The following is a 111,746-nucleotide window of genomic DNA, read 5'->3' on the forward strand; positions in this document are numbered from 1 at the left end:
CTGGGACAGAAGAGAGGAAACCATGGGGAATAAGGAAGACCACTGTCTCCCCTCTTTTCCTGCTGGTCTGAGGAATGGGAAGAGTAGGATTTCCCTCTTTATGCATATCCCTCCCTCATTTTCCCATCCCAGGATAGATATATAATTTCTTTGATATTTATAATATATATATATTTATATATATATGTACACACACACCTGGTAACGCAGAAGAGGAAAAAAATAGAATCCGTAACAATAATAAAAAAAATTATTTCTGGTTTAAAAATGATCTGGTTCCCTCCAGGGCGAGCAATTGCACAAATGTCCACTGAGTCTGGTCCAGGGGTCAAGGAAGGGTAGGTCTTAAAAGGTGGAAAGGGGGCTGCTACCCCAGTCTCAGGGCCCCAATTCTCCGACTCCCCAACCCCACTGCATTTTGTAAAAGCTCCTCATCCTCTTGGAATCGGTAGTTTAGAAATGTCCTTGCAGGGGAAGGGAGCCCCTTGAGGGAAGGAAGGTGGCCACCTGGGGCCCTTTGGTGTAGGCGCAGAGGCGTTGGAGGAAGGCCGCCGAAGGCTCACACCGAAATCTCATAGGTGGTACCACCCACGCCCGACACTTTCTTGACTCCTCCTCTTGTGGGGCTACTGAGAGGTGGCTGGCCTGGGCCAGGGGAGGCTGAGCCTAAGCTCTTGGGCTGCCCATTAGATTTGCTGTAGGCAGTCTTGAGCTGTACTTCATCTCTGGGAAGAAAAGAAGAAATAGGTGTCAGGAAATGGGACACATAACACAGAAAAAGGAGAGTTTAAAAAGTTAGACAAAAAAAAGGTGTACTGTTCTCCAAACATGCTTTTTTACCTAAACCTAAACACTCCTCTTTGTTGTACACCTTCCTTAAAACAAGCCCGATTCCCTATCTCCCCCATTAAAAAAAAAACCAACCCCGTTGCCGTTGAGTCAATTCTGACTCATGGCAACCCTACAGGACAGAGAACTGCCCCATAGGGTTTCCAAGGAGCGCCTGGTGGATTCAAACTGAAGAACTCTGGTTAGCAGCCGAGCTCTTAACCACTATGCCACCAGGGTTTCTAATCTCCCCCACTTACTCCTCTCTAATAGCAGCTATCTCATATGCTTATATACTTTCAGGCAATTAGATACTTTTTAGGAAAATGGGATTAAGGGAAAAGTGTTCATCTTCAGTGTCTTCACAGGAATGGCCCATGAGGGCAGCTGGAGTGAGACAATGAAAATGAAGAGGTACCTACAGCAGGATACCTCTGGGTCCACCTGTGCTAGCATGTTCACCTGAAGCCCTGACACCTTCTGCAGGGCGGTATGCTGATTTTAAGCCTGCTGAGGAGCAGGATGATAGATACTTACTTGGGTGTCAGTAATGGCTGCAAGGCCACTTCTTCCGTCTCAGACACACCAGTTGCGACTTTTTGGCTGCTGTACGACATAGATCGGCCCAGGTATGGGGCAGGTGGGCCTGGCTCAGGGGACCCTAGTCCCCGGCCCCTTAGCCCATCTGGCTTGCCAAAACGAGGGGCAGCTGGGCGTCCCAGTGGAGTCTTGCCCAAGGGTGATCGCTTCGAATCATCCGAGGAGGAGCTAGTACGAGGTGCATGGCCTGAGCCTGGTGTTGACTGAATGCCGGAGTCCCCCAGCCCTGGTTCCTCCTCGCGCCCTGGGAGTGGGGGTGACTGGCGCAGTAGCTTCTCTCGTTCCTGGAGGGAGGCCACAATATGGCGCGACAGATTGTCGTACCGCACTGGTGAGGGGTCTCGGTGTGATGGGCCAGTCGGCACCAAACGTGGGTGCCTCTCAGCTTCCCGTTGCTGGGCCAGCCGGGCCGACAGGAAGGGAGAGGTGTAGCCTAAAGGCGGCTCTGGCTCAGGCCCTGCCTGCACTGACTCGAAATCAGGGCTGTCTGAAGGAGTGAGCAGGCTGTCATAAGATAGGCTTCCGTTGCGTGTCTGGTTGGCCAGGCTCTTATAGGAGGTGGAGGTTGTACCCTCTGAACGAATGGACTGCAACTGGCCCAGCTCAAACCCTGTGCCTTGGGCTGACTTGAGGCTGGAGGAGCGTGACCCACTCGATAGTGGATCGAAGTGAAAGCTTTTGCCAAAGGTGGGAGAGCGGAAGCTCTCTGGCTCTAAGCTGGGCTCTGAGCGGTAGCTGGGATGGCGGCTGCTCTCTGCAATTGAGGTTGGCTCCTTCAAGCTGTCCCCACGACTCAACTGAGGAAGAAAGTAATGCAGGCCTTTAGTGCTCCTCTCGTGAGAGAGCTAGACCCCAGAGCCCAAGGAGTCAGTCAAAAATAGTATTTACTATTTTTTAGTAACAGGCTTACAACTTTTACATGCATTATCTTATTTAACCCCTAAAACAATCTGAGTTAGAACAAATAATCTCTCATTTTAAGAAGCAGAAAATGAGGCTTAGGGAGCTTAGCTTGCCCACAGGCGCAGAACTGGGTTTTGAACTCAAGCCTGGCATTGTAACCAGTGCTCTTATCTATTATGCTCTATTTCCCCTCTCTTTGATGAAGGACACACTATTCAATTCCACTAATGCTAAAAATTTGTAAAACGCCTTGTTTCCATCTCGTCTCTTCCTGCTTTTCCTTCCCCAGTCATCCTTTTCCCAGACACAGCTGGCATACGTGACGACCCCTTTTCTTAGCGAATACTCAGTACCTTGGCACTGGAAGAATGAGGCATGGCGGCTGATGTACTACTGCTACTGTAACCCGGCCGATACTTGTACATGGTAGGCGTAGGGGGGCTGTCCTTGGCCAAAAGGCTGTTATCTGCAGGAAAAAAGGCCAAGGGGGTACCATTTATAAGCTGTTCTCTTAACTTGGCTAGGGCTTCCGTAAAGTACAGGGGGAGGACAAGGTAGAAACAGATCACACCCAGCAAAAGCAAATTCAGGGAATATAATGTTGCTGAAATTGAGACTGCAGGCTCACACAAATACAGAGCACAGGGTAGGTGAAAGCACCACACAGGTCCTAGAATGTTCTCCGATCTAGGAGGTGACAGTTTTACCCAAAAAAGCCCAATTCACTGACAAGAGCAAAGTGGCAGTCCCTCTCTTCCAGCTATTCAAGGAAGTGGCCTAAGTACCACCTACTGGGTATGCTCAGCCGCAACACTAGGAGTAGCTCCCAGCCCTTGCCTGTCCGTCCACTCAACAGCTCACAACTAACCACCTCACTCCTGCCTTCTGTTTCTAGAATCTTGCAGGTCAAAGTAGCCCTTACCCTCAGTAGCAGCCAGGCTGAGGTGTGTTCGTAGCCCTGTGTAGCGGCTCAGGTCTGGCTTAGGAGGAGGTGGAGGTTCAGCATCGACGGACTGGCTCTCTGTGATCTCCAAGCTTCCTTTAGACTAGATAAATGAGGGGGAAGAAAATCAGGTTTGGAGAATTTGGCCTTAGGGCAAATCAAAGTATTAAATTGGTATAAATGGGGTGTCAGGGAGTCAGTTGTCATGTATTTCTAAACTGGGACTTGACGACAAGGCATGAAAGTCAGTTTGAGCCTAGTGCTGGGTTAAAAATAAACTGCAACAAGGCTTTAATCCTGGCACTCATATTTGTTCATTTAAACCAAGAACTACTTATTGAGCTCCTACCATCAGCAAGCTGCTATGTTAAGTCCTATGAAAACATGGAAATGGACTCGATTTCTATTGTCAATGAACTTACATTAAAGTAATTTGAACACAAGTCAGAAAGTGGTAGATGCTAGAAGAGAGATGTAAACTAAAAGCAAGTGTCCATCTCTTTGCCGTGGGTGAGATCCCCCAAGTTGCCTACTTTACTTGCCTGAATTCTTACCTTAGTTCTCCTCAACTCTCCCTGGATGCCATTGTCCATGATCTTCACAGTTATCTGCCCATCTGACACGTCTGGTCGAAGGAAGGGAGGTCGGATTACTACTGTCTTCTCTTTCTTTGGTCTTCCCAAATACCTGAGTGTCAAAATGAGAGGGCTTTCATTCACTCATTCATTTTGAAATCTTACTCGTTGCCTACTATGCATATCATGCCAGCAAAAAGGTCAGCACTGAACTGAATTATCTGATTCCATTAAGAACTGCAAGACTAGGCCTCTGTGGGCAGATACCTAGCTCAAGGCATTCTGAAGTAAATCTCATCTTCAACTCTCAAAGGAGAGTAACCGTAATACCTGAAGTACATCACCTGAACTCACGGGGGTCCACTAACGGATGGGCATGTTCTCCCTCATAGGCACTTACCATTCGAAGATAGAGAGGCCTTCCTAAAGGCAGTCTCCCATCAGTCCTCCACTACCCCAGAATAAGCCCAAAGAAGACAATGGTAAGCACTAGGCCAAAGGGGTAGCTGTACCTGGGTGCTGGGGAACTGCAGAGCACACGGCTGACATTGTTACAGCAGCCATTGGTGAAGGGGTTCACACCTCCCCGGAATTTACCCGTAACCTAGAGAGAGAAAATAAGGACCAGATCAAACTGACCTTGACCTCCAAAGGCCAAAGCACAAATCAACAGAAAATGTCTATTGTGCATCTACTACCAGGGGACACAAAAATGAATAAAACACATGCCTGCCGTCAAGGAGCTTATACTTGTGATGGCTAGGAACGGGAGCTCTAGAGTCCGGGTCCTGGGTTCAAATCCTACATCCACCTCATAGAGGTAGCTGTCTGACCCTAAACATCAGTTTCCTCATGTAAAATAGGGATAAATGCCCCTTGGAATATTGAAAAATAACATACTTAAGAATTACCAATTACAACTAGCTATTATTATATGCACAAAAATAATGTTTTCCTATAAGCAGCATTTTAAGCTTCTTGAATACTGGCCCAGGTCGTGTTTCTATAACCTCAGAGCCTTAAGTCTCCAGTACACAGGAGGCATTCAGTAAATGTTAACTCAGAAATGGCTCAGTTCTCATATATACATGAGAAACCTGGACTACCTCACCCCTACCACTAACCTCTGCATCGTCATAAAAAGTATTTGTTAAGCATCTCTTCTGGAAGCACTACACCACACACTAAATGGTGTTAAAAGACACATGCTCTGCTCTTCAAGGGTGACGTAACACTTCTCCACGTACCTGTTCATTGGTTGTGCGTCCCCTAGCCACCAGCACCACGTGAAATCCCGTGAGGCCAGCTACAGGGATGAAGAATAAGCCAGCCACACACATCACTGCCATTCTGAAGTCAAACCATCAAGGAGAACAGAACAACGTGATCGGACCTGCCAGCCCCTGAAGTGGCCATCTTCTCTCTGACTTTTCACTACCATAGGACTCAACTTTTCTCATTCCTCCCCATCCCAATCTCGTAAACCACTGGCCTTGAAGGATACGTGACAGCCGTGCGCACCCCTGAGAGTTCCTCCATGTGGTAGAGGACATAAAGGAGGCCAAAGCCAAACACACCCATAATGTGGGCTGTCAGGGAAAGGAGAAAGAGGAAGAAATATCGGTAGTTCCGGCGACCGATACAGTTGTTCACCCAGGGGCAGTGATGGTCAAATTCCTAGGGGCAAAAAGAGACAGACTGAGAGGCATCCTTCGACCATAGCATAAATCACTCTGTCAAGAAAAGAACAAGTGGCAGAACTTAAGTTTTGGTTTTAGTGATTTGTGATGTTCACCATTTAGTTAAAAAATTTAAAACCGGTTCACGCTGTTTATCTTGCTCTATTAATCTCCTGTAAGGAAGACCTTCCAGAGGTTGGTCAAAGGTCAAGGCTGGCTCTCGAAGTTTTATCTTATGTGACCAAGAAACTCTAAAAGGGATGAAAGACTTTACAAAAACTTGGAGATTCACAGGAAGAGAGGTAATTGTGGCAGGCAACTGTTTACACTAAAGATGAATTGGAAGAAAAGGTAAAATATAAAAGACAAGGGGATGAGAGGGACAGGCAGGAAGAGAAGCAGAACTGTAGAAACTGAATACAACAGCATGATGCAGTGGAAGCAAGAGGGAAGACAAAGCCAGGACAAACATAATCCAAAAGATGAGCCAATGGATGGAAGGCTGGACCTATGACTCTTGGTGCTGGGAAGCCTATGTCCGCTCTGGGTCTAAGCTTCCCTCCTGCCAGAAAATCTGCTCAGCCTCTCTCTCGTGTGGATCGCTAACACCTTTGGACAGAGCTAGAACACGTAGCCCAGGTAGTTAGCCAGGACTGTATTTCACCAAGACCAAGAAGTTACAGGATTCAATTCTTATTCTAGGGTTAAGAAGAAGGTAACTTAGTTTAAGTGTCAGGACTTTTCCCACCTAAAGTTCTTACCTCCACACAATTGTCACAGACACTACAGTGAGAACATCGAGGAGGACGGTAGAAGCGGCAGGTGGCACACCACTTCATGCGCACCTGGATGCCCTTGATCTCCACTGTTTTGTAAAGGGGAGCTCGGAAGTCATCTTCCTTGTCCTCATCCTCCTCAGCTGCAGAAAAGAAAAGTCAATTAAAAAAATGGCTATGCCAGGACTGTACTAGACATTAGGGATGTGGTGATGTTTAAAATACGGCCTCCGCCTTAGAGGAATGTAGCCCAACGGGTGAGAGACTAGAAACTTATAACACTGTGAGGTCAGCTCTGTATATAGCGCTATGGGAACAAAGATAAGGAAGCAATTTATTCTTTCTTGAGTGAATTCACCCCCTTGAAGTGAGATTAAAGAGAAAGTGACTCAGAGGAGGCAACTCTGATACAGGTACGCTGCTGTTCTTTGGTTTATATATATTGTAAATATTTTTTTAAGAGAAATAGATAATTAACACATCAAAATACATATATCTAGAATTTGTATAGCAGCTCGATATCTACAAGTATATGACTGAACTATAGCAATGCAAGAGAGCAAGCAACATCCGCCTTTCTGCTGTATGTGAGCCCCTTACCCAAAAAGTCTTCCTCTACCTTGCTAACCCATACAGGTATTTTAGTACTGTCTGTTGCTCATGCCATTCTCTTTACCTGAATGCCCTTGCTCCCAAATTTTCATCTCTCAGAAACTTATCATCCCATTTCAAAACTTAATGGCCATTATTTGTCTTCTCATTTGTAGTGAGCAACTTTTATCTATTATTATTAATCTTTAAAAAAAAAAACACTGTGGGAAGGAAAAGTTAAATAAGTGACGGTGTAGCCATTAAAATGTAAGTTTTGACAGATACTGGAGAAGCCCTGAGAATACTGCCCCCAGATACCGTTTCAGCTCAGTAATGAACTCCTGAGGTTCATCCTTCAGGCAAAGATTGGACAGGCCCATAAAACAAAACAAAACTAACGGGGCACACCAGCCCAGGGGCAAGGACTGGAAAGCAGGAGGCAACCAGAAAGCTGGTAATAGGGAACCCAGGGTTGAGAAGGGAGTGTTGACACGTCATGGAGTTGTTAACCAATGTTATAAAACAATATATGTACTGTTTAATGAGAAACTAGATTGTTCTGTAAACCTTCATCTAAAATACAATAAAAAAAAAATTTTTTTTAAATGGTGAGTTTTCAAGTTTTACTGACTTGAAGACATGTTTACAACATAAACCAAAAAAAAACCCAAACCCATTGCCGTCAAGTCAATTCTGACTTATAGTAACCCTACAGGACATAGTAGAACTACCCCATTGGGTTTCCAAGGAGCGGCTGATGAATTTGAACTGCCAGCCTTTTGGTCAGCAGCTGAGCTCTTAACCACTGTACCACCAGAGCTCCACAATATAAATAAGTGGAAAAAATACAAAATGAAAACTGTACAAACAGAAAGATCCCACTTTTAAATATATTAAATAAAAAATTATAGATGCATACAACAGATCTGTGGGGGTGTGTGTGTATATATATATGTATCTTCAAAATATAGGAAGAAAATACACCACAATATATAACAGTAGTCATCTTTGGACTGTGAAATTGTAGGTTGTATTTATCTTTTTAATACTTTCTACCTAATGACAATGCATCACTTATTAAAATTTTTATTTAACAAAAGGTTCTTGGCTACTTATGCTAAAATTTCTTTTTAGTTTTAGTGTGCTTTAAGTGGAAGTTTACAGCTCAAATTAAATTCTCAAAAATTTATACATGTATTGCTTTGTGACACTGGTTGCAATCTCTACAGAATGACAACACTCTTGCCCTTTTTACCCCAGGTTCCCTGTGTCCATTCATCCAGTTCCTGTCCCTTCCTGCCTTCTCATCCTGTTTTTGATAGGAGTTGCCATTTGGTCTTATATTTGACTGAATTAAGAAGCACATTCCTCACCATATGTTATTTTTTGTTTTATAGGCCTGTCTAATCTTTGTCTGAAAAGTGGACTTTGGGAGTGGCTTCAATTGAGTTGGCAGAGTGCCTGGGGGCCACAGTCACAGGTGTTCCTCTAGTCTCTGTCAGACTGGTTTTTTTTTTTTTTTTTAATGTGCTTTAGATTAAGATTTTCAGAACAAACTCGTGTCTCATTAAACACTTAATACATGTATTGTTTTCTGACACTGGTTGCCAACCTCTCGATTATGCTGAAATTTCTAATCATTCCACACACCATCATCTACCATAAGTGAGCTCTTTCTCCTCTGAGGGACTCCAGCTCTTTGAATACTTATAACTTGCCATCCAGTGTATTTATTCATATAAATTATCTTCCCTATATGTATTCCCTTCAAGACTAAGCTATCTGAAAGCAAGGACCTTTTTAAACAAAAATCACCAAGTAACCACCACAGTGACTTTCATATTAAAAAAAAACAAAAACAACCAAACCTATTGCCGTCGAGTCTATTCTGACTAATGGCGACCCTACAGGACAGAGTAGAACTGGCCCATAGGGTTTCAAAGGCTGTAATCTTTATGGAAATAGACTGCTACATCTTTCTCCCACAGAGCTGCTGGGTTCCAACAATCCACCTTTCAGGTAGCAGCCGAGTGCTTAACCACTGCGCCATCAGGGCTCTGTCATCTATATAGTATAGTAGATCTATAAACATTTGATGAATTAATATTAAAGTCTCATTAAAATAGCCCTCCTTGCCTTTAGGGACTCAAGAGTTCCTTCCACTCACCTGGCTTTGAAACATAAGTCACAAACGGAGCAGTCATTCAGGCTTATTAGATGTCATCAGTAGCAAACTTCTTTCTACCTCTTATTCCACTGATGATGGTTCTTATTCTCACCTTGTATCTCAGCAAACAACCTACTTTTGTAAGCATACCACTTCAACATGCACTGGAAAATATCTCCTTCCTCTAGAAATTCACTCTTCAATTGTTCCCTTTCTTCAATTTCAGCTCCTCTCTCTCCTCCAGTTTGTCTCCTCATGCTACAAATATGCTAAAGTCTTTTGTATCCTAAAACACCTTCACTCTATAAAGTCATAATAATCAGAACAGACTGGTACTGGTATAGGAAAGACAGACAGACCAGTAGAATAGAGTTGAGAGACAAGAAATAAACACATATCTATGGTCAACCGATTTTCGACATGGGCGCCAAGTCCATTCAATGGGGAAAGAATAGTCTCTTCAAAAACGGTGCTAGGACAACTGGATCTTCACGTGCAAAAAAAATGAAGCTGGACCACTATCTCATACCATCTGGGAAAATTAATTCAAATTGGATCAGTGGCCTAAGTAAAAGAGCTAAAACCACAAAACTCTTAGAAGAAAACACAAGTGTAAAGGGCCTAGTTTTTAACAATGGATTCTTAGATGGCACCAAAAGCACACACAACAAAAGACAAAATAGATAAATGGAACTTTAACAAAATTAAAAACTTTTTTCCATTATAGGACTTTTATCAACAGAGTGAAAAGACAACTTAAGAGAACAGAAGAAAGTATCTGGGGACCATATATCTGCTAAGAGTTTAATATCTAGAATATATAAAGAACTATAACACAACAACAAAAAGACAACCCAATTAAAAAACGGGCAAAAGACTTGAATAGACAAAGAAGATATAGAAATGGCCAATAAGCACGTGAAGAGATGTTTCACGTCATTAGCCATTAACTCTAGCTGCTGTGGACTTTTGACTCCTTGGCCAGTGGCAGCCTATCGAGTTAACAGCTTGCACCACTCCCCGTTATCCACTGGGGAAATGCAAATCAAGACCACAATGAAATACCACTTCACACCCACAAGGATGGCTACTATCAGAAAAACAGAAAATTACAAATGTTGGCAAGAATGTGGAGAAAATTGAAACTCTCATCCATTGCTGGTGGGACTGTAAAATGGTGCAGCTGCTGTGGGCAACAGTTTGGCAGTTCCTCAAAAAGTTAAAACAGAAAATCACCATATGACCCAGCAACTCACTCCTAGGTATAGACCCAAAAGAATTGAAAGCAGGGACTCAAATATTCACTTGTACACCAATATTCATTGCAGCATTATTCACAATAGCCAAAAAGTGGAAACAACCCATCAAAAAATGAATAAACAAAATGTAGTATATATTCATACAATGGAATATTCAGTCATAAGAGAAATGAAGTTCTGATACATGCCACAACACAGATAAATCTTGAAAACATTATGTCAAGTAAAATAAGTCAGACACAAAAGACAAATGCTGGATGATCCCACTTATATATCTAGAATGGAACAGACAAATGCATAGAGTCAAAAATTTATTACTGGTTACCAGGGGCTAAGCGGAGGAAAATGGGGCGTTACTACTTAAGGGGTACTGAGTTTCTGTTAAGGGTGAAGGAGTACATTTAGAAATGTATAATGATGATGGTTTCACAACATAGTGAACGTAACTAATGTCACTGAATTGTACACTTATAATATTTTTTTTTAATAGTTAAATTGGTAAATTTTTCCTATATATATTTTGCCACAATAAAAACAAAAAATATCTCGTCCTCCAATAAGATATTGTTCCATCTCCTGCCTCCTCTGCCAACTTCTTAAAAGAATAATCTAAAACTCATTTGAGTTTCGTTCCTTATTTTCCATTCACTGTTCTCCAAACCATTACAATTTAGTAATTTGGCTATATCTTTTCCTTATACATAAACACACTGTAATAACTGTTTTGCTGTGGTTGTTAGGTGCTGTCGAGCTGGTTCCGACTCATAGCAACCCTAGGTACAACAGAACAAAACACTGCCTGGTCCTGTGCCATCTGCATAATCATTGTTATGCTTGAGCCCATTGTTGCAGCCATTGTGTCAATCCATCTCATTGAGGGTCCTCCTCTTTTTCACATGATGTCCTTCTCCAGTGACTGCTCCCTCCTGATAACATGTCCAAAGTATGTGAGACATAATCTGAACATCCTTCCTTCTAAGGAGCATTCTGGCTGTACTTCTTCCAAGACAGATTTGCTCATTCTTCTGGAAGTCCATGGTACATTCAATATTCTTTGCCAACACCATAATTCAAAGGCATCAATTCTTGTAACTGTTAAGATCACTAATTTCCTAATTATCAAGAAAACGGGCAATTTTGAGCTTCCAGACTATTGTTGCTGTTAGGTGCTGTCAATCAGTTCTGACTCATAACGATCCTATATACAATGGAACAAAATACTACCCGGACCTGTGCCATCCTCACAATCCTTGTTATGCTTGAGCTCGTTGTTGTGGCCACTCTGTCAATCCATCTTGTTGAGGGTCTTCCACTTTTCGAAGACCCTCTACTTTACCAAGTACAATGTCCTTCTCCAGGGACTGATCCCTCTTAATAACATATCCAAAGTATGTGAGACAAACTCTCACCATTCTTGCTTCCAAGGAGCGTTCCAGGTGTACTTTTTCCAAAACAGATGTTTGTTCTTTTTGGCAGTCCATAATTCAAAGGTGTCAACTCTTCTTCCTTATTCATTGTCTGGCTTTCACATGCATGTGAGGTGACTGAAAACACCAAGGCTTGGGTCGGGCACACCTTAGTTTTCAAGGTGACATCTTTGCTTTTTAACACTTTAAAGAGGTCTTTTGCAGCAGATTTGCCCAATGCAACACGTCATTTGATTTCCTGAATGCTGCTTGCATTGGTGTTGATTCAAGTAAAATGAAATGCTTGACTTCCATCTTCTCTGTTTATCATGATGTTGCTTATTGGTCCAGTTGTGGGGATTTTTGTTTTCTTTGTGTTAAGGTGTAATCCATACTGAAGAATGTAGTCTTTGACTTTCACCAGTAAGTGCTTCAAGTCCTCTTCACATTCAGCAAGCAAGGTTGTGTCAAAACTACTGGATCCCTCTAATTTCTGGTACTGCCAACCATCAGTTACTTCATGCACTCTGTCTTCCATTAATTCCCATTTTTTCCGGTTTCTTCTATTAACCTCTCTTGCTCAATCACTCTTCGATGGCTCCCCCTTCTCTTCTGCTCATTATTAAAATGTCAGTGCTGCTCAGGTCTATCCTTGGTTCTTTCCTAATTTCACTTTGCATACTTCCTCTGGATAATCTTACTCCTATTACATTCAATATATGGGTGAAGACTTCGAAATGAAGGTTTTTGTGAAAACTCAATTGCCTTTATGACCCATAAGTATCTTGATTCTAACATGTTTAAGATAGCTCTTTTTGTCTTCCCTCTGAACCTGTTCCATTCTTATAACCCGTACCTTGGTTTATAAAAATCAGCATCCAACTTATCTCCCAAGTTTGGAACCTAGGAACTATCTTTGCCAATTCCTTCACCCTCCCACTCTCCCCAAATAAGCAATTGGTCATGATAAATTCTGTTGAGTCTACTTCTAGTATCTGTAAATCCAGCCTTGAATTCAAGTTCTCACCTGGACTGTATTACTGCAACAGCCTCCCAAAAGGTATCTGTACATTATTATAAGACTTTTTTTTTTTTTACTTATCTATATAAGACTAAAGGGTCACCAGCTATTTTAAACCATAGATGAGAAGGTTAGGCAGTGGGAAGATTTAGTAAATGGAAATGAAACAACTAGAACAGAAATAACGAGAATGTTGCCACAATGTGAAGAACGTAACCAATGTCACTGATCATTATGTCTACAAGCTATGGGAGTGGTTTTGCTTGTATATTTTCACCGAAAACAAAATTAAAAAAAGAATTATTTTTGTAAAAGGAAATCTGACCCTGCTAATCCCCCAATTAAAGACCTCTTGCTGTCCAAAGGAAAAAGTATAATCTATTCAACTTAGCACATAAAATCATTCACAATCCTTCACAATCTCCAGGTTCAGCTCCTGCCCCACCTGGCTGCACCACACACTACATCCTCCATTCACACAGGGTTCACCATTTCATGGCTACAAGCTTCTGCATATGTTACTGCTTCTGCCTAGAGTATCTTTGCTCTTCCACCCTCTACTTGGTGAAGTTTCTTCTACCTACCTTCCAACCCAATTTACCTGGGGTGCACCCTTTTCTACGTTTTCATAGAACCTTCTTCATGCCTCCATTGCAGTTTGTATCAAACCATTCTAATTCATCTTGGATATCACTGTACTAGCAATATTGCCTAGCCCATGTGCTCTAAACAAACTTCCGCTGAATGTACAACTAAAAACCAGAGTTGACCCAAACTGAATCACATGGCTGGAAGTTATATGTATTCCTGAAGAACTTGACTTAATTTTTATCATTAGACTCTGAAAGTGTCCCATAATCCTAGGACTTCTAAGGCCTGGATCAACTGGGTATGCTCAAATCATTATTTTTCAAAGGTAACAAAGTGCTTCCAAGAGAGGACAGGGAGAGCTTACCTCGTGGAAAAATGCCTGGGTCCATGAAGGTGGCCATGCTGAAATTGGCCAGCACAAAGAGAAAAACAATCGCATTGTAGATGGGCACTGCAGGTGACACATACAGGCTGAGTCCTGGACACCTGCACAGACAATGAAAAAAATGAGAGGCTGCCTCTAACACACTGGACACCAACCATACTCACAAAAATCTATAAAGATTCTGAGAGGCCTAGCTCAGGGGGAAAAGGATAACTTTCTGAGGGAGACTGAGAGCCATACATTTACGAGCTATAGCAAATAAGGCATAGGGTTCCTTCCTATGTCTCATCAACAGTAGTCAAGGTTCTCTATTTCACTCAGCCCCTACACCTATACATAAATCTTCATTCAGTTTTAAATCAAGGTACAAGACTCAGAAAATCTCTCCTACCCTAACCCCTTGCACTAAGATCTATGTTCTTCCATGTATTCTTCCCCTCTGGGCTTTCAACATGTTTTAGAATCTGCCCTATCTCCTCTCTAATAAGAGATGAGAACTAGGGACAGACCATGTATGTAACTGATACCAGCTACATTCCCTTCTTGAGAGCTGCCTGAGGCCACGTTCTACTGACCTGCACTTTGGCCCAAATCACAGGCCACCACCTGCTTCTCGGGCTCCCCTTCCCCCTTCCCAGCTGGCTTTGAACCACTCCCAATTGCCTGAAGTTTCTTCATTGCTCTAGATACCCCTGACAGTGTTATCCAACTAGAGGCTAGTTCTTAAAGTGTGTGTGTTGGCAGGGCTGGGGTGGACCAACAACACCGATAATAGACATCAGGACATAGAACTGGACCCCTTGAAGTCTAAAACTGAATGGGAAGTGGAGGAGGAAAAAAGAGGATATCAAACCAAAGAAGCCCTAAGTCCAGTAGGAAGAAGGAACTGGCCAAACATATTCAGTATTCCACAGGATTCAAACCAAGAGATATGCTTCAGGTAACTTTTGACAAAAAAAAAAAAAAAAAAAGAGTGCACTAAGCTCAGTTTCCTTCAGGGATAGGAGTGTAAGCACGAACCCTTCAAGAGCTCTTCCTTTCTCTGCTGATAACCTGGGAGTTGGACATTTCCGAAGAACATCTGATATGGTACTTGCTTTGTCGGCTGTGTCAAATGCTCTCTCTACTGTCTCAGCTCAGGGAGAACTTCAAGACAGTGACTAAATACCCTAATCTGCTTTGTGGCTGAGAACTTAATCTCCAGAATTAGGACAGCATCTGTCCTTGTCCCCTTTATCTGGACCAGTCAAAGAAAAGAAAGAAGAGGCCAGGAGAACAAGACATCATATGAGCCTGGTGGATTAATTCACAGCAGTCCTGGACTCTGTCAAAAGAAGTGGCCTATTCCTATCAAAACAAAAAGCACAGCCCTGAACAGTTATTCATGACAGTTTGGAGGAGCTGAACTCCTTAATGAGAAACAAATAAGCCAATGGTAAGAGACAAAACTGACTGTCAGAAAACATCTTACAAATCTTCACAACCACCATCTATTTATTCGAATTCCATTCAGCTATACATTTAAAAAAAAAAAAAGTACATATTACGTGCTAGGCTTTTTAGGTAGTATCATTTAACTCTTTGCCTCTCTTGATGAGTCAGTATATTACTGGAAACAAAACAATGAAGCTGGAGTGAGGGCACCAATCTCAAGGACAAAAAGAGCCCTCAGTCACAGTGCTAGGCTACCACCAAATAAAGTCTTCTACTGAAGCTCTTCCTCATGCAAGTTCTTTAGTTCAAAAAAAAAAAAACCAAAAAACTCATTGCCATCAAGTCAATTCTGACTCACAGAGAACCTGTAGGACAGAGTAGAACTGCCTTATAGGGTTTCCAAGGAGTGGCTGGTAGATTCAAACTCTGACTTTTTGGTTAGCAGCCAAGCTCCTAACCACTGTGCCACCAGGGCTCCTTGGTTCAAAAAAGATGGCCCCATATCTTGGCAGGGTTTCAGGTGGAATACAAGCAAGAAGAGTCTCTGCACAGCCCCACCCCAAAGCCTGACCTCCTAGGTTCCTTTGGAGGGAGGGAGAGAAACTGAAAACCAGTCATCCAGGTCAGAGCCCCTCCCTAGTACTTAGCTGTCGCTTCAATTTCCGCCTGGGGAAGAAGAGAAAGGGTGACTCACTTGACTCCCACAGCCTGGGAAGATAATTAGAAGGGAAAAAGAAATTAAATCCTTAGAACACTAAGGTGTCCATGATTTAGAAGTCTCATTCCTAGAGCTGGCCACTGTGACTACTGTGGCCTCTTGGGCTTCTGAAAGAAATAAGCAAGAGTATCCTCCATTCCTGAGGGAAACTAAGGTTCTGGAAAAAAAAAAAAAAAAAGGTTCTGGAGGAGCTAGTAAATAAGAATCAGAGATTAGCCTCCTGACAGGCCCAACTGTCAATCTTTCTAACTTCATTTTTCCTTTGGTTTCATTTCCAAACAAAGCAACTCACCTAATTTCTTTGGTACCCTACCAACCACCTACCCCTGGATGATGAACTTTACCCCTACAACCTTCTAGATAGCAATCCATCCCAGTCGAAGTGTGAAATCCTGGAACTAAGTTCCAATATGTTGCCAAAATAAACCCTGCCCCTACAGTGGCAGAATCTAAAAACGATGCAAACAACTAACAAGATAGTATTTGCTCCTACATTCAAATCAGAGATCCGTCACTTCCAATTACAGCACTCTGGCTGGAGGGAGCAACACCCCACCAAGGAGACACATATGTGAGCAGAACCTGCTTGGCTTGGGGAGAGGCTTTCTGTTGCTACAGTACCTTGCCAGATTCCTAGGTGACCACCCCAAGTAGCCTGTCTGAATCTGTTGCCTTTGATGGAAGGAGATGAGGCCTGAGCTGAAGACAGGAGTTGTTGGGGCTCGTCCTCAGCCTATGGCAATAATCATAGCCCAGGAGGCTGACTGACTCATTGATGGGACTCCCAGGCCTACACCACTCCAGGAAAAACAGGTTCCTCTGTCCACCCATTCAGCACTCCCATTTCAAGGCCAAACAAAGTTGAGAGAGTGGGTTTCACTACCCACTCTTCTGACATCCTGTTTCCTAGCCCTCCTTAGCACTTCCTCTTCTAAAAGGTGGTTAAATTCCTGGAACGAAAAACAAAGTGGGAGTCAAGAAGCTCTGGATTTTAATCCTATCTCAACTAGTGTTTGCTATGTGGCCTTAGGTAACACACAGGAAACTCTCCAAGCCTGTTACTTCAGCTATATGATACAGATACGAGAATGAAGGAGAGAATGTTTGAAAAGATGCTGGAATTTTTTTTTAAACCAGCTGGCTCAATACTGAGCGCTGGAAGATGCAAAAAATTGTTAACCATCACCATCATCATCAATTATCATTGCAGCTCCACCTTCATCCTTAATTCCACTTCCCCTATCTGAGATACTAGGTATTCAAGGACACTTAAGACAGAGGCTCTAAGCTCCTAAAGAATATGCCTATGCATTCCACCCATGCCTAATACACTGTTTGAGCATATGACTAGTGTTCCTTGCTGATGAGAGAACGGTGGAATGAATGTCCCACTTCCTGCCCTTAGGGATCCTCATTCAGGACCGTGCCGCCCTCTGCCCTCCTCAAGATTCTGTGGGAAAACAACTTCTCCCCTTATATATGGGTAAGTTTCTCTTAAAACACCTGCTGGTTGTGGTGCCTCGTTACCCAGACTTTCCAGCATCTGAATGCTAGACGTCGAATCTGGGCACATTTATCACTAAATGAGAAAGCAACTTGGGAAGGAAAAGGAACAACGACTTCTCAGTTAAGCCTAAATCACGAGGCTGTTCCCACTCAAATCAGGTGCTAACACCTCTGCAGTCATGGAAAAAAAAAAAAAAAGACCAATAGGGACAGCCATGAGGTTGCCCAACTCTCTGGGTAAAAGGGAGGCAAGGAGCCAGAGGAAGAAACTGAAAGGAAGCATCTATATCATGGATTGGGAACAATGGAAAGACCATCATGGGTTTCTGGACCACCTTAACTTTTATCCTTCCCTTAGAGGATCACCTGAAGCAGAGATTTTGACCCTGACCTCCTCCCCAGCCATTTTGGAAATGAACAAAATGAGACACTAACTGACTTAATTGACTTATGTAACTAGAGGAGGCTTTAGACAGGATACAATTCAGCGATTTCAAATGGTGTTGCCAGGAGCCCTGAGAAGGCCACAGGGGCTCCTAGGAAGGCAAAGAAGAGATACCCAGTGGCTGGGCCCCTACGCCGCAGCCTCAAAAACTTGAATCAGAGCAGTTCTACTTTTATGTTTTATTTACTGGGGTTCCACAGTAAGATTTCATCTTCAAAAGGGGTCATGTTGCTTAAATAAAGTGTGCTAGTTCAACTTCCTCATTACAGAAGACACTAAGGCCCATAAAGGTTAGCAGATTTTACTAAAATCAGTCTCCTGACCCCCAAATAGTGCTTATCCCACTTACCCAGCACTGCCCCCTTCACAAAAGGACAAGATCCAGGTATATTATCTTAAAAGCAGTCTAGTACTTAATGGTAGGGAAAGGGTTACTTTAGCAGACACTCCTTCCCAAACAAAACAGCAAAAGGGAAGATGACTAAGACAGGATCCCCAATAACACTCCTGCTCAGTTTGGTACTGGATAAATTCAGTAAATACAAGGGACCAGGGTTTTGAAGGAAGGTCTTGACTGTTCTGTTCAAGATCCTCTGGGGCAGAAGATGGCCATTTCTTTGATGGTGAGACCCAACTCATAGTCTGTTTCTGCTCATAGCTTTCCCTGCTTCACAAAGAAACAGAGAGAGTAAATTATTCCTAATTAGTTGAAACCAACATGCCTCTACTAATTATATCTGCCAGCTGAAAGGGACTCTCCCTCCTACTCCCAGTCCTCTAGGTCCCAGGATTAATTCTCACCTGAGGCTTGTACTGATGTAAGAACAGCCAGTGGTAGCCTAGTGAAGAGAATAAGAGGATGACAGAGTAGTTGCAGGTTTAAGGGCCCAAACAGGAGCTGGTTCAAAGACAGTCTTTCTCTTGCCTTTCCATTTGAAACCATGAATTCTTGTTTAGTTTGTGTATGGTTTCAAACAGACAGTTCTCCAAGGAATTGAACCTCAAAAAGGGGCAGATTCCTCTGGGAACAGCCTACAGAACAGTGGCTCCTCAGCCCAGCCCAAGTACACATGCTCGTAGAGGAAAGCCTATGGTCAGATGGAGAGGAAGGGATGAGAATTTCAGGGGAACCAAGAGCCAGGTGATAGGGGAAGATAAACAGGGTATTTGTGCCTCCACATGTGGGCAGGAGAGAGCCTAGGGTCAAAAAGGAGCTGACAAACTGGTCCTGTGGAAGCTAACACCAGGGGCAACTCTATGGCTTAAGGTTCTTTTAACTTTGGATTTAGAAGCAACAATTTCTGGTTAAGAATTGTAAATAGAGTCAATACTGTCCTCTAAAATCCTTTGCCTGGGTCTGTGAGACCACAGAATGAGGCAAGCCCCTACTTTACTGGCACCAGGTAACAGGAAAGTAGGTTAAATAGCTTCAAATACCAGTTGAGAAAATGCCTGTGTCAGGAACTCTTTGTGGGCAAACTGGTATAACCAGCCAAGCGCTTCCAGATTTAGCAAGTCAAGAACAAGAATTCTGCTTGCCCTCTCCTAAGAACAGATGGGTTGAGAGAAACCACTTAGTCAGTACCCTGAATTTTCTAGCTTCTCCAAAGGCTTTACCTCTTGAAAGAAATACAGACACTCCTCCACTAAGCAGGCCTAAGGGTGCCAAACTGGTCTTGTACACACCCCTCCTGACCCAGTACCACACTACTACTACAAGGATACTAAGATCTGTTATAAATGTCCCTTGGTTAAAATGTTGATCCTACTTACTAGCCATAACAACATAAACCAGAACAAGTCCTGACACTGAAGACTCACCCCTCTATTGGTAGTCGATCCATAAAGGATACAACACTAAACATGCTGAGTTTAAGCAAGAGAAAAAGAGTGTGCAAGAAAGACAAGCCAGATGGGAGGAGCAGGACTGACTCTAAACCCCTGAGGGATCAGCAGGCACAGTTAGGATGGGAAGTTGGGGCCAAAGACCTATGACTTCTTCTATATTTCAGAGGAAAAGGTGAGAAGAGAGATGATGCTTATACCTTAAGTAATGGATTCATTCTTTCCTTGTTTAAAAACTAGATAGAAATGGATCATTACTTTGCTGATTCTTTTGGCCAAGTGACCCACATTTTTAAGAATTCCTTTTGGCATCCAAAGCTCAATTTTTGTGGTTTTTCCTTCTCTCCTATCTCAGATTTAATTTCTGTTCTATATTTCTCCCCATAGTAGTCTAACTGCCCCCACCCCAATATGCCCTACTTTATTTTCATTCATCCTTCAATGAGTTCCAACTGCTTTTACTCCCTACCACTTCACTTCATTATCTTCCTCTTCCCAGCAACCTCATATTGCTCTGAACATATTGCAGAGCACAATCAACTTTGAACGTGAACTATAGCAAAGTGGACTTCCCAGCTCTAGTGTGCCCGAGAGTTGCAACTAGAGAACTAATTTAATGACTCAACAGTATAAGACTCAGAGACCTAGTACATGTTAATTTATAAGTAGATAATAGCAAAGTTCGAGGTACTTGCCAGGCGATCAACAGCTATAACACTAGAGAAAAGGGAAAGGATAAATTACTCAGTCTCTGCCAATAACAAGTAGATGAACAAAGTTCTGAAGAACCTAAGGAAGAATGATGCAGATCCTAGATGGGAAATCCTTCAAATACCAAATTGCCTTTCCCAAAAGGACCAGGGAATGGAAGAATTATCGCCACTCCCTTCAGCAGGAACTAATGTAAAGGGACTCTTCTAGAGCTCTCTTCCTAAATAAAACATGCCCTTTCCCAGTGGCCCTCACTTCTCCAGCCTTCAGCTTTAATACAGAGAAAACCATCTGAGAAGCACTAAATTAACAACCAGCAAAAGCCAAAACTATCTCATCAGTGTATCTTATTCATCAGTTCTGAAACTTTCCAGTACTCTCAGTTCCCACAATCACAAACGTAAGCTTCAGACATCCCAGGGAAAAGCTATTTGAAAAACCTTTGGTTTAGTCTAGTTCTCTTTCTCTCATAGAACTGATTGCTTAAGCTGCGTCAAGCCTCTCTGGTGGTTTCCTCCCACTTCCTTCCTAGTTTAGGATCATCTAATGAGGGAGCTGGGTAGGAAAACATGAAAACACCTAGGATTCCAAAGGAAGGGAGGGAGAGGAAGGTAGAGGATTCAATGGAGTAAAAAATTTATAAGGCGGCTGAAAAAAGATGGGCTTTTTTTCACTTTTCTTACTACATCTCTGAACTTACCTGTATTAGATATCAAGAACTCCCAGTCATTTGGTTTTGTGAGTAACTAGCAAAACTCAAGAGAAAGCATACCCCCTCACCACCCATGAGTGCCCCCCAAATACCACCACTGGGAGAAAACTCACGTAAAGGCAAAGAACAGTGTCGTAGCTCCCACTAAGAAGATGGCAGCTGCTGAAACCGGGACATACTTGCTGGGTTTGAATCTCTTTCCAGACTCTGAGGGCATGTTGGAGCTCTGATGGGAGATCTGCCCTGCCGCATAGCCCAGGCCCACACAGCGGCAGAACAGACAAGAAAATGGGATGAGGGAAACGATGGAGAGAACAGTACAGAAGGAAACCAGGGAAACAGAAAATTTAAATTATCACCCTTCCCCCTCCCAAATAAAACCAAAGTTCAAAAGATCTCAAATGTAGGAAAGCATATGGGAGGGGGAAAGGTGATTCCAAATTCCAAATGATGAAAAACTACCTCCCCAAAACAAGGCAAAGGGGAGATAAGAAACACAACTTGTAGAGTTTAAAAACTGCAGAGAAACAGTACGCTGTGCACATGCAAATAGTTGCAGGCGGAGAACAGGGGCAGCCAGACAGATCAAGGAATAGCTCATGGATGGAGGCAGGTCTTCAAAAGGAAAGGAAGGGGAGAAGATCAGGGTGGAGCAGAAAACTTCGGGCAAGGGAAGATTCTTCTGAGGAGATACTATAGTACCTCCACAACTACCACACTTCCTCAAATCGTGAGCTGCACCTCCAAGAGGTGTGCCCCGTGTTTCTATGTTAATCCAAGAAGGAACCTGTGACCCCTTCCAGCTTTAAAGAGAAGCTGTTTTACTGCAGTCCTTGTTCTTTCCAGGCAGTCCCCGCAATGCGAACTCTCCCACACCTTCACTTCACCAGGGTTTGTAGTCTGGCAATGGTGGGTGAATTTTATTTATCTCTCTCTTGATAGCAAAAGCTGGGCAACAGCTGTTACAAGGTTGAGTTGTAAATCCTTTTGTTTGAAGGGGGAGGGAAAAGACAAAGAGCAAGCTTGTCTGTCTTCAAGCTCTCCTGTTATTCCCAAGCTCTTTAAAGGCTCCGTTTCCTATGGAGTTCATGCAAAACTAAAAGGGAACTTAAAATCCCTGAAGCCATATTCTCCCCAATAAGCAGAATAAGTTGAAGCAATCAATTCCACTTGATGACGTTTTATGAGGTTACTGTGGATGAAAGCAAAGTTCCAAAGATCTCCCTGTTGCCAGGTTAGTCGATGTCTCTGATCTTTCTTCTTCGATCTTGGGCTTTCTGGGTGCACAGTTCAACTGGGTCACAGTGCCTCACCTGGAGGAAACAAGTATCTTTATCAGAGAAATTCTTGGAGGGTATTTCTAAAAACACTAAGGCTAAAACTCCACAGGCTACTCTGTTAACAAGTGCTTTTGAAAGAAAGATTATTTTCCATTTCACTTACATGGATATGGGAAGACTCTCAACAGGGAGGAAAACGGATTCAGAATCCTTTACTATTCTAATGCTGTTCATATTGAAGGGAGGAAAACATGGCTTCACCTAGCCTAAGGTCAACAGAGGACCAGGAGTTAGATTAGCTCTTGCAAGGGGCCCACCTCACCTGACACAAATGGGCAGTAACAGATACCAGGAATATCAAAATCAAAAAACAAACACGGGCACAGCAGTGAAGGGCAGTCCTAGGAAAGAGAGTTCTCTTTGGACAAAGAGAGTATTTACTGCTACAATGAAAAAAGAAAAAAGTAACCTCAAAATTAGGACAGCAAGCCTCTCTCTCAAGCCTCTCTCTCTCTCTCTCTCACCCTCCTATGCTTTTTAGTTTTAACTGTGCAGAGGGAGAAGCTGAATTTCTGGTCTTCTAGAATTAGCCATTAAAGGGCCTGAGTGAGAAATATTCTTGCACTGAATGGTGAGATATCTCCCGTGAGAAACTGAGTCTACTGTGGTGGTTGGTCCTTTTCTTCCCAATTCAACAGTTTTTTCTTCCTACCTCAGCCTATTAGGAAGTAAACTGAGCCCCACCTACTCCAATGTGATTAAGGATAACTATTTCTGTTGATGATAGTAACAAAATAACACCAGCACTTTGAATTTTATAGGATGCTTTTCATCTAGTGATCTCAAAGCACTTTACTCACATTATCTGGTGACAGAGTCCCTTATCCTACTCTGAAATTGAAGGCTCAAGAATGCCTGAGGCCATTCCACTGAATCACTTGAGCAGCCAGGTTCAGAACCCCAGAGCCCACACATCCCTCTCCTGATACAAAGCCTTTCTACCTTTCTCACCCACCATGCTACCTGCCCAGTGATGGTAACTTGGAATTTGTAAACCAAAAACTGCACTTAAATTAGAACTTTAAAAGAAAATCCCCCTCAAGCTGTCTAGTATTTCCCTTATTACCAAAGGCTGAGATTAAAAATTTCAGAAAATTCAGATAGTGAAATACAAATGTGCCCTGGAATTTATCACTTCCTCTTTCACTCCTGGCATAGAAGGCAAAAAGCCCTTTTCCTTCGACATCTCTCTCTTTAAAACAAATAGGATTTTAAATGACCAAGTGGCAATATTAGAATAAACACCCAATGAATATAAGAAATTATTACAGTCCTACAAAAGATAAAAACTTTGTAGCCCGATTTTACAATTATTTAACTCTCAGTTTGTTACAGGAATCAAAGCCCAACACTCTGAATTTAGACCTAAGTAACTCTGTTAAAAAGAAGGATATTCTTGGTTCACAGGCACTACTATTAAGGCAAACTTTCCTAAAAACCACAAAGATTAGAGAAAATGAAAAATTACAGTACTTTAATTTTATCTAGAGTAGGAAATCATTTAGACACCATCCATTATTTCAAATTTTAATTTCTACAGGGAAAAAAGTCACACAGTCTAATACTGCCATAGTAATGTGAGGTCATGAAAGGCCATACAATTTCAGGGGTGCAATACTGGGCTGCAAAAGAAATCCACATCTGAGATGTTTGCGGAATACACGTTAGAAAGAACACGATAAATCAAGAATTTACTGGGTTATGTATATAAAGACACCCAAGTCTTAGCAGAAGGATGTGCTGTTTCCAGTAGGGATGAGACCAGAAGAGGCGTGTGGTTCACTGGAGCTAGGAATCTGTTTTGTTCTGTTGTACACAGGGTCGTTATGAGTTGGAACAAACTCAACCACACCTAACAACAAAAACAGGAGTCTGGATCCATACCAGTATGAGAAAGGTGTACAGGAATGTGCATGACATATTCAGGTAAAGTATGGAATAGAAATATGTATATATAAATATAAAACAAACATTACAGGATACGTGGCTCAAAGGCTAAAAGTAAAACACTAGGGACATATTTAAGGTCTGAGTGTAAATTGCCAACGATGTGAAAAGTATACATCTAAGGACAGTAAAGTACCTCCTTAAAGGAGATAGATAAGCACAGTACCACTGATAGCACAAGACTGTTGAAAAAAAGTTGTGTAACAGTAGAAACCTGAATACACAGTAATTGAGGTACAGTGGGGTAATCCACACAACAAGATACTGGAGGAAGAGCTAAGCAGAAGTTTAACATGGGTCTTATCATACACCGAGGTAACAAAGTACATGGCAGTGTAATTCTTGTAAACTTTGGGTGGGTTTTACAGAACAAGTGATGAGAAGCATTCTGAAGAGATTTGATACAGGATAGAGGGATATTGGGATAAAGGATGGACATGCAAATGTGAGATCAACCTGGACAAGATGGCAATAACCAGGAAGTGAAAAATCCAAGGCAAAAAACTCTGACCTAGAGTACAACATATATCTAGTCCCACACCTTCCCTACGAACTTCAAGTCCTTTTCTTACTTCTCACTTCAGGGTTTTCATTCGGCCAAGTGGGTAAAACACTTTCCACCACCCTGCCCCACAAAGAGACTTCTGTAAGTAAAATATTGGCAGACACATTCGAGCTCCACTTGTTAAAAAAAAAAAAGTACACAGTACTAAAAAGCATGGAGCACCCAGCTAGTGGGGGTAGGGGGAGAAGGGAGACGGGTTGGAGAGAACATACAAGAGGACGAGGCTTGAGTCCAAATAATTATCAGTAGAGTGGGGCGAGGGAACCGAACCGCAGAGCGGCAAAAGGAGAACAGCGCCTAGCCCCCACCCCGGAGCTGGGGCAAGGGGAATCAACGTATGGGGCAGAACTGGGAGGCAGCCCAGCGGCCGCCGCTGAGCGCGAGAAGATGGAATCCACGGCGGCAAGGCCCCCGGGGGCTGTGGGAGTGGGCTGCGGAGGACGGCAAAGTCCGGGAGAGCAGGGCTGGGGGCGGAAGGGACGACGGCTGGCGCGGAGGGAATGGGGTCCCGAACCAGAAACTGGGGGCCCAGCACTAACCCGTTCTGAGACCCTGCGGCCGTGGATCCCCGGCCTCTTCTCGTCGTCCGTTTCCGGGGCCCACGGGTCTCGCTGCGGTTGGATGACCGGCCCCGAGGAGGGCTGGGGCCTCAACCACCTCCCCCTCCTTGGTCCCCCTTCCCTAGAGGTCACTCTCCCCTCCCACCTCATTGGCCCGGCACTTCCGGTTCCGCAGGGGCCGGTGTCTCTGGTACTCACCCCGGCGTGGTGCCCGTCACCGCCGCCGTCGTTGTCGCCGCCGCGTCCCGGCAGTGCCGTCCGGCCTCTGAGAGGCAGCGCGCGGCCCCCGCACGCTCCACGACCGCCCTGCCCCTGCGCGCTCCCGTCCAGCGACGCTTGTCTTCGAGTCAGCGCGCGGCCGTGGCCCTCAGTACCGGGTCTCGAGCCCTCCCTGCGTTCCCATTGGCTCTCTGATCGCGGCGCGCGCGACGTCTCGCGCCGGGCACGTTTCTCTCATTCATGCCGCCGCGCCCGCCCCCGCTCACTCTCCCATTCACCCATAACCCCCTCCCAACTCCGCTCTGGAGCGTGCGCGCGAACCCCAGCGACCGCGGCGACCTCGCGGTCTGATTGGCTATACGAGGACAGCGCCGCACGCACGCGAGAAAACGAGGGCGCGCGCGCACGGCCCTCGGGTTCCTCAGGCGACAGGGAGAGGAGGATTGGCTTACTACGCAGGAGTCAGGAATAGAGAAATGGCCGAACAAGTCTTCCCTTTGCCTACAGTCTATTTTCTCTTCTTACTGTATGTAGGACACGGCCTTCGGAAGTTAAAAAGATTATGTCTGTACACTAGAAGTGATCGAAAGTAACCAACTACTCGCTCGAGTTAACCAAACCTCTAAGTAAGTGTGGCACAGTCCAGACGGACGTCTAGTGTAACCAATTACCGATAGGTCCCACCCTCTTCCTGCTTCACTCCTTCCTACATTGGTCAGTTGTGTGGCGATTTACTTTTTTTTTTTTTTTTGCTATGGAGAACTTTATTTAAAACAATCTTGATGGAGAAGCCCCTCACCGGGCGAATTCCCTGGTACTGGCAGACTCCCTGGGTAATAGAATGGGCTGGACTGTGGCTCCTATATGGAAGGGAAGCAGAGCTAAAAGAGCCAATGTGGGCCAAAACTGCTGCCAAAGACCCGGGAGGAAGGGGAAAGACAGCGGTCGCGAGCCTGGGTGCGCGCTATCTGCGGTGGTGACTGCCCTCCCGAGTGGGAGCCGTCTTGAGGAATGGTCCTCCTCGTCCTTAATCTCACCCACGGAAAAGGTTCTCTGGAAGCTCCTGTCCTGGCGAACTGCTGGCCAACTCTCCGTTTATCACAGCACCAAACTTTGCCTCAGTTAGCCCACAACAGCTCTAATCCGGAGAGCTACACAAGGTGTTCTCTCACTCAACTCCAAGCCATTTCTCTTTTGAAAGCAGTTCTAGCTGTTAATAGTAGTCTTTCTACAAGATGGTCCACCAACCACTTCTCTGAAGCCAAGGTTCCTCACCTGTAAAGTGTGATCTGCCTTAGGGTTTGGATCAAATGTTGCTAGTTTAACTGTGGCTCTTAAATTTTAGTATTAAGCAGCAAACTAAAGGACAAAGGTCTACTTTCTCTTAATTTCCAGGTCTAGTCTAGTTCTTCCTCTGACAGGGCCTGTATCTGAGGTTCTAATTTATTCTTGCATGGGGCTTCAATCCACCATTTATTACAACATACTGCAGAATTCTCTTTTTAATGGCAGCGTGTACCAATAAACGAAATCTGTAAAACAATTTGTTGTTACATGCTGTCATGGGTTGAATTCTGTCCCCCAAGAAATATGTGTATCAATTTGGCTAGGCCACGATTACCAGTATTATGTGATTGTCCACCATTTTATCATCTGATGTGATTATCCTATGTGTTGTAAATCCTATCTCGATGATGTTGACAAGATGGGATTAGAGGCCGTTCGTTATGTTAATGAGGCAGGACTCAAGATACAAGATTGGATTGTGTCTTTAGAAGGAAGCAAGCAGAGACGCATGGGGAACCTAATACCACCATGAAAGCAGTGCCAGGAGCAGAGCACTTCCTTGGGACCTGGGGTTCCTGCACTGAGAAGCTCCTCCACTAGGGGAAGACTGATGACAAGGACCTTCTTCTAGAGCCAACAGAGAGAGAAAGACTTCCCCTGGAGCTGACTCCCTGAATTTGGCCTTCTAGCCTACTAGACTGTGAGAGAATAAGCTTCTGTTTGTTGAAGCCATCCAGGTGTGGTATTTCTGTTGTAGTTGCGCTGGATAACCAAGACAGGTGACATACAGTCCATTCCAACTGATAGCAACCCTTTGTACAACAAAACAATACACCACCTGGTGCTGCACCATTCTCACAATTGTTATGCTTGAGCCCATTGTTGCATCCACTGTGTTAGTCCATCTCGTTGAGGGTCTTCCTCTTCTTTGCTGACCCTTTACCAAGCATGATATCCTTCTCCAGGGATTGGTCCCTCCTTATAACATGTCCAAAGTACATGACATGAAGTCTAGCCATCCTTGCTTCTAAGGAGCACTCATACTACTTCCAGGACAAGACTTATTTGTTCTTCTGGCAGTCCATACTATATTCATATTAACTGGTCTTCCTTGTAGGTGTATAGATATTATCCTATCACTGACAGTGTTGTACTTCAGGGTAGATATTTTTGACAATGAATGTGATGCCATTCCTCTTCAATTTGTCATTCCCTGCATAGTAGACCATATGATTGATTCAAAATGGTCAATACCATCCATTTCAGCTCCCAAATGCCTTGGATGTTGATCTTTGTGTGTTCCACTTCATTTCTGATGGATTTCCAATTTTCCTAGATTCATAATTCTTATATTTCACATTCCAATTATTAATGATGTTTGCAGCTGTTTCTTCTCATTTTGAGTTTTGCCACATCACAAAATAAGGTCCTGAAAGTTTTACTCCACCCACGTCATTAAGGCTATTTTGAAGAGGCAACTCTTCCCCAGTGATATTTTGAGTGCCTTCCAACCTGCAGGGCTCATCTTCCAGCACTGTATCAGACACTGTTCCGCTGCTATTTGTAAGGTTTTCACTGGACAGTTTTTTCAGAGACAGCCAGGTTCATCATCATAGTCTTAGACTGGAAACTCCAGTAAAACTTGTCCATCATGGGTGACCCTGCTGGTATGTAAAATACCAGTGGCATGGCTTCCAGCATCACAGCAACATGCAAGCCACCACAGTAGGACAAACTGACAGATGCGTGGTAGTAGTAGTCAAGTGCAAACCACACGTGTCACTCAAGGATCTACTTCCAGCTGTTGTTGTTAGGTGCCAAAGAGTCAATTTACAACTCTAGTGACCCCATGCAACAGAACAGAACTGCCCCATAAGGCTTTATAGGCTGTAATGTTTATAAAAGCAGATCACCAGGTGGTTTTCCCCTAGAACCACTGGATGAGTTCTAATCACCAACCTTGTGGCTAGCAGACAAGCACTTAGTCAGTGCACCACTGGTCGGCCTGTAAATAGTGATATATTCTCGTTAAACTAAAAAAACCAAACCCAGTGCTGTCGAGTTGATTCCCACTCATAGCAGCCCTATAGGACAGAGTAGAACTGCCCCATGGAGTTCCCAAGGAGCATCTGGCGGATTCAAACTGCAGACCCTTTGGTTAGCAGCCACAGCACTTAACCACTATGCCACCAGGGTTTCCATATTCTCGTTAGACGGTGCTAAATGGGGGGAGAAAGTTCAACCTTCCACCACCCAACCACACACTCTGAAGATCTCTTGTGGTATGCTAGATTATACCGGATACCAAGTACTTAGCTGGATGAGAACCAACAATGGCATTAATTCCAAGGTTTAGAGAGATTTCATTTTCTTGTCCAGTTTTCAAGTGTCTGCTATTCCCTAGTATCATGCAAGGTAATTTCTGGAAACAATGTTTAATAGAACATAATGTTCAAATAAGGTTTCAAAGAAAACAAGGTTTAAACTGCCATCCACTTCTGAAAAGTATTCCACAGTAAAACCTAGACTCAGACAATGGGCTATCTACCCCACCAAACTTCAATTATTTCGCTATGAGTATCAAATAATATTATAGTTTGTCTATCGTAGCTTGTCTATACTATTTCAAATCCCCTTCACTTGCATCTTCTCACACCTATAGATGACAGCTCATTGTAAACAAAATGCCACCCTTGGACTTAGAAGTAATCAGAGAGGAATACCATATTTTTACACAAATGACATGCATGTTTTTTTTTCTGCAAACTACGTAACCCACCCCATGTTATTTTCATAAGCACATTATACCAATTTTTTTTTTTTCCGTTACTAACTTCAAATTTTTTTTTTTTTCTGTTCAGTAGATTTAATGTTACTGGGATAAAACTGATCCCACGGAAAGTTCACTTAAGGAAGACTCTCAATGAGATGGGTTAACACAGTGGCTATGATACTGGGCTCAAACATAGCAAAGATTGTGAGAACGGCGCAGGACCGGACACTGTTTCACTCTGTTGTACGCAGGGTCACTGAGGCAGAAATGCCTCAACGGCACCTAACAACAACAGCATTTTCCTAAATCAAGTGCAACCAGTAGTGAACTGAACGGGCTCGTAATGGGAATGGGGCACCATTTTGAAACCAAAGAATATAAATGAGGCCAAAATTCACTTCTAGAAATGTCACAAGACATGCAGGTTATATGCATGGGCACACTATGCCAGAATTTTTTTTATATAATTTTGTCATTTCCTAGCATTATGCGTGTGTTATTTATGTGGGTGTGCTATTTGCAAAAAATACAGTACCCCTGTCTTTTCAGCACCAAAATCACCAATGACCTCTTTTTTTAAAATACTTTCCTCCTGTCTTCATGGAATTTTTCTGTTCACGTTAAAGGACAGTCCCTTGTGCTCTGGATCCCATCCCCTCTTATCTACAAAAGGATTTCACTCTTGCATTTTCTTCCTTTTTCCTTCTTTGAAAAATGAAAAACATATAGGAAAAAATAGCGTCAGGAACACACAGTCATCATTAATTTCACTCCCTCTAGAGTCTGTTGATATGCAACACTTGAAGCACTCACTCATCTATGCCAAGAAATTTGGAAGAGAGCTACCTGACCAACTGACTGAAAGAGATCCATATTTGTACCCATTCCAAAGAAAGATGCTCCAACAAAATGTGGAAAGTACTCAACAATATCATTAATACCACACACAAGTAAAATTTTGCTGAAGATAATTCACAGATAGTTGCAGCAGTACACTGAAGGGAACTGCCAGAAATTCAAGGCAGGTTCAGAAGAGCACGTGGAAAAAGGGATATCATGCTGATGTCAGATGGATCCTGGCTGAATGCAGAGAATACCAGAAAGATGTTTACCTGTGTTTTACTGACTACCGCAAATGCATTCGACTGTGTGGATCATAACAAATTATGGGTAACACTGCAAAGAACGGGAATTCTAGAACACTTAATTGTGCTCATATGGAACCTGTACATAGACCAAGAGGAAGTCGTTTGAACAGAACGAGGGGATACTACATTGTTTAAAATCTGGCAAGGTGTGCATCAGGGTTGTATCTTTCACCATACTTATTCAATATGTATGCTCAGCAAATAATCTTGAAAAACTGAACTATATGAAGAAGAACGCAGCATCAGGATTGGAGGAAGACTCTCTGGGATATGCAGATGACACAACCAAAGAGAACTTGAAGTACTTGTTGATGAAGATCAAAGACCACAGCCTCCAGTAAGGAGTACACCTCAACATAAGGAAAAAAATCCCCACAACTGGACCAATGAGCAACATCATGAGAAAGAGAGAAAATAATGACATTGTCAAAAATTTTATTTTACTCGGATCTGCAATCAATGCCCATAGAAGCAGCAGTCAAGAAATAAAGCAACATATTGCATTAAGCAAATCTGCTGCAGAAGACCTCTTTTGAGCATTAAAAAGCAAAGATGTTACTTTTAGAACTAAGGTGTGCCTGCCCCAAGCCATCATATTTTCAACCGCCTCATATGTATGTGAAAGCTGGACAATGACTAAGGAAGACCCAAGAAAAATTGATGCATCTGAATTATGGTGTTGGCAAATATTGAACATACCATGGACTGCCAAAACAAACAAATCTGTCTTGGAAGAAGTGCAGCCAGAATGCTCCTTAGGAGGGAGGATGGTGAGACTTCATATCACATGTTTTGGATATACTGGGAGGGACTAGTCCCTGGAGAAGGACATCATGCTTGGTAGAGGGTCAGCGAAAAACAGTAAGACCCTCAACGAGGTGAACTGACACTGTGGCTGCCACAGTAGGCTCAAACATATCAAGGATTATGAGGATGGGGCAGGACCAGGCAGTGTTTTGTTCTGTTGTACATAGGGTGGCTATGAGTTGGCACTGACTGGACAGCACCTAACAACATGCATAGAAAGCAATTAAGAAACACTTCCACACCATGCAATGTTTTCCTGAGTGTCACAAAGTAGCACATGCATTCATTATTATGAATCTTTGTATTTAACTCAAGTTTTTAATAGTCGACAGCATTGGATTGATATGATGGATTATGGCAGTCCATTCTTAAGTACAAGTTGTCCACAAGTCAGTCATTAGTAACCTGGGAACTGCCTGTATCCAGAAGCAATCTACTTATCAGCTCTATCTCTGCTGCCTTTATTCTCGCATTAAGGCCACTCAAGGCTTCTTGCTTCTACTCTTGCCTCTATATCCACTCTCCATCCAACAGTGATCTTTTCCAAATGGATATTAGATCATGTCATTCCTTGCCTTAACTGCCTCGTCCCCCATGGTTCCCACTGCTCTCAGAATCAAATCCAAATTCTTCACCCTGATTTCACAAAGCTCTACATTATTTGATCTTTGCTGCTCCCTTCAACCTCATCTTGTACCACTTTCTCCTTGATTCACTACACTCCAAACACATCAGCTTTTCTCTTCCCCAAGCACATCGAGCTTGTTCCTTTCTTTGCTTCTTGCACCGATTCCACCACTAGGCAGGTTTTAATCCAAACTTCACACGCCTTTTCAGGTCTTACCTCAGAGAGGACTTTCCTGACCACCCAATCTAACTTTCTAGTCACTCTCTCATGTTACCCAATTTTAAGTCTCTACATAGCACTTATCTTTTTTTCTTGTTTGTTCTGTAATGGAAGCTCCTATAAGACTTTTATCTTGTACCTAACCAGAATTATTGTTGTCCTTAGGTGCTGCTAAGTCAGTTCCAATTCATAGTGACCCTATGTAGAACAGAATGAAACACTGCCTGGTCCTCTGCCATCCTCATGATGGTTGCTACTACATTTAAGCCCATTGTGGCAGCCACTGTGTCAATCCATCTCATTAAGTCTTCCTTTTTCACTGACCCTCTACTTTACCAGCCATGATGTCCTTCTCCAGGGACCAGTCCCCCGATAACATGCCTGTCTTAGTTATCTAGTGCTGCTATATGAGAAATACCGCAAGTTGACGGCTTTAACAAACAGTAGTTTCTTTTCTCATAGTTTAAGAGTCTAGAAGCCCAAATTCAGAGTGCCAGCTCCAGGGCAAGGCTTTCTCTGTCAGCTCTGGGAGAAAGTCCTTGTCATCAATCTTTCCCCTCGTCTAGGACCTTCTCAGCACAGGGACCCTGGGTCCAAAGGACGTGCTCCACTCCTGGATCTTTTTGCTTGGTGATAATGAGGCCCCTCTCCTCTCTGCTTGATTCTTTTATATTTCAAAGAGACTGACTTAAGATACAACCTAATCCTATAGCATCCTACCTTGTTAACGTAACTGCCTCTAATCCTGCCTTATTAACTTCACAGAGGTTAGGATTTATAACAAACAAGATAATCACATCAGATCACAAAATGGTGAACAACCACACAGTACTGGGACTCATGGCCTAGTCACGCGGACCCACATTTTTGGGGGACACAATTCAACCCGTAACCATGTCCAAAGTACCTGAGACTAAGTCTCGCTGTCCTCGTTTCTAAGGTGCACTCTCAGTGTACTTCTTCTAAGACAGATTTGTTATTCTTGCACCCTCTTGTTGCCATCAAATCGATTCTGACTCATAACGACCCTACAGGACGCAGTAAAACTGCCCACAGGGTTTGCAAGGAGCAATTGGTGGATTCAAACTGCCAAACTTTATAGTTAGTAGCCAATCTCTTAACCACTGCACCACCAGATAGCCGTTCTTCTGGCAGTCCAATGGTATATTCGATATTCTTCGCCAACACCAATATTCAGAATGCCTCCTGGCAAATGTGGGTGCTCATTTACTGAAACAATGAATGGATATATGAATGAATGGTATCAGACACTTGTTAAATAATCCAAGTCTAAACTAGGAACACCAAACAATCTCTTCCAAGGGATCAAAGCGAATGGACTTCCCCAGCTTCCTACCACTAGAAAACTAAAATTACACTTTGACGTAGGGCCTGATTCCACTAAAAAAACAATAGAAAAGGTAGCTGTGACTGAAAGCAAATGAGCCATCTCTGTAAAATGATTAGATCTGAAACCTTATCCCCAGAGTTTATCAACAGCTTTCAATTCCCCAGAGTAAACCCAGCACTGACAACAGATTTAGTATCTATTTATTTATTTCTTAGTGCAAGGGGAGGGAAATCATCATAAAAACTCATCTGCTTGGCTCACAGGTGGGTTTTTGGCTTTCCCCTCCTCTAAGCAAGCAAGGTTGTGTCATCCACATAATGCAGGTTAACGAGTCTTCCTCCAGTCCTGATGCCCCATTCTTCCTCATATTGTCCAGCTTCTCGTATTATTTGGTCAGCATACAGACTGAATAGGTATGGTGAAAGAATACAACCCTGACCCACACTTTTCTGACTAAACCAATCAGTATTCCTTTGTTCTGTCCAAACAACTGCCTCTTGATCTATGTAAAGGTTCCTCATGAGCACAATTAAGTGTTCTGGGATTCCCACTCTTCGCAATATTATCCATAATTTGTTATGATCCACACAGTTGAATGCCTTTGCATAGTCAATAAAGCACAGGTAAACATCCTTCTGGTATTCTCTGCTTTCAGCCAGGATCCACCTGACATCAGCAATGATATCCCTGGTTCCACGTCCTCTTCTGAAACCAGCCTGAATTTCTGGCAGTTCCCTGTCGATATACTGCTGCAGCCGTTTTTGAATGATCTTCACCAAAATTTTGCTTGCGTGTGATATTAATGATATTGTTCTATAATTTCAACATTCGGTTGGATCACCTTTCTTGGGAATAGGCATAAATATGGATCTCTTCCAGTCAGTTGGCCAGGAAGCTGTCTTCCATATTTCTTGGCATAGACGAGTGAGCCCCTCCAGCGTTGCATCTGTTTGTTGAAACACCCCAATTGATATTCCATCAATTCCTGGAGCCTTGTTTTTTGCCAATGCTTTCAGAGCATCTTGGACTTCTTCTTTCAGTACCATCGGTTCCTGATCACATGCCACCTCTTGAAATGGTTGAACAAAGACTAATTCTTTTTGGTATAATGACTCTGTGTATTCCTTCCATCTTCCTTAGATGCTTCCTGAGTCGTTTAATATTTTCCGTACAGAATCTTTCTCTATTGCAACTCCAGGCTTGAATTTTTTCTTCAGTTCAGCTTGAGAAATGCCAAGCGTGTTGTTCCCTTTTGGGGCATCAGGATTGGAGGAAGACTCGTTAACAACCCGCGTTATACAGATGACACAACCTTGCTTGCTAAAAGTGAAAAGGGCTTGAACCAGTTACTAATGAAGATCAAAGACCACAGCCTTCAGTATGAATTGCATCTCAACATAAAGAAAACAAAAATCCTCACAACTGGATCAATGAGCAACATCATGATAAATAGAGAAAAGATTGAAGTCGTCAAGGATTTCATTTTACTTGGATCCACAATCACCGGCTATGGAAGCAGCAGTTAAGAAATCAAGACACACTGCATTGGGTAAATGTGCTGCAAAGAACCTCTTTAAAGTGCTGAAGAGCAAAGATGTTACTTTGAAGACTAAGGTGCGCCTGAACCAAGCCATGGTATTTTCAATCACATCATACGCATGTGAAAGCTGGACAGTGAATAAGGAAGACCGAAGAATTATTGACGCCTCTGAACTGCGGTGTTGGCAAAGAATACTGAATATACCATGGGCTGCCAAGAGAACGAACAAATCTGCCTTGGAAGAAGTACAACCAGAATGCTCCTTAGAAGCAAGGATGGCGATACTGCGTCTTACATACTTTGGACATGTTGTCAGGAGGCATCAGTCCCTGGAGAAGAACATCATGCTTGGCAAAGTACAGGGTCAGCGGAAAAAAGGAAGACCCTCAACGAGGTGGACTGACACAGTGGCTGCAACAATGAGCTCAAGCATAACAATTGTTAAGGATGGAGCAGGACCGGGCAGTGTTTCGTTCTGTTGTGCATAAGGTCACTATGAGTCAGAACAGACTCGATGGCACCTACAACAACAACTCCTCTGAGCAGTTAACAGTAAGTCATTCCAACGATGTTACTATAATGCTTACGGAATGAACTTTAAAAATCTCACCAACTTTCATGGTATGGCAAAAATATTTATTAAAATACATTTTTTTTTCCAAGTTTCAACTTTACTGGGAAGAGTCACTCTTTCATCTTGGATTAATGAGATAGCAAGTACTGTAAACAGACTATAAAGCAGGAATAAAAATTAAAAAACCCTCCTAAAAAGTAGTCCCCATATTATTTAATAGCACAGTGAACAATAAAGGATTATTCACAGTCTTGGAGAATTCAAATTGGCATCTTAGGTGATGGTTTTTCCTTTTGGTTCAAGACCAGAATAGTCAGGTTACCACCGCATGTTTTAAGAGGTAGAATGTATGTTTTCCACTAGTCCACCATTTACTGGTCAGCCTGCCCTCAACAGATCTCATGCCTCAGCCCATCTGCCTTCGGTGATGGTCAGAAGTTCCCTATGCCCCAGGCAGCAAGGCTTCTTGCTGATCTCTACTTAAGATCCATGAATCGGATATCCATGATGAGAAGGAAGTTCTTAGGCAGCGGGCGGGGGGCTGGAGAGAGGACAGTAAACACTTGATGCTCTAGGTCCACACTGGTTACCACGATGAAGCCAGCAACACTTGTCTCTGAAAGGTTCTCCTCTGTGCCCTCAGCAGTGCTAACGCTCAGGAGGTGGTGCACCATATCTCGGCCAGGGGTGACAGGTACTAGCTTGAGTTGATTATCCTCCTGAGACATGCCTAGAGGCAAACAGGAGTCTGGGATGGTGGGGGCCCCGACTTTGTATATTTTTACATCTGAAAACTTGACATTGAATGCATGGGGGTAGAAACAGCCTCGGAATCCATAGAAATACTCACGGATCCGTTCATCCCGACATTCCCGCCGGAAGTCCTTGGAGCGCTCAACCACACCCCCTGATTTAGGGAGGAGCACAGTACGTACAAAGTGGGGCAGGTCCCGTTTCAGTTCGTTATACAGCCGTTCTTGATCCAGAACCACAACCACATCTACCTCAAAAGCTGAGGCTGCGTGCACCAGGGCATGGTAGCCAGAGCCCTTGACCCAGCCACAGGTGTTAATGACACAGCCACTCACGGAGGCCCTCCTGTTCACCTCACACCTTTGGTTGAACACATCTGCCAGACGAGATGTAATCTGCAGAAGAAAGGACCAAGGTGAGAAAAAAAAAAAGCAAAAAACATTTTTCATGGTTGCAATTTTACCCACATAATGTGGATTGTTTCAATTTCTACTTTATGTTGCTTCTTCAACCTCCTATCTTATATCCCAAGTGGAAATAATTTAATCAATTGCTAAAATACCAAACCTATTACCATGGAGACGACCTCACATTACAGAATAGAAATGCTCCATATGGTTTTCTTGGCTGTAATCGTTACAGAAGCAGATCTCCAGGCCTTCCTTCCACAGTATGGCTGGGTAGGTTTAAACTGCCAACCTTTAGATTAGTAATCAAGCAGGAACCGTCTGTGCCACCCAGAGACCTTTACTAAGAATAGGTCTATAGAACCATTCCCAAAGCCAACTCCTCAGACAGGGGCTGGACTGGACTATAGGATAGAGAAAGATACTGGTGAGGAGTGAGGTTCTTGGATCAAGTAGACACGAGACTATGTGGGCAGCACCTGTCTGGAGGGGAGATGAGAAGGCAGAGGGGGTCAGAAGCTGCCTGAATGGACACGAAAGTAGACAGTGGAGAGAAGTGTGCTGTCTCATTACCAGGAGAGCAACCAGGAGTATACAGCAAGGTGTATATAAATTTTTGTATGAGAGACTGACTTGATTTGTAAACTTTCACTTAAAGCACACAAAAATTAAAAAGAATAGGTCTACAGAAATGTTTAACAGTCTGAGAGTGGCTTACATGTGAAACGGCCTTTTCTGAAACCATCTAGCAGTAATTCCAGTCAAGACGAAGCAAAGAGATAGCTACAGACACTTTTAACAAGCAGACAAATTTTCTCTGCTTCCTATACTGATACCAACCCTTCCCTCTACCCCATCATGGTTCTGACTCTGACCTTATTATAAAGCTTGATGTTGGTGCCGGGTGTGGTGGAGCCAAAATGATAGACCAGAGGGGCCTGGATAGAGAAGCCCTCTTCAACATCCGCTGGCCGCTCAATGTAGAGGGCCCCCATGGTGCCAGGGATGGACACAGAGCCCTGGCCCACATCCAGCTCCACGTAAGTCGGGCGGCGCCCCAAACGCACTGCATAGTTGAGCAGTAGGCGGCACACTGTGGACTTGCCCACATCAGTGGGGCCCACTACCATTACTCGGGGGCCTCGCTCTTCTTCCTTCTCTGCCTGCCTCCGCATCTGCTCCAAGGCTGTGTGAGTGTTGAGGTAAAGCAGCATAGGGGTGTCCTTGGAGACATAAGCCACCTCAGTGCGGCCGCTCAGCTGCACAGAGCAGCCATGCCAGGTGAAAACAGCCACCTTGGCACCAGCGTCAAAGGTGAATTTCTTGTTTCGGGTCAGCTCTGTGCCAAAGATTTCTGCCATGCCAGCCAGTAGCTCCAACTGAACTGACTGAGATGCCTCCACCTCAAAGCGAAGTTCTGTTTCTCGCTCTAGTTCAAATTTAGTTGTTGGCTTCTTGTCATCATTGGCCTCCTCTCCCATCTTTTGTGTGTAGCTGCTGTGCCTGAAACACAAATATCAGATCTACACATATGATAGGCCCCCATTCAAAATCTTCCAACAGATATTCCCTTTATCTTATATTTGTTTGTTGTCTTTCTCCCCCCGCCACTAGAAAACAAGGATTAGGCATTTTTCTTTGCTGTCGTACCTCTAGTGGCTAGAACTGCACCCGTTGCTGTCGAGTCAATTCTGACTCGTAGCAGCCCTACCGGACACAGGAGAACTTCTCCACAGGGTTTCCAAGGAGTGGTTTGTGGATTTGAACTGCCGACCTTTTGGTTAGCAGACGTAGCTCGCTGTAGCTCTTAACCACTGCGCCATCAGGGCTCCTGACAAACCACAGACACCTCAGTAAATACAATGACTGAATAAATGACCCATATAGAAAAGGAAAACTATTCTACAGATTGGCAGAGGGCTTGAATACATCACCTTCATCGCTCTACTGGGGTACTGCAGGTTTGAGAATAGAAGACAACAAATGCCCACTCCTCACCCATCCTCGTTACAAGGAAGGGCGTCCGCAACCCGGATGCAAAGCAAAGGATACCGGGTTTGGCTTTACAAAACACTCTAAGGCCCGGCTCCGTAACTACAGGCAGTGTCTTTGGAGAAATCACAACTTCTCCGAATCTTTCCTAGGCTGTGAACTGGAAGCACTTACACTTCCTCACACACAGTGCTGTTCTGGGATTAATACGAATTGTAGGAGGAAAAAAGCACTGAGTAAACTTCCACTGGAAACCCTGGTGGCGTAGTGGTTAAGCGGTACAGCTGGTAACCTAAAGGTAAGCAGTTCAAATCCGCCAGGTGCTCCTTGGAAACTCTATGGGGCAGATCTACTCTGTCCTATAGGGTCGCTATCAGTCGGAATCGACTCGACGGCAACGGGTTTGGTTTTTTTTTTTTAAACTTCCACTGCCAAGAAAACGTCAAGAATTCTTTCCAATCCCAGACCGCAGCTCTAGGTCCAGCATTCGTCCCGGCCTCCGCGGCGGCGACGTTTGCCTTTCTGAGCTTATTTTCTCACCTGCACGTCCTCGAGCCCGAGCCTAAACCGGTAAACGGGAAGCTATCACAGGTAGAATTTAAACCCAGCCGGAAAGCTCGCTCACCTAGACCCACGCCGGAAACAAGGGCCCTTCCGCACTTGCGCAGTGGAAGTAGACCCGGTCGCGCGACGCCGCTTGGTATACTAATGCCGGAACAGCCATGAGCAGCCCACTTAGCGCAGACACTCGGCCTTCTGGGAGTTGTAGTTAAAGGATTGTTTTGATCGTGACTCAAAGTGGGCGGGGCCTCAGCAATCATTGTTTGCAAAGCGGGCGAGCGGGGATTGGGGGCGTGGCGGTTACGCGGCGATCGGCTGACCAGACAACGAACTTGGAGGCGCTGCTGTTGCGGGCTCTAGTCCCTGAGTTCCGGCTCACCTCTCGCGGGGGAAGAGTTAGTGAGGCCGACAAGGGAGCGCACACACTTTAGGGGTCCCACAGTGGTCTGTTTGCTTGAACCGCAGGCCAGGAAGAGGGGAAATTAGAAAAACTCCGTTTGGGCACGAGGGAACCGAGGGATAGGGCAACGTGGAGGGAAACAGTGTGCCAGAAGCTAAGCTGACGTGTCATCCCTTACCTGGCACAGTGCTTGGCACATACAGAGCATTCAAAACTACACTTTTTTACAAAAGAATAAATAAATTTCCAGGAGATTCCTTTCAGTTCTCATTAAGTCCCTCATTATTCAACAACTTTCTCCCACTGAGCGGGATATTTTGTTAAGAGACTTTCCTTCCCTAAAACCCTGACAGATGAAAAGGTCAGTCATCTACTCCGCAGCCCACAGGGTCGACTACGTATATATAATCACTTGCTCGTCGCGTGCTTTTGGGCAAATCACAGGCTTTAACGATCAGAAAGCCGGTTTCTTGTCTGTAAAATGGCGAAAATAAAAGTACCCAACCTGTTAGGGTTGTTCTGAAGATCGAAAAAGATGACGCAAGCAAAGCACTAAGCGCAATGTCTGTCACGTAGAAAGCATCTAATGTTAGCTATTAAGTTTTTGTTATAGCCTTGGGGGGGGCAGTGACGGGATATAATAATGCCATCCATTTGTACAGTACATTTTTCAAAGCCCTTTTTTCACCCTGTAAAAGTTGGCTTTATTCTCTGCAATTTCAGAATCGGAAGGAAACTAAGGTGAAGGGACTTGCCCAAACTTTCACAGTAACTAGGTGAGCTAGGATCGGGGTTTTGGAGTCCAAGTCCAGTTATTATAATAATAACAAACACGTAAATAGTACTAGGTGCAAGGCACTGTCCTATGGACTTTACAGATGTAAGTTCATTTAATCTTCGTAAGAATCCTCGGAGGTAGGTACTATAATTATTATCCCCTCTTTACAGGTGAGTTCTTTTTTCAGTCCAGCTCACATGGTTAATCCCTACTGAGGAACCTGGAAAGATTTACTGGTTTGCTTTTCTCTTGCTTGCCCTACCTTAGCACTCACTTTCCAAGCAGTGCAGCCCTCACTTCTCACTTCTCTGTTTTCTTTGAGAGTCTGCTTTAGTTATTTCACTTATTCATCATGCATGCATTCCTTCTCCAATTAATTATTTTAAAAAACCATTGTCATCAGAACTGCATTTGAGAGCAGTGATGGTTCAGTGGTAGAACTCTCACCTTCTATGTGGGAGACCTGGGTTCGATTCCTAGTCAATGCACCTCATGCACAGCCACGGCTCATCTGTCAGTGGAGGTTTGCATGTTGCTGTGATGCTGAACAGGTTTCAGTGGAGCTTCCGCACCAAGACTAGGAAGAAAGTCCTGGCCATCTAATTCTGAAAACCGGACAATAATGAAAATCCTATGGATAATAACAGTGGATCCTATTGTACATGGGGTTGCCATGAGTTGGGGGCAGACTTCATAGCACTTAACAGGAACAACAATCTTTCAAATACTCAGTTCAGGTTTTCCCTTTGCAAATTATTCCCTTAGTGATCTCATCTTCTCCTATTTCCGTGCAATGCATCTCCCAGATCTGTTTCTCTTCACCTCCCCCACTCTGTCCCTTTGCTTGAGGCAATTTCTCTCAATTATCTGAAGGTCATCTTTATTTGGATATAGTATGATCATCTCTAGCTGAAGTTAGGGAGAAGAACATCCTTCCTTTTTTAGACTCCTCCATTTTGGTTCTTAAATACAGAAGTCAGGCACAGCCTAAAAAGCTTCTGTGCTTGCCTCCCCTCTCCTTTACTCACTTTCAATCTTTCACCGAGCACTCTTATCATCGCCATCCCAACCGTAAATAATAATACCATTTTCCTATGTCCTTCTCATTCTCCTCTTCCTGCTAAATCCTTCATCATCTTCTTCCCGAGCTGACTTAAATTCACTGGTATCTCTTTTGCTTCCAAACTTCCAATCTGTGCCCTGAAAGCTACTCACCTTTCTTTTCCCACTTCCCATTGTTCTCCTCAAATTCCTCCTCCACTTACATTTCCTATCCCATCGGTTGCCCAGACAAGAACATTTCTGTCTTCTTTCTTTACCCAGCTCTCCCTCTGGTACCATGCCTCAAGATACCCAACCAAAAAAAAACCAAACCCAGTGCCGGCGAGTCAATTCCCACTCATAGTGACCCTATAGGACAGAGTAGAACTGCCCCATAGAGTTTCCAAGGAGCGCCTGGCAAATTCGAACTGCAGACCTGTTGGTTAGCCGTCGTAGCACTTAACCACTACACCACCAGTGTTTCCTCAAGATGCCCACTTTGTGTTTTTCAGAATTTACCTTAAACCCTGGAATCTTCCCTGATTAAATATTCAGAATTTCTCTTTTTTATTACCAGTTAGCAATGCCTCCCATTACAAACTCCCTTAACTTTTTGCCCCTCCTTGCAAGTAAAAAACAAAACACACACAAGCACTTCACTTTCTGAATGTTAGCCTCTGAAATATTCTGAAACAAATGAAATTTAACTAGAAACTGATAGAAAGATGGCAGCACAAAACATGTAATTTCTTTTTTTTGGTGTCTGTCTCTCAAGATATGAGAATCTAATAGTAAATCTCTGGGTTTGGGGCTAATAAGCTGAGAATGGGAAACTCTGGTGGTGTAGCGGTTAAGTGCTACAGCTGCTAATCAAGAGGTTGGCGGTTCAAATCCACCGGGCACTCACTGGAAACTCTATAGGGCAGTTCTACTCTGCCTTATAGGATTGCAAGGTCACTGTGAGTTGGAATCGACTCTACAGCAATCGGTTTTTTGTTTGTTTGTTTTTTTGAGAATGCTGGTTTTATTTTGTTTTGGGTTTTTGTGTGTGTGTGTGTTTGCTCGGTAGCTTTTATTATTATTATGATCATTATCATTTTTTTCGTGAACAAACATATGTAACAAAATTTGCCGTTTTAACCATTTTTAAATGTAGAATTCAGTAACATTATATTCACAATGTTGTGCAGCCATCGCTACTATTTGTATCTGAAACATTTTCAGCACCCCACACAGAAACTCTGTCCCCATTAAGCATTAACTCCCCATCTCCGCCTTCCCCCCAGCCTGTGGTAACTACTAATCTACTTTCTGCTTCGATGCATTTGCCTGTTGTAGATATTCCATGTAAGTGGGATCATACAATATTTGTCTTTTTGTGTCTGGCTTCTTTTACTTAGCATGTTTCAAGACCCATCCATTGTCACAGCATGTGTTAGAATTTCATTTCTTTTTATGGCTGAATAATATTTCACTGTATGTATATACCACATTTGTTTATCCATTCATCTGTTGATGGACATTTGGGTTGTTGCCACCTTTTGGCTATTGTGAATAATGCCACAATGAACATTGGTGTACAAGGCTTTGTTTGAGGAGGATGCAATTTAGAAACGATGGCTACTATTTACTAGGGAGAAGTGGTGGTTCAGTGGCAGAATTCTTGCTTTCTATGCAGGAGACCTGGGTTCACTTCCCGCCTGGCCAGCGCACCTCCTGCGCAGCCACTATCCACATGTCATTGGGGGCTTAGGTGTTGCTATGATGCTGAACATGTTTCAGTGGAGCTTCCAGACTAAGGCTGACTGGGAAGAAAGACCTGGCAACCTCCTTCCAAAAATCAGCCAGTGAAAACCCCATGGATCACAACAGTGGATCCTCAACTCATCACGGGGATGGCATAGGATCAGGGAGCGTTTAGTTCCATGTGCATGGGGGGAGCCAACTCAACGGCAGCCAACAACAACACTGTTTACTAAGTAGTACCTATCATGTGCCAGGCACATTTTAGGCATTTACATGTTATCTCAGTTTAACCTCACATTTTTATGAGGTAAATATTATTTGTTTCATTTAACAGAAGAGGAAAACTGAGGCACAAAGGATGAGTAACTTGCCCTGTGGTTCCTAGGAAGTAACTGGCAGAGCTAGGATTCCAACTCAGGTCTCTTTGAGACCAAAGCCACACATTTGGTCTCTGTCTGAAGATGCAACTCAACGACTGTTTTGTGAGCGTCTTCTATATGCAAGACTCTACGCGAGGTACTGCAGTCCTGGGATGCACAGAGGACTTCCCAGAGGACCCGTCTCCAGAAGTTTACAGCCCAGGAGCGAACCTTATGTAAGGTGGGTGCCTCAGTTCATGAAGCATTAGTAATCTGGAAGTGGGAGATAAGAGATTCCTGTATGTGAGATGTCAGAGGTGGTCTGTGACTCCCTTCGGGGGTATTAAACTGAGGCTTTGAGGCTTGGAAGCACCTTGTACAAGCTTGAGGGCACAGTTTGCCATCTGTGACAATTAGTCCATCCTTCATTTCCCGGCCTCGGGGCTGGTGTCCAAGATGAAATGGGAAAATGTATCATCTTGAAGGTGTGTATGCCTGCCTGACTCTGCATCCAGCCCTCCCTGGCCTGGCCACCTTTCTTCCAGCCCTGCCATCCTTACTCCATCCTGGCCCAGCCCTGTCCTTCTCCCAGGCTCTTCCTAGCTCTTTGGCCACCCTACCTCTCTCCTCAACCACCTGCCTTTCCTCTGGTCCCCCGTCCCTTTGCATCATTCCTCAGCCCCCTCCCTTCCTCCCTGCCCGCCTCCTGTGTCTCCCAGCCCTGCTCTGACGTGGGAGGTGAGGGGGGGTGGGGGCCGGATGACTCACAGTGTTATGATGCAGCTCCACAACACACAGCCACATTCACCCACAGACCGAAGCTCAGAACGAGAGACAACCTCTGGCCCCCCAGCAGCAGGTCAACTTTGCAGCCCCTCATCTTGAACCCACTAACTATCCTCCCCCACCCCCACCCCCTTCCCAATTGAAGGAGCAGAAAGAGAAGAGAGAAGAGTGAGCAGAGAGATTGAGAGAGAGAGAGAGAGATAGACGGAGATCTCTGGAGCAGACCTCAAGGTGAGGGGGCAGCCCTTCTCCGACTGAATTTCCCCACCCCCCCCACCCTCCCCGTTTGCAAATTTCCTCCTGCTGCGTGTTGCTTTCTCCCCTTGGCAAAGCGCTATTCATCCACCCTCTGCCCTCCCTTCCCCCTCCCCGCTGCCTCCGCTCCTCTCTCTCGGCTCCTCCATCCCTCTCCAAGCTCTGACGGTTCCCCCACTTCTTTCCCGGCAACTTCGGCTACAGCATCAGGCGTCACTGTTTATTATTTTGCTGCTGGTGCAGACCCCCCAAAGACCGCCCCGGGAGCTGACTGCGGTGCTAATTGTTTGGACCATACCATATGGAGCAGGCCAGCGCGGGAAGGGGCGGGGGGGCCGGAGCCTCTGAGCAGATGAGCAAATCCGTTGGGAGCAGGTGTCCCCTTCCCCCCCCCTTTTTTTTTTCTGAGAGGCACGGGATTCGCACCTGGTTCCTCGAGCCTCCGTCTGGGCGCCTCTGCTGTCAGCGCTGGGTGCTCAGATCCTCCCCTCCCCCCCAACCTTCTCCGGTCCACCTCCTTACCCCAGCGCTCAGCTCGCCTTTGTTGTCCCCTGCTCATTTGCCCACCTTGCTTCTCCCTGTGATCTTAGCCGAGGGAAGAAATGACCCCTAATACCCGCGAGGTGCTTCTCTGGCCTTCGATGCAGCCTCTCCTTGGCTTGGCAGGGAAGGGGTGCAGGAGGGAGGCGTGACGGCGGCGGGGGGGGGGAAAGGAGCTTGGGCAGGCAGCTGGGCCGGCCCCCCTTTGGCCCTGGAAGAAGGTGTTGCTAGGTGGTGCGGGTCGGAGGTGAGCTGGCAGGCCAAGTTGATGGCAGAACGTGAACTGGACATCAGACAGTGTCTGCTGGCCGGTGAGGAGGGCCGGTTCCCTGCAGCCAGAACCCAATGTCACCCTGAATCAGCCCAAGGTGTTTTCCTGGGGCCCAGCCAGGGGGAGAGGACTTGAAACTGAAGATGGTCTCTAAAGGGGCTTTTGTGGAGAGACTGCCTGGTCGCCTGAGCAGAGTGGAGCAATTGGGCCTCTCGTGGCCGCCGCAGAGGACAGGATGAGGAGGGCCTGTTTGCCCTGGCTAATCGGAGCTGTACTCCCTCTTCTCGGCTTACTGATCTCGCACTGCCGTAGCACCCAGCTGGCATCTCCGAACCAGACCTGGCTTTCCCACCCACCATGGGCCAGAAGGCCCCAGAAGGAGAGAAGGCAGCACCTACTTATCAGAGCCAGCAGAGGACACCTCCCAGCTTATCCTCAGCATCCAGGGCCCCAGCCACTTTGGGCGGATAACAACACCTTCTTCAAGATTCCTCATTAGAACCAGCAACTCTTTCATCTTCAGTCACCCACAGGCTCACTGCTGTCGGCACCTGCCACTGGGAGAAGGTGGGGAAAACATTCTCTGCCTTGGGCTCCAGAGCACTGCTTTTAAAAATAAGCCCCACCCCCTTCCCTGATCATAGTGAACGCTGCTCTCACTACTTATGCAGCCCTGTGCAACCCAGGAGATATGGCTTCCCTGCCACCCATGTTACCCACTTCCCATTGGTTCCAGCTGCCAGATTTGTCTGAAAGAAAGATGTTTTCTCTCCTCTGGCTGGGTACCTAAACCCTTGACTGAGGGCTAAGGCCTCAGAGAACAGTATAGAAAGACCAAGGGGGCCAGAGGCTGGGAAGACAGCCAGGCGCTTCTGCGGGACTGGACTGAGTGGTGCAAGGCACAAGACTTGGAAGCGGCTATATGCAAGGTTCTCTGTATGGAGACATCCATAAATTTCTAGTGAAGAGTCCCAGAATGCAGTCCCCCCCCGCCCAGGTCCTAGGAGAGGGCTGAAGCAGGTAGGTACCTGTCTGCCTGCTCTCCCTCTCCCTCCCTTATCATGCCTGTCCAGGGCCAGATTAACCAGTAAGCATGGTTATGCATGCTTTTACATTAAGGTACGCACGTGCTTAATTGTATTTACTTGCTGATCTGTGGTGAGGAGACACAATTGGACCTGTGGGTACCTTGCTTATTGGGTAATCCATCCCTGTGCCTGTCCTTCCCACATGAATGTATGAAGGGCCAATTGTATTGGAAATGGAGATCAGGCCAAAGAAAACCACCAAGCATCCCTGTCTTTTCAAAGGCCTTCAGCCCCAGTGACACAGTGCCTACAAATGCCTATGCAGTGCAATGCCTCACAGAACTGAACACCAAGGAAAGGGTGCTTGCACATGACGTTGCTCCCATGGCAGCATTTGTGCCAGCAGGCTGCTCTCAGTGGAAAACGGTGGAGGCTGCTACCGCCTCAGGAGAGTGAGACACCAGCTCCCTGGCTATGGTGCCAGAAGCCTGGAACCACTGCTGGGCTTGCCAGAGCAGAACTGGAATCCAGGGGGGAGGGAGACACAGTGCCACTGGATGCTGGGGAGGGTGCTGATGATGGGGGAAGTAGGAGTGGAGGTGAGCTGAGCCTCAGCTTCATCCCCTGAGGGGCTTCTCACAGGTCATGGCTCTCCTGATGCCCCTTCACCTCTTCCCAGGTGACTTCCATTTCTGTCTGGTTCTCGTCTGGGGGGGCCCTGGCCGGGCAGCCCCCCCACATTTCTCCTGCCCTGAAACACGGCTCTAGCCAACCTGCTCCGCTGCTTCACCTGCAATCGACTGTGTGGGGGCTGCACAGCGCCAGCCCCTCCAGCCCGCCAGGGCATCGTCCTCCAGCCGGTCATGCCCAGCTGTGACCCTGGCCCGGGCCCTGCCTGCCTCCCTGCCAAGACTTTCCGCAGCTACCTGCCCCGCTGCCACCGCACTTACAGCTGCGTCCACTGCCGTGCACATCTGGCCAAACACGATGAGCTTATTTCTAAGGTACGCCAAGTGGGGACCTGCCACTCCCCCCGCCTGTCTCACACCAGGCTTGTGCCGGCATCACCTAGGATGGAGCTAACAAAGCCCTTCCTCTATCTCCCATGCCCTTGCGGGGATTCAGGCAGTGGGGCCAAGGCTACCAGGTAGTCACTGTCTGTCCTATGTCTCCACAGTCCTTCCAAGGGAGCCATGGCCGAGCCTACCTGTTTAACTCCGTGTGAGTCTACCTCTTTCCTTGAGTGTGTATGCTGGTGTGCGTATGAATTTTCTTCCTCTGTGGAGAAAGGGGGAAGAGCCATCAGAAGGTCATCTTGCATCTTCTGCTTTGGCCTCCCCTTTTGCAAAGGGGTTCAGAAAATCTGTCTGCAGTTCTTTTGTGGGGAGTTCTGGGCAGAGAATCATACTGTCAGAGAAAGAAGGCCCAGGCAGTGATCATAAAGGGGTGGACTGCTAAAGGCAGGCGCTGGCAAAGGCAGGGTGGGTGGAGCTCTCTCCAGGTAGAAGTTTCTCTGGGCTGCTGGGGGGCTGTACTGACTGAGCCACCCCACTGGGTGCTGGGTCCTTTCTGTTCCCTGAGACAGGGTCAACGTGGGCTGTGGGCCGGCTGAACAGCGCCTTCTGCTCACGGGGCTCCACTCGGTAGCTGACATTTTCTGTGAGAGCTGCAAAACCACGCTGGGCTGGAAATATGTAAGTACCCAGAGAACAGGGCCATCCTCTAAATGCAGCCCCCATGGCCCTCCATGCCCCAGGGGCCACCAGTCAGGTCTTTGCATGGTCCAAAGAGGGTTGGACTACGGTGGGGGCACCTGGGGGCAGAGGCAGTACAAGCGATAGTAGGACCTGGAGGGGGAGGGGGACTGCTTGGTCCGAAATTCACTGCTTCCCCCCTCCACCAGGAACAAGCTTTTGAGACAAGCCAGAAGTACAAAGAAGGGAAGTACATCATTGAAATGTCACACATGGTGAAGGACAACGGCTGGGATTGAGGGGCTCAGGCAGGCTGTGCCCTTCTTCCACATGCCCCATCCTCCCCACACATGCCCCCTGGCCCTGACAAGCAGTCTATACCAGCATGAGTACTGCCCACCCCTGGGGGAAACCTGGCTCCAACCAACCCCTCCCCTGCCCTCGCCTCATCACTACCAGGCCCCTTTTGGAACAGGGGCTTGGGGTACCCCAGGGGTGTTCAAGGCTCAGGAGTGGGCACCAGTCAGGGAGAGACAAACAGGGGAAAAGCAGTAGCTGTGGGACCCCAAGGTCCTGAAAATTGAAGCAATGGCAGGGCATAGACTCAGGCAGACAGGGCTGTGGGAGGAGTCAGTTTTTGCCCCACCTCTTCTTGATTGACCACAGGACAAGGTTGGGTCACAGGGCTGGTAGAACCCAGGCCACAGGAGAATCGCAGATGAGAAAAGGCTTGGGTTGGAATGGCATTTTTGGCCTCAGACACCAGGAGGGATGACTCTCTGAAGGGAAAGTTTCCCACCCCCAGTCACAAGAGAAAAGACTCGGGGGTGAAAGGAAAAACCCAAATCCCAGACCCTGGGAAAACATAAAAGGATCAGAGGGGTTTCCATTTCACTCTACTTGTGAGTTTATCTTGGCACTGAAGAGGCACTTTGGAGTAGCTAACCTTTGCCATGTGGTGGGGTGGGGTGGGGTAGGGTAAGCTGCCCCTGGAACAGCGCCCAACCCCACCCCCACCCCCAGTTGGCTGTTCCCAGAGTAAGCAGCCTTTGTGGGCATTCTACGAGGCCCAGCTACTGCTCCTTGGGACCCAGTCCCCTGGAGGGGAGGTGGGAAATCAGTGCTACGGGGCCGGTCTTTCCCGTGGCTGCCACCAGCGAACGAAACTTTTGTATGATACATAAAGCGTTTGAGTCTATTTTTAATAAAAAGGGGAAAAGCAACTGTGAGGAGCTCTGTCCTGACTTTCCTTCCTCGTGCGTGGACCATACTTTCCCAGTCACACGCCCTTGCCTTGGGGCTTGTCCTTTCACGCCACAAGGGGGCAGCAGAGTTACTTTGTCACGAGACGCCTCCCCCTTGAGCTTTTACAAAACCAGAAAACTGCTGTCTAGTCAATTCCAACTCATGGCGACCCCATGTGTGTCAAGTAGAACTGCACTCCATATGGTTTTCAAAAGATTAGTCAAGAAAACCCTATGGAGCAGTTCTATGCTGGTAACACATGGGTTGCCATGAGTTAATCAATAGCAAGGAATTTTGGAATTCTACCGAAGTAGATCCCCAGGTCTTTCTTCCACAGCACCACTGGGTGGTTCAAAGCACCAACCTTTCGGTTAGCAGCTGATCAAAGTCTCTTTGCAGCACCCAGGGCCAGTTGAGTTTTTACCAGATGGGTATCCAGGTGATGTTTTGCCTGGTAAGAAGGATGGGTTTTGTGAGCTGAAGCATCCAAAACAGCTTGTATCTTCTGGAACCCTTGACAGTGAATCAATTTGTGCCTGGATCCAGGATTGGGCAGCTGATCCCAGAACAGTTTCATTGCATCCTGTTACTTTTCAGCTTGGTTCTGTAATGTTTTGATCAGCTCCTGGCCACACTTAAGGCTAATAGAAAAATCAATTAGCCAAGGCACTGCTCTGGCAGTTGATAAGCAAGTGGAACAAAACAGCTCAAAATTGCAGCGTCAATGCAACCACAAGCCAAGGGCATTTTTGGGGGGCAGTGAAGTGAAAGGCCTACTGTTGTTGGGTTCTAGGCACTTACATGGGAGCCATACAGTGTAAAAACCAAGCTATATAAACTATATTATTATTTTCAGATTCGCTCGTTGATACAAATATTTCTAGAATACCTACTACTTGCCTGGCATTGTTTTAAGTACTGGGGAACCAATGGTGAACAAGGCCTGACTTCAAGGAGTTCATGCTTTAGTGAGGGAGACAAAATAATCAGGCAATTCCAGGTGTTTCCTTGAGCCAAGCCCATAGAACTCTGAGCAGGGACTTAAAATTTTGGGAGCTCAAAGGAGAGGAATCTAGCTTACATTTGAGGAGTCAAGGAAGGCTTCTCAAAAGTGATGACTATGAGGGCACTTGAAAGATCAGAAGCCGGGTGGACAAAAAGTAGGGTGGGGCTGTGTTTCAGGCAGAGGGAACTACGTGTCGAGGCTGGAGCTTAGTTCACTGGAGGAAGAAACAAAAGCTCCCTATGGCTTAAGTATAGGTGTATATGGGTGAGGAGAGACAAGAGATGAAAAAGGAGACAGGCAGTGGCCAGAAACCATTTAGGGAATCGAGATTTCATCCCTAGGGCATTGGGGAGAAGCTCTGGTAGCAAAGTGGTTAAGCACTCAGCTGCTAACTGAAAGGCCAGTGGTTTGAACCCACCAGCCCTACTGTGGGAAAAGGTGTAGCAGTCAGCTTCCACAGAAATTTATGTCCTTGGAAACCCTACGGGCAGTTCTACTCTGTCCTCTAGGGTCACAGAGTCAGAACCAACTTGACAGCAATGTGTTTGAAGTTTGGTTGAGGAGTGGTATCATCAAATGGCTGTTTTATGCCTAGAGAAGAGGCTCAAATATAAGTTTTAATAGACCGTAGAAGGGGCATTGGGAACACTGTTGTCAAGGTAAACATGGACAGGCTGTCTGGTGATAGAAAGGAGGAATAGAACTGGAAGACAAGAGGAGACAGAAAGGCAAGGAAAGGGAAAAATACAAGCCATGGAGGAATGTCCAGCATCCCACATCCTAGAGGCTCAGGGGCATCTGTCCCATCCTTCAGCATCTACATATCTGATGATGCCCAGAATCTTCTCATGGGCTCCAGCAAGGGACCCAGAAACCCTAGCCCTCTCGGCCTCAACTCTGGCCAAAGTTTGGCAAGTCTTCTTAAGCCCTAAGCTGTGCCCTTGGAAATCAGGCCCAAACTAGCTGCTTTCTTAAAGAAGCTCACCAAATACGCCCTCCGTCACTTGGTTTTAACAATTTCTTGTTAAACCAACTAAGTGCTATAGGAGACAAAGAGAAGTAAATGGTATAGTCACTGCTCTCAAGTTCTGTATTATCTCCTTTGGAAGAATCATTCTATGGGCTTGGCTCAAAGGATCACATTTAATCTTTAAAGCTTAGATCCGGCCATGGACAGTCTTGTCCAAATCTTGCATACCCAGACAGGTGCACCCTCAAGAAGCATCATCAAGTACCCAATGACCAAAAAGGCAAGTGGAGTCACTGGAGCAATGAGGTCTTCTTTCCATGCCCTGAGAGCCTGGGAAGGAGCTGCAGATAAGTGGTGCCTTTCCCTGGGGAGCAGTCCCTTAGCCATTTTCTGGGAGCTCAAAGGAGAGGTATTTAGCCTAGATTTGAGTAGTCAAGGAAGGTTTTACAGACATGATAACTATGAAGGCACTTGAAACGATTATAGCCATTTTTCTTTCCTATGCATCCTCTTTTCCTCAAGGAGGTCCACTCTGGGCCCAACAGGGATCCTCCCAACCTCCTTTATCCACCCTCCATTTCAGTCTGAGTCTGGGAACTGATTTCCTCCTTCACCAACAGATTGCCACTTTCATCCTTAAAGGCTTGAGATTTCGGGAAATACCCTCATACAACCAGCAGATGGCATTCAAAACCTTCCACCCCTCCGATCATGCCATCTCCCAGAAGCAAAACCAGTTGCCATGAATTCATTTCCGAATCACGGCGAGTCCATGTGTGTCAGAGTAGAACTGTGCTCCACAGGGTTTTCATTGGCTGATTTTAGGGGACTAGATCACCAGGTTTTTCTTCTGAGGTGCCTCTGGGTGGACTCAAATCTCCAAACTTTCAGTTAGCAGCCGAGTACATGTGTTATCAATTTGCACCACCCAGGAACTCCCCCAGAAGAGAGATCCTACTCAAGCCTCTCCGGATGGGTCTACAAAAATATGGGAGAGGTGTCACACTTAGGACAGGATTGATTTTATCTAGACTATGCAAGTTAATAGGTGTATAACCTTGGCCAAACTGCTTAAACCTTTCTGGACCTGTTATTTTCACCTATAAAATGGGTAGAATACTTGCGAAGTTATACAGTGTCTAGCATACACACTGCACATATAAGTGGCTCCGTAAATGTAAGACTACTTACTTACCAATAGGTTAAGACTACTGATAGTGGGTTTCCCAAATCCCCACCAGGGTAGCTGATTGGTGCCCAGATGGGAGAGGAAGTCACCACCCTGAGGAGGCAGCCAACGCTGGGTAGCACTACCCGGCCAATGCCCTTTTAACATTGCACTGCTAGTGATAGGTGCAGACAGTAGCACAATGTGAAAAGAGCTCTGGCCAGCAGCAGAGGCGCTGGCTCTGCCTCCTCACCCTTTCCCAGCCCTCTGAGCCTCCCTCTGCCCTTTTTTATCTCTTCTAGACCTTTCTCATTTTTAATCCTGTCTTCTCTGCATTCCTCCTTCTATCTTCTTCCTTATCCCCTTCCCAGCACAGAGAAGGCCCTCCCTTTTTGAGGTTTCAGTGGGTGGGGCAGAGGGAGCAGGAGGACAGGGTATGTGGAGGCAGCTGAAGGAATACCTTGAACTTGGTGCTCAATCCTGGAATCCTCACAGGAGGTGTCTGGTAAAAAGGTCAACAGTTTAGGGGACATTCATGGGAGTCTTTATCTAGATTCAAATTTCTGCCAGCTTCCCTTCTAGAGAGGAACTTGCCAGCCAGGGCAAGAGAATCTTCTACTCTTCACTACTCTAGAGCTGTCTCTCCTTTTAGTTTAGATAAATGGGAGTTTTGGACAATCTCAGATGAATCTCCAGGACCAGGGGTGGGGGAGTGTTGCCACAACCCCCCAGGCAGCAGAGAGAAACTTCCAGATCTAGATATGGAAGCTGGTGATGAAGTCTCATATGCTGTCTCCTCTTGGAGGTCTTCAAAGTACTTTATGGATTCGGCATTAAACAAAACTGGGAGGACGAGCCCCTTGTGTACTGAGAGTTGGGGTAGGCTTTTGTTGGCTGGGGAACTAGAATCTGAGTTGTTTCCAGTCCTATCCAGGGACTCTGGTTAAGGAGCCTTCAACTTCACCCAGTACTTCCTCTGACTTTCCTAACCTAGGGGCCTTCAACACAGGACCAACAATCCAGAGACTGATTAAAAGGCAAAGCCAGGAGGCTTCTCCGGAGGGATACCTGGATATCGGAAGAGCTCCGGCCTGGCACATCATACACTAGGACAGTGGCCCCCGAGCCTCAGCAACAGTTCTGATCTGGGGAAATGTGTGCACCGTCACTCTGAGGAGGTAGCCCAGAGCTACAGAGGCTGTGGGGTGATTCCTCTGGTGCACTGAGCAAAGAGTGCCTCCAGGCGAAGAAGTGGCTTCTGGGAGAAGCCCTCCTTCTCCACAGCCAGCAGGAGGCAAGGGGGACAGAATTCCAGTTGGGAGCTCTTCCTCTGGGCTTCCCCTCTAGCCTCCTCCCACCCCCTCAGGAAACAGGAGAGGTTCTCTCTCCTTCCCAGGCAGAGTTTGTTCCTGTATTCTGCAAACATGGTGCCCGGCCCCACAGTTTGCACAGTTCTAATGGGCGGAAACGAAGGCCTTGCTGGGGTCAGTCGCCAGGCCTCTGCTCCTGGGGTTGGGCAAACCAGTCCCACTGGGAAATGGATCACGCCAACAGGAGGCAGAGAGGCAAAGGCAGGGCTGCTCAGCAGGGTGGAGGGGGGCTAGGGGAAGATTCTTCCCCAAGGAGTTCCCAGCTCTCTCTCCCCTTAGGGCAGGAAGAGAGGGGGCTGGGACCAAGATCCCCTCAGCTCTCCACTTAGCGCTCTCACACACCCAACTCATTCCTGAGGAGCAGGCCCAGCGATTCACCAGCCAGCAGGGCCCCTCCCCCACCTTGGGCCTAGGAGCCATCCCCCAGCTCCTTCCAGAAGCGGGTGTAGAGATCGAGGAGGAAATGGGGGAGGGGAGGCCCGGCTCAAATTCTCTCCGCTCCCCCTCCTCATTGGCCACCATCTTCCGGCCCCTGCCCCCCAGAGCAGCAGGGGATGGGGCCCAGCCTGTGGAAGGGAAAGAAAGGGCAGGTGGAAGGTTAGCTGGAGCAGCAGGGGCAGGGGGCTGGCCCCGACTGTCTCCTCCCACCCCCTCCCTGCAGCCATGGCGACCGGAGGAGGAGACGAGGCAGGAGGGTCCTGAAAGCCATGTTCTGTGAATGGGATGAGAGGGGCAGCTGAGAAGTCGGGGGCGCTCCCCTCAACACCGAACTGTGCTCCCCCCCAATGCCTCAAGGCTGGAACACTCACTCACTCACACACACACACACACTCTTTCTCGCCATACTTGCTGCTCAACTCAGCCCTCATCATATACCTAAAAAGCAAGAACTGGAGTGTGAGCGCACAAAGCTCCCCCACATCCCTGCAGCCCCTTAGTGCCCCACAACTCTTAGCTTAGGGGCGGACCTCATACCCACACCCACACAGCCCCTTGACTCACCCCACAACTTCTCAAGAGGCAGAACTCCCTCCTGCCCTGCTTCAGCCACTGGGTTCCCCTCTGAACACACCCGCCAAGTCCTCTGTCCCCCAACCCTCGCACACACGCCGAGGCACAGACAGATGGCCCAGCCTCAGAGGTGTCCTCCAGAGCTCCCCCCCACCCTCTCCACCACACCCCCCACAGGAAAATGACAGGGCGGCCACCCCAGCCAGCCACGGCCAGGGCTTCCCAGTTACAGTTGTTCTGAAAGGAAAATACAGAAGAGGTGCCCACGAGCGGAGGAGAAAGAGGGAGAAAAGAAGCCGAGAGAAAGCGCCCAGACCCACAGCCCCCTCCACCGAGAGAGAAGAACCCGAAAACCAGCGGCGTTACCCTTCGGGGCGCTCACGACACTACACACTGCTCTTCGTTACGTTCCTTGCCCGCCACCTCCTTCTTCCCGGGCTCTTTCTCTGCCCTGCCCTCCCTCCCCGGCCTCGCTCCCCGCGCTCACGCCCTCCCGCCCCCGGTAGCCCCTCGCCCGGCCCCGGCTTGGCGCCCCGCGGCCGCCCGCGCCCCAGCCGCCGGGCTGGGGGCTCCGGGGCCGACCGGCCGCTGCGCCCCACGCCGCGGCCGCTCTCCTCGCTCTGCCCCCCGCGCCCCCTTTCTCCTTCCACACTCCCTGCCGTCCATCTTGAATACTTGGGATTCTTGAATGGAGTGAGCAGGATCCGCTCCCCCAGGCTCCCATTGGCTGCCGGTTAACCCTTTTGAAACGAGATCCTCCCTCCCATTGGCTGCCGAACTCCCCTCTTCTCCCCCAACCCCCATTCCCTCCACCTCCCAGCCGCGCGCGAGGTCAGGGAGCTGCCGAGGCCCCCTCCCCTGGCCTCGCGCCCCCTCCTCCACGCCCGGAAGCCCCTCTCCAGGCTCTCTCCGTCGCACTCTCAGTGAGGCCGCAGGTAAAGGCTGATCCAGTTCCCGCCAAATGCAGCCCCAAGGTGGGGCTGCCAGAAGCCCTGTTCCCAGATGCCCCTTGGGCTGGACTTGGAGCCCCTGGACGAGGCGAGGGGTGAAATTTCCTACCAGCTTGTAAACCCTCTTGGGCCAGGAGTGCTTACCCAACGGAGCATCTCTGCAGCCTTAGAACCCTACACCAGGGGTCTGAGAGAGCTCTTGAACCTTCTCGCCCCCCTGGGCTGGGCAGGAAGAGGGCAGCTCCGGAAGGAAGATCTGGGGCTCTTCAGAGGAGCTCATTCCCTGAATGCCGCAGGGCAGGTCTGACCTGACCAGGAATGTGCAGCATCTGGAGTTCTGCTGTCACAAACATCCCCTCGGACCAGCCCTGCTGTGCCTGGACCCATGGGCCTCAGAACTGCGGGAGTCCAGGGAGGCCATGGGGAGTCCCTGAGTAGTGTACTTGGTTAAGCGTTGGGCTACTAACCAGAGGACCCTCGGAAGACAGTCGTGGTGATCGCTTCCAAAAGATCACAGCCTTGAAAACCCTATAGAGTGCAGTTCTGCTCAGCACATATGTGGTCACCATGATTTGGAATCGACAGGAGGGCAACTAACAAAAACGTGGAGGTCATGGAGGAAGGAGGCAGCAAAGAATAGGGCAATGAGTCAGGCCTAGAAAGTGCTAGGCGCAGATCTGCCAATAACAAGTTTGGAGAGTCCATGCCCCTCTCTGGGCCTCAGTTTCCTCATTTGCAAAAGATGAGTCTAGAAGAGTGCTCTCCAATGGAAGTTTCTGTAAAGATGGCAATGTTCTGTATCAGCACTGTCCAGTACTGTAACTCCTAGCCACATGTGCTACTGACCACCTGAAAAGGGCAAATGTAACCGAGGAACTCGCTTTTTAATTTTATCTAATTTTAATTCATAGCTGCATGTGGCTAGTAGCTACCATATTGGACAGCACAGGTCTAGATTCCTTGTGGTCCTGCTGGTGAATCATAACTTTCTATGATTCTTGTTGGGAACAAAAATCCTCTGTCTTCATCCTGGTACGAAATTCTCCATATCCAAGTTACAGATCACCTAAGGGCCTCAATATCCAGGACAGGAGGTTCCAGTCTCTTCCACCTTTGTCGGAAGCTCTTTCCTTTATGACTTTCAATCACTGCTCGGTCAAGGAAGTTGAGATGCATATACCTATTCTACAATGGAATGGGGCTGAAGCAAAACTTTACGTATTTGCCTAACCTTGTTTTTTCAAGGACAGAAGCCAAGACGTGGAGGAATAGGGGGCATGTCACCTGTCCAAGGCACCAAGCAGATTGATATGTTCGTTCACACATTAATACATATGCATAAGCTTACTACGTGTCTTTGGGCTCTTGCATATGCACACATAGATTATTAAGTTTATTCAATAAATGAACTTCTCTGAGGGCAAACAGGAGGCTGTGGTCAAAATCAGACAGTGACTGATACCAAGGGATGGGCAGCCCCATGGGGGGACAGATAGGACCTCTGACCAGCATATGAAACCCCATAGCCCTCAGGTATAGCAGGGTTACAAGAGTATGGCAGCCCAGAGCCTGCTCCCTAAACCAGTGTGGTTGAGAGACCCCCTTGTGGCATCCTCCACAGTGAGGAGAGGAGGACGGATGGGAGAAGAGTGATTTGGGCGCTTACCCTTGGGCTGACCCAGAAACAGAGTTAGCAAGGGGCTGGGGCCTCTCAGAGGGGAGGTATGCAGGGTATCTCAGATTCTAGTAGCTACAGGCTAGAACCGGTCCATACAGGGCCCTACCCTAGCAGAGAAAGAACAGCCTCAGGGACCTGGTAAAGAAAGTGGCTGGTCCAGCCCAGGCTTGTACAATATTTGTTCAGTCCTCACCTCTGGAGGGCCTCGGCCCTGAGTAAGGTGCTAAGGGTGAAAGGATGACACAGAGCAGTCTGATAAATGGTTTCTGTCCTCAATACTTCTTTACTATCGGGGGGAAAAGTGCTAAATGTCTTCTCTAGTGAGAGAAGATAAGGAGAGTTCAGCAGAGGGAAGGATTGTTCCCAATGGAAATGGTATCCAAAAAGGCTCCCTGGAAGAGGCTGCACCTGAGATTTGAAGAATGGAAAGGATTTTGACACAAGAAGAGAGGAGGAAGGAGGTCCGGGACCTGCAATGCAGAGGGAACAACACAAAAGCTGGAGCTCAACACAAAATGGTGGAGCATGTTTAGGACTGGTGGGAAATTCAGCAGGAACTTGGATGCAGGAAGGGGGATATAGCAACAATGGAAAGGCAGGCTAGGATAGATCATGGAGGTCTTGATCACTTCCCACTAGCCTCTGCTGAGCTCCAAAGACATGTTTTTCTTCAAGATGCTTTTAACCTCTTCTTGGCCAAGAGACAGTTCCCACCTCTTTATCTAGCTACCCTAGTTACCCTGCTCTGATCTCTCTTCTGCTTTGGCCCTTCTCTCTAGTACCCCTACCTAGGTTTCACAGACATCCTCTGCAGGACAGAGGGAATCTCTGTTCCCCATCAGAGGCTAGACTCCCCCTGTCTCTGGACTTCCAGTGCCCAGGTATAAACGCTGCATGTAAAGGGCTTCCCTTCTTACTCACCACCTTCCAAACCCCTGTTTGGCCCCATTCGTTTTGGGGAAAGAGCCAAACATGGAAAGCCAGGAACAGCCAGACGTGGTCCAACCTGTTACAGGAGTGTGAAAAAATGCACCCAGGAGCTACTTGGCTCTAAGCCATCCCACCCCACCTCCACGTCTTTCCCTCCTCAGGCAGGAATTCCAGAGTGTGCCTGGGTTTGCAGTAGTCTCTCTTCCCCACCATCCCCACAGCAAGTCCCTGAACGATCTGGAGGTGCCCCCTTTTGCCTTTCTCTCTAGTCTCCAGGGTCATAGCAGATACAGGGCCCTCCTTTCCTATTTGAATATACCATCTGTAAGATAAGGAAACCAACTGCTCCAATCCTCTGCCTTTTGAAAGAACTAAATCTAAAATGCTCGAGAAAGAGTTGCCTTCCTCCTTAAACATCAATGATAGAGACTTTTCCATGTGAGCTCCTTAATTTTCCCCTCCTTCCACAATAAGGTGACTCAGTATCTTTATCACGGTTTCTACGTGACACAGTTTGCACTCGACTACTAACCTAAACGTTGGCAGTTAGAAGCCACCCAGCGGCACCATGGAAGAAAGGCCTGGTGATCTGCTTCCATAAAGATTACAGCCAAGAAAACCCTATGGAGCATAGTTCTACTCTGCAATACATGGTGTCGCCTGAGTCAGAATCACCTCAATGGCAGTGGGTTTGGTTTTTTTGGTTTTTGTATCTTTACCATCCTGCTTCTCTTAACCACTTGTGTGTCCGAGCACTTCTTGTGTGGAAGGCTCTAGAATTATTGCTGGAAAACATTCCTGGCTTCCAGGAGCTCACCATTGAAGAGTACAAGGCAGACACATAAAGAGGAAGTTAGACAGTAACAGATGCCCAAATGGATGCAACAACCTCCTTTCTGAGGTAAACCCTTGAGGTCTTGATCTTATCCTTGCTTCTTCATCAGTTGCCCCATTTATCACATCTCTGATCCCTCTCCATGAGTGTAGGGCAAGGATCAGCAAACTGCACCCTGTGGGCCAAATCTTGTTCTCTGCCTGTTTTTTGTAAATAAAGTTCACTGGAACAAAGATATGCTCATTTGTTTATGTATTGTCTAAGCTTGAGTTGAGTGGTTGCTACAGAACCCACATGCCCCGCAAAGCCTAATATGTTTACTATCTGGCTGTTTACCACAAAAGTTTGCCAACACCTAGCCTAGGAAAAGAAACTCTGTGGGCAGTTTTGGACCTTGTTGTCTCAGAAAGATATAATAGAACTCAAGAAAGGCTACTGAATTACTCTGAGATGGGAGTGGAGAGACCCAGCCCAGACTTCTCTCCTCAACCTACACATATGTGCAAGTCTTCCCTCAACCCTGCCATGAAACTTCTCAAGATGCTAATCTGCTTTCTCCAACTCTCGCATTCCACCCATTCTTAAACCTGTGCAGTCTGGCTTCTTTTCCCAATTTCTTCTGAAATGTTCCCACCAGGACCACCAATGTCCTCCTCACTACTAATCTACCATTTTCAATGCTCACCACATACAACCTCTCTTTAACATTTGCTTCTACTGACTATATCAGTCTTGAAATGCAAGGGGCTTCTGGGAGACTGACCTCTCTTGGGTTGCCTCCTACAACTCCAACTATTCCTTCTCACCTCCCATCCTCTGGGTCCTCTTCCTCCCCTTGTTGCCTAAGTGTACACATTCTGCAGGGGCTTGTCCTTGGTACTCTTCTCCTTCTGTACTCTCTAAGAGGATGAAAACATCCACAGGCCTGACTTCAAGAATCATTTCAATGTTGATGACTTCCCAATATACAACAGATTTCTAACAGAAGGCTGTAACTCCTCAAATGCATGGCCCAATATGCTTAATCTGTCCAACCAGGGCTTTGAACAGGTTTATTCCAGTTTGAACCCCTGCTGAGAATTTGCATTTTCACCCCAGATAATACTGAATAGAATTTACATTTTAACAAGCTCCCAGGTGATTCTTATGCATAATAAATTTTGAAAACCACCATTCCACCAATGGAGCCCTGGTGATGCAGTGGTTAAGAGCTGGGCTGCTAACCAAAAGGTCGACAGTTTTCAATCCACCAGAGAGTCTCCTTGGAAACCCTATGGGGCAGTTCTACTCTGTCCTCTAGGATCACTATGAGTCAGAATCCACTTGACAGCAACTGGTTTGGTTTGGTTTGGATCTACTAGTGGTTCCCAGAATTGGTCCCTAACCAGCAGCATTAGCATCACCTGGGAACTTGTTAGAAATGCAGATTCTCATCAGGGGTTCAAACCAGAACAAATCAGTTGGAAACCCTGTGTCCCACATCAAGCTCATGTATGCCCATGCCTTTCCCCTTACTTAATCACCTTGTCTCTCCTTCCATCTGCCTCTCGCTGTTATTCCCGAGAGAACTGCCTCTGACTCTTCTCTCTTTAGGGGCAATTTCACCCATTCTTACAATTGCAGTAGTCACCTTTGCATGAATCACTGCCAAATCTATATCTCTACATGTATTTCCAGCTTCCTCCTTACATTCCCATATGAGGTGAACGTCCTGTGATTTTGCCAGCCCAGAGTCCATACCCTTTCTGGTAGTTATACCTTAGTTTTCCTTGGGGCCAGGGGGCCCCTATTTTCTTCTCTGAGTTCCCATGGTTCACACAGGCTGACCTTATCATCCCCTTCAAGGTCAGTGTGTAGTAGTTACCTATTGCTGCATAAAAAATTATCCCAAAATATAAGTGGCCTCTTAGGTTGCTGTTAGGCGCCATTAAGTTGGTTCCGACTCATAGTGACCCTACGTACACCAGAACAAAACACTACCTGGTCCTGCACAATCCTCACAATCCTAGTTATGCTTGAGCTCGTTGTTGCAGCCACTGCGTCATTCCATCTCGCTGAGAGTCTTCCTCTTTTTCACTGACTCTCTACCTCTCTACCAAGCATGATGTCCTTCTCCAGGGACTGATCCTTCCTGATAACATGTTCAAAGTATGTGAGATATAGTTTCCCAATCCTTGCTTCTAAGGAGCATTCTGGTTGTACTTCTTCCAAGACAGATTTGTTCGTTCTTTTGGCAGTCCCTTGTATATTTAATATTCTTCACCAACACCACAATTCAAAAGCGTCAATTCTTCTTCGGTCTTCCTTCTTCAGCATCCAGCTTTCACATGCATAGGAGGCAATTGAAAATACCATGGCTTGGATCAGGCATACCTTAGTCTTCAAGGTGACATCTTTTCTTTCCAACACTTTAAAGAAGTCTTTTGTAGAAGATTTGCCCAATGCAATGTGTCTTTTGATTTCTTGACTGCTGCTTCCATGGGTATTGATTGTGGATCAAAGCAAAATTAAATCCTTGACAACTTCAATCTTTTCTCCATTTATCATGATGTGGCTTATTGGTCCAGTTGTGGGGATTTTTGTTTTCTTTATGTTGAGGTGTAATCCGTACTGAAGGCTGTGATCTTTGGTGTCATGGATTGAATTATGTCCCTGCAAAGATGTGTGTATCAACTTGGTTAGGCCATGATTCCCAGTATTGTGTGGCTGTCCTCCATTTTGTGATTGTAATTTTATGTGGAGAGGATTAGGGTGGGATTGTAACACCAGCTTACTCAGGTCACCTCTCAGATCCAAAGTAAAGGGAGTTTCCCTGCAGTGTGGCCTGTACTACCTTTTGTCTCTCAAGAGATAAAAGGAAAGAAAAGTAAGCAGAGAGTTGGGGACCTCATACCACCAAGAAAGCAGCACCAGGAGCAAAGCTCGTCCTTTGGACACGGGGTCCCTGCACCTGAGAAGCTCCTTGACTAGGGGAAGCTGTCCTCCGGAGCCCACAGAGAGAGAAAGCCTTACCCTGGAGCCGACACCCTGAATTTGGACTTGTAACCTACTAGACTATGAGGAAATAAATTTCTCTTTGTTAAAGCCATCCGCTTGTGGTATTTCTGTTATGGCAGCACTAGATGACTAAGACATTTGGTCATCAACAGTAAGTGCTCAAAGTCCTCTTCACTTCCAGAAAGCAAGGTTGTGTCATCTGTATAGCGCAGGTAGTTAATGAGTCTTCCTCTAATCCTGATGCCCCATTCTTCTTCATATAGTCCAGCTTCTCAGATTATTTGCTCAGCATACAGGTTGAATAGGTGCAGTGAAAGATACAACCCTGATGCACAGGTTTCCCGACTTTAAACCACAAGCATTCCCTTGTTCTGTTTGAACAACTGCCTGTTGATCTATGTACAGGTTCCTCATGAGCATGATTAAGTGTTCTGGAATTCCCATTCTTTGCCATGTTATCCATAATTTGTTGTTATTCACACAGTCAAAGACCTTTCCATAGTCAATAAAACACAGGTAAACATCTTTCTGATATTCTCTGCTTTCAGACAGGATCCATCTGACATTAGCAGTGATATCCCTGGCTCCATGTCCTCTTTTGAATCCCTGAATTTCTGGCAGTTTCTGTTGATATACTGCTGCAGCCGCTTTTGAATGATCTTCAACAAATTTTTACTTGCATGTAATATTAATGATACTGTCCGAACACTTCCACATTCAGTTGGACCAATTTTCTTAAGCGTAGGCATAAATATGGATCTCTTCCAGGCGGTTGGCCAGGTAGCTGTCTTTCAAATTTCTTGGCATAGACGAGTGAGCACCTCCAGTGCTGCATCTGTTTGTTGAAACATCTCAATTGATATTCTGCCAATTCCTGGAGCCTTTTTTTTCGTCAATGCCTTCAGTGCAGTTTGGACTTCTTGCTTCAGTAGCATCGGTTCCTGGTCATACGCTACCTCCTGAAATGTTTGAACATCGAACATTTCTTTTTGATATGGTGACTGTGTGTATTCCTTCCATCTTCTTTTGATGCTTCCTGCATCATTTAATATTTTCCCCATAGAATCCCTCAATATTACAACTTGAGGCTTGCAGTTTTTCTTCGGTTCTTTCAGCTTGAGAAATGCCAAGTGTATTCTTCCCTTTTGGTTTTCTATCTCCAGGTCTTTGCACATGTCATTATAATATTTTACTTTGTTTTCTTTGAAATCTTCTGTTCAGCTGTTTTACTTAGTCAATTCTTCCTTTTGCTTTAGCTACTCAACATTCAAGAGCAAGTTTCAGAATCTCTTCTGACATCCATTTTGGTCTATTCTTTCTTTCCTGTCTTTTTAATAACTCTTGCTTTCTTCATGTGTAATGTTCTTGGTGTCATTTCACAACTTGTTTGGTCTTTGGTCATAAGTGCTCAATGCATCAAATCTATTCTTGAGGTGGTCTCTAAATTCAAGTTGGATATACTCAAGGTCATACTTTGGCTCTCATGGACTTGTTCTAATTTTCTTCAGCTTCAACTTGAATTAGCATATGAGCAATTGATGGTCACTGCAAATACATCTTTTCACCAACATAAACAGCTACAATACACGTGGACCTCACCAGATAGAATTCAACTACATCTGTGGAAAGAGATGATGGAAAAGCTCGTGGCATTAGCCAGAACAAGGCAAGGGGCAGACTGCGGAACAGACCATCAATTGCTCATACGCAAGTAAAGTGGCTTAGAACAGTATATATTCATTTTTCTCACAGTTTCTGTGAGCCAGAAATCCTGACAGGGCTAGCCTGAGTCCTAGTCTCTCAGGAGGCTACAATCAAGGTGTTATCCAAGACTGGGGTTTCCTCCGAAGGCTCGATTGGGGAAGGATCTGCTCCCAATCCACTTTCATGGTTGTTGGCAAGGTTCAGTTCCCCTAGGGCTGTTGAGCTGAGGACCTCTGTTCTTTGGTGACTATTGGCTAAAGGCCGCCAATTCCTTGCAATGGAGCCTGTCCAGCATGACAGTTTGCATCATCAAAGCAAACAAGAACGAGGTCTGATAGCAAAATGGAAGTTACAATCTTTTGTAACTTAATCACAGAAATGGCAACCCCTCAACATTGCCATATTCTGTTGGTTAGAAGTAAGTTACTCGAGGGGAGGGGATTACACAAGGGCATGAATACTAGTAGGCAAAATCACCTAAGGCCACTTTAGCAGCTGTGAACCATACCAGATTTAGTCAATTAGATTACAATAATAGATTTAAGGGTGGGCATTTAATCAGGGTCGATAAGAATTAGGCCTTAGATGTTTGTTGGAACCTCTGGTAAAGAGGCATTGCTGGAGTTGTTATGCTGATAGATGGTAAGCTTGAAACAGTTGGCGGTCATCACTGCTGCCACACAGGATAGAGTCTGCCTCAAATGAGAACATAATAGACAAAAGCAGAGACAAGAGATACAGTCCTCTTTACCCTTCTTTATCTGCTGTGAAAATTGAAACAGCCCATATGCATGTGTTGATTCTCTAGAACCACAGGAGAGATACCCTACTTTGCAAAGATGGGAGAGGCTCTGAGGTGACTCAATGACCCACAATCTTAAATACAGGTAAACAAGAGACTCTTGGTATTTCTCCAAGTCACTAGAATCTAACGGAATTTATGGATGTGAATCACATGATTTATAGGATGAGAAAAGTGTATCTGACCCTCATATCAAAACACACCACAGACTAAAATGAAGTTCTGATGAACTGTCTAGTGAGTTGGTGGTTTGCAAGGCACCTGGGTTGCATTTGTGGAAATGTTCTTCTCTGTCTAAGACAGATTAAAAGAAAATTTGTAGTTTGAAAGTTGGTTGTCATTTCTTTTATCCTTTTCTCTTTAGAGGTCCTATTATAATTTTAATCTTTACCTTTCTTTCCCTCTACCACCTTCATCCAAATTGTCCTAAATCTCATGCCACTTCTCAGATGTGTCCTGTCCTCACCATTCCCGTGCTGCTTAGTATCCACCTTGGAGTCTGTGTCATCCTCCGAACAATGTTCCTTCAAATCCCAGTCCACCAGAGCGCAAGTTTGCAATACAAACCTCAGATCATTTGTTTACAGGAAAGTACCTAGACACTGCTTCCTAAACTTTATGGGGTCATGGATGGATGGATGGACGGACAGACGGATGGATGGATGGGTGGGTGAATGGGTGGGTGGATGAGTGGGTGGGTGGGTGGGTGGATGATAGATAGATGCTATTGAGTAGACTCTGGCTCATGGCAACCTCATGTACAACAGAATGAAGCATTGTCTGGTCTTGTGCCATTTTCACAACTGCCAGCATGTTTGAGTCCATCGTTGAGGCAATTGTGCCAATCCATCTCACTGAGGGTTTCCCTTACCCTCACTGGCCCTCTGCTCCACCAAACATAATGTCCAACTGATGCCTCCCAATGATGTATCCAAAGCAAGGAAGTCTTTAGCCAAGTGTCCAGCTGGAAATCAGGGATTTATTACAAAGGAAGAAGTGGGGAAGAGAGATTGGGAGAGACAGTTGATACTGTTGGGAAGGTGGTTAAACATGGAAATGCTGGCCTTGCAAAACAAGAGAAACCTCTCTGAACTCATGCCACCACATGCTCCTCTTACCTATGGAGTGACAGTCACTAGCCTGATCTGACCAACCCGTGGACCAGCCACAGAATCAGGGCAGCACACACAGCTACTGGAGTCAGATACAGCCTAAGTTCAAATACATCTCTGGACCTCTCCTTCCCTCCCTTTATAAGGCAAGAAAAACTATATTGATAGTGCAAGTTTGTGGTAAGGATTTTACTACCAGTAAATCCATGGGGTAGTCCTGGTAGCACAATGGCTAAGAACCAACTGCTAACCAAAAGGTTGGCAGTTTGAATCCACCAGCCCCTCCTTGGAAACCCCGTGGGGCAGTTCTACTCTGTCTATAGGGTCACTATAAGTCAGAATTGACTCCTTGCCAACAGGTTTGGTTTTTGGGATAGTTGTTGCCCATGAACGGTGCTTCTTATCATAAGCTATGTGTGTATGAGTTTTGTTGTTGTTGTTTTTTAGTGTCTATTTTTTTTTATTGTGCTAAAATATATATAACAAAACATTTGCCATTTTAATTATTTTAAGTGTACAATTTAGTGGCACTAATTATGTTCACCATGTTGTACAGGCATCACCACTATCCATTTCCAAATGTTTTTCATCACCCCAAACAGAAACTCAGTATTGTTACAAGTTTTTAATAGGAAGAGTATGAGGAGCCTCAGAGACTACTCCTGTCTTTCAATACTCTTGGGGGCCCTTTCATGTTTTGTTTTGTTTTTTTCTTTATGTAATAACTGTTAGATTAAACATCCTAGGAGGAAACAAACAAGGTGGATGATCATGGAAATCCGATAGATGACCAGTTGCCATAGAGTTGATTCTGATTCATGGTGACCTTTTGTGTGTCAGAGTAGGGTTTTCAATCGCTGATTTTTTGGAATTAGATGGCCAGGCCTTTCTTCCAAGGTGCTTCTGGGTAGATTTGAACGTCCAACCTTTCAGTTAGCAGCTAAGTGCATCCGCCCAGGCAGTCCAATTCTATAGACACTACGTATGCATCAATGAGGGGAAAAGTGGAAGTCCCCCCCTTTACAATAACAGTAAAGATTCTCTTCTGGTGGCCCAGTGTAATAGATAAGGAAAGAGAATTCACAGGGCTGTCACACTGTTTAATCTTAGAACAGCTAAAATTCCAGACTCTAGATGTTTACTTATGCGGAGCCATCCCCCAGTTCTGACTGAAGCCATCCACCCAGGAGTGCCAAATCCTGGCCCCAAGGATCAAAAGCCCAGGGCAGCAGTGAGGGGGAAAGACCACCCAAGCACAGATGTAGAATTCATCTGGTTGAGAGATAACATGTAAGGCAAAACCCTAGCTGATAACAAAGATGAGAAGCTATGCTTTGGTATTCCTCCCTCCAATGGTTTCCCAAGAAGACTCATAAAATAACACCAATATCATTATTATAAAGTAAAAATTTGACCCAGATATGGGCATTTCACGCTATGACTCAAACGTGTTTGCTGAGCATTTATAGGCAAAGGTGGTGACAGGAACTGTGGTGTGAATTAGTTTCACAAGGAGCTTCCAAGCAGTTGAAGGGAAAAGGCAAATACTCAAGAACATGTTAGGAATTATGCAAAGCAGTGCTTTCCTAGCACCACAGGAGTTTGGAGAAGGGGAAGGGTGCTGTGGGCTGGGGAGATCAGGGAACACTTCCTGAAGGTAGGGGTTTACACGGGACTCAGTGGAATGGGCAGCGTTTAAGTAAATGGAGAGAATTAAGAAAGGCATTTGTCATGGATTGAATTGTGTACCCCAAAAATGTGTGTCAACTTGGTTAGGGCTTGATTCCCAGTATTGTGCGGCTGTCCTCCATTTTGTGATTGATATAATTTTCCTATATGTTGTAAATCCTAATCTTTGCCTGTGGTTAATGAGGCAAGATTGGATTATGTTGAAGAGGATTAGGGTGGGATGTAACACCCTCATGTAGGTCACATCCCTGACCTAATATAAAGGGAGTTTCCCTAGGGTGTGGCCTATACCACCTTTTATCATACAAGAGATAAAAGGAAAGGGAAGCCAGCAGAGAATGAGGGACCTCATACCACCAAGAAAGCAACCCGGGAGCAGAGCACATCCTTTGGACCTGAGGTTCCTGCACTGAGAAGTTTCTGGAACAAGGGAAAGATTGATGACAAGGACCTTCCTCCAGAACCAACAGAGAGAGACAGGCTTCCCCTGGAGCTGATGGCCTGAATTTGGACTGGTAGCCTACTAGACTGTGAGAGAATAAATTTCCCTTTGTTAAAGTCATCCACTTGTGGTGTTTCTGTTACAGCAGCACTAGGTGACTAAGACAGCATTTTTTGTTTTGTTTTACCCAACATGTACCAAGAACCAACTCTCTAGGTGCCAGGCTTTGTGCTAGGAGCTGATAATAATGACAAAAAGACATGGTCCCTGCCTTCCAGGGGGGTTTCAAAATTATTTCAGCAGGGGAGCAAGTTTTTCTAATAAGGCCCACCTTGCCCAGCCCTCAACCCCTGAGGGAGTCCCAGAAGCCCCTCCAGGAGTCTCAGTCTGGAGGAAGCACAGCTAGTTAACCAGGAGTCAGGGACCCAGGGCTGATAGTCTGGCTCCGGCAGCAGAGCAGGAGTTGGCTTTGGTGCTGTACCCTGGAGCCAGCCAACAGACAGGCGTGCTGTGACCACACCAATGTGGTCCTAGGTGGAAGCCATCCTCCAGTACTCTGCTCATCTCTTCCTGGCTGGCTCTATTGTCATGCATTTTCTGCCCAGTCTGGACCCTTGGCCCTTGGGGTGGTATTTTGTCTCCCACTGTGGGACTCCTTAAGCCATTGGCTCTTGCTCCTTCTGCTCTGGCCTCCTATTAGAGAATCTCCAACTCTACTTTCATCCCATTAGACCCAACCCCACCTCTGTGTAGGTCAAGAGCGCAGACTGGAGCCTCCTGTGTTAGAACTCAGCTCCACCCTGACTATTGTGAACTCGAGGCAAGTGTCTTTACCTCTCTGAGTCTCTACTTTTTTATCTGTAAAATGGGGTTGATGAGAATCCAATCTATTTCTTATGGGTGTAAAAAAAAAAACTAAACCCATTGCCGTCGAGTTGATTCCAACTCACAGCGACCCTATAGGACAGAGTAGTGCTGCCCCATAGAGATTCCAAGGAGCGCCTGGTGGATTTGAACTGCCAACCTTTTGGATAACAGCTGTAGCACTTAACCACCACACCACCAGGGTTTCCTTCCTAGGTGTAGTCATTGTTAAATGAGAGAATTCCGTTAAACACTCATCTGAGTGCTTGGCATAAGTAAGCACTCAGCACATGCTAGCTTTTTATTTTGTTAATGAAGATAGCTGGTGTCATATCCAGGCTCTCCCCAGGCCCCTGTGAAAAATATGGGAACAGGGGGAAGTTGACAGGTAGGTTGGCGCCAGATAGTAAAGGTCCTTGAATTCCAGGCTGGGAAATTTAGAACTAATGCTGTGGGTAAAGCAGAGACTTGGAAAGTTTTTGAACAAGGGAGAAACAAGATGAATGCGGACATTCAGGAAGATTAATCCAATAAATAGAAGCAGAGAGGGTTTTAATAAGTTGCTAAAGGCCTAGTCTAGGGATGGTGACAGGGAGGAGAGGAAAGAGGGACATTACCTTGGGGGGTTTTGGGGACTGGTAGGGTGAGGAGGATGGGAAGAAGGAGAAGTAAAGGGCAACAGAGATTTTCAGCCTGGCTAAAGGGGAGGATGGAAGCCTCTGGGTGGTACAAACAATTAAAATATTTGGCTGCTAGTGGAAAGGTCGGAGGTTTGAGTCTACCCGGAGGTGCCTCAGAAGAAAGGACTGGTGATCTACTGCTGAAAAATCACCCATTGAAAACCCTATGAAGAAAATGAAGAACACCAAGGTCACACAATAACTAAGAGCCCAAGAAACAGAAAGGGCCACATGAACCAGAGACCTACATCATCCTAAGACCAGAAGAACTAGTTGGTGCCCGGCCACAACCGATGACTGCTCTGACAGGGAGCACAACAGAGAACCCCTGAGGGAGCAGGAGAACAGTGGGATGCAGACCCCAAATTCTCACAAAAAGACCATACTTAATGGTCTGACTGAGACTAGAGGAATCCTGGCGGTCATGGTCCCCAAACCTTCTGTTGGCACAGGACAGGAACCATTCACGAAGACAACTCATCAGACATGAAAGGGACTGGACAGTGGGTAGGAGAGAGATGCTGATGAAGAGCGAGCTACTTGTATCAGGTGGACACTTGAGACTGTGTTGGCATCTCCTGTCTGGAGGGGGAATGGGAGGATAGAGAGAGTTGGAAGCTGGCAAAATTGTCACGAAAGGAGAGACTGGAAGGGCTGACTCATTAGGAGGAGAGCAAGTGGGAGTACGGAGTAAGGTGTATATAAACTTATATGTGACAGTCTGACTTGATTTGTAAACGTTCACTTGAAGCTCAATAAAATTTAATAAAAAAAAAAACCCTATGGAACACAGTTCAACTCTGACACACATGGGGTTGCCATGAGTTGGAAGCAAGTCAATAACAGCTGGTACTGGTGACGGCGAGGAGGGATTACTTGCAACAGAAATGGGGGTGTCAGGAGGGAAGTTGATTTAGGAAAGAAGGTGAGGTACAGGTGCCAGTGGGGCTTCCAAGAGGAAATGTTCAGCCACGACCTGGCTCTTTGAAACTGAGAAAATGAGTTGAGGAGTCAGTCACCTGTTCAGAGGTGGGGTGGGAGAAGCACCAATGATCTTAGGATATGCCAATAACAGACCCTGCTTGAATACCATCTTTGGTCTTCCCAGCTGGGTAACCTTGAACAAATTATTTCTTAGAGGCTCCTTTTCTTCATGGCAAGAAATACCATATCACGTGATTATTACAAAGTTCCAATAAAATACTGAAAATGAAGCACAGGTGTAGGGCACCCTGTGAAAGCCCAATTCAAAGGAGGTTATGCGTGGAGGCACCAAAGGCAGCGGGTGGTTCAGTGGTAGAATTCTTGTCTTCCATACGGGAGATCCAAGGAGACCAGGGTTTGATTCCGGCCACTTGTACCTCATGCACAGCTGCCCGTCACCCTTCTGGCAGTGGAGGCTTGCGTGTTGCTATGATATTGGGCAGGTTTCAAAGAGGTTTCCAGACTAAGACAGACTAGGAAAAAAGGCCTGGCAATCTAGTTCCAAAAATCAGCCAATGAAAGCCCTATGGATCATTACAGTCTGATCCACAACGGATCATGGGTCATGGGGATGGGGCAGCTCTGGGCAGTGCTTTGCAGTGGGGCCACCATGAGTCAGTTGCCACGTTACTTGCTGGCAGCTAACAACAACAGCATGACGAGGGCGGAAACGGAGCTTCACATGCGCTCTGAGTGTGTGGAGAGAAGAGCAGAGCTAACAGCTGAGCTAGGGCATGCGCATGTTTATGTCTTTGGAGAGGACTGAACATTCGACCATACTGCTTTTCACTCTGTAGAGCAAATCTGCAATCACTCGAGGAGAAATCAAGTGGCCTGAGGAAGGGCCTGAGTTGGCCGCACAGCCACTGCCACTCCAGGATGATGGATGAGCCTATTCCAAAGCTTGTGATGATTGCTGACTGCCTCTGAGAGCCTTCCCTCAGGGGAGAATGTTCTCTGTACCTCTATGCTCGGGAGACCCTCAGGACATGGGACAGGGAGGAACTTGTCCACACAACCTTCTCCAGGGAGTAGGGCTGGGATATGCACTTTACCCCGAAACTCTGGCACGGGCATTCAGAGGATGGTGTGCATGTATTTTTTACACATGCATGCATGTGGGTACAGACATGTATTTGTGACCCTTGTACCAGTGTATGTATGTGTGTGCATATATGTACATAAGTGTGATTGTGTGTACTTACAGGTTAACGTGTTTGGCTGCTAACCAAAAGGTGGGTGGTTTGAGCCTACACAGAGGTGCCTCAGAAGAAAGGCCTGCTGATCTACTTCCAAAAAATTCAAAATTATTGGAAATCCTGTAGAGCACAGTTCTACTCTGACACACGTGGGGTCACCATGAGTCGGAATCAATTCTATGGCAAATGTTTTGTTTTGTTCTTAAATATGTATATAAATGTGCATGTGTGCTAAGCTGCTAATCAAGACAAAGATTAAACAGGGTATGGATTGAGAGGAATAACTAAAATGCTGAACCTTCATCTGGGTCACTTGAAGCCGACTTCCACTTTCAGAGAAGGCACTTAACTAGCCCCTCTTAGTTATGCAAATGATAGGCAGCCCCTGTCCTGAGAGGAAAATAACCGAAGCTTCTGTACCCCTGTGGAAGGTGTCACTCTCTGAGGTCTCTCGTAGCCAAAATAGGTCACCAGGGAGGTGTCCCAGTTTGCGTAAGTGTTTTTCTGGGATGGGGGGAATTCATATTTCCCCAATGTTTCTTTCAAGATTCAAAATAGTGGGGAGTTTTGGGAAGAATGAGTATAATTTCAGCCAAGGTTCTCAACGGGCAATATCAATTAGTTCTGTAAAATAAAATTACCTTGAGAAAAATGAAATCTAGGGTCCTGAACACAAATTCTGGAGCTGGATAGGATTGGTTTCTGCTCCCAACTCCACTGTTTACCTGCTATGAGACCTTGAATGTTTTCCAAGGCTTCACCTTTCTATCTGTAAAAAGGGGATAGTAATGGTATGGTTGGAGCCCTGGTGGCACGATGGTTAAGAGCTTACCTGCTAACCAAAAGGTCAGCAGTTCAAATCCACCAGCCACTCCTTGGAAACTCTATGGGGCAGATCTACTCTGTCCTATAGGGTTTCTATGAGTCGGAATCAACTCAATGGCAGCGGGTTTGCTTTTGGTTTTTAACGGTATGGGTAACACTCAGCTGCTAACCCAAAGGTTGGCGGTTCAAGTCCACGCAGAGCTGCCTGAGAAGAAAGACCTGGAGGAATATTTCCGAAAGATCACAGCCATTGAAAACCCTGTGGAGCGCAGTTCCTCTCTGAAACACAATAAGGCAGAGTCCATTTGACGGCACTGGTTAATAGTACGGTGCTATTATCATATATAAATTTGAATTGAGCAAATCTGAAGACCTGAAAATCCCCCTAAACTGAAACAAAACAAAACATTCACTACCGAATAGTCTGATCAGAGACATGCTGCATGGATCCTGATAGAAAGGGAGAAAAATGTGGAACAGAATGTCAAATTCTGAAAGAATCCAGACTTTCTAGACCTATTGAGGCTGGAGGAGTCCCTGAGACTATCCTCTGAAGTCACCTTTAAACTAAGTAACAGTTTAGCTCAAAAAGTAAAGATTATCACCCTTGAGTATTATGTTCTTTAAAAAAAAAAATTATATATAAGACCAGGAGCCCTGGTGGCACAGGGGTTAAGAGCGATGGCTGCTAACCAAAAGATCGGCAGTTTGAATCCACTAGCTGCTCTTTGGAAATGCTACGGGGCAGTTCTCCTTTGTCCTATAGGGTTGCTATGAGTCACAATCGACTCAACGGCAATGAGTTTGCAGTTTTTTGGTTTATATAAGACCAAGTGGACAACAACTATTTTAAAGCACAGACAAGGAGAAGGTTGGGGGCGCAGGAGTTTAAGTTGATGGATTGAAACAACTAGAACAGAAATAACAAGGTTGTTGACACAATGTGAAGAATGTAACCAGGGTCACTGATCATTATGTCTGGAAACTGTTGAATGGGAATGGGTTTTGCTGTGTATATTTTCCACCAAAAATAAAATATTAAAAAAAAAAACTACCACACCGGTTCCCTCTCAAGGTGGGGACAGAAGGTTAAAGAAAGATTGACATGGACAGAACTAGATGATATGAAAACTCAGCCAAACACATTCTCCTCTGGCTAAAAAGTGTTATTAATGCTGGCATGTTGAGAATTCATAAAAGGCCCCTAACGAGACTCCCTGGACCAGAAAATTCTAAAAGCTATGGAATTGTAGATGCAGTTCTATAATGTAGGGTCACTAGGAGTCGGAATCAACTCTACGGCAACAGGCTGGACACTTCAATATTGTCTATATGTTTTGCAGTGCATATGATTATCTTTGTAATTAGAAAAAAAAATTTTTTTTTAATTAGGTCAAAAAAAAAAAAAGTAACAGAAAAGAACAAACAAAAATCATCAAAACCCAAACCTGTTGCTGTCGTGTTGATTCAGACTCATAGGGATCCTATGGGACAGTGGGACAGAGTAGAACTGCCCCACAAGGTTTCCAAGGCTGAAATTACAGAACCCGACTGCCACGTCTTTCCCCTGCAGTGCGGCTGGTGGGTTTGAATCTTCTACCTTTTAGTTAGCAGCCAAGTGCTTTAACCATGCACCACCAGGACTCCTTAAAAATCATCACGGGTTGCATAGTTTAAAAATTGGTCGGCTGCACTTTGGTGAGAGGAGTCTGGAGTCTTAAACACTAGCAATCGGCCATCTAAGATGGATCAATTGGTCTCAACCCACCTGCAGCAAAGGACAGTGAAGAACACCAAAGGCATGGTAAAGATGAGCCCAAGAGACAGTAAGGGCCACATAAACCAGAGACACCATCAGCCAGAGACCCGAAGAACTAGATGGTGCCTGGCTACCACCAATGACTGCCCTGACAGGGAACACAACAGAGAATCCCTGCTGGAGCAGGAAAACAGTGGGATGCAGAACTCAAATTCTCATAAAAAGACCATGCTTAATGGTCTGACTGAGACTGGAAGGACCCTGGAGGTCATGATTCCCAGGCCTTTTGTTAACCCAAGACTGGAACCATTCCCGAAGCCAACTGTCCAGACAGGTATTAGACTGGACTATAAGACAGATAATGATACAGGTGAGGATTGAGCTTCTTGGCTCAAGTAGACACATGAGGCTATGTGGGCAACTCCTGTCTGGAGGTGAGGTGAGAAGGAAGAGGGAGACAGGAGCTGGTTGAACAGACAGGGGGAATACAGGGTCGGGGAGGAATGTGCTCTCTCATTAGGGGGTGAGCAGCTGGGAGTACATAGCAAGGTGTGTATAACTTTTTCTATGAGAGACTGAGTTGATTTGTAAACTTGCACTTAAAGCACAATAAATAAATAAATTTAAATAAATTGGTGGGCTGAGTGGATTGGAAACTGTGCTTTCAACTATTGCTACGTGACAGCACCACTTGAGCTGGCAAAAGTGAAGAACAACTGCCATCAGTGCCCATATCATGTGAATCAAGCTGTTGCTTATGTCCTTCATGACTTCTGGTGGTAATGTTGGTGACTAACGTGCTGTTATCTTAACAGTCAGTATTTCTATCATTTAAAATATTTTCTGTACACTAGAATGATGTTATCTCCGAGTTCATTAAGTGATGGTGTTAGTGCCAAAAAACACTCCCCCAAATCAATAACTCTGTAATGGAAGCAAGATTTGATAAAACACTATGAAAAAGCCCAAATAACTGCCATGACCTGCCAAGCAGTTAATTCAGGAGTGCCTCCTCTATGACATTTTAGAGATTTTAGTGTTTCCTTAATAAAAAGTTAAAAAGTAGCACGAAAGCAAAAATATCCTACAAAGGTTGAAGGTTCCTCTCCCTCCCTTTTATAGTTATTCTTCTGGAAAACATAGTATCAAATTCTGTGAGTTTTTAATGATCTGATATCTTCAGCAACACATCCCTTTCATAAAGCGTGATCTCCTCTTAAATGAAATGATAAAATCCATGTAGAATTCTTAGCATGGTGCCTGATGCATGGCAAAACAAAAAAACAAAAAACAAAAAAAAACCCACTGCCATCAAATCAATTCTGACTCATAGTGACTGCATAGGACAGAATAGAACCACCCCATAGAATTTCCAAGGATCACCTGGTGGATTTGAACTGCCAACCTTTATGGTTAGCAGCTGTAGCACTTAACCACTACACCACCAAGGTTCCTGATGCATGCTGACTGCTATTTAATATATAATGTTGCTTCTGCTGTTGTGGTTCTCAACTTCAGGTAAGGGTTTGTAGGGACCAGCCTGGTTCTGACATAGCATGACGCTCAGGTTGGAAGCCTTTCAGAGTCTAGACAGAACCTCAAGGTGTTGATCTTTAGGAAAAAGTGCCCAAGTGTGAACTGTAAACTTGGTTATCAAATTTTAAATCCCCACTTTGGCTGTTTAAGGGAGCCCCAGTGATGCAATGGTTAAGTGCTCAGCTGCTAACCGACAGGTCAGTGGATTGAACTCCCCAGCTGCTCTGTGAAAGAAAGATGTGGCAGTCTACTTCTGTAAAGATTTACAGCCTTGGATGAAGAACACCAAGGTCACACGATAACTATGAGCCCAAGAGACAGAAAGGGCCACATGAACCAGAAACTTACATCATCCTGAGACCAGAAGAACTAGATGGTGCCCGGCCACAACCGATGACTGCCCTAACAAGGAACACAACAGAGAACCCCTGAGGGAGCAGAACAGTGGGATGCAGACCCCAAATTCTCATAAAAAGATCATACTTAATGGTCTGACTGAGACTAGAGGAATCCTGGCAGTCATGGTCCCCAAACCTTCTGTTGGCCCAGGACAGGAACCATTCCTGTAGACAACTTGTCAGACATGGAAGGGACTGGACAATGGGTTGGAGAGAGATGCTGGTGAGGAGTGAGCTAGTTGTATCAGGTGGACACTTGAGACTGTGTTGGCATCTCCTGTCTGGGGGGGAGATAGGAGGGTAGAGAGGGTTAGAAACTGGCAAAATAGTCACGAAAGGAGAGACTGGAAGGAAGGAGCGGGCTGACTCATTAGGGGGAGAGTAAGTGGGAGTATGGAGTAAGGCGTGTATAAGCTTATACGTGACAGACTGACTTGATTTGTAAACTTTCACTTAAAGCACAATAAAAATTATTAAAAAAAAAAAAAGATTTACAGCCTCGGAAGCCCTATGGGACAGTTCTACTCTGTCCAGTGGGGTTGCTACGAATCCAAATTGACTCGATGGCCATCGGTTTGGTTAGGTTTGGGTTGGCTGTTTAAGAATAAACTTAAGCCAGTTGCTGTTCAGTTGATTCCAGCTCATGGTGTCCCTATGTGTTTCAGAGTAGAATTGCATTTCATAGGGGTTTTCAATGGCTGTGATCTTTTTGGAAGCAGATCACCAGGAAGCTCTATGGGGCACTTCTACTCTATCCTATAGGGTCACTACGAGTGGGAATCGACTCAACGACAACAGGTTTGGTTTGGTTTTTGTTTTCTTCCAAGCTGTCTCTGGGTGGATTTGAACTGACAACCTTTCAGTTAGCAGCTGAGTGATTAACCATTTGCACCACCCGGGGAGCCTCTAAGAATAAAATTACCTAACATAAAATTGCTTTGAAGAAAATGGAATTTTGGACCAGCAAGAAAGCACCAAAGGAAGGACAAGCGTCCAAAAGGCTATGCAAGGCACAGCTTCAACAGTGACACCATGTGGCAGCAAGGACTACCTGAAGTGAAACACCAAGCAGTTCTTTCTCAGAACTGCCCCAGCCAAACCCATGTGTCTACGTAGTAGCTGTAGTTGGGGACAGGAAGCAGATGGCTGGAATTGAGTCAGCTGACCCTGAGTGGGAGTTCTGATACTCAGGGGCCTGGGGTTCACCTGGGCCTCATGGGGGAGGTCTACAACTGAAGTGAGCACGTAAACCTTTGCAGGGTCTCTAGAGACAGGGATACTGATGAAGGAATTGCATAATGTTGTTGTTGGGCACTACTGAGTTGCCTCCAACTCAGTGACCTTACATATTACAGAACAAAACATTGCCCAGTCCTGTGCCATCTTCATGATTGTTAGTATGTTTGAGTCCATTGTTTTCACTGTTGCGTCAATTCATCTCATGGAGGGTTTCCCTCATTTTTGACAACCCTTTACTTTACCAAGCATGAAGTCCTTTTTTAGCGATTGGGCTTTCCTGATGAAGTGTCTGAAGTAAGTAAGCCGAAGTCTCACCTTCCTTGCTTCTAAAAAGCATTCTGGTTGGACTTCTTCTAAGACGGATTCCTTCCTTCTTCTGGCACTCCACGGTATGTTCGATATTCTTCACCACTCTTTGCCCTGTAACTTTTGTCGTCCTTTCCTCTCTAACTTTGGGTTTGGCCAATGGGTAATGGTAAGTTGATGCAAGCAGAGATGTGAAAAAGAGACTGCCCATTTTATCTCCTCTTTTGAAACCTTGCCGTGAGAACAAGCACAGGCTAGCCTGTTGGAGAGATGTGGGAGACATGGAGAGCAGGGCAAAGTAGCCCCAGCTGAGCCTATCTTAGACCAGTCATCCCCCAAGCAACCCAACAGCCATTACAGATGTATGAACAAGCCCACTGAGATCAGTCAAATTCAGCTCAGAGCAGCAAGACTACCCAGCCAACCGAGACACTTAAGTGAAATAGTAAATATTGCTGTCTTAAGCCACTAAGTTTGGAGTGACTTGTTACACAGCAATAGCTAGCTGATACAGGGACCATGGCAGCCCTTTTCCTCTAATATTGAGGCAGACGATATGGAAAGACAAATGAGAGGAAGTCACAGTCTGCCAGGTTTTATTTGTAGTCTGGTGAACTGGAACCAGAAAAAGCTGCAGAGTGGTTTGGTGAGCATGACAGAGCCTCGGGGAGGGAGTAATAGAAGCAGGTCCCTTCACCAGACCTGAGGGAGCGGTGGTGGACAGGGGACACCTGAGGTGGGAGGCAGCTGGGGACAAGTCCAGGTAGCAGCAGGAGCAGAGCCGCAACAGGGGAAGCTAAGACTTGGGGGGCAGGGCTCCTAACTTGGCCCCCTGAGGTCTCAGGCCCGGGGGTCATATATCCGGCCCATGAAGACCGGGAACCTGTGTTGCTGGTCCCAGAGCAGGAAGAGGAACGGCTGCTGCACTTCAAAGCTCAGCAAGGTGCGGGCCACAGAGATAGCAGAAGCTGCGGCTGCCTCCACCCCCGACTCGGTCAGCTCCAGCATGGTCTGGTGCTGCATCGCCGATACCTGGAGATCCGGATCCTTCGTCAGCCCACACAGGTTGAGGTCACCAACGAAGTCGAAGAATTCTTGGGCATGATCAGAGGAAAACAAAGCGTCAGTGACCAGCTGGAGACCCTTGGCTGCTCCCTGCTGGGGACGTTTGTCCTAGATGGTCTGGGCTAGTCTCGATGCTCTCTTTCTCCTCCTCCCTTGCTTGTTGTTGTTGGGTGCCACCAAGGCGATTACAACTCATAGCGACCCCATGTGACAGACTAGAACTGCCCCATAGGGTTTTCTAGGCTGTAATCTTTACATGAGCGGGTTGCCAGGTCTTTCTCCCAAGGAGCCGCTAGTGGGTTTGAACTGCCAGCCTTCTGGTTAGCACCCAAGCACTTAACCATTGCGCCACCAGGGCTTATCAGATTATATATCTGGTCCGGTTATGGGATCCTTTCTCAGTGGGCCCATCTTCACTCCAACCACTACTCTCTTATTAAGAGGTGAGAGGCCTTGCCTCTCCCCCTCCCACCAAAACCCAGAAAAATGATGTTATTGCTTCCTTCCTCCAAGGACCTTGGAAGTGAGGTAATATACCGGAGTGCAGTCATGTGTTATAAAATGAGATCAAATACAAGGATGTGATGTCATATACTAGGAATGAGACCGTGTATCAGGAGGGCAGGTTCTATAATAGGACAAGGAGTGTGGTATTTAGACATGAAGTCAGATATCAGAAAGTGAAGTGAAAGGTAGGAAATGGGATCTCTGTGGTCTCTCCTAAACTGAGAAGCTTCCAGGGCTCTTATCCAGGCAGCTTCCTGCATGTTCCATGGGGTGGTTGACTGTTATGAAATGTCTCTGGGGAAGGAGTGTCCACAAGTGACCTTGATCACCTACCTGACCCAGTGTCTACATCACAGTGAACCATACGGAAATAGTCCAGAGAGCTGGAGACCTGGATTCATGTTCTGGTTCACCTCTAAGGGTGGTTCTCAACTCAACGGACCTTGGGTAAGTCAGGGAAACTTTGAAGCCTCAGTTTCCTCAATGACCCCATGGGATAATGGCACCTGCCTCTCTAATTCACAGGGTTGAGAGACAGACAGCCTGAGATCATGGGTGTCAAAAGTACTCTAGAAAATGCTAACCACATTTTAAGGACCCCCCACCCCTTTCTCTTGTGATGGCCTGAGCAGTGAGCCCCGGATGCCAGGGCTCACCCATCTTCTCCATGATTCCCAGCATGTCCTGGCTGGTCTTCACTTTGATACGGGGCATCAACAGAAGAGTGGGGTGGAACTTGACCATCTCCAGCTTCCTCATGATGGCCTTGAAGACAGTGGGGTTGAGGGCCTGCTCCATGTCTTCAAGGCGTTGTTTCAGATGCTGGGGCACCAAGATCACGAAGCTCAGGTTGTGAGAGAGCTGCAGCCACCCTACCTGGAAAGCAGGAGACATACCTTGTCAGTTTTCCCACCCTGGCTGTCTCCTGGCCCCTATCCTCTGTGTCTCAAGGCTGTCCTTTAGTCCACCTGCTACAGTCTGTACTGTTTCAGCAGCCAATCCTGGGCTCCCGGGCTATGCCAATGGGGATCCCAGCTGGGTCAACAGTGCTGGTCTAACTCAGTGCTGGTGAGATGCAGAGGGATGGGCATGAGTTTCTGATCACACAGGCCTAAGAGCATACCCTGACTCCACCAATGACTTGCTAGTCGTTGCCAGTTGCCATGGAGTGACTCTGACTCATGGAAACCCCATGTATTTCAGGGGAGTACTGTGCTCTGTAGGGTTGTCAATGGCTGATTTTTCAGAAGTAGACTGCCAGGCTTTTCTTCCAAGGAGCCTTTGGGGGTACTAGAAACACCAACCTTTTGGTTAGTAGCCTACAGCACTAACCAGCCATGATATCGGCAAGTGATGTGATCTTAATGAGCCCCATCTCTTCCTTCCGAGGGTGTGTGGGTCAAGTATATAATGTCATAACGTACCAGCAAAGTTACCAGTCCCTTTAAAAACCTATGATAGCTCTTAACCGCCTCGAGGTTAAGTGTAAATCCCTTAGTGTGGCATTCAAGCCTATCCTAGCCTATCTTTCCAGCTTGCCATTAGAAGGGCTTTCAACTGATGGTCAGACAAAAAATAGGACAAAGGTGACTAACAGAGTGGTTCTCAACCCAGCAAGAATTTGCTGCTCAGTAAACATCTGGTAATATCTGGAGACGTTTTGGTTGTTACAGCTGGGTGTGCATGTGGGGAGTGGGGGGGATGCTACTGGCATCTAGCGGGTAGAAGCCAGGGATGCTGGTAAACATTCTACAATGCACAGGACAGCTCTACACAACAAAGAATTATGCAGTCCAAAATGTCAGTAATGCCAAGGTTGAGAAACCCTAGTCTAACAGGGTAGAAGACACCACTATTAAAATGGCATTAAGGTTCGGGTTGAAAGAAGGTCAAGAAGATCCAGAAGAATGCAGAATTCAGTTGGGCAATAAAGAAATTAATTGAAACCAATCAACTGTTGGAACTTGAAAAAAAAAAAAATAGCTCAGAAGAAGTAGTGTATACACCAATGTCATCCAAAGAATATGAACATGAGGTTCCTGTTGACACAGGCCCCAAATAGTGTAGACTTATCTGGGCAGTACACAGACTTCAAGTCCTGTGTACAGACCTTGAATCTCTGAGCAATAAGTTACCATGTTGTGGTCTTAAAATTTCAAGCCAGTAACTTCAGCATACCTGAGATGGTAAATCTAACCCTTTTAGTCAGGTAAATATCCCTAAGCTCTGAACCCCCGAGACTATGGCCCCCCGGGCACCCTGCTAACTCAGAACTGAAACCACTCCCAAAGCCCACTTTTCAGACGAAGATTAGAAAAGCCTATCAAACAAACAATAACATGTGTGAGGAACGTGCTTCTTAGTTCAATCAAATATATGAGCCCAAAGGGGCAATTTTTGCCCAAAAGCAAGACAAGAAGGCAGGAAGGGACAGGGAACTGGGCAAATGGACACAGGTAACCCAGGGTTACAAGTGAGGTCACAAAAAAAAAGTGTATACATTTTTGAATAAGAAACTAACTTGAGCTGTAAATTTTCACCTAAAGCATGATGAAATTAAAGAAATATCCTTAAGCTCCCCAAGAAGGGTCAGAACTAAATATGGAAATGACAAAGTAAACCAACTCCATAATATTACCACTGGGTGTTAAGTTCAGGGTAATCAGTATATTTATTATTTAAAATAGGGTTTATAATTTTTAAGAGAATCTGACATGCTAGTTTTATACTTTTAAACTAAAAATTATAGGATAATTTAACTATTATTAAGAATGATACTGGGATATAGAATGGAAGTTGATTTACTTTCAAATTTAATTTTGAAGTGGGCTTTAGGTGTTTAGGAAGATGGTCTAGCAGGGTTGTAATTTTGCCCTTAAATATTTAACATGCCTAAAAAGAAAACCAAGGATATCGAATTTATAAAGGGAGCTTGAAATGCTTATAGAAATATTAAGATTATAAATGGAATAATTAGTCTAAAGGAATTTAATCTGTTGAATATAATTTAATTAAAGAACAATAGAAAGTTAGTGTTCTTTTACACAAAAATTGCGCTATTATAAATAGGGTAGCAGGTTTACCCTAAAATTAAAAGGCTTAAGTAAAACTTTGATTTTGAATTTATAACATTAATAAATTAAATATTTGTTTAAAACCCAATGAACCGCCTCCATGAACAACTGCCTCCTTTGCCATGAGACCAGAAGAACTGGATGGTGCCCTGCTACCATTACTCTGAACATTTTGGTCAAGATTCCATAGACGAATCCTGAACAAAAGGGGGAAAATGTAGAACAAAATCTAAAATTCTAATAGACTCTAGACTTTCTGGAGCCATGGAGGTTGGATGAACCCCTGAAACTACTGCCCTGAGATAATCTTTAAACCTAAAAACTGAAAATATCCCCCAAAATCTTCTTAAAACCAAACAATAGTTTAACTAGTAAAGACTGTCTGCCTTGAGCACTGTGCTCTTTTAAGATCTATATGCGATCAAACTGACAACAGCAACTCGAAAGATTAGATGGGAAACTTGGGGGGCAGTGAGTTAATGGGGGAGAAACAACTCAGAAAAGGAGGGTGAGAACAGTGGTCTAACTTGAAGAATATAATCAACGTCACTGAATGATAATGTGGAAACTGCTGCATTGGTGTATGTTCTGCTGTATATATTTTCAACAACAACAACAAAAACATCCCAATGAACTATAGTCTTTTTTATGCATAAAGCTTCTCCTCCTTTGGCATTAAAAAATTTCACCTTGATACTCTCTTCCATCTACTCTAGAGGGATGCCCTCAACATGCCATAAATTTGTGCATTTGCTCAGCCAACATTTACTGAGCACCTATCATATAGAACTAGGATATAATAGGAAACAAGGCAGGCAAGGTCTCTCTTCCCAAGAAAAGAGACAATAGATAAAAGAGATAGATAATACCATAAGCAAATAAACAACAGAATTTCAGACAGTGATAAGTACAGTGAATATAATAAAACAGGGCAATGTTACAGGGTGGGGAGGAGGCTATTTGTAGGGGGAGCGAGGATTCTTTACCAAATGATCTTTGAGCTGAGACCTGAATTATCAGAAGGGACATGCTATGTAAAGACCTGAGTGAAGAAGGGTTCAGGCAGAAGGAAAAGCTCCCGAGGTGGGAACAGCTTTGCATGTTCCAAGAACAGATCTTATACTTCCCTGCCTTGCATTGAGTCATTGGGAGTCTCCCATTGTTTTCTATCTCATAGGTCTGTGTTTTTTTTTTTTCTGTTAACAAGATAGACTCCAACTAGTGGATCCACAGGAGAAAGACCCGGTAATATGCTCCTGTAAAAATTATAGCCCAGAAAATCCAATGGAGCAGTCCTACTTTGTCACGTGGAGTTGCTATGAGTCAAAAACTGACTTGATGGCACCCGATAACAACAGTAATAACAACAACAAGATAGAAAGGTCTGATCACTGGACATGAAATGACTTACTAACTAGAATCCTCTAACTAGGCTCCATATTCTGTCTTTCCTCCCTCCCAATCCATTGACATGCCACCGTTCGATGTCTCCTAAGGAACTTCAGCCATTTAACACATGTGCATACATGCCCATGCCACATAAAAGCACATATACAGTTGTACTTATATATGTGTGCACATACATATACATGCTGTGCACAAGGTATACACCTTCACAAGACTTAGCAAGCCACCAAGGTCTTCTGATGGGTTGATCAGAAAGAGAAACAGAAGCACAGACTAGGAATATAACTCACTTTTTGCCATTAGATGCAGTAGAGATGAGTGAAGAAAATTTAGAATCCTGCCTTCCAGCCTAAAACACACAATGCCTGCCTCAGCCAAAACTCGAAAGAGGAGAGGTAGAAAAGATAGGGCAGAAATACAGATGGAAGGGGTAGAAATGATGAATTAGTAAGGGTGGACCCAAAAAGGATGGGGCCATAGCAAAAAAGAAATCAGGAGGCTCAGGAGGCTCTGAAACAGGAGTGGGAAGGGCCAAGAACTGACCTTGGCCTTCAAAGTTGGGTCGATGAAATGGGCCACAGGGTACTTCTTGCTACTCATCATGGGTACTTTTATCACAGAGGATTTGAAGTGAAAGGGCTCCATCCTGGTTTTTTTATGATCAAATGTTGTCTTCCATTTGGCTAGAGGAAAGAGAAAGTGGGAAGGTGGCTCCAATGCAGGTGGGATAAAGACAAGAGGAGCTAAAAGCCCTGTTGGCAAGGGCTGGGGCTGGTACATTGGGATCCAGTTGTGGAACTTGGATTGGGCCGGCTTTGTGGCCAGGAGGGGAGGAAGAACCCAGAATGGGAAGACCACCTGATCGAGGGTCCCCTTACCACTCAGGTAGATAGCGTTGAGAAGGACAAGTTGGGTGTCGGAGGGCAGGCTGTCCAGCAGCTGGCTGATCTTATAGTTGGTATTCTTGGCCACCCAGCTATTGATGAGCTCCACGTTGGCATCACTGTCGTTGCTGAGGACTCTGGGGCTGCTGCCATACAGGCTCTGAGAGGCGTTCACAAAGGCATCCCTTATGGCCAGGTCTGGGGGGCAGGTCAACAGAGGGAAGCATGAGTCCCCTGAACACCCCCTCCCCTTCCAAGAGTAGGCTTTGAGAGTGAGCTTGCTTCCCATAGCTCTTATCCTGGTTCCAATGAACGCAGCACATTGGAACCAGGGGCCCAGCTCCGTTTTAAAGATGCAGGACATGAGGCCCAAAGAAGGCAAACCCTGGTCTAAGAGCAGGAGAGCTGAGTCCTGGAGCCTCAATGCCTCTACCTGCCATGTGACCTTGACTTGGCACAAGATAATGCTCTGAGATACGGACTTCCGTTTGCCTCCTGATGTTTCTCTTTTCTTCTCTTAATCCAGCAGGGAACAGACTCGGTGCTTCCTGCTTTTGTTCTCCAAAGCCCAAGTCCGCTGAGAAAAACAGCGTTTGAAAGAGAAAATTTTCCTGGACTAAACAGATAAAAGATACTTCCCCAGGTTTTGTGATGCTTCGGTACAACATAAGAGCCCAGAACCTTGGCACGAGTCCAGGGCGGGGGTGGGGATGAGAGGAGAGCAAGAAACCCTAAATAACAAATGAGGTTGAATTTCCCAATAAGAAATTCCAGCGAGACCAAGGATAAAGCTGATTTATAGAAAGCAAGTCAATGCAATGCTTCTTGCACACCTCTGAGCCATATTTTTCCCATCTCTAAAAAGAGGGTGTTATGGATGAACCTTGAAAACATCATGCTGAGGGAAATAAATCACTGGCAAAAGGACAAAAACTATATGATCTCACATACATGAAATAAGCAAATATATATAAACCAATGATTATGAACGATGACCAGGAGTGGGAGGAAGAGGGAAAGAAGGTCGTTTTGTTTGGGGGGCATTGAGTTTATGTTAATGGTGGCGGAATATCTTGGAAAAGGATAGTGATAATGGTGGCACAACATGAAAAGTGTTTTTCATGTCATTGAATTATAAATGTGGAAGTTGGGTCGGCGAATGTTTCGGTGTATATATTTTCAGCACAATCAAAAAAAAAAAAAGAGAGTGATGATCATGAGGCTGATAGGTGAGTTTTTCCTGCTTTTCTTGTCCCATCCTTTCTTTTTTGCTTCTCTGTATTTTCTGCTTCTTACAACGAATATCTCTTTCATAGTTTAAAAAAAAAAAAAGGCAATTTTTTCTTTTTTTTAAAAAAGGAGTGTTATGCAGAAGAAAACATTCTTTGATGGTTACAAGGGTAGGGAGGGAGGGAGAGGAGTATTCACTAATTAGATAGTAGATGAGAATTATTTTAGGAGAAGGAAAGGTCAACACACAATACAGGGGAAGTCAGCACAACTGGACTAAACCAAAAGCTACGAAGTTTTCTGAGTACAGCCAAACACTATGCAGGACACAGCGGAAGGGGTGGGGGACTGGCGACCATGGTTTCAGAGGACATCTAGGTCAACTGGCATAACAAAGTGTATTAAGAAAACCTTCTGCATCCCACTTTGGTGAGTGGCGTCTGGAGTCTTAAAAGCTAGCAACTGGCCATCTAAGATGCATCAATTGGTCTCAATCCACCTGGAGCAAAGGAGAATGAAGAACACCAAAGACACAAGGAAAATAAGAACCCAAGAGACAGAAAGGGCCGCATGTATCACAGACTCCATCAGCCTGAGACCAAAAGAACTAGATGGTTGCCAGGCTATCACCAATGACTGCCCTGACAGGGAACACAACAGAGAATCACTGATGGAGCAGGAGAAAAGTGGGATGCAGAACTCAAATTCTAGTAAAAAGACCGGACTTAATGTGGGAGCCCTAGTGGAGAGTGGTTAAGAGCTCAGGCTGCAAACCAAAAGGTCAGCAGTTCAAATCTACCAGCCGCTCCTTGGAAACCCTGTGGGGCAGTTCTACTATGTCCTATAGGGTCATTGTGAGTCTATGAGTCGGAATTGACTTGATGACTGAGTGGAGGGACCCCTGGGGACGTGGCCCCTGGACTCTCTGTTAGCCCAAAACTAAAACCATTTCCAAAGCCAACTCTTCAGATGAAGATTAAACTGGACTATAAGACATAAAATGATGCTGGTGAGGAGTGTGCTTCTTAGCTCAAGTAGGCACATGAGACTATGTGGGCAGCTCCTGTCTGGAGGCAAGATGAGAAGGCAGAGGGAGACAGGAATAGGTTGAATGGACACGGGAAATACAGGGTAGAGAAAAGGAGTGTGCTGTCACATTGTAGGGAGGGCAACTAGGTTCACACAACAATGTGTGTATAAGTTTGTGTATGAGAAACTGACTTTAACTGTAAACTTTCACTTAAAGCACAATAAAAAAAAGGGGGGGAATATATATACATATTGCAAAAAAAAAAAGGGGGGGGTAGGAGTGTTATGAATTGAATTGTGTCCCTCCAAAATGTGTTAGAATGCTAATCCCTTTACTTGTGGATGTAATCCTGTTTGGAAATAGGGTTTTTTTTGTTACTTTAATGAGACCACACCAGTGTAACCCCAAACCAAAAAACCTCATTGTCATCAAGTCAATTCTGACTCAAAGACTCACAGCAACCATATAGGACAGAGTAGAACTGCCCATAGAGTTTCCAAGGAACGGTTGGTAGATTTGAACTGCTGAGCTTTGTGGTTAGTAGCCTGAGATCTTAACCACTAAGCCACTAGGGCTTCCGTCACTGTAAGGTGTGTCCTTAGTCTAATCACTTCTGAATCGTAAGGAGCAGCATAGACACAGAGCCAAGCAAGCACATATTGGGGAAGATAGACGCCATATGAAGATCTCCAAGGAACCAAGGAACGCCAGGGCTACAGATGCTGGAGGGTACAAGGCTCTTCCCCTAATGCCCTGAATTCAGACTTCTAGCTTTCTAAACTGTGAGAAAATCAAGTTCTGTTCTTTAAAACCATCCACTTGGGGTATTTCTGCTATAGCAGCACTAGCTAACTAAGAGACAGGGTTAGGCTAGTTCAGTGGTTTTCAAACCTTTTTAGGCAGCAGAAATGTGTTTTCAAGTAAAGTAATCTCTGAAGTTCACAACATAAAACAGCTCTGGTGGAGGCTAGGTAGGGACTCAGGGCCCAGCTGGCTCCACCACCCTCTTACAGGAAGTGGTACCCTGTTCCCCGCTACTCAGCCTCCCTGACCTCCCCTCCTACCGCCACTCGATGACCCCTGAAACAGCTCTACAGAGCTCTAAGACTCTGAGGGACAAAGCTTGAAAACAACTGCACTAAGTCATTTACTTATTAGCTATTAGTAGTAAATTACTAATTATTAGTTATTAAAGTAATACGTGTAAAGGATAACAAATTCATACAACACAAAAGTACAAAAAATAAGAGTCTCAAGACTACCCTAATCCAAAAATCAGCAACTTTCTTTTGTCTATTGTGCGTTTATAGCTCTAGAGCCTTCTACTTCTATTTATGAATGCATCGAACAACCAAACCCACTGCTGTTAACCCTATTTTGTCTCATGGCAATCCCATGTGTTGCAAAGTAGAACTGCTCTATAGGGTCTTCTTGGTCCTAATCTTTAAGGAAGTAGACTGCCAGGTCTTCTACAGAGCAGCTGGGTGGGCTTGAACTGCCAACCTTTAGGTCAGCAGTCAAGCACAAACTGTTTGCAACTCCTAAGGACTTTATATATGTGTAAGTACATTCTCATTTTAAAATGAGTTGACGAATAGAAATGACTTGCCCAAGGTCTCCACAGGAGAATTACTCTGCTAAGACCCTCACTTGCTCTGTACTCCATCCCGGATGTTCTATGTTCTAGCTCCAACTTCCCCTGTTGTCTCTTCCACTGATGCTGAGCATGCACCCCTTGCCCCCACGGAATCCTCTCAGGACCCTTCTCAGCAGCTACTGACCCTCCCCCAGCACTTACCTGCTCTGTGGAAGATCTGAGAGGCTGAGGTGACACCTTTGGAGGTGAAGGCCTTCAGGGCCTGGTGGATACAGGGAAAGTCCTTGGGGTAAGAGAGGATGTTCTCCAGGTTTCTCTTGGTCTGGTCGCCAGCCCCTACAATAAAGGGCCAACATGAGGGGCCACTGCAGGAGGAATGAGGGATCTGCCTTTTGGAAGCAGGATTGAAGGACCAGGCTGGAATGGGGAGTTATTCCCTGCAATGGAGACAGTCGCGAGCACCAGAGGTGGAAGCGACTTTTTGGAAGACAATAGATATGTCAGAAATAGAGGGATGGGTAATTATGAACAATCACAGAGCTAGGATTCTCCAGGGCTTTGGATATTCTCCTCTCCCCTTTCTTTGCCTATTTCAATCACTCATCTTAGAAAGCCTGGTCCAACTACTTGCTATTCCACCTTAACTAGTTTTTAGTTCCATTAGGTTTACAAATGCTCACCTCTAGGCAGGAACATTCAATCACTATTTAGAGAAGATATCAGAGAATCACAGAAGAGGGTGTTCAATATCTCCTCAGTTATCCATTCATTATCAAATATTCACCGTACACATCCTCCATACAATAAATGCTAACATGTATTGAGCACTTACTGTGTTCCGGGTATCACAAGTGCTTTTCTCACATCATCTCATTGTATCTTTACAATAATCCTTTTAGAGCGGGACAGCTACTATCCCCATTATACAGATGAGAAAACTGAGGTTTAAGAGATTAAAGAAATCACTCAATTTAAGGTCACGTGGCTAGTAAGTGGAGACTGAGACAGGATACAAAGCCATTGTATCTTTTGGGCAGTAAAGAAATCAACTGAAATCAATCAACTGAAATTTGCCTCCCAGGGGATATTTGGCAGATATTTTGGTTGTCACAACTGGGGCAGGGTTGGGTGTTACCGGCATCTAGTGGGTAGAGGACAGGGATGCTGGGATTCTGGAACTTCAGGTGAAGTTTTTAACTGCTCACTGTACTACCTCTAGCAGCTTTCCTGGATTTTCCCCTTCGGAGTGACAGCTCCCCCAACTACTTGTAGCAATTTGTGTGTGCCATTCCTAGAATAATTACTTCGTGGGACTTGACGGTGTTCACTCAGGGAAGGCACAGGGATCAAGATTTATTGACCTCCCATGGAGTCAGGCACCAGATTATCTACTTCTCAACAATATTTTGAGGTAGATATCACCATCTCCATTTTACACAAGGACTCAAGCTCAGAGAGGTTAAGTGATCTACCCAAGGTCACACAGTTAGAAAGAAGCATTGTGAAGATTCTCTGATGGTCTCATCTCCCTTATCACCCAACCCTGAACATGGTTGGTAGCTGGGACCTTGTTTTATATATTCTTTTATAACCCACAGAATTTTACAAGCAGTTACTTATTTACCAGCTGCCATCAAGTCAATGCTGATTTATGGCGACCCCATGTGTGTCACAGTAGAACTGTGCTCTCCAAGGTTTTCAAGTGCTGATTTTTTGGAAGTACACTGCCAGACCTTTCTTTCCAAGTGCCTCTGAGTAGACTCAGACCTCCAGCCTTTCAGTTATCAGCTGAGCTAACCATTTGTACCACCCAGGGAACTTACAAGCAATACCAAACAAAACCGAACCTGTTGCTGTGGAGTCGATTCCGACCCATATTGACTCATATTAAATCATTATTAAATGAGGGAATGGATAAATGTTTAAGAGTGAAAAGATACCCTCCCACACATAGCTCATTTTTACAGCTTCCTCCCAGAAGCACAGGCTTGCAGAAGGTATGTGGGTTGGTGGTCCTAATGGGAGTGTCCAACATATGAACTGGAGAGAATTCTGTCTGGTTCTTACCAAGTAGGACGTGAGAGAGAAGGCTGGCAATGCTGAACGGGGAAAAGGCCATGTTGGTCTCAGCCTCCTTCACCTCTAAGAAGGCATGGTAGAGCTTCAGGGAGAAATCTATCAAAGCCTCCCCCAACATTTCCTCAGCTGCATTAATGTCCGAATCAGAACAGGAAGGAATGGACACTGGGCAGAAGGGCTCAGTAGGGGGCTGGGTAGTTGGCTGGGTAGTGGGTTGGGTAGTTGGTTGGGTAGTGGGTTGGGTAGTGGGTTGGGAGGTGGCTTGAGTGGTAGTTTGAGTGAACTGTTGGGTGGTTGTTAGCAAGGCAGACGAGACGGTTTGCTCAGTGGTTAGATTTCTGGGGATATCTTCTTCTGCATTGTCTTCTTTGTTTATCTCTTGTAAGCTCTCCGTGGGTCTGTGGCTGGTATCTTTGGGATCTGAGGAGGCTCCAACCTGTGGTTCAAGAAAATATGAGTTTCATTTTTCTTATTATGAGGCACATAATCACTCAAAACAGGAAAAGAGAGTGAGGAGATGAAAAATGTCCTATACTAAAGAGTAATTCCCGGGAAAGCCTGGTGGGTGAGCAGTCTGTCCTGGGCTACCACCACTAGCTCCTTCAGAGAGGGGGTAATATAGAGGCACTGAGGCAGGGATGAGGGAGCCCTGGTGGCATAGTAAAGAGCTCAGGCTGCTAACCAAAAGGTCAGCAGTTCGAATCCACCAGCTGCTCCCGGGAAACCCTATGGGAGAGTTCTACTCTGTCCTATAGGGTCCCTATGAGTCAGAATTGACTCAACGGCAATGGGTTGGTGGGTTGGTTGGTTGGTTGGTTGAGGCAGGGATATTCTCTGTAGAAGTGAGGGATAGGCAGGGATTCTGTTATTTCTGACCAACTACTGCCACATAGAAAGTTGTCTCCCAAGCACTGAAGCAGAGTGTCAATTGCCATTTATTCATGTTCGTTAATTTCTTTAAATACCTGCTTGTCTTTGAGACAGAGCTCCCACAGTGCTGTACTCTTTACCTGGCTTCCTCTCCTACAGTGTTATATTGTGAAACCATTTCCTTTGCTGGGCTCCTCCCTCCTCAGCTTTGCATTTGAATCCTGCTTTTTTTTTTTTTTTTTGCTTGAAGGTTATATGTAAACCCCATTGCACCTGGCCTGCGTAGTATGATTATGAATGTTACTGATGTAACTTATATGAATTCTCTGCTTGTAAACCCCTTTAAAAGTAACCTGCCTGCCCACCCTTGGAGAGCAGTCTTGGCAGCAGTAAGCACCAACTGACTCCATTTCCTCGTACAAGGAAATAAAGGTGCCTTTTTGTTCTCTCACCTCGGTCTCTCGTTTAGTGGCCAATATGAGCCATGCCGAGTAAGAACCTGGGGTGTCTACCTGGTAACATCTTGACTCAACCTGCCTGGCCCATACAGACATTTTAGCTTGTGGCCCTTGGTTTACAACAGTGTTTTTTTTCACATTTTGGGTTGTGGCTCATTAGTGGGTACTGAAAACAATCTGCATTTCAAAAAGGAAGGAGGGAGGAAGGAAGGAAGGGAAATAGTATAGACCAGTGATTCTCAGTTGGAGGAGGGGATCGCATGTGTCAATGAAAGGAGGCATTTTTGGTTGTCATACTGGGTAGATTGCTACTGGAATCTAGTGGATGGAGGTCAGAGATAACCGACACTCTACAATGTACAGGACAGCTCCTCATAGCAAAGAATTATCCGGCCACCAATGTCAACGGTACCCGGGCTGAGAAACCATGTATTATCCCCATTTCTCAGGTGAAGAAATTGATGCTTAGACATATTAAATAACTAGCCCAGGGTCTCACAGAAGTGGGAGGAAAAGATAGGAGTGAAACCGAGGTCTCCGAATCCAGATTCCTCTCCCATAACTACACCATCTGTTGAAGGTCAAGGGGCGTTGCCAATGACCACCTACACACAGACACAGACACACACACACTCACACACACACGCTGTCCATTTCCTTGCTCTGTTTGATCAACCCCGTTTGGCAGATAGGGCGGGGTCTGTTCATTTTCTATAAGTCAGGACAACTAGGCTGGTAGAAGTAATTTGCTCAGTGCCACACAGCGTGCCAGGATTAGAACCTGCGTCTGACTCGAGTTCAACGCTCTTTCCCAGCTCCAGCCCCGCTTTAGGAATGCTGCCCTGAGGACTACAGCAGACTTGCCGAGCACAGAGCAGCAATCTTCACTTCCTGGGGCCTTAAGGGTTAATCCTCAGTCTCTCTCGCTCTCTCTACCCCCTCCGCCCCGCCCCCAACCCAGGAAGGGGCCACTTACCCAAGCCAGCAGCAGCAGCAGGAGGGTCAGCGGGGTCAGCCTGAAGGCCATCTGGGCGGCGACGTCAGCGGGGACCTGCCGAGGGAGCCAGCGTCGGAGCCGGCTCAGAACTCGGAAGCCCGGGGGCCCCCACCCCACCGCGGGCCCGCCCCCATTCCATTCCCAGCCCCAGCCCCTCTCAGCCGGCTCCCCCTGCTCCCTGCCGGGGCCACCCTGGCTCCTCCTCCTGTTTTGTTTTCCCCCAAACCTCTCCCTTTCCCGGCACCCGCTGGCCCTTCCTCTCCTTCTCCCCGCTCCCCGCCCCCCTCCCCAGGCCCGGGTCTTCGTCCATCTGTTCAATCTTGGGGGTCCCGCTTTAGCCAAACAATGAGGCCAGAGGCAGGAGGAGGGGAGGTGCAGAGGGGGCTAGGAACCACAGCCCCAGAGGAGGGCGGGGGAGGAGGAGGAAGAGGCAAAAGTCTCAAGGGGAAGCTAGCTGCAGAGATGAAAGTGGACAGGGAGGGCAGGAAGGCGGCAGGAGACCCTGCCTTTCACACCTTTTCACTGCGAGCTCCCTGCCGGCGCCAAACCTGCTCCCAACTCCTGGTCAGTGGACAGCCTCAGTTTAGACTGCGTGGATAGTCCTGCGGGGTTAGCGAGGGTGGGGTGTGAGGGGGTCAGTCATAGCTATTGGTTGGCCCAGGACACTGCCCAGTTACAAATTAAGGATGATTGATCGCTGGTGTGAGTTCCCGTAAATCAGGGTGGGATGGACCCGGACTACTTGGTTCTGGTTTGTGGGCCCCGGGCCAGGGACTTACCCAAAGCCCCTTGGGAGCGGAGTGGGGAAACTTTGGTGCAGTTCTCAGCCATACACAAACCAGAGAGTCCTACCTTCCACTTGCGGGGCTACATGGGTCTGGTAAAAGCAGGGACACCACAAGCTGTTCGACAGTTTTTAAGGAACAGAACTTTCTGGAAATTGCTCATCTCAGTTGGCCTTCAAAGTAACCCTTTAGAGATAGGTTCTAGTATGCCCACTTGATAGTTAAGAAACTGAGCCTTAGAGCAGTTAAACATCTGTCTCACTGTCACTCTCAGCAGAATTAAACCTGGACTCAGACCTAAGTCTCCTGAAGTCCCAACCCTGTCCCTAATCTCCCCCATGCTCTGTGGGTGTTCAGTGGTTCTTCCCTTGTATAAAGTTGCTGGGTAGTGCAAATGGTTGACACAGTTGGCTGCTAAGTGAAAAGTTAAAGTTTGAGTCCACCCAGAGGCTCCTCGGAAGAAAGGCCTGGCCGTCTACTACTGAAAAATCAGCCAGTGAAAACCCTATTGGGCACAGTTATACTCTGACATATAGGGCGTCATGAGTTGGAGACAACAGGACAGCAGCTGGTTTTTCCTTGTATGACAGACAAGGAATCTGAGACATCCAGCCCAGCAAGCATTTGCCTGAAGTGGAAAACTGAACACTGGAGCATGTATGTATGTCTTGGGGGTGGAGGGGTGACAGTGCCAGATTGGGAACCAATAGACCTGGCTTGCTTTGTGACTCAGGCAAGTTGCTTTCCCTCTTGGCAGCTAGGTGGTCTCCTCTTAGGGTTTCCAAATAAAATAGAGGGTTCCCCGTTCCATTTGAATTTCAGATAAACAACAAATGGTCTTTTTAGTATAAGTATGTTCCCAGTTTTGCCTGGGACATACATATGCTAAACTTTTTTTCATTGTTCATCTGAAATTTAAATTTAACTGGGTTTCCTGTACTTTATTTGCTAAACTTGGCAGCCCTCCCACCTCTGCAAAACAAGGAGGTCCTCTCAGATGACCTAATACAGCTCCGATGCTTATGATCATCTCACTGCTGGTCCTGTCCCCTAGCCATGTTTGGTGCATTTAGAAAGTTGGCTGCAAACACCAGAACTGCTGCTCCAAGGGACTGACCAACGACGGAAACAGGAGGATGTTTGCATGTCACCTTGGGGCTCCCTGGAGAAGACCAAGAAGACTTGACTCCTGATTTGCCAGCCCCTCATTCCCTGTGGCCTCTTCGGAAACCCAGTGCTTTGGGGAAGTTAGGTATCATCAGCGTCATCATTTGAACAACTGGACACAATATGCCACTTCTCCATCCCTACTGTTCAATCTGGTGGCCTTGAGCCACTATGAGCTAGTGGATTCTGGGAAATGGGTCAGCAATACAAAGAGAAGATGGTGGGACACAGACTCCCTTACTGAGTGTTTACCATGGGCCAGGCACTGGGGAAAGTGGTAAGCATTCATCCCCTCACTGATTCTCACAACACTTGTGAAACAGGTACTAACATGAATCCTATTAACTTAAAAAATGAGGCTGAGAAAAACCAATTGATTCATCCAGGATTTCATAGCTAGTAAGTGGCAAAGCCAGGACTTGGACTCAGTTTGTTTGACCCTCCAAACCCTGAGTGTTGTTAGTTGCTGTCAAGCTGGCTCCAACTCCTGGCATCCTTATGGATAACAGAACAAAACGTTGCCCGATCCTACACCATATTCGTGATCTTTGATATGTTTGAGCCCATTGTTTTGGCTATTGTGTCAATCCATCCCATTGAGGGTTTGCCTCATTTTCACTGACCCTTTCCTTTACCAAACGTAGTGTCCTTTTCTAGTGATTGGTCCTTCCTGATGACATGTCCAAAATAAGCTAGCCGAAGTCTCACCATCCCCACTTCTAAAAAGGATTCTAATCATATTTCTTCCAAGACTGATACTTCTTCTGGCAGAATATTTAATATTCTTTGCCAACACCACAATATAAATGCATCAATTCTTCTGTCTTCTTTTTTCATTGTCTGGCTTTCTCATGCATATGAGGCAGTTGAAAAGACCATGCTTGGGTCACGTGACACAAGGCTAAAACTTTGTATTAACCCCTGTATTATACTGGGCCACACCAGGAGCTAACCTGAAGCAGGCAGCAGAGTCAACATCTCTTGCCCAACAATAGGTGCCTGAAGCTTTATGGGCCAAAGTCTCAGGTGGACGAGCCCCAGTGGAGAGGTTTTCCCAGACTGTGGGTCTACTGGGTGGAGCCATCTTAGCTCTTTGGGCAAATGTCTTTAAAAAACAAAACAAAACAAAAAACCAAACCAGTTGCTGTTGAGCCAGACTCATGGTGTCTTAGTCATCTAGTGCTGCCATACAGAAATACCACAAGTGGATGGCTTTAACAAAGAGAAATTTATTTTCTCACAGTCTAGTAGGTTACAAGTCCAAATCCACGGCATCGGCTACAGGGGAAGGCTTTCTCTCTCTGTCAGCCATCTCATCGATGTTCCCCCAGACGAGGAGCTTCTCAAGTGCAGGGACCACATGTCCAAAGGACAGGCTCTGCTCCTGGTGCTTGTTTCTTGGTGGTATGAGATCCCCAACTCTGCTTGCTTCCCCAGGGTAACTCCCTTTACCTTGGGTCAGGGAGGTGACCTGAATAAGGGTGGTGTTACAATCCCACCCTAATCCTCTCAACATAAAATTACAATCACACAATGGAGGACAACCGTACAATACTGGGAATCATGGCCTAACCAAGTTGATACACACATTTTTGGGGGGACATAATTCAATCCATGACACATGGTAAACCCGTGTGTTCCAGAGTAGAACTGTGCTCCATAGGGTTTTCATGGCTGTGACCTTTGGAAGCAGTTCGACATACCTTTCTTCAAGGCACCTCTGGGTGGGTTTGAACCGCCAACCTTCTGATTAGTAGCCAAGCACTTAACCATTTGTGCTACTCAAGGACTTATAAATGTCTCTTACTATGAATATTTTAAAGGGTTTGTCAGCTTTATGGAGACTTTGCTGCTTAATGAAGTTGGAGCTGAAGCTGAAGTTCTTCCCTCCACTGAGGACAGGAGAACTTTTCTTCAATGTGAATAGTTGGAGGTTGACTTAACCAGTCAGGACTTTTGCAGAATTTCTCCATGGTGCTTGTGTTCAGATGTATGAGTAACAAAGGGTTGTGAATTCAGCCCTTCTTCCACCTCTAGGGTCTCTCTGCTATGAGGACCTTCGTTTCTGGCCAATGAGGAGGGACAAGTCCACAGACTTGCATATGCGTGGTTTCTCTCCCCTGTGGCTTTCTTGGTGTTGGATAAGTTCAAGTTCTCATTAAAGCTCTTCTTATACCAGGAGCGTTTTATCAGGTCTTTCTCCCAGGTGGGTCCTCAGATACTGAAGGTACAAATTGCTGTGGCTTTACCCTGTCTCACAATCTATACCTGTAGTTTTTCCTGTTAAGAAAAAAATACCCAAAACGTGGAAATAGGGCAGAAGAATCAGGGTCACTTGATTCTCAGAACACAGGCAATGGTTTGAGTGACTCCCCATTTCTCCCACAGATGGTCCATAGCTAGTACCACTTTAGATAACTGGGAGAGGTTTAGTGACTGATGACATCCAAAGAATGCTTTGGGCCTTAGTACTCAATCCTCTCTCTGGAACCCTGGTTGAGAAACACCACTCTAGGGGAATAATATTTTGTTTGATTTCTTATTTGCTGTGGATCAGGACCCAGTCTCTGTAAAGTCAGATGCTAAAGTATCAAAAGTGAATAAGGTATGAATGGATTCTGATAGAGAGGTGAGTGGTTTCCATTTGGAAGAGACAATAACTCCAAAGATTATGGTCTTATGGCCCTTCAGGGCAGTAACCCGTTTTGTAGCTAACCTAGCTATCTTATTCCAGCATTCTCTTTTTTACTGAGTACACACACACACACACACACACACACGCGTGCACACACCAGTTTCTTGCACCATCCTTTGAACAAGTTTTGTCATTCTGATGGCTGTCTCATGAATGTTTCCACTGTGTATTTGTATGAGAGTGAAGTTTCGAACATTTTGAGAACTATGTTTTGGCACCTCTCATGTGGGGTTACTGGTGCTTTGTAAGTAAAGATGGGGTGAATTCTGACTGACCCATGTCTCATATTTGCTACAGATACAGTCCTCTTTAAGGAGCCCTTGTGGCATAATGGTTAAGCACTCAGCTGCTAACTGAAAGGTTGGAGGTTCAAACCCATCTAGCGGCTCCTCAGAAGAAAGAGTTGGCAATTTTTTCCCATAAAGATTACGGCCTGGGAAACGCTATGGGGCAGTTCTACTCTGCACACATGGGTCGCCATGAGTTGAAACAGATTCCATGGCAACCAAAACTATAGGCTTATTCTAATTGGGCTTATTTATCTTTTATTTATTTCTAAGGAAATTATTCTTTCAAAGTTATCATTATAGTATCATATATGTTCTTTGTAAAGTTTTTAAAACATTTCAGACGTTTATAGAATTAAAAATTATCCCATTTATAACTGCTGGTAACAGTCCCAAGTGTATCCTTCCAGACTCTCCTCTCTGTGAAATCACATGTACTTTGCCACCAGCACATAATTCTTACTCGGCCCTAATTTCTTTGCTTACTTAACAAAATATCACCGACACTGGTCTAAGTCATTACAGGCAGCTCTATCTATCTCACTCTTTCTAACGGCTGCGTAGAATTCCATTGTATAGGGTATCGCTTTGAACCCTCACTGAGAGACATTCGGGTTGATTCCCAAGCTGATCCCCCTAACTGTACGCTGCTGCTTCCAGAAGGCCCCCTCTTGCCTGCCAACTTTTACCCTCCTTACTCAGCAGCTCACTTGGTTCCTCTGCCATGCTTCTGTTCCTAACCTCTGACTCCAGCACTGTGCCACCACTTTGGCTAGACCCAGGACTGGACAATTTACGCAGCTGGGAGCTTATTCCTCTTCAAGATGGGATATCTTGTTTTGACCTGCTGCTTCTGCTTCCACACGGTGCTCCCGAAGCTAAAGTTTCCCCAGTCCCAGGAAGTCCAGTTCGTCTGACCCATCTCTCGGTCAGCCTGTTCCTGATAGGGGACAGGGAGCCAGCATTCTAGCCCTGCCCAGTTTGAAGCTCCCATGGCCACATACCCAGTTAAGGATTTTTCTTTGCTTCAACTTCTAAAATGCAATTACCATTGCCAGGGACGGACTAACTAGTAAGCAAGGTATGCCTGGGCTTACTTGTGCTTACTTACTAATCTGTAGTGCACAATTTCACCTGTTTTTCACCACATCCTTGAAACCCACGCGAACTTGTGCACTCCAGACTTGTAGTTAAACACAAGTAAGCCTGTGCGTACCTTGCTTACTGGTTTATCTGCCCCTGATTTGTTGCTCTGTTGTCATTGTTATCTGCCGTCCAGTTGGCCTGACTCACGTCAACCCAAGCACAATGGAACGAAATGCTACCGGGTCCGGCACTTCAGACCATTATGATCCACAGGGTTTTCACTGGCTTTCCTCCTAGCCCACCTTGGTCTGGAAGCTCCACTGAAACCTGTTCAGATTCGTAGAAACAGGAAGCCTTCACCGACAGAAGGCTGGTGGCTGGCTGCGTTTGAGGTGCATTGGTCAGGAATTGAACCCAGGTCTCCTGCATGGACGGTGAGAATTCTACCACTGAACCACCTCTGCCACCCTACCTTTGCCCTACAAACCATGTAAATAACTCATCATCCAAATACGTATCTGTCACAAGGAGTAAATTTTTTAGATAGAAGAGTGGTTATACCTTTTTTCCCCCGGCATCACATGTGATTAGATGTAGCGCGGAAGATACTCGGTAAAATAATCTGTTGAATAAATGAATACACCTTGCCTAAGGATAGTGTCCCTGTATGGTGAAAACGGTTAAATCACTTGGCTGCTAAGTGAAAGATTTGAGTACACCCAGAAGCGCCTCAGAAGAAAGGCCTGGCAATCTACTTTGAAAAATGAGCCATTGAAACCCCTGTGGAGCACAGTTCTACTCTGACACCCATGAGGTTGCCATGAGTCAGAATTGACTGGATGGCAACTGGATTGGAAGCTAGAAGACAAAGGCCCTGAGGGCGGGGACTCCTGACTAGGCCCCAGCTGAGCTGCTGAAAATCTCAAGTGATGGTGTGCCATGATTAGTGAGGAGAACCTCTGGGAGAAAGGGCATGTGGGAGAGGGAAGGGGTGAATTACTTGGGAATCAACCCAGTACAAAAGTTCTTCACCTGCTTGGGGGCATCTTGGGGTTCCTATCTGCTGGTCCCCTAATGATTCCATCTCTGTGGTACCTCTCCATCCATCATCTGAATAAGAGAGAAGCAGAAGGATATAAACACACAGGAAGAGCGGGGTATTAAAAGAAGCATACTGATGGCACATTGGTGTCACCTGCTAACTTCTGCTGTGGCCAGGGGCTAGTGTGATGTGCTCCTGGGGACATCCATTGTGATTCCGGGTCAGAACCACCTGCCTTATGGGAGGCTCAGGTTCCATTTCTGGTCCATACAACTTCCTTTCAGCCCACCACCTGGCACATAGCAGGCACTCAATAGATAGCTGTTGAACGGTTGAATGAGCAAGGTCCTTTCACACTGGTCATCAAGGACACAGATTAAATTGCCCAACTGTGCCTTCTAGAAGTTACTGTCTCCTACACACTCATTCTGACAGTTACTTCTGGCAGTTGCTGCCAGAAGACTGGTGGTGCTTGTTACCTCCCCTGAGTAACTGATAAGGTTAAGAGTGGAGAGACACAAAGATATCACAAGGAGGGGTCTGTCTGGAGCGGGAGAGCAAGCCCTCCCCCAAATTCCAGAGAAACAGCTGGGCCCTATTCAGGGCTGAGCTGTGCCCCACCCCCACCTCAGTATCCTCCAGTCAGGCTTTCCTTATGCCTGTAAGCCCTGGGTTATGCTCATTTTCCTATGAAAAACCTGGCTTTATTAAATAGAAACTAAACAGTGACATTAGTTGCCTACATTTACATGGTACTACAAGAAAACGGTCTTTTGAAAAAAGTAATAATATCAAAGAAGTATTAGAAATAGTGACAGATGTGTGCTTTCTACCCAACCCAATTGTATTCTGTCGTTGCTTAACTTTATCTCGGGGTTTACTTCCTCAGCTTAGTATTCTTTTGGGATTCAAATCCTGGTTAAGTCTTTTCATTTCGTTAGAAGCCTAGGGAGCATGGTTCTACTCTGACACACTTGGGGTCGCCATGAGTCTTAATCGCCTTGATGGCAACTAACAACAACCAGAACAGAAGATTCTTAGGGCCTTTTCCAGCCCTGTTTTAGGCTACAGAGCAGCTCAGGCTAGTAGCCAGTGCTCCTTCCGATCCTGGCTTAGGGAATTCTTGCCCCTGTGCGGCTGTCACAGACCATCCTTTTGTCTCCCTCCGCCATTCCAATTTGCCTTCAGATAGGTCTCCTGGGAAGCTGACTCACCAGTGGATTCTCTCCCCTGCTAGGCCTCTGGACTTTCTCCTCAGCCTCTTCTCCACTAGATTAAAATAGAAAAGCAAGAGAGAATAGAAACCCTGGGGGGAAGGGGGTGGTCAAGGGCCCTTCTCTCTTCACCTCTGGACATGTCCTCTGATCAGGATGTGGTTACCTAGGTGACAGGAGCCAGTCTCCAGGCCTTTGAAGAACCCCCCCTAGTCAGAATGCTAATTTAGTCTTCCTCAAAGCGCCCTGGTAGTTACTATTATTTTTTTAAACAAGGTGCTGTAGCTTCAATTAAAGAAACGCTGTCCTTTGTTGGCCTATCAGAACAGTTAAAAGCAGTGTTCTCATGGAAATAAAATTCAGTTCTGAAGTAGTTTCCTCATAGGGTCTTCTGGGAAACTGGACCCCGCCACCCCCAGGCCCTAGGGCTTGGGGAGAAGACCCTCCCAAATCCCTGTGGAGATGGACTAAAGCCAGTGGGGAAGGCATCATCCCATTCCAGAGACTGTGCTGGAGCAGCCAAAGTGGCTTGTCACGAAATGTCCTCAAGGGTCGGGAAGGCTGGGGTTTGGGAGTTTGGGCCCTGCTCCATAAAGCTTCATAGTCCTAGACCTCAGCCTCCTCACCTGTAAAATGGGCTTTCGCTTTTGCCATATTCTTATCCCACCAGTACTATTATTTACTTTCATACTTGTTAATGGACTCAATTTTGTTTACATGCATACAAAACCAAACCTGTTGCCACTGAGTCAATTCCGACTCATGGAGATGCCATGTGTTAGAGTAGAACTGCGCTCTATAGGGTTTTCTTGGCTGTAATTTTTACAGAAGCAATCGCCAGGCCTTTCTTCTGTGGCACAGCTGGGTGGGTTTGAATCGCCAACCATTAGGTTAGTAGTCGAGTGTAAACCACTTGCATCACCCAGGGATCTTGTCGTTGTTGTTGTTAGGTGCCATCCGGTTCCTGCTCCTATTGACCCTATGTACAACAGAAGAAACACTGCATGGTCCTGCACCATCCTCGCAATCCTAGTTATGCTTGAGCCTATCATTGCAGCCACTTTGTCAATCCATCTCGTTGAGGGTCTTCTTCTTTCTCGCTGACCCTCTACTTTACCAAGCATGATGTCCTTCTCCAGGGACTGATCCCTCCTGATAACATGTCCAAAGTATGTGAGACATAGTCTCGCCATCTTTGCTTCTAAGCAGCATTCTGGTTGTACTTCTTCCAAAACAGATTTGTTTGTTCCTCTGGCAGTCCATGGGATATTCAGTATTCTTCGCCAACACCACAATTCAAAAGCGTCAATTCTTCCTCACTCTTCCTTATTCATTGTCCAGCTTTCACATGCATATGAGGTGATTGAAAACACCATGGCTTGGGTCAGGCACACCTTAGTCTTCAAAGTGATATCTTTGTTTTTCAACACATTGAAGAGGTCTTTTACAGCAGATTTGCCCAATGCAGTGTGTCTTTTGATTTCTTGACTGCTGCTTCCATGGGCGTTGATTGTGGATCGAAGTAAACTGAAATCCTTGACAACTTCAATCTTTTTTCCATTTATCATGATGTTTCTTTTTTTTATTATTATTGGTCCAGTTGCGAGGATTTTTGTTTTATGTCGAGGTGTAATCTATACTGAAAGCTGTGGTCTTTGATCTTCATCAGTAAGTGCTTCAAGTCCTCTTCACTTTCAGCAAGCAAGGTTTTGTCATCTGCATAACACAGGCTGTTAATGAGTCTTCCTCTAATCCGATGCCCCATTCTTCTTCATTTGGTCCAGCTTCTCAGATTATTTGCTCAGTACACAGATTGAACAAGTACAGTGAAAGGATACAACCCTGACGCACACCTTTCCTGACTTTAAACCACGCAGTATCCCCTTGTTCTGTTTGATCTATGAACAGGTTCCTCATGAGCACAATTAAGTGTTTATGGAATTCCCATTTTTTGCAATGTTATGCATAATTTGTTATGATCCAGAATCAAACGCCTTAGCATAGTCAATAAAACACAGGCAAATATCTTTCAGCCAGGATCCATCTGACATCAGCAATGATATCCCTGTCCCCTTCTGAATCTGGCTTGAATTTCTGGTAGTTCCTTGTTGATGTACTACTGCAGCCGATTTTGAAGGATCTTCAGCAGAATTTTACTTGCTTGTGATATTAATGATATTGTTGGATAATTTCCACATTCAGTTGGATCACCTTTCTTGGAAATAGGCATAAATATGGATCTCTTCCAGTCGGTTGGCCAGGTAGCTATCTTCCAAATTTCTTGGCATAGATGAGGGGGCACTTCTAGTGCTGCATCCGTTTGTTGAAACATGTCAATTGGTATTCTGTCAATTCCCGGAGCCTTGTTTTTTGCCAATGCCTTCAGTGCGGCTTAGACTTCTTCATTCAATACCATCAGTTCCTGATCATATGCTACCTCCTGAAATGTTTGAACATCAACCAATTATTTTTGGTAGGGTGAGTCTGTGTATTCCTTGCATCTGTTTTTGATGCTTCCTGCAACGTTTAATATTTTCCCCTTCAATATTGCAACTCAAAGCTTGAATTCTTTCTTCAGTTCTTTCAGCTTGAGAACGCTGAACGGGTTCTTCCCTTTTGGTTTTCTAACTCCAGGTCTTTACACACATCATTATAATACTTTACTTTGTCTTCTCGAGCCACCCTCTGAAATCTTCTGTTCAGCTCTTTTACTTAAACATTTCTTCCTTTTGCTTTAGTTACTTGATGTTCAAGAGCAAAATTTCAGAGTCTCTTCTGACATTCATTTTGGTCTTTTCTTCCTTTCCTGTCTTTTTAACGACCCCTTGCTTTCTTCATGCACGTTGTCCTTGATGTCATTCTACAACTCGTCTGGTATTTGGTCATTAGTGTTCAACACATCAAATCTATTCTTGTGACAGTCTCTAAATTCAGATGAGATATACTCAAGTCGTACATTGGCTGTTTTGGATCTCTTGGACTTGTTTTAATTTTCTTCAGCTTCAACTTGAACTTGAACAAGAACAACTGATGGTCTGTTCCACAGTGGGCCCCTGCGCCTTGTTCTGACTGATGATATTGAGCTTTTCCATTATCTCTTTCCACAGATGTAGTCGATTTGATTCTTGCTATTCCATCTGGAAAGGTCCATCATTTATGTTGTTGAAGAAAGGTATTTGCAATGAAGAGGTTGTTGGTCTTGCAAAATTATATCATGTGATCTCCAGCATTGTTTCTATCACCAAGGCCATATTTTCCAACTACTGATCCTTCTTTATTTCCACCTTTCACATTCCAATCACCAGTAATTATCAATGCATCCTCATTGCATGTTTGATCAATTTTAGACTGCAGAAGTTGGTAAAAATCTTCAATTTCTTCATCTTTGGCCTTAGTGATTGGTGCATAAATTTGAATAGCAGTCACGTTAACTGGTCTTCCTTGTAGAGGTATGGATATTATCCCATCACTGACAGTGTCGTACTTCAGGATATATCTTGAAATGTTCTTTTTCGTGATGAATGCAACACCATTCCTCTTCAAGTTGTTATTCCCGGCATAGTAGACCATATGATTCTCTGACTCAAAATGGCCAAAGCCAGTCCATTTCAGCTCACTAATGCCTAGGATATCGATGTTTATGCATTCCATTTCATTTCAGATGATTTCCAGTTTTCCTAGGTTCATACTTTGTAAATTCCATGTTCTGATTATTAATGGATGTTTGCAGCTGTTTCTTCTCTGTCTCTCCTTTTTTTTTTTTTTTTCAGGGACCTTAGGTATAGGTATACCTGGGCTCTAACCCTTGACCTCCTCAAGTCAGTTTCTCTCTCCAGCCCCTTATTTTCTCATCCACACAGTGGGATGGTGGGGAGTGGGCTATTTAGACAACACCAAAAAATCAATTGCCTTTGACTCAACTTCAAGTCATGACAACCTCAAGTATATCAGAGTAGAACTGTGCTCCATAAGGTTTTTAATGGCTGATTTTTGGGAGGGATATCACCAAGCCTTTCTTTCCAAGGTGTTTCTGGGTGGACTTGAACCACCAATCTTTCCGTTAGCAGTCGAGTGCATCAACCCAGGGACTTCTATACAATGCTAGATAATCTCAAAGACTCTGGCATCACGGGAACCTAGGGCTAATTTGAAGGTCCTGGGACAGCCACATTTTAGAAGCTATGCCCTTTTAAGAATAACGACTTAGGTGTGCACGGTGTGCGCAACACTTTGCGGCAATCAGAGTCCTCACGAAGCAGCCAGGGCAGAGATCCTCACCCTCCTTTGTAACATGAAGGAACTGAGGCTGACAAGAGCCTGGTGGCTAAAAGGCAGGAAGTTAGCAGTTAGAGACCTTGGGCAAGTGACCTCGCTTCTCTCAGCCAGTTTCCCCGCCTATAAAATGGAGATAATAAAATAACCTATTTTATGAAATTAGAGTGGAAATCAAGTGAGGATTATTAAACAGATCAGTCACGATAATGCACGGCAAGCACTTAGGACAATGCTTGTTACATTCAATACACGGTAGTTATTGTCATTGTCATTGTTATTGCTGTTACCTGACTTTTCCAAAGTTCCACAATGAAGCAAGCAAATGTCTAAACCAGGCTGAGGAAGCAGGACCTTTGACTCACCAGGTTGTCTCCCATGCTCTTGTGGCAGGGACCCTTCCTGGGGTGCCCTATTTCCACAACTGCCTCTACTTCATCCCCTTTACCTCAGCCTTTATTGGGGTGTAGCCTGTGAGGAGATGCGTGTGTATGTGTGTGTGTGTATTTTTTTTATTGTGTGTATATGGGTGTATATGTGCATGTGTGTGTTTGTATTGTGTGTGTATATATGTGTATGTACGGATGTATTTGTGTGTATTGTGTATGTATATGTGTGTATGATTGTGTGTGTGTGTGTGTGTGTGTGTGTGTGTGCGTGACTAAACCAAGAGAAGGGGGATGTGGAGTGGGCTGGAGGAGGTAGCCCCTTCCTCAATCAAAAGAAGCAGGAAATTCCCTTCTTCCTCTGGTTCCCTGAGGGCCTCTCTGGACTGTCCAGAGAAGCTGAGGGCGGGGCTGGGGGTAGCTCTAACGTTAACCCCTTATGCCCCAGACAGGAACTAGTCCAGTGTGAGAGCCTCCAGGAAAATCAACTGCGCCTTCGCAACCGGAATCATCCCCTCGGGGTGCACTGCAGGCTCTCAAAGCTCTCAGAACAACCTGAACTCTCTGAAATCTCACCCCGCACTCTGTGCTGTAAACAGGTGAAGTGCTCTGTCATCTATGAGGCGCCCCTCACATCCACAATTTCATTTCATCCTCACAGTAAACAGGGACGTCTGAGAGTTGGCAGAGCTGAATCTTGAAAAGTCAGGTCTGGAGGCCTTTCCCCTGCAACCTTTTTCTTTTTTTTAATTTATTTATTGTGCTTTAGGTGAAAGTTTATAAATCAAGTCAGTCTCTCATACAAAAAGCCATACACACCCCACCATGTACTCCCAGCTGCTCTCCCCTTAATGAGAGGGCACATTCCTCCTCTCCACCCTGTATTCCCCATGTCCATTCCACTAGCTCCTGTCCCCCTCTTCCTTCTCATCTCTCCACCAGGCAGGAGTCTCCTACATAGTCTAATGTGTCTACTTGAGCCACGAAGTTCACTCCTGACCAGCATCATTGTCTATCTTATAGTCCAGGCCAATCCCTGTCTGTAGAGTTGGTTTCGGGAATGGTTCCAATCTTGGGCTATCAAAGGTTCCAGGTGCCATGACCATCAGGGTCCCTCTGGTCTTAGTCAGACCATTAAGCCTGGTCTTTTTATGAGAATTTGAGTTCCGCATCCCACTATTCTTCTGCTCTATCAGGGACTCTCTGTTGTGTTCCCCTTCAGGGCAGTCATTGGTGGTAGCCAGGCACCATCTAGTTCTTCCAGTCTTAGGCTGATGTATTCTCTGGTTTATGTGGCCGTTTCTAAAAGTCTCTTGGGCTCATATTTACCTTGTGTCTTTGGTGTTCTTCATTCGCTTTTGCTCCAGGTGGGTTGAGACCAATTGATACATCTTAGATGGCTGCTTGCTAGCTTTTAAGACCACAGACGCCTTGCACCAAAGTGGAATGCAGACCCTTCTTTTAATACATTTTGTTATGCCAATTGATCTAGATATCCCCTGAAACCATGGTCTCAAGATCGGCGTCCCTGGTCCCTGCTACTCTGGCCTTTTAAGCTTTTGGCTGTATTGAGAAAATTTCTTATTCCCTGCAACCTTTTGTCATCTACAAAGATGTGCATCTCTTCTACTCATTGTTAAAACCCCAAGTCCACAGAGTAGGTCTCTTTGCAGTGTCAGCACAGGGCCTCACACAATAGGTGCTCTTAAGTGTTGTGGATTGTATGAATAAATGACAGGGACTGGATCAGAGAGAGGAAGGAAACCTGGTGGCGCAGTGGTTAAAGCACTCAGCTGCTGGCTGAAAGTTTGGCAGTTTGAATCCACCAGCCACTCCTCAGGAGAAAGATATGGCAGTCTGCTTCTGTAAAGATTACAGCTTTGGAAACTCTATGTGGCAGTTCTACTCTGTCCTGTAGGGTCGCTATGAGTTGGAATAGACTAGATGGCAACAGGTTTGGTTTTGGTTTTTGGATATGTATGTACGTATGTATAGAGAGACAGAGAAGACAAATGAAATGGCTCGTGTGTTTGTAGAGGCTAGCAAGTCCCAAGCTGGTGGGGTCAGGTGTCAGGCTAGAGGCTTCTCCTGACTCACATAGCTGCAGGGCTGATGAAACCCATGATTGGCAGGTAAGACCGCAGGCTGCTGAGTCATAGGCTGCAGAGGCTGAAGAATCCCAATATCAGTAGGCAATACTGCAGGCCACTGGCTCAGATCCCTAGAACCAGAAGTCAGATGATGACAAGCTGGATGCAGGATTCAGAGCAAGAGAGTGAGCTTTGCCAAAATATCCGTATATGGTATGCAGGCCACACCCCCAAGGAAACTCCCCTTTCAACTGATTGGCTGCTTGCATCAGATCACAAAATAGAGGATGATTACATCAAATCACAAAAATGGAAGGTAACTACATCATTACATAACTGCCAAATCACATCATTATATAAATTCCAAACCACTGGGAATTATGCCCCAGCTAAGATGATACGCAACCTTAACCATCACAAAAACCCTACAGGGCCAAGTTCTAATCTAACACAAAAGGGGTTGCCATGAGTTGGGGTTGCCATGATGAGTCAGAGTCACTATGAGTCCGAGTCACCTCAAAGGTAACTGCTTTTTAACTCAGAAAGATATGTCATTGCCCAAAGGCAGAAAGCTCAGGAATCTCTGTTCCTCCCACCCAGCACCCCCTGGGCAGGCAACTGGCATCATTTAAATAATAATAAGTATTATTATTATAACTATCGCTTATTGCCCACTGTTCTAAATTCTTAAGTTCTTTACAAGTATCATATCATTGCCCCTCACGTCTACCTGTGAGGTATATACTATCATTAGTCCCATTTTACAGATGAGAAAACAGAAGCATAGACAGGTTAAGTACTCTGCCCAAAGTTATTTAGCCAATAATGGTGGAGTTGGGATTCCAACCTGATTATTTATATCTTGGGCTTGCTTATAATTTTTGAAGCTCCTCCACTTCCATGAGCTTAGCTTTTCCACAGTCCTGGGAGGCAGGTAGGTCCACTATGAAGGGGTTAGGAAGGTTCCATGGCCCACCCAAGGCCATACAGTATGTGTGAAACCAGAACCCAGGCTCCTGGCTCCCAGCTCAGGGTTTGTTCTGACAACAAAGGTCCACATTGTGCAAGGATGTGACATATGGGTCACCCCGCTGTGCAGGACGGAGCTGGATCCATACACATATATACACACAATGCAGACACATATACACATTCACTTCCGGGCAGGCAGGGGCACTGGGGTCACAGCCTGCCTGCAGGAATGCAGCGTTTCTGGAATAGAAGGGAAGGAGAAACAAAGGGCATAGGCAGAAACTTTTGCTCCACATCATGAAACCACTTTCAGTTTCCATATATACTGCCATCATGTCTTTAATCAGGCTGTTCCCACTTCTAGGAACACCCTCCTCCCATGTTCTCACTCCAGCTAACCTATCAGACTTCACAACTCATTTAGATTTTTAACTCTTCCAGGAAAGCTCGCTCCTCACCCCGGGGCTGGGTACAGTGATGGTCCTCCTCATTTTCATAACACCATATGATTGCATGTACCTTCATGTTCACCTCTTTGCATTAAAAACACAGAGGCTACATTCCCTCCCCCCGTCCCTATAATCTGAGAGCTCCTTAAGGACAGAGACCTCACTTTCTTACTGTGGCATCACCAGTCCCTAAGGGCAGTGCCTGGCCCATGGCAAATACTGAGTATTAAGTGTTTGTTAAGGAACCAGCCAACGGCTCCTGGAGAGAAAGACCTGGTGATCTGCTCCTATAAAGACTACAGCCTAGAAAACTCTATGGGGAGCTCTACTCTGTCACATGGGGTCCCTATGAGTCAAAACAGACTTGAAGGCACTTAAAACAGCAACTGAGAAGATTGACCAGACATGGGTTCAAATCCCAGCTATTGAATTCAGTTTCCTCATCTTTAAAACAGAAATAAGTCTACTTGCTTTAGGGGATTTTAGACAGTGTCCTAATCATTCCTGGCATATAGAAGATACTCAGTTCAAGTTTGTCGAGTTAAACATCGTTTGTCCTGCAGATACATCCCACATCTGAGCAGAGAAGTCAGTTGGTACCAAGACAAAAACTGTGTGATACTGTTATGGATTAAATTGAGTCTGCCCCCAAAATATGTGCTGGACTCCTAACCCCCATGCCTGGGGATGTAATCCTGTCTGGAAATAGGGTTTTCTCTGTTATGTTAATTAGACCATACACAGTACAGTGGGCTCTAAATCTAATCACTTCTGAGTTATAAAAAGAGTACATGAGATGCAGAGAAATGGGAACACCAGGAAAATGGGGGACACGCTATGTGTCAATCATCTACAAGCTAAGGGACCAAGGAATGTTGGGAAATACCTACAAGGAAGGAACTGATACCACCAAGACCCCGATTTGGACTTTTAGCCTCTAGAACTGTGAGGAAATAAATTTCTGTTCTTTAAAGCCACCCACCGTGGTTAAAGCATTAGGTAATTAAAACAGGTACCTAACTCTGAATCTGGTGCTCAAAATATGCCGATTTCTTTCCTCATCTGAGCTGAAGTGGGGGGCTGGGAGGTAGGAGAAGAAGGAGAAGAAGGGCTCAGAGTCTAGGAGATTCTGGGAGTCCCGAGTCTGGGAGGCTCTTTCTCAGACACTGCTGCTTGGTACTCAGGGGCTGCTGTTTCGCGGTGGGCTCAGATTCGGCTGGGGCAGGGGTCTCTGCCCTTGCCCAGAGGGGTGGAGACGCCTGCTGTGTATGGGGGCACATAGTAGGCCCCCAGTGTGTAATGGATCAGGGATAATATAAGGGAGGCTGAGTAGCTTCCCCTGGGGGAAGGCTCCCGAAATCCGTCTTGGGGCTTTCCCATCCAGCTGTTTCCCAGACGAGCATGAGATCGGCGCTGATGAAATACTAAGCCTGGGTTTTTTGGTGGGCAGTCAAGGACCGAATGAACAGGCGACCGACTCGCAAAACAAGAGAGAAAGGGTCCAAACAGCGCCTCCTTGTGGGGCTTTTCACCAAGCACCCTTCTGGGAGAAACGTCCTTGTAGGTCCGCCGCCGAATGCTGGACAGCACAAAGAACCCCAAACTCTCATTTTTAGAGATGGGGCACTGGGCGCAGAGAGAAGAAGGGTCCTGTCCAGGCAGGTCCAAGAGTTTGCTAGACGAGGGGTTTAGGGCAGTGGTCTGACGGTGGAGGCCGCCGGGGGACCTGTCGCGGAGCAG

The 111,746-nt window shown here is 45.6% G+C and overlaps 4 protein-coding genes and 1 non-coding gene across 9 annotated transcripts; 2 read left to right on the forward strand and 3 right to left on the reverse strand.

Moving 5' to 3' along the window:
• Window positions 1–424: 424 nt before the first annotated feature.
• ZDHHC5 (zinc finger DHHC-type palmitoyltransferase 5) lies at window positions 425–25,833 on the reverse strand. 2 transcript variants are annotated; one of them, XM_003421337.4, is made up of 12 exons: window positions 25,706–25,833; window positions 21,209–22,408; window positions 13,704–13,825; window positions 6,290–6,447; window positions 5,354–5,526; window positions 5,097–5,199; window positions 4,362–4,453; window positions 3,829–3,961; window positions 3,254–3,377; window positions 2,685–2,797; window positions 1,366–2,225; window positions 425–725 (listed from the first exon to the last, which is right to left on the reverse strand). In XM_003421337.4, exons 2-12 carry the CDS (start codon window positions 21,310–21,312, stop codon window positions 560–562), a joined length of 2,148 nt encoding a protein of 715 aa, XP_003421385.1. In that variant the 5' UTR covers window positions 21,313–22,408; window positions 25,706–25,833; the 3' UTR covers window positions 425–559. The 2 variants fall into 2 exon arrangements, with proteins under 2 accessions (XP_003421385.1, XP_010599197.1); XM_010600895.3 differs by lacking the exon at window positions 25,706–25,833 and adding an exon at window positions 25,487–25,613.
• Window positions 25,834–25,971: 138 nt separating this feature from the next.
• On the reverse strand, window positions 25,972–39,920 carry CLP1 (cleavage factor polyribonucleotide kinase subunit 1). 3 transcript variants are annotated; one of them, XM_064288036.1, is made up of 3 exons: window positions 39,831–39,920; window positions 38,089–38,716; window positions 25,972–37,201 (listed from the first exon to the last, which is right to left on the reverse strand). In XM_064288036.1, exons 2-3 carry the CDS (start codon window positions 38,692–38,694, stop codon window positions 36,530–36,532), a joined length of 1,278 nt encoding a protein of 425 aa, XP_064144106.1. In that variant the 5' UTR covers window positions 38,695–38,716; window positions 39,831–39,920; the 3' UTR covers window positions 25,972–36,529. The 3 variants fall into 3 exon arrangements, with proteins under 3 accessions (XP_064144106.1, XP_003421383.1, XP_023396309.1); XM_003421335.4 differs by having other exon boundaries at window positions 39,746–39,877; XM_023540541.2 differs by having other exon boundaries at window positions 38,089–38,736; window positions 39,746–39,855.
• A 1,441-nt stretch (window positions 39,921–41,361) lies between these two features.
• On the forward strand, window positions 41,362–41,432 carry TRNAR-UCU (transfer RNA arginine (anticodon UCU)). Its single transcript has one exon. It is a non-coding gene; the product is annotated as a tRNA-Arg (tRNA).
• A 1,948-nt stretch (window positions 41,433–43,380) lies between these two features.
• Window positions 43,381–53,157, forward strand: YPEL4 (yippee like 4). 2 transcript variants are annotated; one of them, XM_003421334.4, is made up of 5 exons: window positions 43,381–45,107; window positions 47,650–47,974; window positions 48,148–48,191; window positions 48,556–48,664; window positions 48,874–53,157. In XM_003421334.4, exons 2-5 carry the CDS (start codon window positions 47,834–47,836, stop codon window positions 48,961–48,963), a joined length of 384 nt encoding a protein of 127 aa, XP_003421382.1. In that variant the 5' UTR covers window positions 43,381–45,107; window positions 47,650–47,833; the 3' UTR covers window positions 48,964–53,157. The 2 variants fall into 2 exon arrangements, with proteins under 2 accessions (XP_003421382.1, XP_023396308.1); XM_023540540.2 differs by having other exon boundaries at window positions 48,556–48,913.
• A 25,785-nt stretch (window positions 53,158–78,942) lies between these two features.
• SERPING1 (serpin family G member 1) lies at window positions 78,943–94,145 on the reverse strand. Its single transcript, XM_023540539.2, has 8 exons — window positions 94,077–94,145; window positions 93,541–93,615; window positions 91,225–91,672; window positions 89,359–89,493; window positions 85,295–85,498; window positions 84,960–85,099; window positions 80,592–80,811; window positions 78,943–79,457 (listed from the first exon to the last, which is right to left on the reverse strand). The coding sequence occupies exons 2-8, from the start codon at window positions 93,589–93,591 to the stop codon at window positions 79,204–79,206; spliced, it is 1,452 nt and encodes a 483-aa protein (XP_023396307.1). The 5' UTR covers window positions 93,592–93,615; window positions 94,077–94,145; the 3' UTR covers window positions 78,943–79,203.
• Between the last annotated feature and the right edge of the window lie 17,601 nt (window positions 94,146–111,746).

Source organism: Loxodonta africana, chromosome 7 (genome assembly GCF_030014295.1).
Source record: "Loxodonta africana isolate mLoxAfr1 chromosome 7, mLoxAfr1.hap2, whole genome shotgun sequence".
NCBI classification, from domain to species: domain Eukaryota; kingdom Metazoa; phylum Chordata; class Mammalia; order Proboscidea; family Elephantidae; genus Loxodonta; species Loxodonta africana.

Excerpts from the sequence above, each read along its gene's own strand:
- ZDHHC5 (XM_003421337.4), bottom strand. The coding sequence starts at position 21,312 with ATGCCCTCAGAGTCTGGAAAGAGATTCAAACCCAGCAAGTATGTCCCG. Across the intron at positions 13,826-21,208 it reads ACACTGTTCTTTGCCTTTAC|GTGTCCAGGACTCAGCCTGT; the intron begins GTGAGTTTTCTC and ends TTGTCTGTGCAG. Across the intron at positions 5,527-6,289 it reads TCTGTGACAATTGTGTGGAG|GAATTTGACCATCACTGCCC; the intron begins GTAAGAACTTTA and ends TTTTGCCCCTAG.
- CLP1 (XM_064288036.1), bottom strand. The coding sequence starts at position 38,694 with ATGGGAGAGGAGGCCAATGATGACAAGAAGCCAACAACTAAATTTGAA. Across the intron at positions 37,202-38,088 it reads ACATCAAGCTTTATAATAAG|ATTACATCTCGTCTGGCAGA; the intron begins GTCAGAGTCAGA and ends TTTCTTCTGCAG.
- YPEL4 (XM_023540540.2), top strand. The coding sequence starts at position 47,834 with ATGCCCAGCTGTGACCCTGGCCCGGGCCCTGCCTGCCTCCCTGCCAAG. Across the intron at positions 47,975-48,147 it reads ACGATGAGCTTATTTCTAAG|TCCTTCCAAGGGAGCCATGG; the intron begins GTACGCCAAGTG and ends ATGTCTCCACAG. Across the intron at positions 48,192-48,555 it reads GCCTACCTGTTTAACTCCGT|GGTCAACGTGGGCTGTGGGC; the intron begins GTGAGTCTACCT and ends TCCCTGAGACAG.
- SERPING1 (XM_023540539.2), bottom strand. The coding sequence starts at position 93,591 with ATGGCCTTCAGGCTGACCCCGCTGACCCTCCTGCTGCTGCTGCTGGCT. Across the intron at positions 91,673-93,540 it reads TGCTGCTGCTGCTGGCTTGG|GTTGGAGCCTCCTCAGATCC; the intron begins GTAAGTGGCCCC and ends CTTGAACCACAG. Across the intron at positions 85,100-85,294 it reads CAACGCTATCTACCTGAGTG|CCAAATGGAAGACAACATTT; the intron begins GTAAGGGGACCC and ends TCTTTCCTCTAG.